Genomic DNA, 144,179 nt, shown 5'->3' with positions numbered 1-144,179 from the left:
CTCATTCTGGATTAAACTGAGTTTTACTGTTAGGATTTATTATAATCTCAGAGCCTCCAGCAGATTCTATCTTAATCTCAATTTCACTATCACTCTCTGGTTTAAATTTTGTCTTGCTATCTAATTCAAACGCGCTCACTGTCAGGATTTGGTTTATTCTCAGTCCCATAGATTCCAGTTTTATCTCAGACTCAGTATCTGGCTCCAGTTTAATGTTGGTCAGACTCCTGTTTCTTCTCACTTTCAGGCTTCAGCTTAATTTAGCTTCACCATTAGGCTCCGATTTAGTCTCAGACCTTGTCTAGGGTACAGGTTCTGACATGTATATCTGAATGAAACTAAATAACTGGAAATTCTATTCAATCTCATCATTCTTTGCACTGTTCTTCTTTGTATATTCTTTTTATGTTCTTTGTTGTGAATTTTTTTTTCAATTGCTTTTATATTTTGCCTTGCCAAGTACTTCATAGATTAGAAAATATTCTGTGGCTCACCATCAGCACTGTGTTTGCCTTCATTGAAGTCAATTGTAGACGTTTTATATAGATTCACTATATCCATGACTCAACAATCCAGATAAATGTTTGAAAGATCGGGGAATTCAGGGTTTGGGGAACTGGCACAGAAGAGGAGTTGAGGCCAGCATAGATCAGCCACAATCATATTAAATGGTGAGGCAGGTTTGAGGGGCTTGGTGGCCCACTCCAGCTCTACTTTCTTGTGTTGTTGTGTTCATTAGAAGCCAATTTAATCTCAGTCTCGCTATGAGAATTGGATTCAATTGAGGTCTCAGTATCAGTCTTCAAATAAATCTTGCCATTGCTACAATTTCTTTTACAAGATAAATAAGACCTGCCACATGAATTGTAATGTTTCTGGTCCATCCTCCCCTCAGTATTTGCTATTAATGGGAATGTTAGTTATCGAGTTAGCAGGTAACTCAATTCATTCTATACAGTGCAGATGAGTTTGTTTCATTTTCACATTTGGAGTGAGAAATTGAACCCATGGGATTATTGGGATGCAGTTCTATTGAAGCTTCAGATCTTCAACCAGTGAAATGACAGGTTATTGGTATATATAGCCAATTGGCAGGGTATTAGGGGAGTATTTATGCTTTCAGCATAGCATGCTCTGGTCTTTGAGTGCAGTGTATATGGAGTGCAGACTTCAGTATGCAACAAGGTGATTTAATTTTAAATACTCATTTGTTTAATTTAGTTTTAGAATTGGATTTTCTTAACTTTGTAGTTTTCATTTGCAATAATTAAAACTGATACACCAGCGGCCTGCCAATCTCAGTTAATTCGGTTATCAGTTAGAACTGATCATCAGCTCAAGCTCTGAATTTTGGAGATGGGACCACAGCTGAAGTTGTTGTGTCCATCTGCCAGGTTGCATTCTGTGAATAGTAAATTGCAGGATGTAGTCACCTCACAGCTCAGGAGAGTGTAGTCAGAAAGGGACCGGGTGCCTGAGTGCCTAATTTGACTGGGCTGGGTACAACCAGTATAACTGTTAGGGTTAGAGGGCACAGAATTCCTAGAGTACAGGTACACCTCAACAAAGCTGGGATCAATATTCTTGGAGTAGGTTTTCGTGTGTCCTTGGGGAGAGTTGAAAGCCGCTTGACAGGGGAATGGAGAGCTGAGCAATGATTCAGAAGGGAGGAATGCAGAATTGGAAACAGAAGACAAAAAAAATCATGAGAGAATTTGAAAGGCAGAAAATACGGCCGGCATGGTAGTGTTAGCGGTTAGCATAATACTTTACAGCACCAGTGACCCAAGTTCAAATCCGGCCACTGTCTGCAAGGAGTTTCTACATTCTCCCCGTGTCTGCGTGGGTTTCCTCCGGGTGCTCCGGTTTCCTCCCACATTCCAAAGATGTACAGGTTAGGAAGTTGTGGGCATGCTATGTTGGCGCCAGAAGCGTGGAGACACTTGCGGGCTGCCCCCAGAACACTATGCAAAAAGATGTATTTCACTGTGTGTTTCGATGTACATGTGACTAATAAAGATCTTATATTGTACAATGGTTTTCTTTCTCTCTCTCTCTCTCTCTCTCTCTCTTTCAGTTTACCCTCTCTCTTTCCTCTCTCTCTTTTTCTCTATCTTCCTCTTTCTCTCTCTTCAACCATGCTCTCACTCTCCTCTTTCACACTCTCCTCTTTCCCTATCTCCATTTCCCCTCCTTGTCTCTCTCTTTTCCCTCTCCGTCATTTTTACCTTTCTGGCTAGCCATGCATAATGATAAGTACACAAATCCAAGGAATATAATGAACAAGGCAAATGTGCTGAGAGCACTGAGAGACAAATGGAGGCACAATATTATAGTTATTTCAAAAATATGTTTTAAAGAGGGCAGGACTGGTTTAACATTCCTAGTTTCAGGGTTTAAAGATGAGATAAGGAGAGATTAAAAATGAGCAATATGAAGCAATTTTTAAAATACATTGCCACAGACGGGTGTGGAGATCAAGTCATATTTAAAGCAGAGGTTGATAGGTTCTTGATTAGTAAGTACATCAAAGGTTATGGAGAGGGCAGGAAAATGGGGTTGAGAGGGAAAAGTAAATCAGCCATGATCGAATGGAGGAGCATACTAGATGGGCTGAGTGGCCTAAATCTGCTCCTATGTCTTATTGTTTTATGGTCTTACAGGAGCAGGTGGCAATATTTGTTAAAGAAGCAGTCACAACCATGAGAAGGGCTGAAATATCAGAAGGATCTTGTGTACTACGGACTTCCAAATAGAGAGAAGAGCAAATTTGTAAGCAAATTTCTAATAAAGGCTGAAGTAATCAACAGTAATAATGAGGCATTTCAATTACCCTGATATTAACTTGGAAACCATCTATGTAAAGGTGAGGAGGGCAAAAATTTCCTGAAGTGCATTTAAAAGAACCTTATAACAAGTTTGTAGCAAGACCAAAGACACAAGGCAATTATGGATTTAGTTTTGGGGATGCAATTGGACAGGTAGGAAGGGTATCAGTGGGAGAGCTTTCTTGAGATAGTGAACATAATGCAATTAGATTTGGCATAGATATGGAAAAGGAGCAAAGATTCTTAATTGGGGTAAAGCTAATTCTGATACATGATATAAACTGAGACAAATTGGACTAGAAACTGCCACTTGAAGCTAAATCACTGGGAGGCATTTAAGAAGGGGATTCAAGGGCTCAGGGTAAATATTTTTCCACAAAGAAAAAGGGTGGGACTGCCAAATCCAGACTTCCCTGGATGAAAAAGTACATACAGGATGGGATCAGGCAAAGAGGGACGTTTTCTCAGACATTGAGACCTTATCACAATAAAAAGCCTGGAAGAGTATGGGAAGTGTCATAGTGAAAATAAAAGAGAAATTAGGAAATCAATGAGAGTGTATGAAAGTGAAGAAGTTGGAGAGTGAAATAAAAGAAAATCCAAAGGCTTAAATACACAGGAGCAAGAGGAACATTAAGAATAGGGCCTATTAGGGGCCAAAATGCAAACTGTGTACAGAGGTAAATGATGTTGGTAAGGTTCTTATTGGATATATTGTGACTTATTTCATGAAAGACAGAAACTTTTCCCACATTGTTCTTAACACAAATGAGTGCAAATTATTGGATGAGATAAACATAGTAAAAGAGGAAAAATTGAGAGATTTAGATTTCTTGAAAACGGAGAAATCACCAGGCCCAGACTATATCCCAGGCTGAGGCAGGAATTTGCAAAGGCACTGACTACAATTTTTCAATCCTCTCTGGCAACCGGAGTGGTGCCAGAGGACTGGAGGGCCACTAACATTGTAGCATTATTTAGAAAAGGAGAAAGGGATAACCCAAGTAATTATAGGCACATTAGTTTAACATAAGTGGTGGGTGAATTAATAGAATCCATCCTAAAGTTCAATCTAAACTTTCATTGAGAAATGCAGAGATTAATCAGGAATAGTCAGCACAGATTGGTTAAGGAAAGTAGAGTCTGAATAACATGATTGTATTTTTAAGAAGGTAGCTGGGAATGTCAATGAGAGCAGTGCATTTGATGAAGTCCATACTGCATGCAGACATTGCTGGCATTTGCATACCCTCAGAAGCTGAGCTTCAAGCCATCACTGACAGTTCCACTAAAACACACCAGAGAATCGGCTTTTGACTCAACATCTATATGGCAATGGTTCACAGCCAACCTAGATGAATGACACATCCTGCCAACAAAAACAGAAAATGGAAAGACCTTGATTTCCTATATCAATGATGAAATTCACCACTCCCTTTAATGAGCCAGCACAGCTGTTAGTCAATTGAGCAAAAGGGTATTTGAAGGCCAAGGCACAAAATTCATGGTCTTCTGGGCAGCTATGATCACTGCCCTCCTGTATGCTTCTGAGACCTGGACTATCTACCTACCCGGGCATCTCAAGGAACTGGAAAAATAGCACCTCTGCAAAAACTTTATAATTCACTGGAACGACAAGCAAACCAATATAGGTGTCCCCTCCCATGCCACATCCCCCATATTGAGACCCCAGTTAGACTTACTCAGCTATGTCAGGAATATTTGCATCCTCCACACTAGGCTCCTGAAACAATCAGTCTATTCCAAGCTCTGTTGTGAGAAAATAATAATAGGCATATTCAAGGAAAAGAGTCAAGTATGTGCATAAAGCCTCCCTGAAGAAATGCAACATCTCCTCTGACTCCTAGGAATCTCTGGCTCATGATCACTGAAAGTGCAGAAGGACCTTGCAGGATTGTATTGGGAACCTCAAGCACCAGGGCAATTGACTAGGTGGACTACCTCACCAATTCCTCACCCCCCGCTCCATCAGCCACCTCCTGCCCTATCTGTGGAAGATTCTGTGGTTTCACAGTGGCTTCATCAGTCACTTCAGAACCCATAAAATTTAATGGAATAAGTCATCCTTGATCCAAGGCACAGCCTAAGAAGGAGAACATAGCAATTTTAGAAAGACTGTCAACCAAATCTTATGTAGCAGGCCAGTAAAAAAAGTAACAATCCAGAGCAAATTAGACCCCAAACTGGCTCTGTAGCAGGATGACAATGATAATGGTTGAGAGGTGTTTCTGTCACTATAAGGCTATTACCAGCAGGATTCCACAGTGCTCCATCTCATTTTGTAATACGTATTAATAGTACAGATCTAAATGCAAGGGGCATGATAAACAATACAGAAATTGACTGTCGTTGAAAGTGAGGAGGAAAGCCATAGACTGCAGGAAGATATAGATGATCCAGCTGGTTGGACAGTAAAATAGCAAATAGAATTTAATCCAAATAACCCTGAGGAAATGAAACAAGACAAGGGAATATACAACAAATGGCAGGATATTGAGGGATGTGGAGGAACAAAAGGAGATTGGCTGGTATGTGCACAGATAAAGGAGAAGTTTAGGTTAATAAAGTGGTTAACAGGGCTTATGGGATGTTTTCCTTTATTAAGAGGAAAAGAATGTAAGAGCAGGGAGGTTCTGCTGGAAAAATTAGACAACAACTCGAGTACTGCATGCAGTTCTGTTCACGACATTATACAGGAACACTGTGATTGCACTGTGGGTGCAGTGGGAAGAGAGCAGGAGAAATTTACAATGAATTTGCTAGGGCTGGAAAATTATAGGTATTAAGAAAGATTGGATAAGTTAGAGTTGTTCCTTTTGAGACAGAGGAGGCTGAGAGGATAGTTAACCAAGGTGTATAAAATTATAAGGAGGTTCAATCAACTAGGCAAAAATAACCCATTTCAATAAGCAGAGGGGTCAAAAACCAGGGGCATAGATTTAAAATAATTGGTAAAAGGATTGGATGAGAAATCATGTTCTCATTCAGAAGATGGTAAGGGTCGAGAATTCTCATGGTATTTAAACAGCTCTTGGATGTGTACTTGGAGAGATAGATCTGCAGAGCTGTGGATCCAGTAATGGAAGGGGGTGGGGACGGAGTTAGTTTGGGTGGCTCTGCTACATCCCAAACAGATACAGTGGGCTGAATGGCCTCTTTCTGTGTCAATGATTTTCAATGATTTATGTAAGTTGTGCTGCATTTGAGAAGTTCCTGATAGCTCCTGCGCACTCATTGCAGACTTCACTCTACGGTTATCAATTACTAGAAGCCAGCAAATTTTATCCACCTTCAGGATGTTAAGTATATTCCTTAATAGGCTGCAGGCAACACTGTTAATGCCAGCACATATTGCCCATCCCAGTTACCCCTAAACAGAGGGATATGATTGGCCTTTTCCCCTATCAACTGGGCCAGGCAAGGAGGGCAGATTGTCTTCCCATGAGGGACAAAAGGAAACCAGTGGGTCTTTCTGACAATGCAGTCATTTTGTAGCCATTATTAATTATGTAAATTTCTTCCCTTGATTCCAAGTTCATATACTAAAAAAAACTAAATTTAAATTCCTCAGTGACTGTGGAGGGACTTGAACTCAAGTCTCCAGATCACTAATCCAGCTCTTTGGATTACTAGACCAGCCACCTAATCATTACTAAGTCAGGCAAGGAAGTGGGTATGGGGTGAGGGGATTTTTTGAAAAAGAGTGTCTCTTTGATGTTGAGATGGCTCTAAAATAACTTGGCTGATTTCAGAACAGGACTAGATACTCCCTAGCAGACTAATGTTTCAGGCTGAAGACCTTTAGTCAGATTAATTAATGAAACTGGAAGAAGGAGATCTACCTCTGGCATCTGTTATTTTTATCTCCAAAAATACATTGGGACAAAGCCCGAAAGGGGCCTTACATGGACAAATAGGTTCCTGGTGACTTGCTCTTCAGTTGTTAAAACTTGGTTTTCTAAACCTCTAGCTAAACTCTCTGAATTCTGGTGAGTGAGAATGATGTTCACTCTGCATTGCTTAAACAGCATGTCTACACATAAGTGTAGTTTCCAGGTGGCTTACAGTGGATCATCTTAAATGCATTAAAGGACACATGATGTTTGGAAACCATCCAACTTACAAAGGCACTTCAGCAGTTCTATTCACATTCACCTGCACCTTCCAAGTAAATGATAACTTTTTTCTGTTGTGCATTGCATGTTCAAATGATTCCTGCATTTAATGGGTTAATTGTGGTCTGTTACATTGAGTAACAAAAGATGTATATGTGTTAATGTGCAGGTTAGGACATGTTTATTTTCAACATACAGATTTTAGTTGAGATATTACAATAAATCTCCAAAGATGACCATTCCGTCTTACTTGAGAGTGACTGTCCTTAATAGCAAAGCAGCATTTAATTGTATGTGGCAACAAAGAACCCTGACAAAATCCAATTCGACAGGAATCAGGGGGAGTATTTTCCACTGCTATGGATGATTGTGGTTATTAGAGGCCAGTCATGTCAACTCTAGAACCTTGATGCAGGAATTCCTGAGGGCAGTGTCCCAGGCCCAGCTATCCTTAGTTACTTCATCAATGACCTTCTGGCTGAAGATAAGGTCAGAAGTGGGGACGTTCACTGAGGATTATGCAATTCCCAGTTACAATTCTAATTGTGTAGCCATTGAAACAGCCTTTCCCTGTCTCCATCAAACCTGTACACTATTGTGTCCCAAGACGGCACCGGAGCACGGCGACTCTGTGCAAGCTGCTCTCAGCCGACCTATTCATTATATCTACAATAATCATTCTCTGTTATTGCCTTTCCCTTTGTACAAGCTAGCTGTACTTATGTCTTGGAATGATCTGTATGGATGGCACGCAAAACAAAGTTTTTCACTGTATCTCGGGACATGTGAAAGTCATAAACCAATTACCAATTAACAGACTGATATAGACCAAATAACAGACCAAATGACTGGAGCTGAGTAAAATAGAGGGCTATGGGTAAGCTTAGTAATTTCTAGGGTAGGGACATGATCGGCACAGCTTTGTGGGCCGAAAGGTCTGAATTGTGCTGTAGTTTTTCTATGTTCTATGTTCTAGACACAGTAACCACAACAGACAAGTACAAGGTAATGATCATCCCCAAAAAGACAGTGTCTGACTACCTGCACTTGACATTCAGTGGCATAACCATTGCAGAGTCCCCACCAATAAAACCCTGGGGATCAACACTGACCATAAAATTAACTGCGCCAGCTACATACTGTAGTCACAGTAGTTGGACAGGAGTTGGGTATCCTTTGGAGAGCTACACACCATCTGACAACCAAATTCCTTTCCACCATCTACAAAGCACAAGAGTGTGATGGTTTGCTCTCTGCTTGCCTGGACGAGTGTAGCTCCAACAACACTCATGAAGCTCAACACCATTCCGGGCAGCAACCCACTTGAGTGGCACCCCTTTCACCATCCTAAGCATTCATCCCCACCACCACTGATGTACAGTGGCTTCCGTGTGTCCTTGCAGTTGCTCAGCCTTGCTACTCTCACAGTTCCTCTCAACCCGTGACCTCTACCACCACGAAGGACCAGAGCCTCAGACGCAGGGCAACACCACCACTTACAGGTTCACCGCTAATTAATTTGCTATCCCGACTTGGAAACATATCACCATTTCTGTCGCTAAGCTTTCACTTCACCCACTGGCACTGTGGGAACACCTTCATTAGAAGGACTGCAGCTAATCACTACCACCTCCTCAAAGCAATTGGGATGGACATGAAATGTTATGTCCATCAGAGATATCTACATCTCGAAATTGAATAAAACAATGGAGAATTTAAATCGCCTTTTCAGCCACTATAACATCCGTAAAAACATAAAATTAAATTAATTTCTATATGTCTCCCTTTATGCGTATTTGACTTCTTCAATAAGAGAATCTATCGCGTCATAAAAACTGACAGCTAAGATTTCCGGGAGAATCTCCGGGTGATGTTCGCATGTTTCATCAACAAACGTTGAATCTGCAGATGCGAATTCCCCATGTATCCCGAGTTCACGATTCTAGAAGAGGTCCTGAAGGCCCCTATCAATCCTTGATGAAGACGCTATTCTGCGTTCTCTGTTCTTCCCCGGATTGTAAAGAACTGAATGTAACAGATTGCCGTGAATCTATAAACGCACACTAGTAAACCACTGAGTTTCTGAGCAGCTTTCAAGCTTGGAGCTGGACACTTTCTCCTGGCAGTGAACTTCCTCTGAGGGCACTAAAGTTCATTGATCTACCAAAATGGATTTTAAATCGCGACTTTACAAACATAAACAGTTTGACCCGTGACATCCAGGGAGGATCCACTACCTTCTGTTGCACTCATTTGCGTCAATGGAGTCAAATATCTAGGATTTCAAGGGGTCAGCTTGTTAAGTGTGAGAGAACAACAAGTGACGTTGTTCCAACGTCACCCCACTGAATTCAGAATACATTACAGTAAATCTTTTAACCAGATAACCTAGACTCTCGTCTACAGTCCGGACTAAACAGAGTTAAACGTGGGGTGCTAATATGTATGACATCGAACTTGCATTCGGCCCAAATCCAGTTCCAAATCAGACATAGCAGCGCCTCACATTTCAAGCTCAAATTCATTTTTCAGATCTGGGAGGGTGAGGTAGGAGCAAGTACTGGTCTCATGTTCAGACTGGGTCTCACACCCGGTGTCAGATTTGGGATGCTTTTGTATTACTTCCTTTATTCTCAAATCATTATCTAAATGGTGTGGTGCACAGCTGCAGCCCCGAGTTATAGTGACGGCCGCACCACACACTGAGTTGAGGAACAAAGAGGCGCTGCAAATATATGCTCGGACACACGCACAGAGCTCTTCGCTGCAGGCAGCTAATTCTTTATGTTAAAAGAAAGCAAATAGAGGCACCCTCTCACTACTTAGCATTAAACAGGGCTTGCTGAAGTCCCAGGTAGTCAAACAGGCTGCTTGGATGTTTTACAAAAACCCATTGCGAAGGCTTGAGATTACAGATTCTCTCTCACAGACTCCAACATCAGAGCATTCAACAGAGATGTCACCATCTCACCTCCCAAGGTATAGTGCAACACACAAAATGCTGGTGCAACTCAGCGGGCCAGGCAGCATCTATGGAGGGAAATGGACAGTCGACGTTTCGGGTCGAGACTCAGGACTGGAAAGAGGAGAGATAGCCAGTATAAAAGGGTGGGGGAGGGGTGGAGCGAGAGCTAGCGGGTGATAGGTGAATCCAGGTGAGGGGTGGTGTGGGTTGGGGGGGGGCAGGGGAGATAGTTTCGCTCTTATGAGCCTGAAGGTCGCAAACTACTGTGCAGTCATGCTAGCCTGGTAAAGTCAAACTCGGAGTCCTGCTCCAGGTAAACATTACCACAGATCAATCTAGTGTAGAGAGTAAGTTTTTTTTTGTAAGTATATGTTTTTTTAAATGAAAAGACATTAGGTAAAATATATTTTTAAGTCTAGATTAATAGACAAAATATTTATCATTCTGATTATTTACAGTATTTTTTTTATTTATCCCATGTCCGGTGTCAGCTATAGTGCGTGTAGCTGGTAACTGACAATTCCAGACGTGTGGCGGTAGGAAGCAGCCTATTTATATTGCCTGGCTGGAAGTGCAAGTCTCCTGCCCAGGAGGGAGCGCTACACGTGCACGCCATTCCGCTCCCAGCAGTGATTAGAACAGTTTCTCGAGGCCAGAAGCCTGCACTCCCCTGGCATTTCAATCGATTCCTGGTAGGTTAAAGAGGCGTCAGCAGAGTTCCATGTCTGAGCTTCTGGTGGGGAGGTGGGGTTTGAAGGAGGAGGAAGGGTGGAGACACTTGCAGTGTGGAGTCGTTCCCTCAAGGCCGCCAACACTAGGACTGCCCGATCAGGTGCATTTTAGTGTCATTGAAAAGCTTTGCTACTCTGAAGCTCTCGTATCAATTCACCCCCGCCTCTACTCACCTCCCACGCCCCCTTTCCTCGCCTAGTCTGCGTTTGCAGTACATTACAGCTTAGAGTCTGAGACTGCACTGTGAGAGCAAGTAGGTAGCAATACAACCAGAAAATGCATGTGTACGTCCATGGGACGCTTTAAGGTTTTAGATCTAAGGTCACAATACCCAAAACGTGTTATACTTCCCCACCCACAGTAACTGGTCGCTTATTTAGAGGGAATTTGGCCCTTGTTCCAGGTTTACACTGGAGATTTAACATGGGTAAAAAAAATCAGAAGGATAAATCGAATTCCTCAGCCGAGTGGCATCCCGTGTCCCCCATTCAATCTCGGGCTCAGGCTCAGCATCACCGCCTCTGATTACAATACAACAAGTCTGACAGCTCGGGAGTGTCATTGGTAAAGCTAATTACACCGGAAATGGGAAGTGCTCAGCGGTGTAATTGAAAGTGCAAGTGTTAGTGTTTGGTCCGGCATGGGTGTCCTCCTCGGGAGTACTCGAAAGTACCGTGTTATTCTGTCACTGGTGGAAGTGAAGCACTCCCCGACTCCAGCGCAAGCCTTGCAGAATAGCCTGGAGTATGTCCGAGGAGAAGACTGGTTTGATATCAAACCTGGAGCCAGGGAGAGTGCCCTAGATTGAGTCGGCTGAATCGGCTGAGTTCAGCATTGGTCGGGTTGCATTTCGGTTTAAACTAGAGTGGACTCTGCCGTCGGAATCTGCTGCCCGGACAGTCCGCTACACTCGCACTAACATCTGTTAAAGCGGGTTACACCGGAAACGGGAAGAGCGGTGGTTAATATCAATCTGGTAACCATTTCAAGTCCCGTTCTAAGACCCGATCCTTGTCAGTCTGGCAGCGAGAGGGAGAGAGAGAGAGTTGGGGAAGGGAGGTGTGGGCGCACAGTCCCTCGAGCAGTTGACGGAGGCGGAGTGCGAATCGCCAGCCTCTCCGAGATGGGCAAACTTTGGGAGGAGTGGAGGCGGACACTGGTATGGTGGCAGTCCTCTCCGCTCCCCGACGCAGGAAGGGCCAATGCAGGAAACAGAGCGGGTCACACAGCAACGCCAAAGGCCGCCTCCACCCCCTCGTTAATGTGCGCGAACAAGTGTGCACGGAACGGAGAATACTTTGCACTAGGCTGCATTATTTTTAGTTTAACGATCCGGAATAAGCAGGCTTGGAACATCTCACCGAGCCCTGACAGCGGCTGAATTGCTTAAGAGTCGGTTCGTCCGTCCTGATATAACGAGCTGGTCACCAATGACGAGAAAACTCAAAACATACTTTTAAAAACAAGTAACCGGGAGTGAAATCGATATTATAGAATAAGGGGGCTGAATTGCTGCCAAAAGTGCTCAGATAGTTGCAATATGGGGAAATCTGTGGAGGAGTAAGCTGGAGTTGCTTGTCTTACTTCCGAGGGTGAGCGAAATGCGTAGCAAGAAAGTAGGTGCAATGATCACTTGTGAAGATTTTTTTTCTCCTTTAACCCAAAAAGGCAGCCACTCTGAAAAGGCAGCGGCCTCTCGAGGTGTTTGGCAGCTTTTCTCCGAGTATCTGTTACTGTGTTCCTATTGTTTCCAAGTATTTACTGCACTTCTACCCCATTCGTCCTGGGCCTGCTACATTTCCCGTTTGACGGAGGACGGAATTATAACTTGCAGCACTGTAATACTGAACCGGGCGCCGGAGCTCTTGAGTTGTTCACTTTGCTGCTTTTGTTTTGATTCCTGTTTCGGAGAGCAGGAGCATTTTGTTTCTTTGCTCCCCCCCCCCCCCCCCCCCCACCAACCACTCTCTCTCTCTCTCTCTCTCCTCCCCTCCGCTTCCCCTTTTCCTCCTTCCGCGTGGTTGCCCTGCCTGCATGGGTCCAGAGAGCAATCAAAGAAATCCCCCACCAGGCCCGGCCGCCAATCGCGTGCCGGGGATGCTGTTCCCCGACCTGGGTTGCCATGGCTCCTCACATCAATCAAGAGGCAAGCAACCAATGGGAGGACGGGGCCGGCGCGCGCACGGCGTCGGCTTTTCCTGCTCGGCGCTGCTGCCAATGATCCGAGCTCGGTGCAAGTTGTCAAAGGCTCGGCTCGTTTAACAAGTCAGATCACTCCGGCTTAGCAAGTCATGGCGACCACAGCATCTAATCATTACATTACGAGCGGCAATATCCTCACCTCCAACTCCATCGTGCACGCCGAGCCGGGGAGCATGCAACAAGGGACAGCCTACAGGGATGCACAGAAACTGGTCCAGAATGATTACATGCAAAGCAATGGGCACCCTCTCAGCCACGCTCATCAATGGTTAACCGCTCTCTCACACGCCGAGGGATCTCCGTGGTCGGCCGGCGTGGCGGCCAGTCCCCTCGGCCAACAAGACATCAAACCCACGGTGCAATCGGGGAGGGACGAACTCCACAGCGGGGGCACCTTGCACCACCGGCCGCCTCACATGGTGCACCAGCACGGCAACCACCACGGCGCATGGGGCAACACCACCTCAGCCCACATCCCCAGCATGGCATCCAACGGCCAAAGTCTCATCTACTCGCAGCCGGGTTTCACGGTCAATGGCATGATCAACCCAGCATCGACCCAAGGCATGCACCATGGACTGAGGGAAGCCCACGAGGAGCATCACCACGGGGACCATAGTCAACACCACCAGCAGCAACATCAGCAGCAACACCACCATCACCAGCACCAGCATCAGGGTCACGAACACTCGGACGAGGACACCCCTACCTCGGACGACTTGGAACAGTTCGCCAAGCAGTTCAAACAGAGGAGGATCAAGCTAGGATTTACCCAAGCCGACGTGGGACTAGCTCTTGGGACGCTCTACGGCAATGTCTTCTCGCAGACTACCATCTGCAGGTTCGAAGCGCTTCAGCTGAGCTTTAAAAACATGTGCAAACTCAAACCCTTGTTGAACAAGTGGCTGGAGGAGGCCGACTCGTCGTCTGGAAGCCCCACCAGCATAGACAAAATTGCTGCCCAAGGCAGGAAGAGGAAAAAGAGGACCTCTATAGAGGTGAGCGTCAAGGGGGCTTTGGAGAGCCATTTTTTGAAGTGCCCAAAGCCCTCGGCCCAGGAGATCACCACTCTGGCGGACAGTCTGCAGCTGGAGAAGGAGGTGGTCAGGGTTTGGTTTTGTAATAGAAGACAAAAAGAGAAACGAATGACTCCTCCCGGAGGAGCTCACCCCGGAGCCGAGGATGTATATGGGGCCAGGGACACCCCGCCGTCACATCATGGGGTTCAGACTTCTGTACAGTGAATGCTCTCCCCCTCACATCTTTTGTTCCTTTTATTTGTTCTTTTCTTAACGAACAGCTTAAAACACCGGACTATCGTTGCGATAGCACATGTTAATGATGTGTTTTGACCTATACAGATGGAGCTCGCAGGCAAATGGAGTGAGTATATAAATAATAACAGAGGCACTGATATACATACCTTTAGAAAACTGTGGCGAAGAGACACAAAACTGCCTAGGATAGAATGGGACCTGAAAGGCTGCTATAATTGTTAATGTATAGATCCACTGTGACAGGCAGAAGCAAAGGGTTTTGTGTGTGTGTGTGTGTGTGTGTGTGTGTGTGTGTGTGTGTGTGTGTGTGTGTGTGTGTGTCTGAAAGCAGAGGAGGATTTGGCCACGAGCTGCAGTTTTGATTGTTGCAGGAAAAGGTAAAAGGAGTGGAAAAGAGAATTCCAGTACACTGCTCTCCGGACTAGCCACTATTCTAGTCATTTTGCGGGTTTGTTTAAAAGAAAATCCCAACAGAGTGGGAGACATTTCTCCTGGGCGCTGAATTGTACAAGACGAGAGGCAGTGTATGGGAGCAGAAAATAGGCTGTGTCAATCAGGCAGAGAGGGGCTCAGCTCAAACGATACAGTTCTCTCCAGGAACTGAAGTTGAGAGCTGCGAAATAGCAAACAGAATCAATTCACATAAACACAAAGAAGTAAATAAATGAACGACAAATCGATACATTTCAGGCGCTATAAAGTATTACAGATCACCGACTAAAAGTTTTACCCCCATGTTTAATAAAAACTAATTCCGGTGGCAAGAAATGCAATACCTTTTATACGAGAGGACTATTACAAATATGCTAGCCAGCGTCTTAACGCCTCCGAATTAGCACTGTACAATAATGAATAAATAAAATTTCAGAGTCAAAATGTTGTAGTTCCTGCCACATTTTTTCGAAAAAATATATTGCAGTATAAAACATTGTACTTATTAAACGTGCGTCTACAATCTAACATAAAAACAATCTACAGTCGGATAAAATGAGACAAAAAACCTTTAAAACATATCAGTATATTGCGCTTTCTTACAAAGAACATATCCAAACATTCAAAATTCTAGAAAAGGTGTGTACATATTTGAGATATTTTGATGTGGTGATATGATTGTAATTTAACCGCAGTTATAGCGATTCCTAAAGACAATAAAATTTAGTAAAGTGTTAGAAAAACATTTAAAAATGTAAAAAAAAACACCGGGTCAGATAGGTTGGTACAGACAGAAATAATCCTGAGACACGAACTAAATTTGTGTCTGTTCGTTTAGTAAAATGAAGTTGAACGTGGAGTACTTTGTTAGAACCTTTTCTCATAGGTTTATGGAGAGCGGTTACCATGCACATCTTATACCACTATGTATATATGTTGCATAAATTTGTCTTTTGAACTGAAGAAGATAAACATTATCTGAATGATTTTTTTCCTTGTATACATTTTTCCATAATGCTGCCCAGGGAATTTTAATATCATTTTCACGTGGCCTGCCTCAATGTATTTATTTCTTTAAAAGAAGTTCTGGAAACTGTTTCTTCTGTAGCTTTAATTGATTAGATGTTATATGTGGGATGTAAATTTTTCCGTTATGCGTCCCCCCCCCCCCCCCCCTCCCCACCCTTCTCTTGAAAAGATTGTTTTTGGTACATTTCAATGTGTCTTGTGAAGATAAAAGAAGCAACGCAGAGTCCCTTATATATTTATGTTAAAGTAATATTTTATTACTTACATAAAACAAGCGATCGCACAACCTTGAAGTCTTATGTGGTGGTTTTGTGGGGAAATTACATTTTCTGAGCGGATGGCGGGAGCGCATAGTTTATCCACTAAACCGGTATCAAGGCCACAGTATTATTCTAATGAGAGCATGAATATAATATTCACTTCTATAACACGGCAATAATTGTACAAAGAGAATCCCAATAGATATGAAGGAACGCACTTAGAACCAGAAATACATTGTTTTCAAAATATCTTGATTTCGTAATGTAATTCTTATTTTTTGTGTGCGTGTAGAGACACGATATCTTTTAAAATCATGCTTTAACACCTGCCCGTGTGACTGCGCAAACATGTATTTTCTTATTTACTGAATCGGTATATTGAATTATAAATCTTAAACCTTATTTTAGTGTAAATTGCATATAATTTTAATTATAAATAACGATAATGATGCAGATGAGTAAACGCACAATGGTTAAAAGTGATCTGGATACATTTTGCATATGTGGCAATCTACATATTCTTTAAGATATTTTAACTAATATACCACTGTGGCTAGTTTCAAATAGAATCGTTTATTCTGCACGTGTCATCCCTCCTACAGTGTAATACCGACGGGCTTCCCTGATTTTTGTTTTAAATTCCACGTACCTATATTTTAAATTATCGTTTGCAACGTTTTGTTTTTGAATTGGCTACAATGTTTGATAAATCAGCTTTCTTTTTCGAGTTAAAAGCTGGCTGGAGACCAGTTCACTTCTATGCTAAGTCAATATTACACGCGTACAGAACATATTCAGCTAAATTATCTTATCAATACAAAGAGAAATTTGACAGAAAGAAGAAGTGTTTTCTGACCACAAACGTGCTGATCGGGTGAAATGTTTTAGTTGGGTATGGATCCGGGAGCATTGTTCAATAGTTGCCGCTGTGTGATCAGTAAGGGTTGTGAGTGCCCTCTATTGGCCAGCGCCGCAGATAGGCTGATGATCAACGAGCGGCTTTCTTCCAGAACGGTTCAATTTTACCTGCCGGCGTTTACCCCGTTTGCTGGTTTCGTAGCGAGAGCATTTATTTACATCCATAGCACATTTAGTGCTTCTCATACATTATCATTAACACGACAAGTTAACTATCCAAAATGCTGATTATTTGGGAAAAGTAAATAGACAATCGAGAGGGAAACTATAAACATTCCAGGTTATTTCCCCCTGAATATGATTTCGCTGTATACCGAATCCTATGCTAAACTTTATGAAAGTGGTAACTATATCCGCGAAGTGAACACGTCCAAGTGAGTAGTGCAGAAATGCGTTAATTCAGATGGAACAGGTTACATTCTGTAGTTGTATTGTTTATATACTCAAAATCTATTGAGTTATAGCAATCTACACAATATGTAAATGAGTAAACAATAACAACCAATAATTAGATAATAACAGCATTTACTAAATGCCGTTTATCTAATCATACAAAATTTAAACTTCCACACTTTTTTAAAAAAAACATGCATTGTTTCGAGATTATCCTCAGTTCTTAGCGTTAAACGCAATTGTTACTTTAAAGTTGTGCAATCTACAGAAAACAATGAACGCTACCTCTTTCGCCGAATTTCGTTCAATTGTTTCGTCTGATCTTTTAAATTAGTTTTATACCAACAAGTGAAATGAAGCCGTACAAACAGAAAGCCGGAGTAATCGGTTAGCTCCTAATCTAACGCAAAAGGGAAGTTTCGGATGTATTTCACTATTAAAAATGAATTATTAAATTAGGTTCCGGTAATCGATCCATTAATTTGCTTTTACAGACTATTTGAAAACACTGTGCTCCGCATCACCAAACCCTCCCAAATCCCATACCCTCCACATTTTTACCAATTTTATTTACCATTCCTTCCACATTGACAGTCCCAGGAAACTGAAGGCCACTCAAAAAATTAGATAAATTTAATTCCGTTTACCTTTTGGCATGCTTTAGATTTTTCTGGATAGAAAGGGAGAAATTACTTTGGAATTCAAGGGCAGATTGTGAAAGGGACATAGATTTGTAAGCCGATAGTATAGTCATCTTACATTCAATATAATTATTACACCACAATATTTGCGCTGTCTTGTTTTGCATTCATTCAGCTGTGTGAGTGTGATAAACATGATTTTTTTCCCTGTAGCAAATGTATGGTAGAGTGTCAAAATGCGATTCCCTAAAAATACAACATATTTTACTCTTGAAGTAAAAAAATAATGCAAATGACGGCCTCGGGGGTGGGGGTGGGGGATGAATTTTGAGGCCAAGCCCTATTCTCTCCAAAAGTTTACGATGTTTCCGGGCCGTTTCTTTGCGGGTGGATGGGTGGGGATGGAGGAGGCGTGGGGGAGGGCGGGGGTGGAATTTCAGCTGCCAGCGCATCAGATATTTGAGATTTGTTATTGGAAACATGTCGATACGATGAACATGGCCAGGCACTGTCATAACTTAAGCAAATTGTAGCTTGAGGATGTTTGTAATGATAATTTACTCATATACAATGATATTCCAAAATTCAATTTTATAAAACTGCAATATTAATATGTTTTTTTAAAGCAGGACAACATATTTGAACGCTACGAACTTTTCTAGTCTTTACAAACCTGTAACAAAAATATATTTTAGATATATAACATGCTGGTGCTGATGTGCTGTGGTTTGGAACTCACGTCATATTCAGAACTGTGAGTTACTTATTTACTTGTTGGACGTTTATCTATCTATAAATAAATATCTCGGTCTATTGAAACTGGCCTCCCAACCACTTCCACCCCGTCCATTAAATATTCAAACGGCTGGTTTTTAACACCACGCGCAGAATAACCCAGGGATTCAGAGGAGATAATTCGAATGGATCATTGGATGAAACCAGTTAAATTAAAATGTGTGGGTCCTTTTATTCGAACCCTAAGTTGTGACAATATCGGTTATATGACTAACGACCTCATTTCAGTTGAGGAGTAAAAGGATGAACAATTTATTTACTTCCAGTTGGTCATAGGGACAAATCAGGGACGCGTTCACACGCTATGCTCCAAAACTATGCAAACTCATTCAGAACTATTAGAAGCTGATTTGTGCAAATGCACGAACAAAGGCAGCGACGCTAACATCCCCACTAGTGCAAGGGTTTGCACCTACATACTCCAGAAAAATTATGTAGGAGTTAAGGGACAGAATTATAAAGAGACGTTGATGTGAATCCTAGACACAGCTATGGGGTTACACCGACACATTCTGTGCAATTGAATTAAGCTGTTACGTAGTTACTCGTAGGGATCCTAAAAACGACCCTGAGAATTATCATTAAATAAAAGCGCTGACGACCCAAACATTCAAATTTACGCAACCAAACGAACTTCGATTTGGAAGAATAAATTAGAAAGCACAACTTATTCATATTACTAAGGTGCATACAACTGTCAGAGACCTAGTTATTTAAATACACACCGATACTTTAAAAGTTGAAATCCACTCCTCGTATAAAATGGTAATGGTTTAAGTGCACGTGCATACACATATATGCAAAAAAAAAACAACAGGAATATGATTATGTCTATGCACAAAAACAACTGGGGTATGCAGACATGGATATAGATGATATACACAAAAAACTAGAGAAGTGAAAGTTATAGAAAACGAATCCCGTCGTAATACAAAGAACCCGAATGCATATTTAACCACCTCAACACATACAGATGTACACACACATAGACACATAGATAGACAACAAGAAGGTGAAGGGTGTTCTCACAGTTACAATAGAGATGTCTCATGTCAATCATTGGCCACAAGTAATTTGAGCTCAGTGGAAAGGAGGTTTTATAGGAAATCCCGTATCACGTTGCATTGTCATTGGCTTTGGAAAACAGAACCGTATATTAACAGTTACCTGATTTTGTATGTTTTATTATAATAAGAATAATTATTCATACATATATTTATATTTTATTTTCTTAATCTATACTCCTTGTACCATTGTCAATGGGGACGCTAAGGTTATATTTTCAGGAATTACGTCAAAATGTGTTTTGACTGAACTACCTTTAGGAAAAGATTAAGATAATAATATGTACCTTTAAAAAAGTATGTCCTTGTGAGGCCCGTATGTTACACAGATCCAATATGTCACAATAACCACAATGCAAAGTGTATCTTATGGGATACGCAACGAAAAAAAGTCACCCGTATAAATTATTTCGCAGATCAATCAGATCTTATCTGTACCATAACAGTGTGCGTGATATTATATCTAAACTGGTAATACTTTGAACGATAATCGTTACTCTTCCGAAATTTTCACAAAAAAATAGCTCGCACACAACATCGTAAAACAACCAACAAGGAGATGTTCTTGTTGGCTGGTCTACAAGGAAGTCTACTCTGAATTGAGTTGGTGGCTGTTATCTTCCGGAAAGCAATGCGTTTTTAACGCAGGGAATAAGTACTCAATGGGTTAACTAAATATTATTTCAAGTTGGCGGCCTTCTTGCTTATAAAACAGTCCTTTAGCATCTTCGTGTAAATGAAAGCTATCCGTGCTACACTGGAAAAGAATTCCTGTCCCGCACACGACTCCATTGAAAGTCAAGACCGTTTGTTCAAGTTTAAAACGGGCGAAGCTTACAACAGCAGCAAATAATTTAGACCAATGCATTTTTGCTTCTGCGAATTAAAAGTTATCCAAAGTCCTTCAAGTTAAAATGCAATATCGTTGGATTCAAATAAATAACGTATAATGCCGGGTTAACTGATTCTTAGAAATTATGTTCTGGAGGCAAAGTTGTAACAGTTGCTGATCTTAATATAGACAATGGAGGGAATCATTCGACCTTCATCTTTAACGATGATCAGCAATGGCAATCTCCGTGATATCATTGCGATTAATACTTCTAAGCAACGAAAAGAAACCTCTGTTTACCCTAGATCTGCGTCTCCTTTGATATTAAAAATGCATTTTTGTTTACTTAGTCTTATATCATGGAAGTTCTTTGCAATTATTCCAGTTCAGGGACATTCTCTGCTGCAATCTTTAACCTGCTGCGGATTCACGGCCCAACCCTTCAGGGACCTTGATTTTCAATAATGATTTTATTGTGGATGTGTACATATAATTTATAGTTTCTGTTTCCGAACTTCAGTATTGTCAATTTACATACGAGCTACTGCGCGTTGTTGGTTTAGGCATTGCTACTCAGGGGGCTGGACAGACTCGTTTAATCGGAGTTCAGTAGTTGCAGTTGGAAATCAAGTTTAATGTTGACGGGAATGAATAGCAGGAGAGGAACATCTGTGCGCGTGCACGTGCGGCGAAAAAGGTTAGGAGTTTAAAAAGACATTGCAGTATGGGCATAGGAAAGACCAGGTCGTCGAAAGATGCTGCTGATGTTTTTTTAACGTATATCCTGCATTTTAAAAATAAATAGAAATGTAGAAATGGACTTTGTTTTGTAATTTTGTCAAAATAATTAGGAGAATGTCGTATTGTGTTTCCAATTACCCTTATGGCCACAGTAATGGAGAGAGACACTCAGGCACATAAAATGTGAATAAAAACAATTTTATACGTGATGTGAAAAAAAAATGTCCACATACAGTGAGGAACTTTATAGGTGTATTTACTTCTTTCGTTCCCAGCAATGAAATAAGAACAGAGCGGAAAGTCAATCAATTATTAATCTATTTGCAGTTGTTGACTTTCGAGGAATTGGGATAAGAATCTGCTCTTGTGCATCTTTAATAAAGGGGCGAGTTAATACAAGGTCAGTTTCTGATTGCTCGATCTACCGACCAATCGTTAATTCACTGAGAGAATTTTGCATGAAATACTGGCATGAATGCCCACCGACGCAGCAAATTATGGGTTCAAAATTATGAGAAACCTCGTCAGAAAACTAAGGATTTTTGTTCAAAAAATAGTTCACGTCAATTCCAATTCAATTGTGAAAGAAACCAGTTGGGGAAAAGTCTAAATTACAGGAAAATATGGATTGCTATCATTTGTTCCATTATATGCTGCAGAAAAATTTGGAGCATAGGTACATTTCTGACACGTCTGAAAGGTTTCCTCTTTGATCCCCGGACGCAGTCTTGTAATTCAACAGAACCAGAGTAATTCCGAATATTTCAGTCAGGTCGGAAAATCTAACACAGTTTTTCGAGAAAAGAAAATAAATGCTATTTCCACATTCCAGCACAGTTTTGCGCGCCTGCGAAAAAAAACTACGAAGAAAGCCTACGTGAGTAGCACTGCTGTCAGCTATATTGCTGAATGTTTACTAACAATACTGGCAACTTTCTAAAAGCATTCAGGCAAGTGAATGCTAAGCTGGTGCAGATAGGATATTTTGTCAGTTGTTAAATACGGTTTATCTGTTGCCTCGATGGAGACATATTTCTTTAATGGAAACCTGATTTGAATATTTTTCAGCACCGACACTTTCAATAGCATACCCAAACTTCCCAACATACACACCAAATATGAAGTGTTTTGAAAGTTCGTGTGTCTGAGCTTGAAAGGTCTGATGATCGCGGTTCCGACTGTCTGAGCACGGTACAATGGCGTGCCCTATCGGTTAAAATGGGAAACTACAATTTTCATCGGTTTTCGAAACCTGCAGTTCGATCAACACAAACAAAAACTGCCCCGAAATGAATGTTTTTTTAAATTAAATTTTGCGCTGTAGCACCCTTGCCCATATTCCAGAAAAAAACACACTAAAAGAAACAGAATTGTGTGAGAATTCGATCGAAAATGAGATTTATTTGCAGAGTCGGTAACACATCCAGTGTCGCCAAATCATTGGCTGATTGTTCTCATCAGAGTGGCTGTTCTCTCTGATCAATCACACATTGATCGGTCCGTCTAAAAGTGGGGTCCGCAATGTTATTGCGATGTACTCCACAGACAAATAACAGAACAGGGATTCTATTACAATCTTAAATTGTCATGTTAGTTAATTTAAGATGTCACGGGTATATCCGCCACCGTGCAATGTTTATTATTAATCAAACAAAATGTTGTTATATTATGGTCAATACCAGTTAGTTCCGATGAGTGGCATTGTACATGTTAATGAACATTATTTTGCTTCAATCGAAGGTGAATGATATTAGTCGTACTCGGTAGCACACAAACATGACGCCCTCTATAAAATGCAAAACATAACGTTGCCCCGCCCTGCGACAATCACTCGGGCTGAATACAGAACACCATTGCAGTAATTATTATCCTTCAACAAAAGTCTTATTAGGGATTCCTTTAAAAAGTTAGCCCCGCGCACTTATGTTCATGTGGTCATACACAGCGGGAAAATATAAGCCGATTTTTGTTTTTGTAGAAATATTAGCGATTATATCGCTTGACCAGTCACGAGTTCAACTTCATTTCCAATTCTCCCAAACCCGAGCATTTGAGGTTGTCTCAAGTTTCATAACTATTGTCGTGGCAATACCAGCAGACACGCCAATGAGAAATTAAGGTTTACCAGTTATAACAATCGAAAAACAATAACAAAGTTTTATTATGTATGATTATATGTGTATCGTTGACTGAATGGAGGAAATTAAATATGTTTATGATTTGAAGGTGAAATTACTATATTGGTTACTACTCCAATCAGGTTCTTTCACTCCACATAATTCATCTTTATTTTAAAATGCGAACTGTAACAGTTGAGAAAACCTAGAATATGTTTTGAACCAAATGAGCGATATTCAACATCAAGGATGCATGAACAATATTTGATATTTTGACTTCTTAATGGATAAAGTTTCACCTGCGTTTCATTACATAAAAACAGAATTCGCTCCCCATAACTCGCTAAATGTGAAACATATCCAGACTGCTGATTAAATCTACAGTATCAACGTGAACTTTGACCTTCTCGGAGTTAAGTTAACCGAGTTGGTGTCCATCAACACCAGAGAATTGCCTTTCCACTCGTAGTCCAAAACTTTGAAAAAATTCCCACCACTAGGAGACTGTAATTTATTCTGCGTGTACTTGATTTCTTTGAACTGTAACATTTATCATGGCTTATGTTTGTCTTACTTTATTTCGATAAGGAGGAAGTTTCTTCATGCCATTCTTGGAGTCACAAATGTTTCCCGCAGCGCCCTTCGGCAATAATAACTACCAAATGCAGTTACGGAATACCAGTGTGGCGAATTGTTGGACGCTTAATTGGTGGAACATCTGTCTGGGGGACGAGTTTTTGTTTTATATAAAGGGGGAGACTAAAGTAGTGAATGATTTAACTTGCATACAATTAAACAAGGAGAAATCTGAAGAGACTTTGTTTGTTTATTTTGGAAATAGCTAGATTCAGGCTTCCAAGGGATTTGTAACCTTTTTTCCAGAATTGCAAGCACATTTTAAAAAAGGATTGTGTAAATGAAGCAAACGTTTACAACAAAATCAGTATTCCGAATATTACAATGCAGGCAACGCCTGATCAGGCGAATATTGCTATTGAAGAAGGTCAATGAAACAAGCTTTAATTTCACTTTAAACTGCCACTGAGTCAATCCGTCATTACCATAAATAGCTTTCACTGACTGCTTTGATGTCAGGTGTAAAGGGTTCAAGAAAATTCACCCTTCTCTCACATCACATATGATATATACTGTTTAAAGATCACCTTTGTGAATACGCTACGTTGCAATGTCCACTTTTTCCAAAAAAAATCACTGGCTGCAAAGTGCTTTTGTGGTCACGGAAGTTCAAACAGTCATACAGCACGGTAACAAACCCTTCGGCTCACCGCGTTCACACCCTCGCATCCTCATTAACTCCACTGGTCCCATTAGGACCACCTTATTGTCCTGTCACCCACATACACTGTCTTTCATTCTTTGTGCGAACTTAAAGCGTGAACGCAGCAGTCTCCCTGCACCGATGGTCCGAAGCCTGTCTTACTCCTCTGTCGATTTTACCCAATTGGGATCTGTATTGGTCGCCAAAAAAAAACACGGTCTGAAATGTCAGTACGTTCACACAACCTGTAGCTTGGGAGAGAGGGGCGAAAATTAAGAGTTGTTACGTTCTGTAACATCTTACTACATGTTTTGTGTTGTTGATGCATTTTATGCTTGTTTAGCAAGAACTTCAGAACAGGAGCTAGTCACCCAACATATGTCTCCGTTCAGCCATGAAGGCTGAACTTACTCATCAACTCAACTTTCCCAACCTCATTAAGCCCTCCTTAGGTTGCCTGAAATGCAAAATAAAAGTACGGAGACAGCACAAAATCAATGTTTCGAAACCGGAACATACTCGAAATCAAATCTTGACAAAATAGATTTAATTTGAAAATGAGTGCCAAGAAGCCAACTTTATACAGGTACTTCTGACAGCGGGAAGCACTACACCGACCGACTTCATGAATTAACAACCCCTCTTAAGGTTCAACAAGTTCTCGGAGTCTGTAAGTTTCCCATTCTCAATATTGCTGTGAAGGGATAAGTATGGGGTGAGGTAAAATTTGATTTGTGCGGTAAGAAATTTTGCAGGCAGTGATTTGACAGGAAATGTACCACTCTGAAGACAAGAAATTGAACTTAAAAGGAACACCCTCGGCAAATTGTCCTTGTTTTATTTCAGGACCCTAATGTGGAATCATGTAAACAAACGTATCTCAGAACCGCTCTTCACCATTGTGCATATAATAATTAATGACAATAGACTCACTTTACTTTAAATATAATATATATAAGATATATGCATGCCGATTTTAACACATAGCCCAAACGTAAGTCTGCTCAAATATCAAGTGTACAATATCAAGGATGTTTTACCAGTTTGACAATCATTATTGTGCTAAAAGATGTAGACGAACTAGACCGCACTGAACATTACCTCGACTTAAGACTTTTGACTTTCCCGCAAAAAAATAAGTTATTGCAATTTGATTTCGCACACTAGCTTCATTACTACCAACCTCAACTCCGAACAGGTTAATTAATATCTTAGAATAGATTTAATGTAAAAATTACTCTACATTCCACGGTAGACCTAAATTCGTTATTTTCATTACATGCCAAATAATAATAAAACTACAATATTTATTAGAAAGCTGCAAGACCAATACTTGTTTATAGAGGAGTAAAGCTAAAATATACTAAATCATAAAAAGTAGCATTTAACAAGAACATCTCAATTCAATCTTTGCATACTTCGTAGTAAATATTGCAAATAAAAGAAATAACGTGCCTTCTGTTTGGGCAACTGGGCAGAAAATGTACCTGGAAAGATCATTACATTGCTGCAGTCCGGTTTCAACATTTGAAACGGAGTCCAATCACTTAATCTTCAGTTTAATAATAACTTGCATACTCTTAAGTTAAAAATTTAAATGAGTATTCCAATGCAAGCTTTCAGGTGACATTCGATTCGACAAGCGAAGTGGAGCATTGGCTTTATAAAAGTTATAAAAACGCGGCAACACGTTAATTTCCAGAATTTCTTTAGATGTTCTGCCCAAAATGATAAAACACCTGGTTCTTTGTAATGATATTCTAATATAGAGTTAGCACATAGCACTCCACGAAACAGTGCGGGTATATTGCTTGAAGATCAATATTGTCACGTGGAAGATAGTTATATATCTAATTGTTATTACAGTAATTCAGATTCAACTAGCTATTTGTTATTTTTATTATGCACGAACTTGTTGTATATCTAAATATCTTCAAAACCAAAAATATTGAGAGCAATTGATTAAGTATTTTCCAGTTATTATTTGTGTAATTGGTACATATACCTGTTGAAATAGGAGCACTTTCCACAATGTAGAAAATAAAATGTGCTCCTCCGTCTCATAATTTCTCAATGTTTTGTGACAATTGTTATTTCTCCTTGAACCCCAAATCTGTTTCATTTCATGGTTAAATCTTGGTTCTCACTTTCAAATTGAGATTTATCAGATGCTAACCAATCAAACAGTAGTACGTCCAGTTACTATAGTGGGACATTAATCTACAAATTGAGTAGAGACTTCCATCTCCTTCTAAAATAACTATACTGTCCACCTTTTCCCTAAAATGCAAACAGCAGGCATCACTTTGCAGAACCAATTCAATGAAACATGTTCCTTCATTCTTTGCTTGTGCCACATTGATGATGTACCTGAATAAGAAGGGAATTGATTCTTTAGAGCATAATGTGGGCTTCTGGTGGGGATTTAATTTTGTAAACAATTTCTTCCAAGTCCTCATCTACCTGTGGCTGATGCCACAATATTTGGGTCATCCCATTTAACTATAACAGGAAAATCAAAGCACAAATAAACCAAGACAATATTCTTTATTTTTAAGATGAGCTTCATTTTGTATGCAACATAATACAACCCTTGTAATCATTCTTAACTCCACAAAGCTTCTCCACCACCTACGAGGCACAAGAAAGGAGTGTGATGGAATATTCTCAATTAACCTAAACAGATGCAGCTGCAAACTACTCAAGGAGCCTCAATCATTCAGGAAAATATTCATTTAATCAGCATGCATTAACCTAATCATTCACCACCAGAATGCCAATCCTGCAGGATGCACTGTAGCAACTTGCTATGACTTCTTTGGTAGCACCTCCCAAACACAATCTTTGCAATACAAGAACAACTGATGCATTATCTCCATCATCTCCAAGTTCCTTCCTCAGACACACCATAATGTTTTGAAAATAGATCTACATACATCCATAATCAATGATTAAAGTTTCCGCTACAGCATTGCACCAGGCCTTTATCATATTAAGGCTCAAGAATGGTCCTTTAGTTGTCAAATTGTAACAAGAGAATAAATGTCACCCTGATCCTCAATCTGCACAATTTGAGAATAAGTTTTATTTTAATTTAAGTGCTTAATTGTATCTGGTACCAATCAAATATCAGAGTTAATATTAAAGATTTCAGCAGTGATGTTGATGGTTTATGCAATACCATGTTGATGAAAATGTAACAGGAGAGCTGAAAATACCCTTGTTATTCAGACTTGATCCTGACAGGTTGCCGCAGAAACCCTCCGATAAAGCAGGGAAAGTATGTTTGGAAAGATCTTAGACCTAATCTTCCAGATCATAGAGGTCTAACAAGAGGGACCAAGTACTTGGAAAAGTAAATAAATACTATAATCTGTGGAAGAATGAAAATCAGAAATTTATGAGTAAAGTATAATACGTAGAGGCGAGGGAAGGGGTAAAAGAGAGAAGCAACAAAAACAAGCAAAGCAGCACCTGAAGTAATTTTCCATCCACCCTATAAAATGGAAAAGGAGAGAAAATGCAAAGTCTTCCAAAATAGAAAATGCAGGAAATGCTCAGCAGGTCAGCAAGCAGCTGTGGTGAAAGGCAATGCCTTCATTCCAAGGCCTGGTATACACCCAAAGACAAACTGTGACAAATGGGACTTAATGCAGCCCATTCTTTCTTGATGCATAATAAATCCAATAGAAAACTACACAAAAAAACACTTACAGAAGGAACACGATACAGATTAAATCTGAAATTAAAAACAAACGGCGGTGGAAATATTCAGCAGGCAAATATTCAACAGCTGCTGCCTGACCTATAGAGGATTTCCAATGTTTCCTATTTTTACAAATAAGTTTAGCCTGCAGTATATGAAAATATATTATTCTCCCTAATTGAGCCATCTCCTATAATTATTCATTTCACACCAAACAAGGTAGAATAATCAGCAGCCCTCAGAGAACTAGAATGCAACAGTAAACAGGTCAATTAAAAATATTCCATTATGTAAACCATTGGGATCATGCAGAAAAAGAGACAAAATGCAGTTGGTTGAGTGTGATATAGGTAACTCATGGACTTGATCTCTCTGTAGTACCTTGCCCAATATGACTGGATTCAGACCAAGTCAGGAAGTCTTTCAGGTGTGAGTCAATTCTGTGGAACGTTCTGAAACACTGAACTACCAGGAATATGCGCAATCTGGTGTGAAGCACGTAGAACATCTTCAATTGTTTCTTTTACAAAACATAATTTGATGGTATGTCAATTGCAGCTCATATAACTCCTTGTTCATTAAATGTCTCATGTCCATCTCCCCCACAGCTCCACCTTCATCTGCAGAATAATAGGAGTCATGAATGCCTTTCTCATTAAAACTGAGATCATATGGTATACTGCTTCTGGTGCTTCCCTCCTGGATTACTGCACCCAACCTTTAAGGCTCCCCTAGCCCTACACTTGAACACACATCTTTCTGTCATTCTCTACAATCTCCCCTTATGACAGTCTAAGGTTCAGTTTGTCTAGGGACCCTCACTTCCTGTGCCCTTGACACTATCTACACGAAGTTCCCGATCACCCAGCTATCCTTTTGGGCCCTCATGTTAACTGATACTGTTTGCATCTAAGTCTTCAGGAACTGTGCCTTTCTTTATATCATGCTGCTCAAAACCATTGGCTCTTATGTCATTGCAAACTACTGCCACCTCAACTTTCATTTCCTCTGCAAGTTGTCTGACTCTATGTTAGATTTACAATATGACTCCTATCTTTCCCAAAACTCCTTATTGAATCTATTCAATTAGCTTTCTGCTCTTGTCACTGTACCAAAGTAGCTCTGAAAAGCCCATATGATTGTAAAAAAGGTAATATCTTCCTCCTTGTCCTCAATCTCTCAGCAACCGTTGACATTGTTTACCACATCATCACAAACTCCATTGTCTAGCTATCAGCTTTCACCCTCTTCTTAACATTTTAGACCATAAGAATATAAGACATAGGAGCAGAATTAGGCCATTCAGCCCATTGATCTTCTCTGCCATTTGATCATGACTGATTTATTTTTCCCTCTCAACCTCATTCTCCTGCCTTCTCCCCATAAACTTTGACATCCCTACTAATCAAGAAACTATCAATTTCCACTTTAAATATTTTACAAAACTGAGCCAGATTGCATGAAACATTGGTGAGCTTAGAACCAAATATTCATATTGATGATTAGTATATTAGAACATTGCCTGGTTTAGCTGGCTCCTGCTTCAATCACCTGTTGATGTTGTTCTCAATCAAACCATCCTCTCTTGCCTTGAAAATAAACTTGTACAAAAAAACAAACTGCTGGAGGAACTCAAAGGGCCGAGCAGCATCTGTGGGGGGTAAGGAATTGTCAACATTTTACGTCAAGGCCTTGCATCAGGACTGAGAGCGGACAGAGAAAACAGCCGGTACTTAGAGGAGGGGGGAGGGGTGAGACAGGGGCCAGTAGCTGATAGGTGGACCAAGGAAGGGTGAGGGATGACAGGCAAAAGGAGACAGGTGGAGTAGAGTAAGGGGTGAAGTCAGAGGCTGGTACTGCCCTTTAAACTAATTCAGTCCCTTTTATTCATCATCCTGTGCTTGCAGACTTAAATTGGTTAGTTAACACATCACTTTTAAACTGTGAAGAAAATAGTAATAGATTGCAGGTTGGAGGAATATGCAGACACCAACCAGGTGCAAAGAAATGTAAGGTGAAGAATGAGAATGAATATAGGATAAAGGATGCTATTTTAAAAGGGGTGTAGGGGCAGGGGGTGCTGGGAGTATGGGTTCACAATGATTGAAAGTGGCAGGTCATGTTGTGGAAATGGATACACACTTATGCACACACGTATGGGCTTTGTCAATGGAACTATGCAGTGTAAAAGCAGGGAAATTATTCTAAACCTTTACATAACAGTAGTCCAGCCTCAAATAGGGTATTGTATTCAGTTCTGGTTGCCACAATAAGGGAGGATGCGAAGGTATTAGAGAGGGTCCAGACAAGATTTACGAGAATGGTTCCTGAGATGAGGCACTGCAGTTACAAGAACAGATTAAAGAAGCTGGGACTGTTTCTCTGAAGAAGAGAAAACCAAGGGAAGATTCAGTAGCCATATATAAAATGATGAGGGGTCTGGACAGAATTGGTATTGGGAGGTGGATAAATCCACTGGCGGATAAATTGCGGACTAGAGATCATAGGTATAAACTAAATGGGAAAGGAACTGAGAGTGACATGAGGGAAAACTTATTTTTAGCAGAGTTTGGATGAATCTGGAATGCATGGTCTGCAGTTGTGGTGGGGACAGGTTCTGTTGTGTCCTTCAGGAGAGAATTGGATTAATATTTGTGAAGAAAAAAATGCAGGGCTGTTGGAGAAGGTACTGGGGAGTGTGGGGGGCAGAACTAGCGAGTTGTTCTGTTAGAGAGTTGGCATGGACATGATGGGCTGAATGGCTTTCTGCCGTGCTGTTACCATTCTATGATGAGCTTTTCACCCTTAGCTTCAAATCTTTTCATGGTCGTATATTGCAGTAGAAACCTCCAACCACCTCCCTCACCCCCCAAAGTATCAAGATATCTGTGATTGTCCAATTATGACTTCTTGATCACCTCCATATTTAACTGTTCCACCTCTTGTGAGAGTGCTTTCAGCTGCCTAGGCCCTAAGCTCTGGAAATTCTATCCTAAACCTCTCTGGTTCTTTATCTTTCTTTCCTTATTTAAGATGGAGTTTAAAACCTGAAAAATAGAAAAACAACACTACAGATGCTGGAAATCTGAAATGAAACAGAAAGTGCTAGAAACACTCAACAGGTCAGGCAGAATATGATGAAGGGTCCCGGACCTCAAACTTCAACTGTTTCTCTTTTCATGGATGCTGACTGATGTGTTGAGTGTTTCCAACATTTTCTATTTTTATGACAGCTTAAAGCCTAAACTCCTTGGCCAAGTTTTTTATTACATGCTGCAATACCCCCTTTTGTAACTGCTTGACAGATTCTGTCTGATAAAGCTTCTGTGAGGTACCGTGATATATTTTTATACATCAAAGTTACTGTGTAAATCCAAATTTTTGATTCTGAAAAAATATGCAGTATACCACGATAAAAATCAAGGCATCTTCCGCAATCAATATGCTGCAGCTTTGAATCCTATAATTCAATAGCAATGTTTAAGAGGCCTTTTGACAGGCACATGAACAGGCAGAGAATGGAGGGACACAGACCATGTGTAGGCAGATGGCATCATAGTCGGTGCAAACATTGTGGGCCAAAGGGCCTCTGCTATTCTGTTCTATGTTCTATGTTTCACACAGAAACAGGTTAGAGATTTGGCAATTTTGTTAAAAAAACAGAATTGGAGTTTAATTAAGTCAGCCTCCAACAAGTAAAAGAGCCATGAAAACATTACACTACTTTCAGAGGATCCACAGAGTTAATAGACAAAATTTACACAGTGTGTTTTATTTGGATTTCATGATCTCAACCACAGTGCACACCCAATATCATTCAAAAGAACAAATTTAAATTTGATGGGGGATAACAAGTGTAGCTTGCATCTCTTTCCATAGAATACATATCCATTTGGTAGGCAATTAACCCAAAAGTAATACATGGGAAGCGTAACATAGCCTGACAAAAGTCAGCAATGTAAAAATGTTAGTTCAATCTTCACATACCAACAATTGCATAGGAAATATAATCTTTTCTGATCCAATTCCAAAAAGGATGGGCAGAGAGGAAGGGCATTTAAAATTACATGGGAGTATCCATCTTAAAACACTCAGGTAGCCACGAGAGAGCATGCAAACACAAAGAAAGTGTAGGAAAGTCTATTAGACCCAACAATTCATTCTTCTAGAGATAGTAAAACCACTTACAGCATTAACTAAACCATTGGGCAACCAGGAAATTACCTGAGAGAGGCATAAAAGAAGCATTCCTGTAGCCAGCACAGGAAGTATCCTGTGGAAATCTTTTGTCTTGCTACAGCAGCAAAATAGGACTCTAGTAGTCCATAATTCTTTAGGATTCAACTGATAGCTAACTTGTTCTCTGCAACTAAAAATATTCAAGGGTCTGTAGTGGATTCAGAACAATAGAGAAATGAGTGTCCATTCACATTCCCCACTAAGTGGTGATGCCTGCACAGCTGAATATTTCCAGCATCTGCAGCATTTTGTTCTTTTTTCAAGTGTGAGGTTAAATAAGTGTTCCAATCCGAAACTCCAAGTAGGGTCCAATAAAATAAAATATTTAAACTGGGGGTGTTTTTCTGAACCACTTCTTCTGATAGCCTTATAAACATTCAAAATGTTAATTGACAGGAACACTAATTACAAAATTGTCAGAAGAGTGATGTCATCCTGTGTAATCTGCTTGACTGTGGTGTGGGAATGTGTACCAGCTGAAATTTCCAGCAAGCACCCAAACTGCAATTAAAACCATGATCTATTGCTACCTGTGAATATTTTTTATGATATAAATATGGGAATGCAAGGACCCTGCTGTGTAAACAACAGATTCTTAAACATTGAAATGGCAAAGATGGCTGTGGACTGTGTACCTTCAGATTAAAAAAGAGATGCAATTTCCAATAGTTTGATAGGCAAATCTTTATGCAATTTTAAGTAAACACTAAATATTTTGCAGAAAACACTAGGTCATTTTTACTTAACTGCTAGAGTATGCAACTTACATTGAGTTGCATTTGGGATTTCAGCATCAACAAATATCATCCATACTCTGGGTTTTCTTAAATAGTTCACTATTATTCAGTTAAAATCGACATTAAACAAACAAATAATATAGATTTGATTAGTAAGCATTCCAGTACATTTTTGGGTTACAAAACCTTCCTTTCACCTGGAAATCCATGTTTGAATGTGGTTGGTCACAAAGTTTTAGATTTAGTTTTTTTTGCTTATCAATATGAGCTCACTTTGAGGAGAAGGGGAGTGCTACTAAAACTTTACAACTAATGCGGTAAAACTGCACCCACCATGAAGCCATCTTTTCAATGTTTAAAGTTAAATACATCGCTGAGTTCAAGAATATTTTTAAGTAAGTTAATGGTAGCATTTTGTCAATACTTTGCGGATTGAAATGTGATGGAGTATCAGCAAACTGCATGGTTCTTTTCAAGTTATGTCTGAAAGTTAGCTACGCACTCATCCGTAGTACCTGAGCGCAAAGCGGCGAAGAATTGGCAGTGTAACCTGTTCCTACTTACTTGTACCACTCTTATATAACTGCCAAGGTTAAACAAGTAAGGCAATTCAAAACCTGGGATTGTTTGACTTGTCTCCAAAAATGAACCATATGTTTCTTTCCATTAAAATAATACAATCAATAAATTTAGCTAAAGGAAAATGTTCTTCCATATACGAATCATTCAGTTGAGACGCATTTTATTTATTAAACAATCCGTTTTTTCTTGAGTTACTTCGAGGCTGGATTCGGTATTATTTCAAATACTATAACTGGACAGCAAAGTATTTAAAAGCGATAAAACTCCACTTATTTAGGCAATCCTCGTTAATTTAAGGAGTAAATTTATTAACTGTAACCCATTTTAAAACGCAGGATCAAGGACCGATTGCAAATTACAAATTGTCTTGCCGTTCCATATTCGATAACTGGTGCCTCTTTCCCGGGTGCTAAATTTCCGCTTATACAAATTTTTAAGACTATGTACACTCTGGATTGAAAGAAAAATGGAACCCGTTTACAATTGAAACTCAATGTCAATCTGTCGACACGAGCAGTTTTAACTAGAATAGCTAATGTCTGCTTAGCCATTCGTTCACGCTGGAAGGCCAAATTGTGTCAATGTTGAAACTATCATTTGACATAAAGGTACACATTAACAAAGAAAACAATGTTGTGATGTTTATGTAAGGGACAGGTACTGTTCAGGGACCGCATACCGCAGAATATTTGCAATATATGTCTGTTACTGCGTGGAGCCAGGAGGATTATACTTGCCTAAAAAAACACGACTCCAAACTTGCTAATATTTCAATTCGCTGCGAATAAACAGAAACTGCGCTAGAACCACTATAGATTTCTCCAAGTGGACTAGAATTAATGTTTTATGGACGATAACATCATGATGAGTCTTATTGTTTCCCTAAGCAGAGTAAGAAGATTGTTTCTATTGCAGCTGGAGGCAGAAAGCTGACTATAGTGAAGTATCTCTGTTCAATGTGACATTCTCACGTTGATCGGATTTCTGCTATAAAAGCGGGCCCGTTTTTTTCCCCCCAAAAGCACGAATAACCAAAAGGGCTTTTTCTCTTTAACCTGGATAGCAACTCCCAGGCCACTCAGTTAAATGGCCCGTATTTTTTTGTGCTGGATCCTACCAGCAGAATCCAGATGAATCAGGCATTAGGGCAAAGGGACAGTTTTCTCTCTTTTTCCCGTGAAGCTCTAGGCAGTTCTGCAGGAATTCCACTGGTGCTGTTCAACATATATTTGCTGCAGGTATAAAAGATGTTAGGCGATGCGGTAATGATCTGACCAGTGAATCGAGCCACATTTCTCATCTGATGGGCTGCCGACTTCCACCTATCGTACTTTTGAAATGATTGATGTTACTCATCAGGTACCACATGCATATTGTTAGTGTTGAGTGATCTTGCTTTGCCGGGATACAATGAAAATAGATTAATAATCCGCTCGCAGGGCCTGTCTGATTCCCCAACTATGAGATTCCATAAAGTCTAACATTTAAATTAATCTTAGCTGGGATTACATTTCCAGGGATCTAAGCGATTCCTGAAGTAAAACCCTAAAGTGGAAACATACAGCGAGTCAGGCAGCATCGGTAAAAGAGAAACAGAACTTCAACTTGAAACTTTAAGTCTGTTTCTCCTTCCATAGATGCTGAGTGACCTGCCGAGTGTTTAGAGCATTCCCTGGCTTTATTTCAGATTTCCAGCAGCTGATTTTTTTTCGCCTAGTAAACCAGGTTTAATTTTGCCCTGAAGTGACACTCTGTTGTGTTATATCTCTGTTATACTACCCTTCTCCTGAGTTAGTTTGGGCCCTAACTCTCGATGTACGCTTTACATTTAGTACCATTGCGAAGCAAAACTTATTTTGTATTACCGTTGATATTCTAGAATTGCTCCAGATGGGGGCAATTCTAGAATTTCAACGGTAATACAAAATAACGAGAACAAAATCTCGTTCATCAGCGAGAACAAAATCGCTGGAGATGTTGTCCTATGGATAAAATATTCACACAAGCCCCTTTCAAAGAGTACTGGATGCTTTTGCGCTGGCGGAGCCTTCTTTCTGGGGTTCTCCTGGACATTAAACAACTGAGGCTTTTCTCCTATGCAAAGCTTTTAATTAGTTTAAGGTGCTTGCAAAACGTCGGAAGTCGTGGTAAGGCACCAACACGTTTTGCTGCTGGGATTGTACACATTGGTTTACCTGGCAGTTCCGAAACACAATCAAACAGGACAGCAAAGGAAAACGAAAACTCGGAGCAGATGAGACGAGTCTGCGCGGGCACATTAGATGTTCTATTTGTGTAAATTCTGTATTGAAGCAACCTGGAGCTGAAATTCCAGTCTTTGTTCATTGCAGTAGAAAATTAGAAATGAACAGCATTTGGCTTCTATAACTTCATTGATCTCTAATTTTTTGTTTTCACCACAGCCACCTGCTCTGGTAAATGGTGCATCCAATCATATCTCCAAGCATTCTGAGGCTGAAGGCACTTTGCAGGAGTGACCTTTTTAAGTGCAATATGCAGCCAGCCTATCGGTGTTGTGTTTTCAACTGCAAATATCAGCGTTCCCGTTCAGGCAAACACACAGTACATGCATACATTCACAAAGTTGTCGTAAAAGTTAATGTGTCAGTTTTCCAACAATCTCTGATGAACAGCATTTGCTGATGTGAAGATCAGAAACACAAAGACTCGAAAACCCAATGCGTCATTTCTTTGCAGTTTCTGAGGCTGGATATTTTCTCAGAAATCTGGTGGGAAGTAGAAAATAGCCAAAAATTACAAATAACAAGAAGCATTTATGGCTTTTTTTTCCTGGGCCTATCAAGTTGGTTTTGAGACTTGCATCAGGAGTGCCTGAGACTGGAGAGTTTGAGAAGGGGGGGGGGGGGGGAGAATAACAAGCTGAAGAAGAGTCCCAAGGTTAAATTTAAACCTTTAAAATAAACCTTAAAACATCCATCATTACTCTTTAATAGTTGACAGAAAACGCAACAATGTGCGTGTTGGCTTTGGTTCCTGGCATTCAGCATTCAAGGGGGAAGGGCAGCAGAGAACGTCAAGGTGTTGCCACAGAGGGACATGGAGGCCAAGTCATTGGGTGTATGTAAGGCAGAGATTGATAGCTTCTTGATTGGTAAGGGTGCTAAGGGTTACAGGGAGAAGGCAGGAGAATATTGTTGAAAAAAAATCAGCCATGATTGAATGGGTGGAGCAGACTCGATGGGCTGAATGGACTATATCTCCTGGTCTTATGGGAGCTTGATATACACAAATTAGCTGTTGCACTCCCTACATTATGCAGTGACTATATTTTACTATATATTGCCCATGAAGTGGTTTGTTATATCCTGAGGGCATAAAAGGTGCTACAGAAATCCAAGTCTTTCTTTCTTTGAATGGCATTGAACAATTTTATTAACTCAAGAAATATATATAAAAATAATTACTTCTTAAGCAATCACAAACTTCCTTTTACATCACTTGTTATAGGGATGTTACTGCATTGTAACAAATTTCAAAAAATACAAGCTCATCAAAAAGTGCAATATTTATTAACATGCTGCATAATTCACTGTGTCAAAAATCAATTGACTATTCTACAAATGCATCACCCATATAGTGCAATCTAATGTAGAGCTTCGACAGAAAGTTGTATTTTAAGTTCAAAAATGTTAAAAATGCAACTCTTGTGGTAATTTATCAAACTTTTAACAGGAACACTTTTTATTTTCTTCACTTCTGTATTGTTTCTTCAACTAGCAGAGCAATAAAGCAGGTTGCCGACTTCTTGTGTCATTTCCAACAACCATGTAAAGCAGATGGGCAGCAAGATGGGATAGGGAGAGCCATATTTTCTGCACATGTGTACATTGTAACACATGCCTTTTTGACTATCTTGGAAAGACTATCACTCACCTTGGAAGGGTTCAGGTCACAATGCTGTAAAGGATATGTCTTAATTTCATTACTATGCCACCATATTTCAGTTCTCTTACTTCCCCAGTACAAGTTTTGAATATTGATAACAAATTAAATCTATAGAGTCTACAGTGCAATTGAGCTGTTAGTTATTTTCTCAAAAAAAATCACACTTTTCTTTTGTTACTGATTTCCCTGGAATATGAAGTTATGGCAGTCCAGTAGATATCTGCATAAAATGCAATATCGGTACTAGATTAAACATTGTACTTCAATAGCCTGGAAGAGATACGTGACATCTCTCCCATCACCTGCCTTCCAATCAGATTCCTCTTCTTCCATTAAATCAGGAAAGGCAAATATGTAAATTTGGAGTCAAAAGGATCTGAACTTTCCAAGTTCATGAGTATGTTTGTCAGTGCTGCTGTAGATAAGCAGGATCTACACAAAGGGAACACTGCAGATGTTCTGGTGAAAACTATCCTCTCCTCAACCTTTCAAATGAGTTGTTTCACTAGTTATGTAAAAAAGTAACAACAGGAAATATATGCTTGAACAAACATCTTCAGACTGGTTAACCTCTGTGTCCTTTGAGAGGATGGGAAGCAATGTAAACGGGAGTTTGGACATTTCAGAGTTTTTTTAAAAATGGGACTCAACTGAGTGGCAGAATTAAAAGGATTTTATCTCATAGACATTACTTTGGGGATTTCTTTCTAGAAAGGAGCTCACTCCAAAAGGCTTTGCAAATAACAAAGATTTTACAAGATTGAACAAATAAAACATTTTCATGACACTGCTCTTTATCCTAATACAAATATTGTTTGTTCTTCTCAAAGCCACAGGTTGCTAAACATTTGCAGCATTAAAAGCAAAATCCTTATATTCTAAATTGTTTATTCTTTCAGGCTGCACACTTTAAGATGTCCATACATCCTCCAAAAAAGAGAGAAAACAGTTGGTTGATAAAGCAAGTAAAATAAATGCTAATTATTTGCACAGATTATTTATTAATGCAGATAATAGTCTGAGAAATTATGACTGTCAGTGATAAATTTCTGTCGTACCTTGGCCAAGAGAATACTTTGAAAATCAATAGATTTCTAAAACACTACCCAGCACTAATGTATGAACAACACGATATTGATGAAGTATTTTAACATATGGAAACATATGACGTTAATGGATTAAGGCGGCAATTGTTTCAATACCTACATTGATTATTTGAAAGTTTAGAATTTGTGCTTTCACATAAGAAGTCAATGACTTGGCAGCAAAATAATTTTCCTCTTCTTCCTTTCCATTATTTTAAAACAATATCCTTTTGGCATGATCTACAAATATGTAATGATAGTAGGAAATGGAAGGATTCTTCTAAATTTATCTACATATTTAAACCAGTTTTGAGAACGTTTAGGACTTCTGGAAAATAACTGTCAATATTTACTCTCTATCACTCCATTTAAGCCATTATAATGTGACTTTTGTGGGTCATCTAAATTCAAATATACATGATTCTGATATTCCCAGAAATCAATTCCAGCACAACCTGCTTTTGCACTATGGCAGCATTTTACATTTTACTTCAGGCTGCACCAGACATTAAATACACAGAGAAAAGAATCACCATTACAATGGAGGAAGTGATCTGAAATCAGATTACTGCCCTGTATTCATGATACTTTGATCCTGTATGAAATAAATGCCTTGTGAAAAAATACACCTGAGCATTATTTGATTTGAGGTTAGCCAAAACGTATATTAAAAATATTTTGCATTTTTCTTTTATTGTGCAAATAAGCCAATATTCAATCAAATACCTGATTACATTTAAATCTGATGTAAATCCCTGATAAGAGCTATTCTTTTAGTGAACAAACACTTTCACTAAAATTGAAAATGGGGACTCCTAATAGACACTATGAATTTTCTACAAGAACATTTCAACTTGCTTTAAGAACACATTTTCATCATGTCTTTAACCTCAAATTCAATGTAGTCTGATTCTGTGCTGGGATTAAAATGAAGAAAATTAAACTTACTTATTATGAAACACCAACAAGGAAAACATATCATGCACAATATTAATCAAAATATTCAGATTCATAATATACAAGAATATTTAAAATGTAAACTGATCAAAAGAGGGTATACCAGATCAACCAACTGGTCAAAGGAGTTGGTTTTATGGACTGATTGTTTTCACCAACAGCAATGAACACAGGCAGAAATTATAATTGTATGCAAAAATTTCATGTAGATGACATTACTAATTAACACTACCTAGACAGAATCTTTCCTCATGTGGAGCATCCTCAAAACATCCAATTATAATTAAAATGGTAAAATATGTCAAACATGAGAAGAGATAAAAATCTCAATCTATGTTCTCAATAATGAGGTAAGATTTAAAACTTACTGTCCAACTAGATGGTTAATTCTGCAGTGGCTAGAGTGATCATGCAACATAGCTAAAAAAAATTGTATGAGGAAGCTTGACAAATTGCTGAGTAAACAAATCTATGCAAGTCTTAATTGAATAATGAACAGGCTCCAACACGTTGTGTCTTGTTAGGAAAGTATGAGTGTAAGCAATACTCATCTTTTATTCCTGATCAAATGCAAGCTAAAACTCAGAACCTTCAGAAGTCAAATTTAATCATTGTTGTGAATAAAAATATTTCAATGTGCATCTTTACCCTTTAAACATAGAAGAGTAATGGCATAACTTAAAATTCTCTACAGAAGTGGTAATATATAAAATACTAAACACACAATATTGTAAGTTTCTTAAAATAACCAATCTTTTCTCATAACAACATTCAATCGAATAGCATGGCTAGCAGATTTTTGTATAATGATATTGTGTGATGTGAAATACTGTATCAGTACTCCCAGTGTAGAGACATATCAGAATTCCAGTATTTCCCTCAAGAGCAGTGTAAAGATTTGTCAATTGAAATCAAAGCATTCTGCTCTTTATACTATGATGTGGACTGGAAGTTTCAGTCTGCAATAGGAACTCTTGTTTTGAGATACACAGTTACTCAGTCAACAATACAAATATATAAGTACAAACCAGGTTGCCAATGCAAACTTTCAAACAATGCAATCCTTACCATCTAAAACCCCTGTACATCAAGTTTCTTGGCATCCATTCCACTAACCTGAGAGGTATAACCCTTCTGGCCTTTAAAAGTATGCTTCGGGGAAAAAAAACTTAATTTGAAATATTACTTATTGTTGCTAGTTTACAGTAGGGGAATACAATTAAAGACACATATATATCTTGGCTACTGAATTATTACAAAAACACGTGTTTGGTTCCTTCCAAAACTTCACTCTCACTCCATATCGTCAGTGTTGATTTAGTTGCCCAGAACCACTCTTCATGATTGCAACAATTACACTTTTGGTAATTTCCCAGAAGGAGGGCTAGATTGGAAATGTGCCAAAGAGTTAGGAATTAAGCTTCAAGTTAAGATGCATTTTGTTAAATCCCAGAAAGCAAATCAGGACTAGAGAATTGATGACTCATTTTTCATAATGAGGAAGAGCAAGGCTGGTCACTGGGTGTAACTCTTCTTAATTGATACGTTTGGGAAGTTGGCGCTGAGTTCTTGTACCACTCGACTGTCAATCTGGGAACAGAAGGAAACGTCTAGCAGACGGAGCTCTTTACAATACTGAAGCAACTTTTGTAAGGCCCCAGGGCTCACCATTCGTGTTCCTGTAAGAAAATTCAAGGAGGAAAGTGAATCATAGGTTAAATAATCCCAAGGGCCTGCTCAGTATTTCCAGCATTTTCTACTTTTACTTCAGTTTTGAAGGCACCTATAGTTTTTTTTTAGTTTTCAGGGAGTAATTAGTTGTGCAAAAAATGCCTGTATAATTTCTGGAACTTCTGATTGTAATCACATATTTTTACTTCAGTTCTAACCTTTTATTATTGGCGATCAAATTAGTTATCATAAGTGTTCTGGTAACAACAGTGATGACCCAATTAATTCCCAAGAAGAAGTTTCAGGAACAGAACCAGACCTCAAGTTAGTTCAACAATTTATTTAATTAAGTCTGATCTATATCTTAACCCCAGCTACCCTCCTTTGTTTTTTAATCCTTCACACCCGTGCCTTACAGAAATTTATTAATCTTTTTCAATATTTTCAACTGATCTAGTCTCAACAATTTTTTTATGAAGTTTGAGATTTCATGTGAACTACTTACTGAAATTACTCCTGAATGAACTGGCTTTAATTTTAAGGTTCAGTCTCTGCTCTGCACTCCTCCCACCAGAATATATTCCCTCAAATCAGCCTATCAAACCCTTCAATTATTTCAGAACACTTCAATTAAATCACCCTGAATCTATATTCAAATCAATAACAAGCATAGTCTTGGCAACCAGTGCCCATAATTTAACCCTTTCATCTTAAATTTTAATTTTGCTTAAATTCCAGCAGCGTATGAGATTTAGGGATAATACTCAAATGTTTCACTGATCATTGTACCAGCATCTGAATAATGCCTCGTGTCCATAATGTAATTAACATCTTACAGGGCAATATTGTTCTCTGTCCAATTCTGCTTTCCAAACCAAAGATCAAGTAACAACATACATGTAGATAACTCTTCAGAACTTCCCAGTATACTTAAAAAAAATTCTCACCATAAAGATGTGCTCTTTAAATCAAATTAAGCAATGAAACATGGCAGAAGATACCATGGCATCATTCTCACCAGAGCAATCTTAAAAATGCTAATAAACATTTCATTCAATTTTCTCACAACTTGATAATTCACGATCTCCCATCAAGTCCTGCTGGTGGTATTTACATTCTAAAATGTACAAAGTTTCAATACCATAACCTTATGAAGCACTGACAATTTCTCCATAACAGGAAAATTGTGCTGAACTGGCCGAATATAATGACCCAAGCAAACACAATAGAATTACAAAGGAAGGAATGGACAATCTACATGATCACATCACAAATAACCTTTCAATTTCCCCGCAATGAAATATGCACTCGTCTTGCCTAGACCATTGATATCAGTTGAGTAGCATCTTGCATTTAGATTACTGACAAGATAGTGCACAAGATGAAGATGTTGGTCAGCACATATAAAATGCAATGTTTCCCAAATGATTTCCTTTGTAACAAAATTTATTAAGTTTGTAATATTTTAATTTAATCATCCATTGCAATCATTGGAAGTCTGCAATATTAAAATAAATTCCCTTATACTTTTGGTTAAATATTTTACAATCTACAACAAAAGAATATAATCTATTTGGCACTGTATTAGTATTCAATCATCTGCATGGTATAATATTCCAGTTATTTTTATTTTCTGTGGTGCCACTGAAGGTACAAGTGAACATTGTAATGAATACAAAATGTAAAAAATAATAAAAAAAATCTGTATGCAGCAACATTGAGGAGTTGATGTCTTTATTTCCCTTAACTTGTCATCTCTGATCGATTTAAAAAATCTCCTCCAGAACTAGCTCTTCTGCCACATAGAATTTGAGAAAAATTCCCCTTTCCTGGTAATAGTCTTTCTGTTTGTCATCAAGTACAAAAAAAATCAGACTTTGATAATCATGAAAAATATCTGCAATATTCCTTTATGTTAAATATGATAAGCACCACCTAATTATTTCGATCACCCCTAATTTCTTGAAAACTTCTAACAACCTATTTAAATTCCAGGAACTACAACCCTAATCTCTTTCATAACTTAACTCTTGGAGTCTAGGTATTATTCTGGTGAAATGGAAAGAACAAAAAAAGGCTGAAAATACACAGCTAGTCAGAAGGCATCTGTGGAAAGAGAAAAGGAGTTAATGTTGAAGATTATTGACCTGAAACTGGTCTACCTTACTATCAGGCAATGGATTCTCCATTCAAATCACTAGTTGACTGAAATATATTTTTCCTCATGTCACTTGGTTCTTTCCCAATTGTTATGTTCCTGATAGACAGGGTTTCAACTTCATTGAATATCTTCGTAATAGTGAAAACCTCACTCTTTGCTTTTCTTTTTGAATAAGTATGGAAATAAGGAAAACATATAACAAATACAATATTGTTTATAACATTAAAATTTTCAAAGACTGGAAAGATCAGATCAACTCAAGTAGCAAAGGCAATGACCTTCCATTTTTGAGAACAATGGACCTGACCTTATTGCCAGTGTCAACTTGCTGGTTTATGTAACCCTGATACTAAATGGCAAGGCTCTGCTTGTGGGCAATGCCTTCATGATGTAACGAGTGGGCTAGAGAATTGCCCACAACATTGTTGAAACACTTTGCTATTCAGCTAAGCTACACCTCTGTCTTAACCAGCTGTCAAATCTGTGAAGTACTTTGAATGCCCTTGGAAGTCCATGACCTCAAGGAATATTCAAAAACTTAAAAATCACTGAACTTGAAAAATCAAAATACTTAAAAATCTTTAAACAATTGAAACTATTGTCAGTATTAAATCCAAGAATATGTGCATGTTACTACCATCGGGGAGGAAGTACAATGAATGACTTAGGAACAGCTTCTTCCCCTCTGCCATTAGATTTCTGAATGGTCCATGAACAATGAACACTATTTTGTTATTCCTTTTTTTGCACAATGTATTTATATTGTAATTTATAGTAATTTTTATGTCTTGCGCTATACTGTTGCCACAAAACAACAAATTTCACAACTTATGCCAGTGATAATAAACCTGATTCTGATGACCTTATTCTTGCTCTTGTCTCTAGCAGCTATTCCCCTCTTTTGAAACATATGGGCTCACTGTTCCTGCGGAGCCTAATCTGGCACAGGCTCAGCGGGCAAATACTCTGGCAAGTTAATGCTCCATTCCTGGACTCCAGAAAAACTCCAACGTCAGAGTGTAATAAGAAAAAAAAGTGCAGAGCAGACAGAAGGTTCCAGACTTCCACATTTTCATGGGAATCCTGAACCTGAAGCTATTCGGGGAAAAATGTCAACAATTCAGTCGCAGAAAGACTGGCATTTCCCTGGAAGCTCCAGCCCAATACATGTTAGAAACAACAAGGAGCAAGATAATCATGGATTAGAGGTGAGTAATAAAGCAAAATTAGTTAACAACCTGAAAGTATGGGAGGATGTTACAAAGAGGACGGTAATAACAGCAACTAATATTTACAGAGCACCTTTTATGTAGCAAAAATATCCAAATGTGTTTTGCAGGAAACTGAGCAATAAGAAGATCAGGATGGAGGTTCTCACAGTGGACCATCTGTGATGCTGAGGAAATCATAGATAACTAATTTAGCAAGCTGGTCACACCACAAATACTGGGGCGATGGCAGAAAAGTGATGGGTGACCACCAGGCAGAGTAGTAGGAACAGGGAGACAGTGCAGGAGACTCCTGTGACCATCTTCCTCTCAAACAGACATGTCTTGTGGGAATAACGCGAGGGAAAAGGTGGTACAGCCATGTTAATAGCAAGCCAGTGGCTCTGCTCATAGGAGAGGATAAAGACTGGGAGAGCGACAGTGATAGTGGATCCAAATGTGAGGGGAGTGGACTGATGTTACAAGTTGTTACAAGTGAGATTCCTGGATGCTATGTTGCCTCCCTGGTGGTTGGGTCAGGGATGTATCAACATAGCTGCAGGGCATTCTGGAGGGGAGGGTGAACAGTCAGTGATCTTGGTGCATATCCATACTTTCAACATAGGCAGAAAAAGGGCCAAGGCCCTGTAATTTACATTTAAGGAGTTAGCAGCTAAATTAGAAACTAGGATTGTAAAAGGCAGTAATCTCAGGATTACTTTCTGCGCCACACACTGGTGAATAAAGGAAAAGGAGAATAAGGATACAAGCAAAGAGCAGGAGTAGGCCACTCAGCCCCTCAAACCTGCCCCATCATTCAATATGATCATGGCTGATCTACCCCAGGCCTTGCCTTCTCTTCTGTGCCAATTCCCCAAAGCTTTCAATTCCTTGATCTTTCAAAAATGTATTTACTTCCTCCTTAAATACTCCCAATGTTCTAGCCTCCACAACTCACCTGGGTAGAGAATTCTGGAGATTCACCAACCTCTGTGAAAACAAGTTACTATGCCCTTCGCTTTTAAATGACTACCCCTAATCTTGTAACTGTCTCCCCTCATTAAAGTTTCTTCCACCAGTGGAAACACCTTGACAACTATCCCCATTTTTATTGTTTCAATAAGATCACCACCCCCCCCCCTCCATTCTACTGATATTCTTTTTTCAATAGACTAGGTTACTGCATGGCTGAAGAGATGGTGCAGGAGGTAGAGTTTAGACTACAAGAACAAGGTGACCAACTCTGGGGAAGCTGGGACTTGTACACCTGGACAGAATTGTAACTACTGTCATCGCAGGATATTTGCAGGTGGTTTTGGGGAGAATTTAAGCTATAATGTTGGAGGGGATAGGAACCTGAGCAGGGAGGCTGACGAGCAGGAAATACAAATAGAAACATAGGATGGGAAACAAAAGTGCATAGGTGGAAAGCACAGAAATAAAGGGTGAGAAACAGACAGGTCCATAGATTGAAATAATATTAGAATAAAGAATGCTAAAAAGACAAGCATAAAGGCTTTGTGTTTCAATGCACGTAGTATTTACAACATAGTGGTGGTTGCAAAGACATAGCTGCAGGGTGACCAGGGATGGAAACTGAACATGCCAGGTTACACAATATTCAGTAGGGTCAAGTAAGATGGGCAAGGAGGTAGAGTAATAATGTTAGTTAATGAAGAAATTAATATAATATTGAGAAAGGATGCTAGCTCAGAAACCCGATGGGGAATCTGAATGGGTTGAGTTGATAAACATTGAGTAGGAAATAGCTGTGTGGGTTGTATGTAGACGTTCAAACTGTAGTGATGATGCATTAAGCTGGAAATTGGAGACATTTTTGATAAAGAGGCAACTGCAATTATGGGTGACACCATTCTACATATATATTCGACAAACCAAATTGGGAATAATACTGTAGAGGAGGAATTCAAATATTGGTGTCCTGAATCAAGGTACAGGTGACCCTTGCGTTATGGCCGTTTCGGTAACAGAGATTCGCCCTTACAGAATTCACAAATCATTACCCAAAAATTTGAGATACAGAATAAAATTCACTCTCACAGAATTTATGTGAAAAAAATAAATAAACAAACAAGACTTTTTTTCCCAACTCCTATTTCTTGACGCTTGAGCGGATGATGTGGCTTTGTGTTACAGAAAGTCATGATGCCAGTCATTTTATAGGATCGCAACCAACCCATAACGCGAGGGTCACCTCCAAAGGAAACTACGAAGGAATCAGGCACAAGTTGCCTATAACAGATTGGGGAACATTATTTAAAAGGTTGACAGTGGATAGGGAACACCAAACAATTAAAATGTATACACATGAATTACAACAATTGATCATTCCTGTCTGGTGCAAAGATAAAATAGGAAAGATGGCTCAACCACAGCTTACAAAAGAAATCAGGGATGGCATAAGATCCAAGGAGGAAGATATAAAATTGCCAGTAAAAGCAGGATTGGGAGCAGGTTAAAATTCAGCACAGGAGGATAAAGGGATTGATTAAGAAGGGGAAAATAGAGAATGTGAGTAAGCTTGCAGAGAACATAAAAAAAAGACTGCAAAAGCTTCTATAGATATGTGATGAGAAAAAGATCAGTGAAAACAAATGCAGGTCTCTCACGTACAGAAAACAGAGTATTTATAACAGGGAACAAAGAAGTGGCAGATGAATTAAATACATACTTTGGTTTTGTCTTCACAAAAGAAGCTACAAATAACTTTCCAAAAATGTTGGGGAACACAGAACATAGAAAGTACCTCACAGGAATAGGCCCTTCATCTGCCCCAACCATGTTGCCAATCTAACTAATCACTTCTGTCTGCACATGATCTCTATCCCTCCACGCCCTGCCTGGACATGTGCCTGTCTAAATGTCTCTTAGACATTGCTGTCCTGTCTGCTTCTACCACCTCCCCGGCAGCATGTTCCAGGCACCTACAACTCTCTGTGTAAATCTCCTGTAAACTTTCTCCCTCTCACTTAAACCTATGCCCTCTAGTATTTGACATTTCCACCCTGGGAAGAAGACTGACTATCTACCCTATCTACGTCTCTTGTAATTTTATACATCTCTATCATGTTGCCCCTTAGCCTCCAGTGCTCCACATCCTTCCTATAGTGTGGTGACCAGAACTGCACACAATACTCCAAATGTGGCCGAAACAAAGTTTTATACAGCTGCAACATGACTTGCCAACTTCCACTGCTATTTCCAGGGAGCTATGGACTTCCACTCCAAGATCCCCCAATACATCAATGCTCCGAAGAATCCTGCCATTTACGATATACTTTCCCCTTCCATCTGACCTCCTAAAATGAATCAGCTCACACTTGGTCAGATTAAACTCCATCTGCACTTTCCCCGCCCAAATTTTCAACTGATCTATGACTTACAGACCAGGTTTGGAGGGCTGAATGGCATTTTCTGGTTCCCATTTTCCTATGATTCCAACTGAAGTGAAAGCAATTCATCCTCAACCCCAAGGAACTGCTGAAAACACCTCAAAGTTGCCCAGGCTCTAGATTTTATGGAACTTGAAATAATTCATTTTTTTGTTAACACGAGCTGCTTAGACTGTAGAACTAAATTGATGCGGTTTTCATCTTTGAATTAAATTAAAATGAAATCATCCTTGAAGAGACTGAGGTACATTTTGATAAACTGTTGCCTTAAACTTCTAACCTAGAATGAAGTCATGCTGGATTACTGACTTCACTGAACAAAGCCTCATAGTACAGACCAACAAATCAGCTTGATATTTGCTGGTATCCTTTCGGCAGAGACAGCCTTCTTGAACACTGGTGAAAGTTTTGCTGAGTACACTTCACATAGCAATAGTTCAATAAAAAAAGATGCCAGTAAAACCACCATTAGTACCCAACCACTGATACTGGCTCACAGCTGCTGCCTAGGGTGCTTGGAGGCAGGGGATTATCAGTTTTATTGATAATATTAATTTAATTAATAAAAGTACTTCCCTCAGTATATTAGAGATGGAGGAGGAAAGGATTATAAGCATGCACTGCAATGTTTTAAAATAACACTGTAGTCTCTAAGCACTATTCAAAATGTCACAAACTTCAAAGAAAACAAACCAGCTTAATTTTATTGTATAGAGATTAGGTCTGAGATCAGATATAATGAAATCTTGAGTTTTCAATGTAGAATACACAAAAAAGGAACTGGAAGTGAGAAACAGATTTTAAATACAACTTTAAAAAAAAAGTCTTAGCCTTTCCTGGAAGCTTTAACATAGCATAAAAGTTTACCTGATTTCTGATTGTTACTGAACTTAGTGATTGAAAGAACATTTTCTGAAAAACTCAACAGATGTAACTAAAAAATATGAATTGATGGGGAAAATATACATTTTGAGCCTCTTTTTCCCTCCCGAAATACGAAACGGCTCAACACATTCACAGATATCAGTTTGCTAACCTATTTTCTTACCCAATATATCCACATGAAACAGACGAGGGCAATTTGCTGCCAGTTCCTCAATATCTGCATCACACACCGACCTATTGGCTGTCAGGAAGATCTTGCGCAAATTGGGAAGTTTGCGAGCAAGTTTTATAAAGCATCCTGTGCTGCTTTGTAAAGTTGGGCACCATCCAAGATCCAGTTCTTCCAGGAGTTGACAACCTGCTACAATAGCAGCAATGCCATTTTCCGTAATATTTTTACACCTCCATAGATCCAGGGATCGCAGCTTTTTACATTTGGCTCCAATTACACCAGCCACAAGGTCATAGTCTTCAACCTATATGAGAAAGATTAATAATGAAAACTAATAAAACCTTCTTGATACTAATCATTGTTCTTACTCTTTAGGAACACTCACTTGAAAAATTATGGTATTTTAATAAAAAAAAAGAATTGTTTTGAAAACAATAAGCAAATAACATACTCTACATTTCCTAAGTAATTAAGTGTTGTTTATCTTACTGAGAATATTTGTTCTCAGTAAGAAATTACAGTCTCAATATTTGTGCTATTTAAGGCCCTGTCCTTATTCCAGCAATCTGTAGTTCTGATAACAACAACAGAAATCAGTCAGAGAGGTAAAAGAAAGGTGATCTCGACAATTAGAACAGAACTAAGTTTTTATTCTTTGCAGGGAAGGAGAAGATTTGCTTTCATTTGTGAGTTTGCTCAACTGAAAGCAAGCAAATCACAACTCTCCAAGAAAGATATCAAGTTACTTCATTTGCAGTACATTTAACTCAAAGTGTACTTTAATTTTGGCTTCACAATGCAACTTTATGCTGGCTTTCAGATATTGATAAGAGGAACAACCAGAGAGACTCCAAGACCAGATTATGCATTCAATTGTTTAAGCAAGGGTCTATAAAAATCACTGATACTTCTCATTATCCAGTCATCAAACACCATGATAGCTTTATTTGCAGCTATCAAAAACCTTATTTTAGTCATGCTCAGTGAGACACACTAATTCAGGTCTGCTGCATACTTAGCAAGTTGAGTGCTTTCTTAAGATTAGGGTTCTCTATGTTAATTTCCCTGCAGTTCCAATGTCGCTGCCCCTTTTAAAATGAATGGAACTGTTCCTAGCAGAATCATTATTAAAGTCAATTGAGCAGTTGTGCCAGGAAGGAGAACTGAAATGTCACTACATGCATAGAAAAAAGCAACATCTTAACAGCAGTATACACTTTTCAGCCATATCTTTTCCAAAAGAGAAGCACATAGACAATTTTCTGCAGGAATTATTCCCCTCCTCTTTAAAAAGACTGAACTTTCCGTAACATACTTTCCCAATAAAGTAAAATAGACCATTGCTAGATGTGTTGTTAGGTAATTCAGATATAATCCAAATAGCAAGTGAATGAAATACAGATTTTTAAAAAAGATATTGGTCCTCCATAAATTAAATGGAAATGCTTTCCTTGCACTCAAGTTTTTCTGCCCAAAACTACATAAAGAGCATAATTAAAAAGCTTTGAGATGACATTTTGAAAAAAATGATCTTTTTTTGCTCTTCTCAAATATCTGTGCATAACTTGATAAATTAGCCGCATCATAAAAATGACACAGTCTAAATATTCTTAAAAAAGATCAATATTATTCATAGGTTCTGCAGTTTTCACAATTATGGGGCCAATAGTTTATTACCAATGTAAAAATGCCTGACGCAATTATCTGAAATTCTTCTCTATCTGCTATTTTATAGATGTAATAATCCATTTATTTTAAACAGGTTAACATTGCCACTGAACAGCTGAAAGAAGAACTAAAGTCAAATCAAGATCTCCCTACAGAACAATTTCAAGGTTAATGTCCTTTATTTTTATTAAAAGTGATTTAATTGATTTATTCATTGACAGTGGGAGAAATATGCAATTCCTTTTTACAGTACTGTGATAAAAACATATTCTTTGTAAAATAAAAATCTCCAAACATACTATCCTATTAAGATAAGCAGATTGTAAAACAAAGATCAAATATTTTAGCCTGAGAAATTTCTGTTATTTTCAAACTCCCTTAAAATATATTTTATCCTAATGAAAAGTAATATAATTAAGTGTAAACTCATCAACCAAATAGCATACATTTCTGATTACATTCTTGGAGTATTTTAATCTCAAGGGCAACAATATTCACATAATATTACTTTCAAGTACAAAGTGTTTTGAGTATTCTCTGTTCATGAATAGTTTATCCGTGACTATGCCCCATTCTGAGTCCTTCATATTCCTAAAGTGCACACAGCAATGGTAAATTTAAACTGTAAAATGCAAATGAACTTTATTATACATCGTACGCCTATTAAAACAAACCTCTCCTTGCTTTAGCAGAATTCCTTCATAGCCATTAAAAAGGGACAAATTTTGAAGAGACAAGCATTTCTTAATTTTTGCTCATTTGCAACACCATGATGTAGCTATAATTGTAAGTACAATTGTTCTGACTTTAGGTTGTGCAGCTAAAGCTCACGAAACTTATTACTGTGTTCAGAAGCTAATTTTGAAATAGTTGTGACCACCAAGCAGCCAATGAGATATTGTCCACCTTAAAAAACACCTCAAAAGGATTTCGCTGATACAACAACTCAATAAGTTGATGCATAAATACTAAAGTTTTGTTTAAGGGAGCCTATTAGATAGCACAGAAACTATAAATTTTATTATAGCTATTTTTAATGTCAAACATATAAAAACCAAACAATTTACAATCTAGTGATGAGGTAATCTTGTCATTTCTTTTTCATGTAGCATTTGAGCACACCTTTTACATTCAAATGATCAATAAACACATGAAGAAATTGTATATGCAAATTGAGAAAAATCTAATTTCTAAAGGCTATGAATATTTTCCAAGCTCCTGTTTGGTTTTACTGTAAACTTACAATAGGAGCAGCTGTAAATGTGTTAAAATAAAATCTCCCTTATCTATTGCTCATCAGATTCCTTTGTAACCAGAGGTTTTAGAATTATGTATTCTGACAAAATGTGGTAGGTTATAAATGGGAACAAGTAACTAAAGGCTAAAGGTTCAGTTAACAGACTTAGTGATTACCTTCTCTTTCACAATTCTGAACCAATAATTGTAGACCTACCTTTTAAGTAATAACATATTTCATGAAAGTAAACTAATGTTCAGCTTTATTCATTGAATATTTTACATGATGTTACATTTTATTTTTCTGTGAATTTTAAATGTGCTTCCTTTTAAAAAAAATGAGATGATGTTTTAAAGATATTGAGATGTCAATACTTCTGAAATACGACCACAATTGACCTTTAAAGAAAGCCATTAGCACATGCAACTCCAAGTTCTTACCATGACACAGCTGCCCAGGCTGAGGTGCTGAAGTTCCAAGCAGAAGTTCAGAATGCTGAGCAGTGCTGTTTGCTGCCATCATGGGACACATCAGAGGCAATGTGAAAAGAGAAACAAAGGGAAAAGAGGTCAATTAGGCATTAAAGCCTGTCACTGCTTTTCCTGAAATACCGTTCTAAACTTAGGTTACATCTACCACAAATGCAGTTTAATGAGTCCCAAGGTATTCAGACCATCGATTAGCTCATGGCCAAACAAATCATTACTGGCTCAAAATGCAGTTCCCTCTAGATGGGATTCTGCACAGACCACAGTTACCAGGGGCTCTGTGCCTCTGAACACCACTCCCTAAGGGAGAAATCTTGAAAATGCTGAGACCTTCCACTAACATACAAGGCTGCTGTGGCACCAGACTAGATCAGAGATGTCCCAGAAATAAAGTGGCAACTATGACATTTGCAGATCAGACAACTCTAAAGAAACTGTCAACTGCAAACCACACAGAGTAGCAGGACTGAACAGGGCTGACCACCACCAACCAAATGATTCTAGTCACAGTTAAATGGAGCATTCTCGTGCATAAAATACAGAATAACATATACAAGGAATTACAAGACTACAATTCAACCAAATGGTCACAATGAGGACTACAGAATTCGTGGTTAATCACAAAATTTCACCCTCTGCTCAGCACTGAGCTTATTTAAAATAGGATAAAAATAAATCAAAATTGACTCCAATGGAAGCAAATGTCTGGAGGCAAGGACACCAGAAGCCAATTCTCTTGCACATATTTAGCACTAACAAAGAAGAATTTCTCCCTTGAAGACTTTTAACCTTCAAAGCATTTAAATTCACTTGGCAATATTATTTGCTTTACAAATACTTCAGTACCGAAACAGGCCATTCCGTTCAGTGTTTATGCTTCACATGAGCCTTCTGTTGCCTGCTTTTAACCTTCATCAACATATCCTTCTGTTTCTTTTTCCTTTGTGCTTACTTAGCTTCCCTTTGAATGCATTTACTCTACTTCCTTGAACCACTCCTTACTTCCATACTTCCAGAGCTACGGAGATTCTGAGTTGCAGTAGAACAGAAAACTGCAGAATCAGTGAGGCACCAGATTTCATTTATGGCTACATGAAAAAAACTGTATCATTTATATGCTCACAGCTGAAGAAATGCTGGCCATTAAATTAAACAAATAAACTGCTTTAATATTCAGCAAAGTGATCTCACACCTCACCATTTTACTGCATGCAATCGACTCCTTAGTCATCTTACTCTTTTTGCATAGACGTGGATTCAAAGCTGCTTTTTAGTACAACTCCACCGGAAAGATTTTGACTGAAATTTATATCCAATGGATGATGTTAAACATCCAGCGTACATAGCTGTATATTTCACTGCATTCATTTAAAATTTCATTCACTATTCACACTCTCTTGGGTTAACACTGAACTCATTTATCTTCTTGCATCTACTTAATACTAGGCAGGGAGGGAGAAAAGAGGATCGTTTTGATAATTTTCTTTTTTCTGGCAGCAGAATAAACCAAAATCATTAGGATTTAATTTGGTTGTTCATCTCTTTCATTTGGTGTCAGAGGCTGAGTTGGATAAGCACATCACTGAATAGATAAACAACAACATTCCAAATACTAAATACAATTCAGTTTCCTCTCCAGGCCATATTCAGTTAATCTGATGTAAAAATCCTGCCACTTTATAAGGTATTCTCATATGAAAAATCAAGCTACCGGAATTTGGGAAGATATGCCACAGTGTAAAATTACTGGGCAAAATAAAACAAATGAGTACATAAATCAAATCTAGCTGCCATGAAAAAAAGGGACAAATGTTTTATGTTGGAGTAAGCAATTCCAAGAGATAATGCAGGATGAGAAGCTGCACTCTCAAGTTTAGAATCTTATCTCACCAGGCTGTTTTTGAAATAATAAAGTGTATATCACTATGACAAAGCTGAAAAAAGTAACTGTTTTATTTCACATATAATGTCACACCACATCAACATTTTGTATCGAATTCACAATTCTTCACTTCTCCCACAACAAAATCCGACACATAACCCTTGAGAGTTTTGTTTAAAGAAATCAGCAGCAGCTAGGGTGTGCATGGATATGATCACCACTCAATGGACCTCAAAACTAAAAATGGTAATAAAATGCTTAATTCACTAATTTTCAAATATTTGAAAATATATTTCATGCATTGGCACTTCTCAATTAAGATTCTCAACTAAATTCATGCTGTTCATTCACTTAGCTAAAAGGCAATATGTAGAAAAGTTATTCATCACTTTCGTTCGCTGAACATGTGTGCTATAGGTGCCATAAGCCGATGACAGTACTGAAAGTCACTCCCACCCTTTTAAATATAATGATCACCTGATTACAATGCAATGTTTTAAAGAGAAGCATAAGTTTGTATAATTTATATTCTGTGCGTTATTTGTACCTATGTGCCAGTGATGTTGCTACAAGCAAGCTTTTCATTGTACCTGTACCTCACCATACAATGCACATAACAATAAACTCAACTTGACTTGAACTCTTTCAGTCGTGACATCTACATCATCTACTTCTGACAACCAAATAAGGCCCTGAAATCTATGTAACATGGAACTTAAAACCTTTCAAATAGTTTATTCCCAATGCAGAAAATCTCATAATAAAATTCAGAATAGAGTTAAAAAAAGTCTCTCAGTATGCATTTGCAGATCAATTAAAATGCTTTGAACTTTAGTTAGTTCTGCATTATAAGCACAGATGTCTCCTTTTCTCCTGTCTTTCTAATTTTATACCCTTCTCATTCTTTATACCATGGACTTGCTACTTCCTATCTCTGCAATTTTCTCCAGCCCTTAAATCTTTGACATCTCTATATTTCTCAAATTCTGACCACTTCAACTGGCAGCCAGACCTTCAACTAGCAAGGCCAAAAACTTTAGAATTCCCTCCCTAAATCATGCTGTTTCACTGCCATAAGCCCCACCATTTTGGTCACCTGACCTAACACAGCCTGTGAGTATCAAAATGATTATGCACCATATGAAAGTTGCTAAATAAATGTGAGTTGTTAGCTTCACTTCAAGATGAAGACTGTTTCACAAATGACTTGTCTAATTCCTCAGTCAGGTGCCAATTCTTCACGTAGAGCTCGGCTCTGATTGTGGGGCCCATCAAAGCTGAGCATTCGGGCTCCAAATCCAGTTAAGAGGGTTATTAGACCAATGTATGCCCAGGCTTTCTTTGCTTCCCAGCCCATTTAAAAGCAGCAAACATTACACAGTCAAGGATCAAACTTAGAACCATCCTTGTTTGCACGGCTCAACTCCACATTCAATATAAAATGTGCTATGTGAACTTCTCAAACCACTTCTAATTAAAGTTTATGGTTAGAAATGATCTCTTGTAGTTTCCATCAATAAACCAGACATAAAATATTGTAGTTTATTTTGGGATTTTGTATCGGCTTCACATTCATTAACAGGCAGAGATATAGCAAGCAATTAGGAAGGCAAATGGTATGCTGGCCTTTACTGCAAGATTTAAATAGAAAAGTAAATACACCTTCCCTCAATTATACAGCAAACTTATTCTCTTATAAATCTGTCAAATCCCCTTTGATTGATTTTTGCCACTTACTTACACAAAAGGGGTAATTATTATTGTTGTCAATTACTGGCAAAAAGGGACAAGGGGAGCAGGCAAAGGAGAATACCACCATCTGCAAGTTCCCCTCCAAGTCACACACAATCTTGACTTGGAAAATCATTGACACGGGTCTAAATCCTGGAACTCTCTACCCAATGCTACCTTGACTGGAAGAACTATGGCTGTTCAAGAAGGCGGCTCACCACCACCTACTTAAAGGCAGTTCAGGATACACAGCAAATGTTGGCCTTGTCAACAATATCCTGACCCCGTAAATAGACAAATAAAAATAACTTACCACAGTGATTACAAAAAGTATGAATGTCGGCAGTCAATTCGTACATGACAAGCTCCCACAAATAGCAAGACATTAACGATTATCTTAATTGATGGATTAATTGGGGATCACTATTGGCAGGAAGCCTGCTCTTCTTCAAATGTGCACCAGAGAGAACAGATGGAGCTCTGTTTACTATCTCATCCAAAATATAGCACCTCTGAAACTGTAGCACTCACTCAATACTGTATTGGACTGTCAGCCTAGAGTTTTGGGCTCAAGTCTCTGGACTGCAAGCCACACATATCAGTCTTGGAAACAAGATGCCGTCCACTGGGCCACAGTTGACAATTTGCAATAATAGCTGATGTAATTTAAGTAGGATAATGACCAGGAATGATACTGGCAATGATATTTCAAGTACAGTCTATTCCCAATTATTGTTTTCTTTGTGCCAAAAATTTGATGATTAAATAGCACAGCAAAGAGGGAATTTAATACAAAATATATTGTACTATTAGATCTCTAAAATTAAGTAGACCAACTGTAAAATGAGTTGAGCGTATTTATCTTTACTAGTAGGATGTCTTGTAGTATTGAGCCAAGTAAACTGCAAAGTTTACTATTTCACTATTTTTATGTATAACTGCCCAAACACATAGCCAGTTGTGAAGAACTACCATGTAATGAACACAATGAGACTATCTGTTACATGCTTTTGGTAATTAATTATAGGCTATTTCTTAAATAAATAGAATTATGCATTTGTGATTCCTTGGTGAGACACTACCATGCATGCTGATAGCTGCTGTTCAAAAATTATATTCACAGAAGCCCTTAAAACATATGTTCTAGGGAAAAATCAACAAACAACACAAGTTCACTTTTAATAAAAATGTAATTGCCAAAAAGTTGCTTTTAGTCTTTAATTCCATCTTAGTTATGCATTTCTAAATTCCATTATTCCTTTTCTACCTTGTAATGACTCCCAAATAGTCATTAATTTCTTTATAATAAGCACCGAATGCCAATTTTTCAGTAAGCTATTGTAGAACACCATGTAATCAGTTTCCTTTGACAATCTCACAATTGTCATAATACATTTGAACTCCCTTTTGATGGCACTTTGCTTAACTGTCACAAACAAAATTAGTACAATTTGAATTGCTGATGAACAATGAAGATGTCAAAACAAAACTATTCAGTTCACAATCACTTATGCAATAATAGAGCACAGCATACTCAATTTGTTCAGAGTACATAAAATACAAAATTAAAGCTGTGGATACATTTAAAACTGATAGCATTCATCTGGAGTCATAAACGATAACTTTTGCTCGTGGCTTCTCATGTCAGTGAAAAATCTCAGTCAAATTCATCATTTAACTCCAGCATTTTTTCTACTGTACACATAAGATTACTGCATCCAACATTCACTGATTGTGAAAGAGACCAGAGAAAGGAAGTTATTTAATTTGATTGCATCTGTAACTTCCATCAAACCAACGATCTCTATTCTTCTATGTACATGCCCGCCCCTTTGCTTTGCCCTAGCAAATGCAGGCATGCTTTCAGCTATCCATACCTAACACTCTGGAAATACACTGCTAAATCAACACCCTCCCCATCCACCTTTTCCAAACCCTTCCTTTAATCTCACTTCTTTGATTAATTGCTAATCACTCAAATTTTTTCTTGTTTGGCTAAATCTATGTTTCCTTGTGCCTCTGTGAAGCACTATGGTAGAATTTTGTAAATTAAAGATCTACCTAAACTAATGATAGCTATTGTATCTTTTATTCTTTGAATAGAGATATTTTGCATACATTTTCTGATGTTTTTCCAGTTGGAAAACTAATGCGTGGCACACAAAACAAGTCAGCTGTTAAATCAGTTGGAACACAATCCTCACTCCACTAAGTAGTAACACAGGACCTAGATCCTATGAAGTCAGCCAGGACTCACTGCCCCATTGCCAACACCCTCACCTCCTGTACTCTGGACTCTGTGAGAAGTACTTCAAACCTCTTCAGTGAGCAGGAATTCTCCTTCTATTGAAAGGCAATTAAAACAATCTGCATTTCCATCTGATAGGCAACTTTTCACTATTTCCACAAGAACAAATTTCAGTAATAACATCTCCTCCTAGACAACAGCAAAACATACATCAGGCTGCTGTTTATCGATTACAGCTCAGGTCTCAATACTATCAACCCCCCAGTATTAATCACCAGGCTTCAAAACCTGGGCCTCTGAACCTCCCTCTGCAACTGGATCCTTGACTTCCTTATTGGGAGACCACAGTCAGCGTGGATCGGTAGCAAAATCTCCTCCTCGCTGACAATCAACACAGGCGCACCTCAAGGGTGCGTGCTTAGCCCACTGCTCTAATCTCTCTACATTCATGACTGTGTGGCTAAGCACAGCTCAGACACCATCTATAAATTTGCAGATGACACCACTATTGTTGGTAAAATCTCAGATAGTGACGAGGAGGCGTACAGGAGTGAGACAGTTCAGCTGATTGAGTGGTGTCGCAACAACAACTTTGCACTCAACATCAGCAAGAACAAAGAACTGATTGTGGACTACAGGAAGAGGAAGTCAGGAGAATTCACGACAGTCCTCACTGGGGGGCCAGTGATGGAAAGGGTGAACAGCTTCAAGTTCTTGGGCATCAATACCTCGGAGGATCTATCCTGGGTCCAACACATTGATGCAATCACAAAGAAGGCATGCCAGCAGCTCTCCTTCATTAGGAGTTTGAGGAGATTTGGTACGTCACCAAAGACTCTTGCAAGTTTCTATAGATGTACAGTGGAGAGCATTCTGACTGGTTACATCACAGCCTGGTATGGAGGCTCCAATGTACAGGATTGCAAGATGCTACAGAGGGTTGTAGACTCAGCCAGCTCCATCATGGGCACAACTCTCCGAATCATCGACGACATCTTCAAGAAGCGGTGCCTCAAGGCGGCGGCACCCATCACTAAGGATCCTCACCATCCAGGATATGCCCTCTTCCCGTTACTACCATCGAGGAGGAGGTACAGAAGCCTGAAGACCCACACTCAACAATTTAGAAACAGCTTCTTCCCCTCCACCATCAGATTTCTGAACGGTCCATAAACCCATAAACACCACCTTGTTATTCCTATATTTTTGCATTATTTATTTCTATTGTAATTTATAGTTATTTTTATGTCTTTGCACTGTATTGCTGTTGCGAAACAATAAAATTTCACGTCAAATAAATCAGTGATAATAAACCTGATGCTGATTCATTTTCCCACCTCAATGAACAGCAACCTTAGATCCCTCGTCCCCAATTCTCAGAAACAATATAGCCACCTTGAATCCCCCAGAAAACCAACTCTGACTTTTACTTCTCCCTATATCCCAACAGAGAGGAAACTTTTCCTGAGGTAATACCTCACCTCAACCAAGCCAAACATGGCATTTGTAATGCCAGTTATGAAGTGCTGAGAGGATCTACTGGAATTTCAGTATACTCTATTGACTCTACGGGTTGTTCTTCTGTAAAATGTTTTTATTTTGAACTCCAACACTCTTCAAGCGTTTGTAATCTATTTGAGTGTACAAAGCTTCCTCTTTTTTTACTGAGAAAACAGATTCACAGTCACACACAACAACTTAATTCACCACACTGCAGACCACTACTGCAGGTCAGAACCATGGCAGACAATGAACACAACCTCAATCATTTTTCCTGACCTTTGTGATAAGAACAGCATAACTAAAGAGCATGCAAAGTGGTTAGTTATACTTGACTACAATCAATGACACATCCCAAGAATTGGCATGATCATTCCAGATTCCAGAGTACTTGCAACAATCAGGGAATGTATGGTTACTTATAGCCTTAAATAAAACAGAAAAGGAAATTAAAAAACAATAGAACCACTCAAATAAGAAATAGATTGTGTTTCATTTGGTGCACATTCCTCAAACATGCTTGCATTTCATTTAAAGAATACACAAGTAGCGTTAAGCAATTCTCTGTCAGTGCCAATCACTGCAGGAGTTCTTACCTCAATTTTTGTGCGGTAAACGACCAGACGTCGGAGACCTGAGATCTTAGCAATATGGCAGAAAGCCTGAGTGTTTAGTTTATCACAGGATGAAAGGTTCAGCTCTTGGAGGTTTGGGCACATCTGAGCAATAACCTCGAGGCAAGTTTCATTCAGGAAGTGGCAACAGGCCAACTCTAGACGCACCAGCTCAAATCCACACACTTGCATGAATCTGCACAGGAAGCACAGCAATCATAGGGTTAATTCCTGTCAAAGTAGTAGGCGTCAAGCTGTGAGCGTATGCACCAGGCATCACATAAAGAGGCAACGTCAGGACTAAGCTATAGAAAAACAGCAGATGTTACAGTGGAAGTGAAAAGGTGCAAAGCTCTGAATTAATATATGGAACAGATCTGAAAATGGGTCACTGCTTGTGGAATTATTCATCCAATAGGTAAACTGGTACCTTACTTAAAGCACTCAAATGATTTGTAAAAATTATCTAAACATGTCAATTAGAAAATGTAATTCAGATATAAAATAAAGCCAAGGTGCATAAACTATTAACATATTTTGACAAACTGGTCCTAGCAGCAATGTCATCCTATTGTTCACTTTCAGGAGATAATGGACCTATTGCAGGATTTTCATATTTCCTGCTTTTATTTCAAGACAATATGAAAAAAAAGAAGCATGTCATCACTTCAATGAAACAAAAATAAATGAATGAAAATGAAAAAACATTGGTGCATTTCATTTTGCCATCATTTAGTCACAGCACAGTCTGAAATAATTAAAATCATCTGTGGGCAATATGGCAAGATGATAAAAAGTTATTAAATTAAAAATGCCTCCCAAAGATGTAGTATCCAATAAAAACACTTGCATAATAACAAAATATTGTGTAAAGACCTATTACGTATTTGGTTGGTTTTGTTAAATTTTGAAATAAGAGAGAGGGTTTGGATCTCTTCAAGAAAATCGATAAAATGTATATTAATAAATTGTTATTGCAGAAAAAAGCTGTTATTTCATAAGAAGTTTGTTTCTCCTCAATTCTGCCTATATTACAACATGCTCATCCTTGTTAGAATAATTCTTGCCTCTCTCTTATGCTAGAGGGTTTTAAAACATTTTATATATCACTTCCTTATTTTGTAAATAAGTTTTGTGAACTGTTTGAAAGAAAAAATGAAGAGGTGATAACTTAAAATAATTAAAGCAATTTTGATTGGTTAGCATGGTAATAAAGCATCAATCTACATGGTACACTAAAGAAATAAAAGGAACACTAATATTTCTTCCTATGGTTGCAAATTAGAAGTCATACAGATTGCTCATTTCTACTTTTCTAACAGCCAGCATGACAGCGACTTTAGTCCATATCTCTGAGCAGTCTTTCCATTCAACCACTTTGTCAAGAAGGAATACAGCTTATTTATAGGACTTAAAAGGGACAGAGCAGTTCACATGCTAAGGTAAAAACAGAGAATTCAAACATCAATCAAAATTTAATTAATTTAAATAAATTTAACTCTCATAGGCAGATCATTCATTATCTGTTTCAATGGCTATTGCACTGTCAACACTTAATGCACTGTCAGGAAAATAGTTGCTTTATTGCAAAAGAGTTCCTAAAACAACAAAGGCAATTCAGCTTTTAATAGAAATGACATTCTACACAAGTTTGATGACCTCCATGGACTGTCTCAACTCCCGAGGACAATGATCCTCATATTGGAAGGAACACAAGGCTGAGGACTATTGCTGCCTGGAGGAAATTCCATGTGGTTCATACTTGGTAGTACAGAGCAAAGTGCATTGGGAACCAGCTTACAAACTGCAGCAGTCTTATCAAGATCAATTAAAATCAGGAGTGCTTCCTCCAATGCAGCTGAACAGTGTCCATTTGGAATATGCTTTTGGGAGGCCAGATTTTAAGAAAGCACTTTCTTTTCCTGGGTGGCCTTCTCATTCCAGTAGGGCCATACCTCCTACCTCTACTTATTTCACCACCAGCAGTCAAGGAGCCTTGTCCTCTCATTTGATTTTCTATTGAAGAAACGTGTGCCAAAAACAGCCAACAGATCTTCAAAAGGGTGATTAGGGAGGGGCAATTAAAAGCTGGCTCAGCCAGCAAAGTCGATATCTCTTGAATGAATTAAAAAAAAAGCTCATGGTCCTTGCTTGTGTCATTAATAGGCAGCAAGAACAGTAATCAAGGTTAAATATGCCCCCTGGCATGATTAGGTGAAGATAACTCAGTGACCAATGACTGCTGCATCAGGGCCATATTATTAATTTTGTGGTGGCTGATCACTAGTAACTCGCTGAAATGTTATACTTGGTACCTTCCATTAGTAGATTTCATTCAGATATTATATTAACACTGACCTGCTGAATCCTTGCATGGTGATTGATCCTCTATTCCCTGTCCAAGACATATTTAACCACTGCACAAGAGCACAGCGTGACTGTAGGTGTTCCAGAGAGGCGTCATTCAGTCCTGCCCAATAAGGTTGTAAACTGAGCTGGACATACTGAAGAGGATCATAACAATGCTGGTGTAGCAACTTGCAGGTCTGTGCCAACTGACAAAGATCTGGCACTGTCAGGTGACTGAGAATCAGCTGGATTAACTGTGAGAGAAACAAACAGCATAAGAAACCCAGGAAGAATTCTGCTGCATTCTACTTGCTAGTGTATCTACACGTGAAGAAAACAGACAGACTCCTTACACCAAATATGACATTCCTTCAAAATTAGTGTTTTTGTGGGAATTTGAATATTTGTACTGCTCACTATCCTTATGTGATGGGTTTTATTCTTTGTTTTGCTTCAATGCAAAATCATCCAATTGACTACTATTGTTGTGAACCTTAGGTAGCATCTACAAGCTGTTCAACAGCAGAACCATCATGGTCTAATCCAATCCTGCCCTCACTTATCATCCACACTTCCAGGAGGGATTAACATAGCAATGAGGAATATATAGGTGCTTGCTGATTTTTCACTCCTCAATGTAATCAGAGCGAGGATAATTACATTGTCTCTCCCATCTTCTTCCAGATTGAGATTGGTGAACTCAGAACAGAGCAGGGATAAGCAACACATCTCCTTCGTTTGTCCAGTTTAACTTTGTTTAACATAGAATAAATGTACTAAGTAATCAAGTTAAATGGAGGAGAAATATTCTAAGGTATTATTAATGATTGAGGAAACTTTTTGTGCCATTTACAGAATATGGCTCCAGGCAGGTGTGTAAGTAAACTATAGGCAGGAATAGATGGATATGAAATACAATCTAAGAATGTCCCAGATACTTGAACTTTGGTGGGGTTGGAGGGCAAGTAGCAAGAAATGGTATATTGAGGCCAGGATAAGAAAAATGGGCTCTCACTCCACTTTGGAACATTTTGCTGCGATAATTTTACTGTTCTTCAGAAGATTGAAAGTGAAAAACCATTTTGAATGTAAATCTACTCCTGACAGGAACTGGCCTGACAAGACCATACGTAACGTGTGTTGTGGTTGTATGTGCTCTGGTGCTGGAAATGTGGAACAGCTGCTTAGCTACTGAAGACGTGCACACCCTGCCTGTATAAGCCTGCTATCACACATGCACTGTGGCACCGAACAAGCATCTGCTCCTTAATTTGATTCATCCAAGGCCTTCCTTTCATTACCTTAAAAACACATTTTTTTTCACCTGTAACAGTCAACAGTACTTCTCAGATTCTTTTAAAATGTGATCTCTCCAGCATACCAGTATTCACTACACTGGATCTTGAAGACTATCCAAACTCATTACCTCTAAAGCAAAACAGAAATTAGTGGCGTGAAAAACAATCCATGAGGTTTTCTCTAAAAAGAAACTGGCTGATGGATCTGCACTTCTTGATCACAGCTGTCCCCTTTCCTTCTAGAATTCTCTTTCTCTCTAATCAATCCCTTGATCATATTCTTAAGTATTTACTGTCCCATTTGGTATCCTGAGCTTGTCACCCCAAATCCGTATACTGTACAACTGAATATACACTTACAGAATAGCATTACAATAATGACTCAATTTTACTTATGAATTAACACTTCAGGGACGAGAGCACCTTAATTCCTTCTGCCCTCAAACCCACATTCCCAATATGAAAATAAATGAGATAATAAACAGTTAACCTAAAAAGAAAACTCATATAATTTATATTGGGACAAAACATGAACATATAGTGCTGCAAACAAGCAGCAAGTCAGGCAAAGCATCAGTGGAGTTTATGCTTTATCACTATCCTGCATCAGAACGCATTCATATGGCTAAGTTACTTACTAATTCAATCTCTCCTCATTACCAAGGAGGAGTGACATTGGTTTTGTTGTAGTGACTCCTTCCTGTATCCTATGCACATAAATAAATGGGCTGGACAAAACAAAAACTGCAAGTGTTTAGCTGTTTAAATGGCAATGAGTCTGGGACTTCGGCAAATGAGTTGTCAATCTCGGATCCCAGATGGAATCCAGCAACAGAAGCCTAGTGTTGCTGGGATTCTCTGGCAATAGGCATGTACACCAGGCCAATATAAGTTGCTATCATCTGGTGTATCTGATCCAAAGCCCGACGGATTTCAACAGGGATTGTAGAACTGTGGATTAAGAAGCAAAGGGATTCTCTGTAGATTCTTTATTTTCTTTTTAGAAATGCTTTATTATATTTCAATTTATTCAAATCTGAATGTCAGGGATGTCTAAAAGGTATTACAAATCACACACAGCTTCAACAGCCAGCAAAACTGGACATAGGACTTGACCAGCTCTCAAGGCTTTCAGGAGTATTTTTGGGTCAAGTCTACATCAATGCACTGCTGTTGGCCCAGATACAGGAATCCAGGATGCTCTGGGCCAGTGAGATTATCCCTGTGCATCAGGACCTGGTAAGTATAGGCATGGGGGGATCTTGAGTAGCAATTCCTGGTAGGGGGACCTGGTCAGTAAGTCCTGGCCCAATATTTTTAGTGAGGCCTACTCAAAGATTTGTATTGGCTTGGGAACACCAACTGCATAGTGAAAATATTATGCAGAACATAAGCAGATTACTGGTCTGTGCCCGTTATGCTCCCCGCCATCTGGAAAACAAAACTGCAATGAAATGAAACCTCTTACAGGAATCTAAAAAAATGTTGAGTAAAACGTTTAGTTTCTATACACTTGAAAAGTGTTTCTTTTCCCAGCCACTCCAACAGTAGATGTGTAAAACCAGAGATCTGCAGGCTTTATTGAAGAACTAGGAGGTCTAGAAGGTGCATTCAGGCTTGCAGTGAGGATCTCAGGACCATTCATCAGACACACACAGAAACACTGCTGCCTCAGAGTCAGGGTCCCACATTGGTCTCAACAGTTTTCTCAGAATCCAAGAACTGAAATGGAAGTAATCATCCACAATTCTGAAGGACTGCCTAAGAAGATGAAGACCAGTTGGATTAACTCAAGCCCAGTATGCTGCTATACCGCTTCCCTCAATGGCATCAATGATTGATGCACAGACACTTATCAAATTAACAAACTATTAGAACTCCAGGAAGGATTAGATTTTTTGGTTACAAATCAGGTTTTGTTTTAAATTAGTTGCAACCTCTACCAACTTAACATGCAAGGGCAACAAGCACAAAGGAACACCACAACCTTTAGCATCTGCTCCAACTCCTGACTTAATATTGCCATCATATCATCGTCACTGGTCCAAATCCTGGAACTGCCTCGCCAACAACATTGTGACAACAGAAGGACTGAAGTTCTGGAATCCTTACCAACACTTCCAAAGAACAGGTGGGGATGGACATAAATACTAGCGCCACCAGTGGCACCCACATCCTGTGAGTGATTTGTTTCTTAAAAAAGACATAGTGGCAGATATATCTGATCACATTGCATTGTTTTGTTATCTAGCATTACAGGTCCCCATTCACACATTGCTATTTCATTCCATGTTTTTTTTCCCAGCGTGATTAGTGCTGGCCATCAAGAAATAAATATTCTCTCCTTCAGTGCTAAACTTTGCTCACAGTCCTCATATTGTTTTTACTCATAAGTTCAATAACAATGACCTGCCAACATGAATTAAGTGCACCCCTTTCTTCAGCATTTCCATTGCACAGTACCAATCAATTATGAGCACACGCTGGATTTTTAACTAATGAATAACTTTTCTAGGAAAAGCACTTGATTATTGGAGTACACTCATTCCTGACCTGTGTAATTCAATCCACTTGGCAGTGAAAACAGATCTGTACAAGGAATACTCTGCCTTTTAAGCAAAGCAATGAGAACAAGAAGCTCATCACAATGAACATAAGAAAATCCATAGTTCATGGAAAATTCATATGTAGTTAACACAGTAACTGCCGTGACTGGTTCTAACCTCAGGCATTAACTGCAGATCTGGGTAAACAAGTGAACAATACGATGAAATCTATGGAAATTTCAGCAAACATAATATAGATTACAACACAATTGTTCCTGACAACTACTACATTATTCCAAATTTCAGATGAAGAAATGCTGACTTGCCATTAGAAGAAAAAAATGTCAAACAGTTGTAATGACCTGCACCCCAAAACTATACAATATTCCATGAGATTTGATCAGTTCTATGTAAACATAAATACAAACAAAAATTACATGTAAGCAACTATTCTTCAATCACGAGCTATGGTAAACATTGAGATGTATCTTCTGCTCTGAACAATGTAGCTACTGTGAAGCACTTTCCAATCAAAGATGCTGAATAACAAACCATAGTGGGAACCTGGTCTGATTTTCTCCTTGCCACATGTGCCAACCCTACTCTTGAATCAAGTGGCAAATCAATCAACTTACATTAAACCACCATACACATTTCCACACCAAATCATTGGAGAACCAGGAATTGATTCAACCTCAGCATATGAGATCAAAAAGTATTTCCTGAGACTTACACACAAGAGCTTTACCTCAAGACACTCATTTTAAGTTTAAATTCCTCCACTTCCTCAAATTACTCATTTTTTGGATTATATAGCTTAAAAATATCAAATACAGTAATCCAAACAAAGGAATGGAAATAGAAATCTATATGTTTGGTCAGAAAGTAGAGTCATACAGCAAGAGAAGAGGCCCTTCGGCCCAACTCATCCATGCCAACCAAGGTGCCCAATTTGCTCGCTTTTGGCCCATATGCCTCTAAAACTAGAAGGAATTGTTTGTAAGTGAAGCAGGATAATGATTGTTTTGCACAATCTCACAGGGGCAGGATCTCACCAGTCCTTGTCCTGCAACAACCAACTTGGCCTCAGTTTATCTGACAAATCATGTTTCAATGAGTCAAAGGTGGGCCACAAACACAGGAATATTAGATCACGGACCATCCCTAATCAATAGTAACTTCTGGTCATGTTTTGTGCAAAAAGTCCCATAACCTCACTAGAAAACTAACTGAAATGAAACAATCAAAGAATTGTTATTTTTAAAAATTATACCATGAATCTGTTTTTCAGGGACATCTCAAGAATAAGGAGCTTTAAGAAGAACCAATCATTTCTCTCACAATGTGGAAAATATAAATCAATATAGATTAAATCTGAAAAAAAAGGAAATCCTTATTGCAAGCTTAGTTACTGACTATTCATAGTGGTTACAGCATAAACTTTGAAGAAATTCAGCTGGTTTGTGTTAAGGCAATTCCTGCCATCTTTTCTTTGAGCATCAAATAATGGTTTCTCCAAATATAAAATGATGAATCAGAGCATTTTTAAATTAAATCTTCATGCTCTTTACTTTCATGTCATTACTTTAACTTCCATGTCAAGTTGTGTCTTTCTTCATTCTCTTATTTATTATTTTTCTTTTTTCCTCTGCCTTTTTTCCATTAACTCAACAGAGTCTAAATGAGAATTCAAAGCACTTCAGAGAGTTTTCATTGTGCAAGGATGTTGGTATTGGAGGTAAACCTGAAGGTGTTTTATATTGAACTATTGTTCAGCAATTGTTCCTGGAGTTTGAATGTGCTAATAAAAAAAACAAAACTGTTAGTTAGAATGGCATCAATTGCTACCTCTCAACCCATGGGTCACAGAAGTGGAAGGTTATTCCTTGAATGCAACTCTTCCTATGAATTATGGTATTTCAATTACATCTGAGAATATATGGTTTCAAAATAAATCTTTTTATAAGTAACCAAACAAAGCAAACTCGCTTTTATATAACACTATAACACATCCTTCAGAAATGTCTCAAAGAACTAATGTTACCATGAATTACTTTGAGTTGCAGCCAATGTTATATGGATCAATACAACAGCCACTTTGTTCATATCAAGATTGCACAAACAGCAAGTGAATTTACTGAGTTTTTTAGTGGTGTTGCAAAAGGAAGGAATGCTAAACTAGACATTGAAGAGAAACTTTTGCATTTCTTAATGTGCTCACATGACTTCATTAACGTTCATAAGTCAGCAGACCACTCAGTCTCAGTGCATCACAGAGGAGCTTCTGCATCATTTTCGGTTGGGGAAGGAGCGTTCTTAGTATGGTTAAGTCATGAAACCAAGACAACTTTTCTTTGTGTAATATTGTAAATTCTGATGAATTTTCAGCAGTTAAGGAGTTGAGCTGCATAAACACTTTGCAGGTCAGGCATCATTCAAGGAGAGAGAAACGGAGTCTGCAATTCAGGTTCATGACCCTTTATCAGAACTGGAAAACTGAGAAAAAAAAATTGTGCTTTAGTTGCAGGGAAGGTTAGGAGTGGAGAGAACAGTGGGAATATCTACAATATGGTGTAGACCAAGAGGGACTGATATCTTCAGCTTCATCTCCCCTCGAGGTTATGACTCATGCTCAAAGGCACTTCTATAGATTCTGGCAATACTAGTATCTAAATCATGAAACTTATCTTATTGAATGACAGAGCAGGCATGAGGGGCCAAATGGCTTAGTCTTGTACTTATTTCTTATGTTGATGTGTTGGTGTTCTTCATATCCAACCTAGCTGCAAACTTTCAAAAGAAGGCAAGTTATTTTGGTGTGCTCCTTGAACTGCAATATATAATTAACTACTGATGTATGAATCAATTGGCAAACTACATTTTTTGGAAAGGAAAAGTGTGCAAATAATTGGTAATATAGTCCAAATTATGCAACTGCAAATATAATTAAAACTAGTGTAAATGTTCCTTCTACCTATCAGAATCGTAACACTTCCATACAACTCCTCTTGACATTGTAACGGATTAGGTTATTATTGGTGAATGTCCCTTCAAGACATAGCACAGTCGTGTGTGTGTGTGTGGTGTGATGACGACAACAGGGAGAGAAGGACGTGACGACGTTGTTTGGAGCAGTCAGTCAGAGGAGAGGAGAGAGAGAGACAGAGAGAGACAGAGAGAGACCGCCTGCTGGTCTCTGTATCGATGGATGAAAAACAATAACTGTATCTGTCACTACAATCCACGTATGGATTTTTGGAATAATCCAGTGGAGTCCACTTTGTCGTTAACCTGTAGAAGGAAACAGGTATTTGTGTGGACGGCCATGTTTCAGATGCCTTTCGGGGTGGCAGATACTTCGGAACAAAGGAATGGAGATCATCAGTGATTGAGGTGTCGTATGAGTTCTGTCGTGGAACATTTGGATTTCGTAATTACTCTCTATTTTTTCTCTACATTTCCTCTTCAGTCAATGGTGGTTTTGCAGAAGCCTTCGCTCACGTTTCACCTTATGGCTTGCTGAACTGAACTTTGAGAACTATTCCTGGACTTGGAGTTTGGGAATTTGCCACACACACACTTCGAGTTTAGTTTTTAGGGTTAATGATGTTTAAGATCTAACATTTTTACTTTTAAACATCCTAACATTTTTACTTTTATTTTTCTTATTATTCTAAGTAGTTATTAATAAAATAGTTTTTTAAAACTTATACATGATTCGGTGTGTTTCTTTTGTTGCTGGTACGTGACAAAATTATCGATTTGATCACATAATTCCATGAGGTGTTATGGGTGATTTTTTTTCTAAAAGTAATCAAAAGTATGATTAAAAGGTTAGAAAAAAAATAACTGCAGTGATGGTCACATCTATAAATCTCAATGCAAAATAGCCAGTAGTGCTTAACTGGAAAGATACCTACAGATCTTTCTGCACTCAATCCAAGACTTTGTTTTCTGAAGACCAGTTGTATTACATGTGAATGACGCTACATATTCTACAGATGTATGAAAGAGGTAATTAGGCAATCTACTAGCTCATTTGTTCATTTATAAACAAGTTGCAGAGTTATTTTAAGAAAAAAACAATGCTTTAAGAATATATTCCTGCCTGTGCCCTTTTTGCATTAGGATTTGAATTACTGATTAAAAAGTGTCAAGGGAATGAAAGACCCAAAGTAAAGACAGAAGTTATCTATTAGCATTCCACTGCTCAAAGGCAGTATACCACCCTCTTCAGCCTCATTGTTGAAATCGAGTCATTACAGTACATCCTATTCTATCCCAAAAGGTGAATTTTCTAACCTCTTTCCATTACCAAATCTTCTTTGCTTCCTAAATTCTCTTACATCTTTCACAAAACATCACTTTGTATTGCTGGTGTGCTACACTGTTATATTTGTCCCATTATCCAGGTTCAATAAAAGCATGTAACTAAACAAAAATGCAGCAACAAACCAGTCTATTTCCATTCACAAGTGTGGTAATCAAATAATCTGAATATTTGCCCTCTAATCCACTGGCAGTCATTTTAAAAATTTAAAAGCCTGAGTCTAGAAGTCATCTATTTTCACAGTTAAGGTGGAGGTGAGTAAAGCAGCTGAAATCTACTTAAAATATGAACTTTCCCCTCGATGTATTCCAGGAGGCATATTTTCACAGCTTCGTATCTGTAATTGTCAGGTGGAAAAAAATAATACATTACAAAATATATGCAGATTTGTCTTATTAGACATTTAGCTCCCCATCCAATAGTATCTTAAGGACTTGAATGTTGCAATTCATAACAGATATGAATACAGATTTATTATGAGACCACTTCTGTTTCACATAATCCATTCTTTATTGCAAACTGGAGGGTAGAACATGTGACAACACTAAATGTGACAGAAAGAGGGTGAGAGAAAACAGGGAACTCAACATCGATAGGAAGGAACATCCTGAAATCCATAATAAAGGATATGACATAAAGACACTTAGAAAATAATAATACAATTGAGCAAAGTCAACATGGATTAGTGAAAGGGAAATCACGTATGACTCACCTACTGGAGTTCTTTTGAGGTTCTAATGCATTCTTTTAGAGGAGATGAGGGAAAGCTAGTGGATGTGTTGTATTTGGATTTTCAGTTGGTATTCCATAATGTCCCACACAGAAGATAGGTGAACAAGATTATACCTCATGGATTAGGGGTATAATCCACTTGTGTGGATTGAGAGTTGGTCAGCAGACATAAAACAAAATGTAGGAATAAATAGGTCCTTCTCAGGTTGGCAGGCTGTGAATTGTGGGGTACTGCAGGATTTAGTACTTGTGCCCCAACTGTTCAAAAGCTGTATCAATGATATGGCTGAGGGAACCAACCCTAGAATTTCCACATTTACTGATGACATGAAACTGGGTAGGAATGCAAGTTAAGATGAGGATGCCAAAAGGCTTCAAGAAGATATATATATATAAGCTGTGTGAGTGGGCAAGAATATGGTAGGTGGAGTACAGTGTGATAAATGTAAGGTTGCCCTCTTTAGAGGAATAAAACAGAATTTTTTTTAATGGCAAGTGATTGAGAAACTGTTGATGTTCAAAGTTAACATGCAGGTGCAGCAGGCAATTAAGAAAGGAAATGTATGTTGGCCCTTATTGCGAGTGGATTTGAGCACAAAGGTAAAGATGTTTTACTGTAAGTATATAGGGCATTGGTGAGACCAACCTGCAGTATTATGGTGTAGTCTCACAAAGATTTTGATCTCCTTACCCAAGGGGGGATATACCTGCTATAAGGAGAGTACAGCAAAGATACATCAGATCAGTTTCTGGGATGGCAAGTCTATCATATGAGGAAAGATTGAGTAGGCTAGTCCCCTATCCTCCAGAGTTTAGAAGAGTGAAAAGTAACTTCACTGAAGTTTTCAAAATTCTTAGAGAGGTTGATAAGGTAGATAGAGGGGGAATGATTTCCTTCACTAAGCAGTCATTAATTAAGAGCCGCAGTCTCAATATAAGGAGTAGGCTATTTTGGACTGGGACACAGAGATATCTTCTACACGCAAAGGTTTGAATTTTCCACCCAGGAGTGCTGCGCAGGCTTAGTCATCAATTACATCCAAAACAGAAATCGATAGATTTTTGAATATTAAAGCAATCAAGGGATACAGGAATAGCTCAGGAAACTGATCTATGAGTTAGAAGATCATGCACAATTTGCTGAGTGGTAGAGCAGGTTCGAGGGGTCAAATGTCCTGCTGCTATTTCTATGTTCTTATGTTATGTTCTTAAGATATGAAGACACCATAAATAATGACTCTTCTCATTTAAAGCAATGGACTAAAACCCAATACTTGAGCATGGAGTCCACTTTCATGGAGATAAAACCATTCTGGTCTTTCTGACAGATTCTCTTTCCATTTCAGTAACTCCCTTTCCTATAATGCATTCTGAATTTAGCTACTTTTCATCACTTTAACAGCGTTGCAGTTTCACACATCAGTGAGACCAAGAAGTGACGTTCTGCAAGTTACCAAAGTGTCAAACAGAGCTCCCAGAGGCTAAGCCTTTTCACACTGGGATGATCTGTTAGCACTAACAGCTTGTATTAGACCCAGGCAAAGGGCAAACCTCAAGGGGGCACTAAAAATATGCAGAGGCCTATAACACAACCTGACAGTTTGACTCGTCAAGCTCTTTGCCTCAGCTCACTGGAAACAAATATTGCTTTGGATGCTGAAGTTCCACAGATAATGCACAAGAATAATCACTCTAAAATCTACTTTTCAAATCTTCATGAACACTGACTAATTAGGAAATATTTTAATTGTGGTATGATTACTAAACTAAACAAACAATGCAGCCTTTACTTGTGAAATCCAAACCATACTCAAAGTGCACTCATCTGAGCAACTGTTGTGCTGACATTGAGACTGAAGTGCAGTACAATATTCTGTTCTGCCATGAAAATAAAATAATTCTGCACTTTAACATACATTAAGAATTATAATGAAAAGCAGGCTTAAAGACAATAAATTAAATGGCACTTTTGTTTCAGTCCAAAAAACATCACAGCAGTGAACAAATCATAGGTAACAGCAACAAATGCAAGATGGGCCTGAAAATCCATGGCACAGCAGTAGGACTATATAGTGAGATCTGCACCCAAGAACAAACTGGAGTACTATTACATGCCGTGCAGCAGACCGTATGATGGATTTTTAAAACTCTATTCCTCAATTACAATTCCTTAATCATTGAAACTAGTCACAATATGCAGTTGTTCAAAAGGCAATAGCCCAGGTTTCACATATTTGTTCCTCTATCGCCATCTCACCATGGAAACCAATGCACTTTGTCCAAAATTTCACATGCGAATTGACCAATTCACAAATCAAAATGTAAATGGCATTTGACTTTTATCAGTTATCCTGATTAATCATCACTACGGTTTAGGCAGAAGTGCGAATGTGGTATAAGCATCTACACCACACATGCAAAAGAGAGATGGAAGCATTTTTCACATCATCAGGCTTGCCATAAAATAGATTTTAAAAATTATACTTTAAAACGTCCAATATCGACAGAATACAGCTGCAATTAGTAGTGCAATCTGATAAATAACTCCACTCAGGAGAATGATCATAATTCACTTGCAACTTTGTCGCTCATGAGTTATCTGGTCAGCTTCATCTGTGAAGATATTTATCAGGTTTCACTGCTGGCCTATGACATATACTTATATTTATGCAATACTGTATGTTCCAGACGTTTCCACCTGGGTCATTGGTTATGCATTTGCTTCACATATTTTATAACCTGGTTGGTGATTTATATAGTGGATTATATTAAATTAACTACAGAAATTTTTATTGAAGAGGACAGATTAATTTGACTTCCAAACTTCCTCCTAGTGTGGCAAGTTGTAAGATATCTTAATAACACGTTACGTAAAGTACTCAGCAACTGTGGAATATAATGACCAGAAATAATAAAGCACAAATACCAGCCAAGCAACATTTACAAGTTGATCCACAATTGCTGTTTTTTTTAAACTTGATGATTTATTTCAACCATGAAATGAAAGTACAATTTAAATAAATATAAAGAGAAAACATTCATGGTTTTCCCTGACCAATTTATTTTCTTATTGGTGTTCATATAATATTTCCAATCGGCTCAAATTGTCAAGGATTATTAAAACAAGACACAAGTCACAATGAACCAAAATACTGTAAAGGTTATAACCATAGGCGTTCCTGATAAATAGCATAATATTTTAGGCCTTTATTTCCTAGCAAGGGATTAGTAATATACCAATATAGTAGGTGGACTTCACAAACCAGCTAAGCAATTTGAGAATCAGTGTGTGTTTCATAACAGGTTTGTTTGTTGAGACATTATGGATCTTTGTGTACATAAGAGAATGAAATACATCAATATCTTCCATTTCTAAAGCATTTAAGAAGAAAGTAACCAGGGAGTAATCAAGGAAAAAAAGACTACATTGGATGCCAGACAAGAGCCTGGACAACCACAGGAAGGACGTTTAAGCTTTCTAGATCTTGTGATTCAATCGCATTACATGGCACAGAAATAAAGGAAGTTTCAAAAAAGTTGCAGGGTAATGGAAGCAGATTCAATTGTAGCTTTCAAAAGGGATTGGATCAATACTTAGAAGAAAATAATTGCAGGGCTACAGGGAAAGGGTAGGGTAGGGTAGCGAGACTCGCTGCACTGTTTTGCAAAGAGCTGGCATGGACTCAAAATGGTTGTGCTGTTACAATTCTGTTTCTGGGTTTAGACAATTGTCCAAGATTTTTCCCATTTCTACTTCTTGAATCCTTCAGAATTTGCACATGAACATTATTGAATCAGGAGAACAAAAATAAAATCAGTAAGATTTTGGAGAGAATTATTGAGTTTTTCTTTTAAATTTTAGTTATGAGATATGGTGTGGATGATTTAATAATAAAGTTTAGTTGCCTATCTATGCTCCGTAGATCAAAATATGATGGTTGTATAGTGACAGTGGCTTTTAATCATAAAGTGGCACATTTATTTCTTATGCATAAAGACAAGAGTGAATAATTATCTTTGCTGCAGCAGTGAAATTCTACAGGTTCATAGGCACGATCTCAGAAGGAACACACTGCCCTCTGCCTTTGATCTGCTACGCAACATATTTTTAATGTACTTTGGAAGAAGTTTTTAAGTTCAAAACACTTCCACCCATTGTGTAATCAAAAGATAGACAGCCTGGTGACCTTTATATTTTCGAAAGTAACTCATTGACCATTTTCTCTCCAGCTTGAGAAATACCATATCTTTGAAAAGCATGCAAATCCATCAAGTAAATTCTGGGTGCCAAAATGAAAGGTAAATACTTCCCCAACTCATTTGCAGACTACAGCACTTCCTCTTCGTAAACAAGTAGCCTTTTCACTGCAAAACTCAGCTCTCTTATACACTCCAGTCTCGAATTTGATGTATATTTTGTCTACCAAACTTTTCTTAATGTTTTGTCATCTCTACTTATAGCAGTACTTTGCATCCTAGGCTGATGGATGAAAGTTTAGTTACACAATAACTGGAGGAAGTCACAAAAGCAGTGTAGAGCAAATCACAAAGAACTCAAAGAGCCACATCAAATACCACCAAAGTTTCTGAAGATCAGTGTATTCACATTCTGTGGTTGAGACACCTATGTAGATTAAATCAAAGGTCTTGCAGGGTTGGCGAGTGAATATTTATACACATGTAGGTTGCCGGTAGGGAGAAGTCAAAAATCTCCTTCTACCATGGGAATAAATACTGTGCATCTCACACAAACTAGTTGTAGTGATGTGTATCTTACTTTTGTTTTTTTCGTTTTTCCACCTTGGATCAAAAATATGACAGATAGCTGCACTCTTTCCACATTATAGACATGAAGTTTCAGGGAGGGAGAGAAGTCAGAAAAAAAATTTCACAACATGTTTCCAAGTTCCATAGAAAAGTTAAGTTCCTTACAAAACACACTAGTCAGTACTTCGCACAACATTGCAGTGCTTGGGAGATGAGAGTGTGCATGAGTGAATGACCGAGTTTGTGTTGGACAGCAAGGGCGAAGGAGTAGAGTTGGATTTAATCAATATAGGCGTCTCAAGAGTGCGGTGGTGAAACCTAAAACATTTCCTTTTGTATGAAGTATCCCCATCCAACAAAAAGTAGTTGACTGTACAACAGCATTACACAAGACATGATATATATTCCGATTAAGGGTCAAAGACCTGAAACTCTTTCTTTCTTCATGCATGCTGCCTGACCTGCGTATTTTCTGTTTTGTTTATAATTTATTTTACTGTCAACACTTTCACTTTAAAAGGTCCATGTGAAGCAGAAAACTTGTGTGCAATCTTCCACACAATATTGTCCACATTTGGAACCATGCTCCCAATTAACATATTCAAGGTGAATTTCTAGCGGGAGTACCTGACACTCTGATTACGAGCTTCCTAGTCTCTAGGCTGTGGATCTATGGTAGAACCATTCAATCAGGTTCAGGATGCCACTGTTCACACTCAATTACATACCTTATGCTCAGAAATTGGAAATGCTGTCAACCAATTTCTCCTGAAATCTTCATTTATCACAGTTGTGAGTAAATAACTTTCTCTGAGACTAATGCAAGTTATAATTGTGTTGCATAAAAGTGATATCCCACCTTGCTCCATGGCAAGCTGAGAGATTTGACTACTTTGTACATGAATTGACAGCAGCCCTTCCAGCTTACCAGATAAATATAAATAAATCAAATTTCTATGCCTGTAAAAATGTATCAACAGCCCAGTATTTTGCCCTTCTCTACAATATGTAACTGACAAATGTCTATGCTGTAACTCCAGTAAAGGAAAGCACAACAAATTTCAAAATCATAGTGCTACAAGTCATAATAAATTTAAAATACTAACAAGCTTGCAAAATCTTGTCAGACTCTAATAAAAGTAAAATATTGGGAATGTTGCAAAAATGTTTGGACTATAGATTTCCTTGAAATTTAATACTTTGTGTTTAAAGATGAGTCACTATAAAAGGAACCAACAAACACACAATTATCTCTTTCAGCCATTGTTCTTTGTACTTACAAACTGCAATAATGCAATCTTTTTTAAAAAATTCTCAATGCCATTCCTTAATCGAACCTCTTGACAGCTATGGTAACCATCTGAAGGAGGCTATTTTTATTATATGATGCACTTCACAGAAATAGTACTCATATTACTGGAATAATTAAATGAGATCATAAACAGGAAAAGGTCACACACATTTGACTATACAAATTTAGTTTAAACCAATCATTTTGTGTTATTTAACAAATCAAAAATTGTCTTATGCATTTGTATTTTGGAAGAAAAAGTGATATCACATTATAAATTTTCTCCATCTCCAACAATAGGGAAAAAGGGCACAAAACTGTCTTAAGTCTTTCACAATACAAATAGCATCGGATTTCACATTAGTGACACCAGACTTTCAGATATCGTCATCACAAAAGGGATCTAAAATTTGCTACGTTGATCTTGCATCCTCAGGGAAGGAAATTTCCCATCCTTAACTCAACCTACCCTAAATGTGACCCCAGACCCACTAATGTGATTGACTCTTAACTATCTATTTAGTTCATGGGCAATTGAGCACAGACAATAAATGTCAGCCCCACCAGTGGTACGTTTTGTTAATAAATACAAAAAGTAAACAATGCGATGCTGAACTTTGTTTTTATTTATATGTTAATTTTGATTGTGTAACTGTTTGCCATGTTCATTGTTGACCTATGAACTCAACTTTCAACCTTGAGAGAGCAATCCTGGACTCGGACTCCTTATCAATAATAGTTCTATAGTTCAATTGTTATACCCACTACCTTTTTGACATCACCTCAACAGACCCTCTGAAACAACATCAAATAGTATTAAAAATGACCCTGTATCAGTATTGAGAGTGTAGAGGGAAGATAGCCAGTGTAAAGAGGAGAGAGGGTGGGGTGAAACAGAGGCTGGTGGGTGATAAACGGACCAGATGAGAGGGATTGAAGGACAGATGGAGCCAGGTGGAGGACGGGGAGGGGAGAAGTGTTGAGACAGAATTTGCTAGGAGGAAACACAAGAGGGGGAAATGAGGTTAGGAAGATGGAACCGGGTGGGGAGGGGTTGGGGGAGGGGAAGGATGAAGACAGAGACTTGTAGGTGATAGGTGGAACTAGGTAAGGGAGGGATATCCTTTATCTAGTTCCACCTGTTTGAACAGGGTTGTGCCAACTTGAGAAGGTGGCCAACAAACACCATTGTAAGCATAGGTGATAAATGGAGGCTAGACAGCATTGGCCACATCCGAAGAGCATACAGGATTGTAATAACAAAGCCAAATTCAAATTCCTTTCTTCACTTTTTGATTATGAGTTGGAACACGCTTTATCCATTTATTTCCATTCACAACTGGTTCACACAGCATTGGATTTGAGTGCTCACCTCGTAGTTTTATTTTAGAAAGGAAAATGAAATAAAATGATGAATTATAGCATTTATTAAACTTACAATTAACAAAAAAGTCTTCAGCAAATTCAACATAACAGCTAGGAAAATGAACCAGATGTAATGGAATAGCAGCAGCCTCAAAGAAGAAAGGAACTTCAGCAGTGAGAAAGCTTATGTTTCCCCATTCTAATGAGGAACCTGGACCTGAAACATTAACTGTTTTACTTTCCACAGATGCTATCTGACCTGTTGAGTTTTTCCAGCATTTTCTGTGTTTTATTATAGCTTATTTTTTCTGTTCTTATGAAGGGGTCAGGACAAATACCCTTAAAATGGTTTTCTCCAGAATTATGAAGCAAATGTAAATCTTCATGGAAGTTCAAGTATTTCATGGGGAAAAAAGACACGCTAAATTTACTAATACTAAAGAAAGTACAAAATAGGTTTCAAATCTGACAAAACCAATGATGTTAATTATCCTGAATAAAACATCAAAATGATTGTCTGATGTTGTAAATAGTGTTCTCTGCCATGTCTTTGTGGTTCTCAAAGGTACACTTGGAACTTGGAAATGAAGGAAAATCTATTTCCAGCAGTCTTAAGAATGAGGCATATAGAGGCACAATGAACAAAAATAATATCAATAAAAACTGCATTAAAAAATTCAAATATTTATCTATGATTTCCAGAATCTACATTTGTTACAAGTCCAATTAAAATATCATGAAGACTTTGTTGAGCATGACCAAGGTGGTAATTACCATTTAAAGTCAATTACTAATTCACATATAGTTTCCAGAATGCTTATTTTCAAAACTTTCCCAGTATTTCAAACAAAGCCCCTTATAAAATCTGATGAAATTATAACCACTCAGCAGATGCTAACAAGTTTATGATCATAGCGTTCACTCAGCAACTTCTACTTTTATCAATAATATCTTTCTATTTTTCAAGGTCAGAATCAAATAGTTCATAGGATTCTGAGCAGTGTGCAGGAACAGAGGGATCTTGGGGTCCAAGTCCAAAGATCCTTCAAAGTTGCCACGCATGTTGATAGGCTGGTTAAGAAGGCGTATGGTGCACTGGCCTTCGTTAGTCCAGGGATTGAGTTCAAGAGCCATAAGGTAATGTTGCAGCTCTATAAAACACTGATTAGACCACAGTTAGAGTATTGTGTTCCATCTGGTAACCTCACTGCAGGAAGTATTTGGAAGCTTTAGAGGGGGTACAGAGGAGATTTACCAGGATGCTGCCTGGAGTAGACAGCATGTCTTCTGAGGAAAGGTTGAGCGAGCTAGGGCTTTTCTCTTTGGAGTGATGCAGGATGAGAGGCGACTTGATAGAGGGGTATAAGATTATGAGGGGCAGAGATAGAGTGGACAGCCAGCACCTTTTCCCCTGGGCGGCAATAGCCAATACCAGAGGATATCCATTTAAGGTCAGAGGCAGAAGGTTTAGGGGAGACGTCAGAGGTAGGTGTGTTTTTTTTTACAGAGAGAGTGGTGGGTGTGGCTTTGTTGCAATTTAGGTTTTATTAAATTGATAACCTGAGTTCAAACACTTTCCCTGCACTAGTTCAAAATACTTCATTACTAAGATGGTGTGTCTACAATTTTCTGAAGAAAAAGTAAACATCCTCAAGGTAGAAGGACAATCTGTGACCCAAATCCATGCCCAATGTTGAAGTATAAATCTCACGTGCATGAGCTGATTCATCCATAAAGCTGCCAATATCCAAATGAAAAGACACATGGTTAAAAACAAAACATATCTACACCAAAACAAAATATCGTATCTCATGGATTGGACAACAGAATTGATGAAGGCCTGTGATCAGGTTACTTACTAGTTCAAGACCAGAGTTTCCAAAAAAGACTAATAAAAAGTGCATTACTTATTAAGAATATTTTTAAAACACACAATAATTCATTAAATCTGATCCAAATAAAACTCTGTATGCAAACTATTATCATTATTCTTACCTCATAAGGCAATTTTTCAAAGTAACCATTCTTGGTACTTTCAGGCAAGATTTTTCCACTGAACTGTTCATTGAAGTACTCTATACTATGATCTTCCTTGTCATCATCTTCCAGATCTAACATGGATGGTTTATGTAGGGGAAGAAGTCTATCCCTGACACCATGTAGCAGGACAGCATCCAATTCAGTATAGTATTCTAGCAGAGAACTGTTCAATTCCAGGCGAATCAAGTTTGTGGTGAAGTTAATTTGTTTAATGCACGGCGTAAATTGGCGAGCCTGAGAGATATTCACTTTCCCAGGGTCCCCTGCCCATAGAGTTTCCCATCTGTAGGTACACAAAACATTAAGGATGTCATGATAAGTCAGCCTGTCTCACAGGGGAATATCTATTCATACAATATATTCAAATTCCTGTCTTTTTCACATTCCCAACCCAAATTTTCCAAAAAGGTACGTTAACTGGAATCTCACTTAAACTGTGTAGCAAATTAATTAATAATTTCTAGAGAGCACAATCTCTGCTTCAATGTGGACCATTGGATGGGAGAACTGTGGTTCAACAATTTTTTTGCAAATAAAACAGCATTTATTTTGTCAGCACTGCATCTTACCCTAAACATTCTCTATTTAATATTCCCAAGAAAACATTTATCACATTTGTTCCCAAAAGCACTTCTTTCACCTTTACTAATATTTGACATACCTATACAGCTCCGCAACTTGTACAAGAAGGAAACTTTACACCAGAAAGTGAACTGAATTTCCTAGAGATTCAATCTCATCCACGGGCTTTGCTTACCTTCCCCAATGGTACTGTTTTGCCCTCACACTGACCAACAAGAAAGACACTGACTTCTAGTCAACAGTGGCTAAAATTTAAACTTCCTGTTATCTTTGATAGCTTATGAATTAAAATATTAAATAACAGATTCACAAGGCATGATTATAAATTATCAAAGGGCTTAAAGAACAATTAGACTTTAACCGATACTCTTTGGAAGTTCTTAATATATTCCATGATACTTCACCTCTATTTTTATGGCTAGTGTGACCTTTAGTCCATTGTTTGTGTTCACTTCCTACATTGTATCATGATAATCAATTAAAGATGAGTATCATGAAGCAGTGAGAAGGAAAGAAAAGCATTTATATTTTCCAATTCACTCTGTAAAAAAATGGTTTTAAATTAAAACAAAAACTGTAGCAACATTACCTCCATGCTTGAGTTGATACTGTGTCAATCAGCTGCCAAAGGGAGGAAGTGAGTGAATGCACTGAGTTGAAGGATCATATCAAGAGTCTGAGTTGCTGAATCAAAAAGATGATTACAAGTTTTTTCTTGTGATTCAATTTTCAGCTGCAGTTAGAAAGAACTTTTCAGTACACCCTAACTACTGCAGTTATAGGATCTGTAATCTTCAAACAAGTAAAAGTTGGCTCACTGAAAACTGGTTCCTATGACATTTACATTCCTGAATACAGAACATTGCCAGGTTTGCCAAGAAAATGTCGACCTGCATGATCTCAAGTGCTGTACTCTGAGTTTCTCTCCTGAGCTTTCTTGCTCATTAGTTGCTAAACATAGGTATCAACCCATCAACAATCAGCTACGCCTGGAGACCATCATGCAGCAAGAAGATTGCAGAGGAGGATTCCATCTCTATTGGACAACTTCACTTAGCTATTTCTAATTAAGTGGACATTTAGTCCTAAAATTATGTGGGAAAGTAATTACAGAGAAGGATGTATAGAATTCTTCAATCTATTATCTTAACGGAAATACTAATTCATTTGATTATTCCGTTTATAAAAGACAAATGAACTTCTTACAAAAGTAAATAGTTTTGCACAGGATTCAACAGCACAACTTCAGATAATTTGTATCTGTGGCCCACAGTGGTTATCCTCTATTTTGTCACTAGGATCACTAAAAATATTACTCATTGAAGAACTAGCTTACATTGCCTTCAACAATGAATGTAGCAATCTTCAATCATACTTAATTACCTTCTTGTGTATTCCAGCCTTTTTTTTATTCTCTGTTAAAACAGTAAACACTAGAATGTCAGAAGAACACGTCATGATTCTATTCTAATTTCTCAAGTAGTTGTAGTGGACTTGGGCAAATTAATTTGGTCACTTTCTATTCAAGCCCTCAACACAATATTGTCCTATACAGTAAAACTCCAATAATCTGGCACATTGAGATCTTTGGTAGTGCAGGGAGCAGATCTTTCCAGAGTCATAGAGTAGTACAGCATGGAAAAAGGCCTTTCAGTCCACTGCGTCTCTCTAACCATCATGCCTATCTATACTTATCCCACTTGCCTACATTAATTTCATATCTCTCTATGGCTTGGTCATTCTAGTCCTTGTCCAGATGCGTCTTAAATGTTATTACTGTTCCTGCCTCCACCACCTCCCCTAGCAGCTCATCTCAGATACTAACTTCCTTGTGTGGAAAAATTTACCCCTCAGATCCCCTTTAAACCTCTTCCCTCTCACCTTAACCTATGCCCTGTAGTTTTAGACACCCCTAACATGAGAAACACACACTGGTAGAACACAGAACAGTACAGCACAGGAACAGGCCCTTCAGCCCATGATGTCTGTGTCAACCATGATGCCAATCTAAACTAATCCCATCTGCTTACACAAGGCTCGTATTCCTCTTTCCCCCTGCCTGTTCATGTGTCTGTCTATATGCTTCTTAAACATTGCTCTGCTATCTGCGTTTACCACTTCCCTTAGCAGCATGTTCCAGGCACCGACCACTCTCTATGTTAAAAACTCCCCTTGCAAGTCTTCTTTAAACATTCCACCTCTCGTATTAAACATATGCTCTCTAGTGTTTGACATTTCCATCCTGACCTGCTATGCCTCTCATAATTTTATATACTTCAATCAGGTTGCCGCAAAGCCTCCTACGGTCCAGCAAGAACAATCCAAGTTTGTCCATCCTCTCCAATCCAGGGAACATCCTGGTGAACAACTTCTGCATCCTCTCCAAAGCCGGCACATTACTCCTGTAACGTAGGGATCACAATTGCACAGCATATTCCAAATGTGTCCTAACTTAAGTTGCCAACACGACTTGCCAACTTTAATACTCAATGCCCTGACTGATGAAGGCAAGCATGCCATACACCTTCCTTACCACCCTATCCACTTGTATTGCCGCTTTCAGGGAGCGACTGGCTTGCATCCCTCTGTGCATCAATGCTCTGAAGGGTCATGTGGTCGTACCTCTCTCAAACTCCCTTCGCCCCCGAGCAGGGTATCCTAGACGTCTCCCCATTGGTTCCCGCGAGCCTTTGGGCACGGCAGTGGTTTAAAGAGTCTTAGCAGGTCAAAAAAAAGTCATCGCTATTGTGATGCAATGTGATATTATAAGATAAATATGTTTTTTGGAGGCAAGCGAGATTGGTTCAGTTGACAATGTAAAGACTTGCCTGTGCACCTATCATTAAGAAAAATAATATGTTTTAGAGTTATAGCTGACTGATACGTGTAGATTAAGAAAGAAGTGCGGGCTCTTTGATTATGCAAGTGTGAGTAGTGAGCAAGCTCATCGGATTTCTCCTTGGACTGGAATCACGATCGGTGTCAAGGACCTCTGAGTCAAGGACCAAGGACCTTCGTGAAGCTGGAGTCCCCAACGAGCAGTAGGGTGTGAGACTTGTTATTTTATTGACTTTTATACTGTTATCGATTTTTATACAGTTATTAGACTTGTTTTGTTAATCTTTCATATCACTTATTACACTTTAATAAAATACTCTATTGCAACCTTGAAGTGTTCTTTCTCCCTCATTAATCTGAATCCTCAAAAACCTGCTTACTTTCCATTACAGCATAGGAACCGAGACCCTGGTGATTGGAACTGGGGCTCTGGTAAGTTTCAGGGGAATGGGAAACATCACCTGTGAGCTGAATGGATATTGGATTATCAGAGTTTTATCGTATTTGTCATTCTCACCTCCCATAGTGAAAACTAATCTGTTCCTGCAATGTATGCAATATTACCATTCAAACTGGTAGACCAATGAGGAAATTTTAACAACTGCATTTACTGCTAGACATACCATTCGTGATGCTGATTCTGGGTACGTGTTAAGAGGAAAATTCCTATTATACTCTAACTTGCATGGACATATGGCTTAAACATGATGGAGGAAGAAAATTTTAAAATAACCACTACTTCCCCAACATTTTGAAATAATGAAGTGATGTGATTACCTACTTGAGATCATGTAAATAACAAAGATCAAATAAAAAAGGACTGCCTTACCAGGACATGTTAAACAAAAATCACAACACATGGGACAAGAAACTTCCTGATACCACCTAACTTATTAAAATTCAAGCTAAAAGTACATTATAAATGATGCCATGCTACTTAGTCACTTCATAAGGTCCAATTTTGCAATATGTCCAAGCAACCAATTTATTACTTACAGGGCCTCAAATGGCCATCCACTAGACAAATATCCAATCTTATTTATCTAATTGCTTTAATAATCAACATCAACAACTGCAAAATTAATTTTATTGTCAAAATGATGGTTTAGAAGACCATGCAGATAAATCAAGGGGCACAATTTACTGAGCACTAACTGAAACAATGAAGTTGTTCATTTCTCATGGTCAATCCTGAATATAAAACTGCAACAATTAATTCAAATATAAAACATTGTCAGAAATACTCAATGGTCAAGCAGTGTCTGTGGGGACAGAAACGAAGTTAATGTTTCAGATTAATAACTGTTGATCAAAATTCAAACTCATCTATCAGGAACTCCATTTTCTCATCTGATCAATCCCTTATTGGTGAACATGTCCTGAATGCCTAATAACTTAGAATGCAGGTGATTAGAGATGGGGCAATAAGAGTAATTGTACTGCCACATAACATAGCTCATATACAATGGCAAAGCAACTATTAAAAAATGAGTAACTTAGGTTTTTGGTAGATGCGTTCCATAAAATAGAAAACTTGCAATTATTACCTGTTCTATAAATACCTGAGATGCATTTGTTCAAAGTAGGAAGTAACATTAGAAGTTCAATGACTATGCTAGAATGATATTCTGTCCTTCTAATATTTTTTAGTCTGCATTAACTATAAGCTCCTTCTTTCATTGGCTTAAAGCTTTTTCATTCTTTCTCTGGTTAAAACCATATTTACTGGGTCACAGGAAACCTCATCATTCACTCCCATAAATGCAAGCAAGTTTTGGAGTTCTGTAATACAGACACCAGCATGCAAACTTGTCCAGACACTCCAACTCTGGACACCATAATGGAGAAGCTTCACCTTGCTTCAATGGGACTAGGGCCATTCAGAAGCATTCTAGCACCCTGAGAGCTTTCACAGATGACAAAACTGAGGGATGGGGCTTTGACACATTTCTAATATTTCCTCATCATTTTCATGGGAGGACTTATTCTGCCTCACCCATGTGTTGCAATAATGTCAAGCAAAGCCCTTATAGCACACAGGGTCTCCCAATCGGGTCCAGGATGCCATCAACTAGCAAATTTGACAGTGGATTTGAACAGGGAAAATACAAGGAAATGTGCAATCCGAACAGCCAGTGCAGGCAGGGAGGGCTCCTATTCGGCAGATTCTGGGACCTGCAATTCTCTATGTAGAACGATTATAATAGAAAAATACTTACTCTCATGCAGTATCTATATTTAGCTGGGCCACCCAAATCTCACCTGCAATTCTATGTCCGTCTATTAAATGCTGCTTTCCAAATTTCACACCTTAATGTCTTCATTAGGTGGCTAATGGAGGACAAATTTGTGACTTTAATTTCCTTTCTCCAATATTCAAGATACAAGTTTCAGCAGCACCAAATGTAAATAATCAAAGCATCTGAATTTATGCATAAGGATGCTAATTCAAAACTCAAGTGTTGTTTTACAATATCATCAAAGGACAGTGTGATAGCTAATCTGGATTGCAGAATTCTGACTGGACACTCGATTGTAGCAATCTGACTAAAAAAGAATAATAAGGATGCTTACAATGCACCACATACATTTAGATATCTCCTTTTATTAAGAGCGGGGTATAACACAAGAAATATAACCTGGACAATTAGCAGCATATGTATGATTTAGACAGATATACAGGAAGCAAGAAACATAGAAACATCGAAAAAGGGGAGCAGAAGTAGGCCATTTGGTTCTTTGAGCTTGCTTTGCCATTCTATACGATCACAGCTGATCATTTTCTCCGTAGAAAGATTTACAGAGTAGAATATAATGCATTACTTAAAACCTTTCACATAAACTACTACAATACTTTTAAGAAAGGTTGTAGATTTGATTTTCAATAAGATGGTTTTAAAATATTTTATTAAACTACTTCTCTGAGGAAAACAAAAAGCCCTGGAATCATTCAGCAAGTGAAGCAGCAACCTTGCAGAGAGAAACAGAGTCAATGCCTCATCCGTTTCTCTTCCCATGGATGCTGCCTGACCTGCTGAGTGCTTCCAGCATTCTTTGGTTTTGTTTCAGATTTCCAGCATCTGCAGTGATTTGCTCCAATTCCTTGTCTGAGAGACTCGGTTACTAAAACTAGTTCTTAATTCATTCCAAAATTTCTAATTTCTACATTAATCTGCCTTTTATTTCTTGATGGTTAGGTTTGACCAATTTTCAGCAGAGTTAATGGATTTTAAATTGTGACATTGATGGATATTGTAATTACAGATAATCCAATGTATTTTGTTTTAATATCTTAATGCAATTAACAGCTGATGTTCCCTGTATCACTCAAAAAGGGATGCACTTAGAATTGGTAATGATAGTCAACTCTGCTCATCCAGGAATATTTGATCTTCACACACAAATGAATTTCATTGCAAATGTGGTGCTTTTCCTCCCAACCTCTGTTTTTTTTTGAAGATGTTGACTCCTTGCTGGGATACACGACATGACCATGGCTAACTAGCACCCATTCCAAGTGGCAATAATCTTCAGTGATGCTTCACACAAGGTTGGGTGGGAGCATCACAGTCAAGCCCTATTTTATCAATTTCCACAACTGTACTACAGCATGGGTGCCTGGTTCACTGGCAATGGCAGCATCTATTATCCATTAGGAGTGAAATCTCCTGATAAATGACAGCACTTATTAGTGCAAACTTTGTCTAATCTTTTCCCTTCCAAAAACAAAAGGTAACAAACACTTACTGAATTCTCCCAACTCTTGCCATTGGTGAGATCAGGAATTATAGGAGAGCTTAGTGCCTGCTCTTGAATCTGTTTTCATTGACCAAAGGAAGCAAATTTCATGCTTTGTTTGGATGAATTGCTTCACCATGCCCCAGGTGAGCAAGATGTGACAAGCTACAAAAACAACTTCCATTATAAATGACATGCAAACACTTAAAGTGGAAATATATCAACAGTATGTATCGTTTTAAAACAGAGATTGAATTACAACTGCACTCTGGCCTTTAACACTGGTGACCAACAACAATTCAGCTGGCAACTGGAAAATTCCATCTGTACATTTGACTGTGATATACAATTATGGAAGATGGGTTATGTTTTTTCAATCAGCTAATGTTGAATTTTCATTACAAACAAGACTGCAGTTCCTTAGAATGTTTCAAAATTACTATAAAATAATTTCAGAACATAAAATATCTGATGACATTATAAAACTAAAATAATCTATAACTTAAAAAAACATACAAAATCTACATATGAATGCATTATTTGACAAAATGCTTCCCAAGGTTTCTTTCTACTTATTGTCAGGATTTAGACTGCTGGCAATGAGAGTACTTACTGTCCATCCCCTCAGTTCAAAGACAATTAAGAATCAACCATGTTGGTGGCTGTAGAATCACATAAAGGCCAGATCTAGTATGGATGGCAGATTTCCTTCCCTAAAGGATATCAGTGAACTGTATGTGTTTTTGAATCTGATTGTTTCATGGTAACCAGTTCTTCTAAAGATCAGCTTATTATTGTGGTAAATACAATTTATATTTCAAAAGCTCATTTATGTACAGAACCACAGGACAAGAATTGAGAAGTAGGGTTGTAATCTAAAAAGTACTGACGCCCAAGTACACATGATAAAGAATTGATACATTTTTGTAGCAGTACTCAAAACTCTTGATTCAAGACCACATGCTGCTAATCTCATCATACGTCTTTCAGATTTGGCCTAACAGCTGTTATTGAATTTGGTCAGGGTAGAAGATAAAATCTACAGCAAAATATATTAAAACTACTATGAATGCCATGCTTCATAAACTTTACCAGAATTAATAATACTGATAAAGTTTATAAAGCATGATATTCGTAGTCACTCATTGCACTCAACAGGAAAGTTTGAAATTAAGGGTGCAGAAAACAAAACTTCCTTCATAAGCCTTATGCTGAAATGAAAGGCAAGGCAAAAACATAACTCTCAAACAAAAAAAGTTTACTTGTTATCATAACAAAGTTAAATGAAATGCATGTTCTATTTACTGTAACAAGTGAACCTGAATTTTAAAAGTACTATTCAGTGCAATGCTCAGTCTGATATAAAAGTAACAAGCTCTTTACTGTGGTTCGGAATTTACATTTGATGTTATTAAAAAATCCACAATATTAATATCTCAGGCAATCAAACTAACTCTACACAGTTTCCCTGACAGTCTGCAACATTCTACGGAAGGCTAACTATCCTCCCTCATGAACACTTTTCTGTATAATTGTGAACTTGTAATTTTCACAGTGATTATGCTCTAGGTCAATTCAATGTAATTGCACAATCCAATCATGGGCACAATTAGTTATAGTTAATTAACTAAAAAATGAATTGGATGGGGAAACAGAATGAGTGTTTTAAAAATTTGGGCAAAAAATGCCTACATTTGTATAGAATCAATGGAGAAGATAATAAACGAAAAATGCAGGATTATAATCTAAAAATATTGATGCCCAATTTCACATAAGATCTGATAATTTACAACTCTTGGCGTGAACTAGAGTTCAGCTTGTCACTTGACACAGTGAATGCTAGTTATGAATAGAAACATTCAAAAGGAATATGTGGATCGATTCTATTTCTGGTCCTCTAAAGACCATTCTCTGTACATTATGTAATGTTACACATGACTAAGACACACAACAGTTTAAACAGCTGTCAAAATTTTTGAAGCTTTCTTTACCTAATTTCTGATGGAGGAGTCTGAGAATAAGGATTTGCTGAGCAAGCCAAGATCCTGACAATTGCTCCAGGGTGATATGTTTCCAAAACATCAATAGCCGTTGGATACACAGCCTCTTCAAATACTAGCTCAACGTATTCCTGGCTCTGAAAAGTACGAGGCATCCTCCTGAATGGCTGAGGGGAGCTTGGACACTTCTCCCACCATCTTCCATATGTCCGAAACACCGCTGTCTGAGTGAAGTCACCAGAACTTGGATAAACATTGGGCAGTCCAGACAAATTCCACATAGTGTAGGACAAGCTGTTCTCACTGCCATACTGAGAACTGAAGTCCACCACTTCTTTGACATGCTGCACCAGTTCAACACTGAGAGGTAGGATGCGATTGTTCGACTCAATAGCTCGTCGACTATTCATTATTTCTCCTCTTGTACCAGATCTGGCTCTACGCCGCAGGCAAATGTAATAAAACATACTCAAAATTGTTAACATGGGATACATTGAGGTTAACTTGGGTGTTCCCAGCACACCAGATGTCTTGATTACTCTCAGTGCTGTGTCTTACTTCATTCAGATTTATACAGCATACCCCTGTAGGAGTTAAGCACACAAAAATGGCTATTACAGTGACAATAATAAAATATGTCCTTTGCTTTCATAATACACAGAAAACAACTACAAGCTTAATTGTTTAAAAAACCAGAACACTCAGAATGTTACAGTAAGATACCTGAATTTTCACCTGAGCCATTAACCAGTCTATTCTTATGAGAAACACTTTGAAAACATGACTCGTCACAGCTCTCCAAGCTGTTTAGTAGAGATTAAGAGGTAGAGTTTCTGGTTTAGCTGCAATTAGCAAACTGTGCTAGCTTTCTGAAGTGAGGTTATTGTAGCAGTTGCTGCTCAAGCTCATTTGTATAATTTAAGGCATTCTATTTTCCATGAACCAATTGGATAATGTGTTTTTTTTTGTTATTTTGCACCATATATTAAGGAATGATAACCTGGTTCAGTTTTACTAATGTAATTGATTAAGAGTGTATCACAAAAAGTAAAGAATTTCATATTAACTCCAATCCATCATTTAGACAATCATGTGACAAGACACAGCAAATTATTAATAACAGTGAAAAGCAGCAATTAACTTACATAAAATATCAAAGTAGGTTATATCACATGCAAACAATGAAACAAAAGGTGAAAATGAGAAGTATGCACACAGCTTTCTGTTCTACATGGAAAATTTCACCCACAATAGTATGGTATAAACAAGATATTGTCTGTATGGAACTGATCACAGCCTGAGACCGGTGGTGCAAAGTTGGTCTAGGGTGTGTTAATTCCACAAGTAGTTCTTAATCATTAACCACAAAATAAATAAGTTAAGGAAGGATGCAGTACATATGCAATGTTTGCTTTTCCTTCTCCCCAAATCCAGAATATTCTGAACATCTGTTCTAGTAATTACTTAATCCTTGTGATGCTATACAAAGGTCACATGGATCACCACCAATAATAACTGTAACTATGTCCAATTTAAAAGCTCTAAACATGTTGGTACATAAATATGCATGTTATATTTAGAGCACATAGAAGACAGAATTACACTGAAGGTTTCAATGAACTGTGTCGAATACAACAATCCTAATTCAAAAGTTTTAAAAGGTTAAATTCAGAATCATTCTTTTAAGTAATGAACATGTTAAAAACACATTAAAACACAATTACGAATGATGTAAGTTTCAAAGAGCACACATAGAAAAGCAAACCAGAAACATTGCTTACCCAATCAAAATAACCATTTAACCTCTACTGTTTTCTATTCCATATACATCATCAAAAGCATATTGCAAACAGACAAAGAGAAAAAAATAAATATGCCAGGTCACGATAAATTAAGTTTAATTTTTATTTGCCAACATGCACAAAATATATGAAATGGATACAAAGAATCTACAAAAAACCTAACTAATTGGTGCTGGAATTTATTATAGGATATAAAACATAATGGTCAACATGATCACATTTAACATGGATCATATTTTATCAGGGAACATTGCTGAACATGGGAGCATTTCAACATGAAGATATTGCTTCAGTTACCAGAATTACAATTGTTTCATTAGAAAATGATAACCTCAGAATTCCAATACTCTTTTCAAGGATTATCTCTTGAATTCAAATGCATCCTTAAAATGTTCTCTTGTACAAACATGCCTGAAAGTGCTTGTTTTTTTTAAATCCTTTTAAGTGAAACTCAATATTGAACAAGCACAACAAGTTCTCCTCAAAGTAATATTTTGTCATTTGTAAAGTGTTAAAGCAGAATCAAATAGCAGTAGGATTGTTGGGCCTAGTAATCTCATCTTCCAAAATTAAAAGAAAATAAAGTATAACCTTCTATTTAATCTTTTCAAAATATTTTTTTAAAAAATGCAAGCAGATTCCAATCAAACGGAAACAAACACGAAAAGGTTATTGCATTGCTCACATAACTCTGAGATCGTGAGCTCAAATCCACCTAATAACATACATTGAAAAGATATTCGAAAATTCTGGCTAGTATAATTATCTGGGCTGGTGTCAAGAAAATAATTTCAAAAGCTTGTGGATTATTGTAAAGAACCAAATGGTTTATACTGTCCTTCAGAGGAGGAAGCCTTCTACCTCTACACAGTCCACCTTACATGTGAGTTATGCCACACCGTAGGCTGTATCATCTGACCCAGTTATTGACAGGACAGCCAGAACATACCTCCATTTCTGGTGAGAAGGTGGGCAGATTGGCAAAGTCCCATGGCAATCTTCAAATCACCGATGTTCCCACCACCCGCTGGTCAGCACAATGCCGCTGGCATCTCTCAACCTTGTGTCAGCAGTGGCCTCCTCTTCCAGCCACCCAAGCCCCACCGAGAATTCTTGGTGCACTTGGACTGTTAAGTGGGTGAAGCCCGCAGACTGAGTGACACAACATGAAGGGGGGGTGGGGCTCCAACTCAAGTTAGTTCAGTGAGAGGGAGAGGGGGAGATGCTGGTCACCTTAAAATGAGAAAGATGTTGTCACATTTTGCAGTTTTTTTGGCAAAGAGAATTAGTTGAGAAAATAGTACCTTTAATGATTGCTGTAAAAAAAACAGAGTGAAACCACACCAACTTTAAAAAGAAATCCCATGAGTTTTAACATTTGAGAAGATAGTGTGGATTTCTTTTGGGTGCTCTGGTTTCCTCCCAAATCCCAAAGACATGCTGGTAGGTTAATTAACTACTATACATTACCCCTTAGTGTAGGTAGATGACAAAAGATTCAATGGAGCTCATGGGCATGTGAGAGAGAAAAGTTTGCAGGGCTACAGGAAACAAGAAGATGAGAAATGGGGATCATGGAATTGTTCTGCTGGGTATCAGCACTGATCAATAGTATGAAAAACCGAAGGTCCTTCTTCCATGTCATAATAAACCAGTAATGTTCTTTCTCCAAATATTGCAAAAAAAATGAATAACCATTAACCTACGTCATCATTAGAAAAACTGTCTCACCTACTTTGGGTTGGGAAGTCTATATCCACGGCCAGGATAAAGGGCTGGAGGCAAGTGGAGAACCATACTACAAACCCAGTTATAATTATCATGTGTATCTTGTGAATTAATGATTGCTTGCGAGTGGGATAACATTAAACAGCTCACCCATTGTTTATTAACCTATATAAAACTGGTAATAAAAATCTGCACAATATAGACTGCAGTTCAACGTTTTCAAGGATAAATCCCATTCGATCTTATAGACAATAAAGTAAAAGAAAGTGAAATTCCCTTGAAAATGATTTGATAGTAATTTACCCATATTTAACATTCTTTGACATAAAGCATGCATCTCACTGCCCACTTAATGGCCTTTGTATTGTTCAACTCCGAAGAACCAGTGGGGATTGGGAAGGAATAATAGTTAACAGATATATGTCGGTAACTAGAATACCATATTAAAGCCAACACATCAGCTCTGTTGTTAAGCAGCAAACACTGGTTAAGGTAATATGTTTCCACAAAATTATCCTCTGTTCTAAAAATCCAACCATTATATCTTGGGTGAGATTTCCAATTAGATTCATACTAATTTGATTTTTACCTCATCTATTCACAGGGATATGCCCTTCTCTCCTATGTGTCTTCGACAGTGCTTGGAACCTCACTGCTCTAATCTGAATTTCATCACATATCATGGGAATGGCATTAGAGTATAAGCATGGTCATTTTTTTTTAATATTGAAAATCAAAAAATTGCAGATGCTGGAAATCTGAAATAAAAACAAAATATGCTGGAAATATTCAGCGGGCAGGCAGCATCTAGGGAAAGAAAAACAATTATCATTTCAGGTCCACGACCCTTCATCCAAACTGAGAAAGAAAGAAAGAAAACAAGTCAGTAGAGAAGCTGGAGGAGGGATGTTTAGAACAAAGATCCAGTAGGGTGAGACCAAAGGAATAATGTATAAGTTAGGATCAGATTACATCCCTTGATCTGTGTAATGAGTTGCTATTAATAAAACAGTGGGTCATGCCCAGCAGGCCTGACTATACAAATAGAAAAAGAAAAACTGAGGCAAAATGATGACAGGTCCATCACATCACTTCTGCACACTGATCATCACCAAGTGGCACACTATGGAACCACAAGTAGTAGACAAGACCTCGGCTTGGACAATCCAGCTCTATGTGATGATTAATGACCAACGGGAAACGGGATAGCTAATAAATCTTTATCAGTGTTGCAGACTTCTGAACCAATCACCTCTTTCATACCCACTTCCTGGTAATGCTGCCACATTCTCTTAATTCCACCACACTTTTAATTCTACGTCTCCCGGTCATTCCGTTATTGTCACTTTAGCATTTCTTTTTGCACTACTTCAGTTTGCACCACAATCTTTGCACCATTCTGCTGCTTCACACTCATCATTCTATTTATTGTTATATTTAATATTACCATGTATACTGTTTACTCTGAGAGCTTCATGAGAGAAAGGAATTTCATTGCACTCTGGTGTATATGACAATAAGGTAATCTGATATATAGATGAACAGACTTACTGTCATTTACACATGTAAAAAGATCTGGCAAAGCACGATTAGTAAAGCCCTGCATGTTATCTTACTTCACAAGTTTAAAAATACAAACAATGCTCCACCCACAATTAAATTTTAAAATATTTTGATCTTTAATGACCATCTCTGTTCAAATCTGAACCTCTGATGCTTCCCGTGGATTTAACAGGATAAAGTATTTCTATCATATATAAAATTAAAGCCAAGAGAAGAAAACACTGCAATTTAATCATAAGCAGCTGATGAAAAATGGTAAGTCACAAGAGCAAAGCTCATGTTTTACATCAACCATTTGAACCAGATATTAAATTATGAATTTATATAATCTATTATTATTTTAAGTAACTGGAGTTTACGAATGAACAAAGAAATCTAAGTTCAAATACTTAATTGCATGATAGTATGGATGAACATAGCAAAAGTCATAAAAATGCTAAGAGTATTTGTGTTTAATGAATTGGTCTTTGAACATAGGAGTGAAAGTGTAATAAAACTTCTACAAAATATTTGTTAGGCTGCGCTAAAGCTGTGAGCAGTTCTGAGTGAACCTTTACAGAGAGCGGATTCAAGCACATTCAGCATAGATTCAACAAGATGATGCCAAGAATGGGAAACCACAGTCATGAGGAGATACATGAGATACAGCTACTATTTATAATGGACCAGTGAAGGTTAAGGGAAAATTTAATAGTTTGTTTTGATGGGAGTGAAAAGACTGTCAGTTAAAGAAAGTCTTCACCTTTTTAATTATGTTAAGGTGAGAAGTTTGAGAGAGATTACTTTAAGCAAAGTTGTTGAAATATAAAATGCTTATCAAGAGGGAGGGTTTGAAACTTTCACATCTGTTGAAGAAAAATTAAATATTTAAATTAAAGGATAATGCAAGGTTAACGGCAAAGAACAGGGCTGTGAAAATAGTTGTGAACAAAACCAGAACTGGGTGAAATTACCTTTTTTATATTGCAAAGCTTATAGTTAAATGTGGAAAATACACTGAAATGATAAGTGCTGAAATGACAACAAAATTGGAGAATCTTACATCAAAGGTGACGAAGAGGATTGACAAGGGCAGGGCAGTGTACAATGTCTACATGCACTTCAGCAAGGCCTTTGACAAGGTCCCACATATTAGAGTAGGCCAGAAGATTACATCACGTTGGATCCAGGGTGAGCAAGCCAACTGGATACAAGATTGGCTTGGTGGAAGGAGTCAGAGGAGGGTAGTGTTTTTCAGATTGGGGGCCTGTAACCAGTGGTGTGCCGTAGGGATCGGTGCTGGATCCCTATTGTTTGTCATCTATATTTATGGTTTGAATAAGAATATAGTTGGCATAGTTAGTAAGTTTGCGGATGACATTGGTGGTAAAGTGGACAATGAAAAGGGTTATCTAAAATTACAGAGGGATCTAGATCAACTGGGAAAGTGGGCCAAAGAATGGCAGATGGAATTTATTGGTATTGGTATTGGTTTATTATTGTCACTTGTACCGAGGTACAGTGAAAAGCTTGTCTTACAAACCGATCGTACAGGTCAATTCATTACACAGTACAGTTACATTGAGTTAGTACAAAGTGCATTGATGTAGTACAGGTAAAAACAGTAACAGTATAAAGTGTCACAGCTACAGAGTAAGTGCAGTACAATAAGGTGCAAGGTCACAACAAGGTAGATCGTGAGGTCATAGTCTATCTCATTGTATAAGGGAACTGTTCAATAGTCTCATCACAGTGGGGCAGAAGCTGTCCTTGAGTCTGGTGCTACGTGCCCTCAGGCTCCTGTATCTTCTACCCGATGGAAGAGGAGAGAAGAATATCAGACAAGTGCGAGGTGTTGCACTTTGGTAAGTTAAACCGGGACAGGACTTGCACAGTAAATGGTAGGGCTCTAGAGAGGTGTGTAAAAAAGAGAGACTGAGGGGTATAGGTACATAGATCCTTGAAGGTGGAGACACAGGTAGACAGGATGGTGAAGAAGGTGTTTGGCAAGCTTGCCTTCCTCAGTCAAGGCTTTAAATACAGGAGTTGGGATGTCATGTTGGAAATGTACAAGTCATTGGTGAGACCACACTTGGAATATTGTGCAGTTCTGATTGCCCAGCTATAGCAAGGATGTCATTAAGCTAGAAGGAGTGCACATAAAAAAAAATTCACAAGGATGTTACCAGGACTGGAGGGCTTGAGTTATACGAAGAAGCTGGATAGGCAGGGACTTTTTTCCCTGGAGCATAGAGGCTGAGGGGACACCTGAAAGAGGTGTATAAAATCATGAGAGGCATAGATAAGATGAAAGGTCACAGTTTCTTTCCCAGAGTAGGAGAGTCTACAGCTAGAGGGCATAGGTATAAGGTGAGAGGGGAAAGCCTTAAAAGGGATCTGTAGGGCAACTTTTTCCATATAGCGAGTGGTGAATATATGGAACAAGCTGCCAGAGGAAGTGGTAGAGGTAGATAGAATTACAATGTTTACAAGACATTGAGACAGGTACATAGATAGGAAAGGTTCAGAGGGATATGGGCCAAATGCAAACAAATGGGATGAGCTCAGATAGACAACTTAGTCAGTATGGACAAGTTGGGCCAAAGGGCCTGTTTCCATGCAGTATAATTCTGTGTTGAAGTACGACAAATTACAGTATCATTGTCATCAAGCAACTCTATGCTTGAATGTCAGCCTTGCCTGACTTATAAATTAATCAATCTTTACTATAGTTCTAGCATGTTGTAAGCTACAAGGGGATGAGAAAGAAAGTTGCCTGAAGATATTAAAGGACTGGTTCAGTGGTTAGGTGAAGTAAAGCATTTGCAGGGTGAGGAACTGAACCACAGAACCATAGAACCATAGAACCATACAGCACAAAACAGGCCCTTCAGGCCACCATGTTGTGCCGTCCATCAGACCACCCTCACACTACCTAACCCCTTCCTCCCACATATCCCTCTCTCTCACGTTCCTCCATATGCCTATCCAACAAGCTCTTGAACCTGTTCAATGTATCTGCCTCCACCACCACCCCAGGCAGTGCATTCCATGCACCAACCACTCTTTGGGTGAAAAACCTCCCTCTGACATCTCCCCTGAACCTCCCACCCATAACCTTAAAGCCATGACCTCTCGTCTTGAGCATTGGTGCCCTGGGAAGGAGGCGCTGACTGTCTACTCTATCTATTCCTCTCAATATTTTATATACCTCTATCATGTCTCCTCTCAATCTCCTCCCTTCCAGTGAATAAAGCCCTAGCACCTTAAGCCTCTCCTCATATTCAATACTCTCTAATCCAGGCAGCATCCTGGTAAATCTCCTCTGCACCCTCTCCAATGCCTCCACATCCTTCTATAATGAGGCGACCAGAACTGAACACAGTACTCTAAGTGTGGCCTAACTAGAGTTTTGTAAAGCTGCATCATCACCTCAGGGCTCTTAAACTCAATCCCACAATTTATGAAAGCCAACATCCCATTGGCCTTCTTAACTGCTCTTTCCACCTGTGAGGCAACTTTCGATGAACTGTGAATATGAACCCCCAGATCCCTCTGCTCCTCCACACTGCCAAGTACCTTGCCATTTACCCAGTACTCTGCCCTGGAGTTTGTCCTTCCAAAGTGTACCACCTCACACTTCTCCGGATTGAACTCCATCTGCCACTTGTCAGCCCAGCTCTGCATCCTATCAATATCCCTCTGTAAGCGCCGACAGCCCTCCACACTATCCACAACACCGCCTATCTTAGTGTCGTCCGCAAACTTACTAACCCAGCCCTCCACCCCCTCATCTAAGTCATCTATAAATATCACAAAAAGTAGAGGTCCCAGAACCGATCCCTGCGGGACACCACTAGTCACTGCCTTCCAATCCGAGGGCACTCCTTCCACCACAACCCTCTGCTTTCTACATGCAAGCCAATTCGTAATTCACACAGCCAAGCTTCCTTGGATCCCTTGGCCTCTGACCTTCTGAAGAAGCCTACCAAATGCCTTACTAAAATCCATGTAAACCACATCCACCGTACTGCCCTCATCAATCTTCCTGGTCACCTCCTCAAAGAACTCTATCAGGCTTGTGAGGCAAGATCTTCCCTTCACAAAGCCATGCTGGCTGTCCCTAATCAGTCCATGATTCTCAAGGTGTTCATAAATCCTATCCCTTAGAATCCTTTCTAACAGCTTACCCACCACAGACGTGAGACTCACCGGTCTATAATTCCCTGGCCTATCCCTATTACCTTTTTTGAACAAGGGGACAACATTCACAACCCTCCAATCCTCCGGCACCACCCCCGTAGACAACAAGGACTCAAAGATCCTTACCAGCGGTTTAGCAATCTCCTCCCTAGCCTCTCGAAGCAGCCTGGGGAAAATCCCGTCAGGCCCCGGAGATTTATCTGTCTTAATATTATTTAACAACTTCAACACATCCTCTCTCTTGATATCAACAACCTCGAGAACATTACCCCTACCAGCACTCCCTTCTGCATCATCAAGACCCCTCTCCCTGGTGAATACCGAAGAGAACTACTGAACAATAAAAGTTTTGATATAAAGATGTGTCAAGAAGCAGAAAGTTGTTGATTTGCAAGTCCATAGATCCCAGAAGACAGCAGGATAGGCAGGAAGGGTAGTTAGGATGGCATATGGGATATTTGCCTTTATAGACCGATGCATGGAAATACAAGGGTAGAGAGACTATGTTGGAACTGTACAAAACTGCACCACGTACAACATTCTACAGAAAAGACATGATACCAGAGGGGATACAGATACTTCCAGAATGTGGCTGAGGCTGGAAATTTTCATGATCAGGGAAGACTGGTTTAGCTAGGATTGTTTATTTTGCAACAAAGGAGATTGAGATTTAATTGGTATGTATGAGAGGCCTAGGCAGAATGAAAAGCAAGACCTGCTGAAGCAGAGCATTCAATAAAAGGGTTTGAGAAAATATTCTTTCACCCACAGAGCAACAGGGATCAGTATCTCTCTTCAAAAGAGTGGTGGACAAAAAAAACCTCTCAACACATTTAAAAAATAATTGGACGACCACTAGAACAGTCATGACTTTACCTGGTTACAGATTAGGAACTGGGAAGTAGGATTGACTACAATAGCATTTTTTTGACTAGTGTCAACACGATGGGTCAGATGGTTTCTTTCTGTGCCATACATTTCTACAATTCTATGAAATGTTAGTCAACAACCATGCATTCTTTAGAGCAGTTTCAAGGAATGTTTCTCCCAATAGAAACAGTTCAAATTTGTCTACTTATTTATGCTATTGATGCAATAAGAGCACAAGAACATAATAAATAGGAGCAGGAGTAGGCCATCTGGCCTGTCAAGCCTGTTCTGCCATTCAATAAGATCATGGCTGATCTGGCAGTGGACTCAGATCCACCTACCTGCCTTTTCCCCAAAACCCTTAATTCCCCTAGTATGCAAAAAATCTATCTAACTGTGTTTTAAATATACTTAATGAGGTAGCCTCCACTGCTTCCCTGGGCAGAGTTCCACACATTCACTACTCTCTGGGAAAAGCAGTTTCTCCTCATCTCCATCCTAAATCTTTTCCCCCGAATCTTGAGGCTATGTCCCCTAGTTCTAGTCTCACCTACCAGTGGAAACAACCTTCCTGCCTCTTATCTATCCCTTTCATAATTTTATATGTTTCTATAAGATCCCCTCTCATTCTTCTGAATTCTAGCGAGTATAGCCCCAGGCAACTCAATCTCTCATCATAGGCTAACCCCCTCATCTCTGAAATCAACCTAGTGAACCTCCTCTGCACGGCCTCCAAAGCCAGTACATCTTTCCTCATGTAAGGAGACCAGAACTGCACGCAGTACTCCAGGTGCGGCCTCACCAGTACCCTGTACAGTTGCAGCATAACCTCCCTGCTCTTAAATTCAATCCCTCTAGCAATGAAGGCCAACATTCCATTTGCCTTCTTGATAACCTGTTGCACCTGCAAACCAACCTTTTGTGATTCATGCACAAGCACTCCAAAGTCCCTCTGCACAACAGCATGCTGCAATCTTTCACCACTTAAATAATAGTCCGATCTTCTATTTTTCCTTCCAAATTGTACTCCATCTGCCAGACCCTTGCCCACTCACTTAACCTATCTATATCTCTCGGCAGGCTCTCCACATCCTCTGCACAATTTGCTTTTCCACTCAATTTAGCGTCATCAGCAAACTTAGATACGCTACACTTAGTCTCCTCTTCCAAATCATTAATGTACATCGTGAACAGTTGCAGGCCCAGCACCGACTCCTGCGGCACCCTGCTCACCACTGATTGCCAACCAGAGAAACACCCCTTTATTCCCAACTCTCTGCCTCCTATTGGTTAACCAATCCTCTATCCATGCTAATACATTATCCCAACTCCATGCATCCTTATCTTATGGATAAGTCTTTTATGCAGCACCTTATCAAACTACTTCTTTAAATCCAAGTATACAACATCCACCTGTTCCCCTCTATCCACTGTGCTCATTATCTCAAAGAACTCCAGTAAGTTTGTCAAACAGGACCTGTCCTTCCTGAATCCACACTGTCTGCCTGATTGAACCATTTCTATCCAGATGTCCGCTATTTCTTCCTTAATGATAGCTGCAAGCATTTTCCCAACTACAGACATTAAGCTAACGACCTATGGTTACCTGCGTCTTCCCTATGTCCTTTTTTAAAACAGTGGTGTGACATTCGCTGTCTTCCAGTCTGCCAGGACCTGCCCAGAGTCCAGAGAATTTTGGTAAATTATCATAAATGCCTCTACTATAACTTCCGCCATTTCTTTCAGTACCCTGGGATGCATTCCATCAGGACAAGGGGACTTGTCTACCTTTAGGCCCAGTAGTTTTCTCATCACTACCTCTTCAGTGACAGTGACCATATCGAGGTCCTCACCTCCCATCGCATCCATAACATCTCTCTTTGGCATGTTAGATGTGTCCTCCATTGTGAAGACCGACACAAAATAGTCAATCAAGGCCTCAGCCATTTCCACATTACCCAATATTAATTCCCCCTTCTCATCTTCCAAGGGACCTACATTCACTTTAGCTACTCTTCTCCACTTTATATAATCATAATGTTTGCCTGCTTGCAGTTCTGAGGAACCTCCCCAATTCCCAGCAATTCCTCCATAATGAAGATTCAGGCTCCAGCTGTCCTTCAGTACCTCTCATTTGGACAGATACTATCAGCCTTGCAGGAGACCGATAGACTTAAATTCCTCCCTTTAGAAGATCAACATAACTGGCCTTAGTCTATCACGAAGAATGCACGCCTGTGGCTCTACTTCATTAGGAGTTTGAGGAGATATGGTATGTCACCAAAGACTCTTGCAAATTTCTACAGATGTACGATGGAGAGCATTCTGACTGGTTGCATCACAGCCTCATATGGAGGCTCCAATGTGCAGGATTGAAAGAGACTCAGCCAGCTCCATCACAGGCACAACCCTCCCCACCATCGAGGACATCTTCAAGAGGCAGTGCCTCAAGAAGGCAGCATCCATCATTAAGGACCCTCACCACCCAGGACATTGCCCTCTTCACGTTACTACCATCAGGGAGGTGGTAGAGGACCCACATGCAACATTTCAGGAACATCTTCTTCCCCTCTGCCATCAGATTTCTGAACAGTTCATGCATCCATGTACACTAACTCATTATTCCTCTTTTGCACTATTTATTCATTTTTGTAACTTATGGTAATTTTTATGTCTTTATGTCTTGCACTGTACCACTGCTGCCAAACAACAAATTTCACAATATATGTCAGTAATGATAATAAACCTGATTCTTATTCCTGATTTTCATGAATTATTCTACAGAATATTCTTAACATTTTAGCTATGTTATTGTTTCAGTCCCATTTGGTACCATTGAGAATTATAGGATAAGATGTAAGATTCTCACTTCTTCCCAAACTAAACTTAAATGCATATCATACTGGAAGAACTTTCTTAAATAGTAAGACAAATAGTTTTACTTGTATCCTTCTCTAGGGTTCTCTGGTGCTGTTTATCATAATTTAACAATTTCTAGATTCTTTCCATAATTCTTCCCTCATTTTTCTGTGTGTCATTCGTACTTTGACATATTCACTCAGTTTGTGCCCAAAATTAGATTGTATTCAAAGGAAGCTGGTGGTTAAACAGATGGGAAAACAATTATAAACAATTTAAATTACATTAATAAGATAAATTTCAACATGCATAAATACAAAGTAATATTCACCAAAAAAAAGCAATAGATATGACTACAGTTAATTAATACAAGGTCACATTCCTCCAAAGAGAGGGGTAACGTTAATTTACTGGAACACTATTCCCATAGAGGAAAAAATCTTTGACTATTACATTTTATAAATGAAGTAAAACAAAATACGACGGCCTTAATAATAAGACGGGAAACAGTGAACAAGTGAATCATGCAACTGCCAGCAATCCTTCCAATTCTGAACTTGTGAATAGTTTAACTCCACAAATTTACATTGCATTAAAATACTAAATGTCTCTATACTTATGCCAATTTAATCAATTAATTTACAAGAATGATTAAAACAGCAAGTTTGTTAATAACCAATGGGAAAATAACAATAAAGACAATTTTGAAGTCACCCAAACAACCGCTTGTGATCACCATTTGTTGAAATTATGCACGAACTTTTTCTCCAGTGTCAAGTCAAACCTAGGGATCAGGGACATCCTGAGATAACACTCTCAACTGTGTACAAATGACAACGCAACCCTACTTCTCACGTTATAAAGCGGCAGTTAAAACAAGATCCTTTAAGATGTTTATAAATAGTATTTACATGTGACTTTGAGTGAAGTGTAAGTGGCGGACTGGTCCTTGAAAATGATAGGTCTGTTCAAAAGTTACCCGTGGAGTTTTATTCCATGAGACTTCTGGTTAAGATGATGCCACATACTGGACGGTTGTGACCGCGCACTGGAGGTACAGGGCCTGACGTTTCGGGACGCGGAGACTGCGGGATCACACGGCACCGGAACCCCGGCCTGCCTCTTGACAGGCGGCGACTGTTGCCGACCATGGATCGCGGCGACTGTGGTTTCCACGCCGGGGAACCGGAGCCGCAGCAATTGTTTCCAACAATCCAGTACCGGAGCGCGGCGATTGTTGCGCACAATCCGGCACTGGAACGCGGCTTTGCAAACAATCTAGAATTGGAACCCGGCCACTGTTGAAGAGAAGCCAGAAATGGAAGGCGGTGTTGCAGACTCGGGCCACAAGCATCTCCCATTCTGCCTGCCGCCAGCACCCAAGGGGGCCACCCCTCTGCTCACCCGCGGGAGGAAGGGTGAGCCGAGTGCTGGAGGCGCGTCCCAAATACAAACAACCCCACCTCCTCATTCCAAAGAAATGTTAGTACCTGCTGGTCATTGTGGGAGACGCTATTGCCTCTGCCCGCAGTGCAGATGATAACGTTTATTAAGCAAACTGTATCCATGTTTGGTTCAATCACAGGACTTGCCGTTCTCCGCTGCTCCCTTCCTGATGTAAACATGTCACCTGCATCCGGGACCTCGGGGCAACGACCGCAGAGGGTGCCGGGAGTTGAAGTCCTGGTCCGCACTGATGGGTGTGTGACCTGCAGTCAGCACCAATTGTTTTATCAGACAGCCTACCCATTCCTCAGACACATATCTTAAGAAAGTTACTTTGCCACTGGCTTTCAGACAGTCTCTCTTTTTTTAAAAAAAGAGATAATTCAGCTGCTGTGATCATACTACTGGATGTGATGACAAAACAGACTATTTTACAGAAAAGAATGGAAACACAGCAAGTCAGGCAACGTCTATGGAAAGAAGACAAGACTGCGTTAACATTTCAGGTGGAAGACCCTGCGTCAGAATTGGGAGAGTGAGAAAGCTTTAGCTTTAAGTTGCAGAGAATTGTTTTGAGAACGTAGCAAAAGTCGTAGACGGAGAGAACTATTTCCGGATATATTGTGGAAATTTACAGCAGAAGGCTGTTTGGTCCATTTTGTCCATGCTGTGAAATAAAATGCTAGGAATATTAGTCCCACTTCTCAATGTTTGATTTGTGGCCTTGCGTTTATAGCACATAAAGTGCCCAGCAGCGTGGTTTATAAGTGTGATGGTGCCTGTACCACCTTCACAATGAGTTCCAAATCCCCAGCAACAATTAAGGGATTTCTTTTCCAAAAATCCTTCCTAATTCTCCACCAATTACTTTAAATTGGTGTTGCCTAGTATTGACCACACTACTCAATGAAATGGGTCCTTCCTATTCACATGATATAGGCCTCATAAGTTTATACAGTATGGATAAATTTCCACTTTCTTACAAAGCAAACCAACCCAGCCCAGAATATCTTTCCTTTAGGTTAAAATTCTCTGGCTTTCTATCATGTAACCATGATATGAGCAGCTTCTGCTGCTGAGAAATTGGAATGGAATTGAACATTGTGCAACCATCATTGTAAAGGAAATGGCAACCTGAGTGAGTGTAAAAGGAAAAGATGAAAAGTAAAATGTAAAAGAGACAATAAAGGATGTTGCTTAGTGGTATATATGTCAATAAAAGGAGGAAATGGAATAAAGAAAGCAGCTGAGATACAGACAGTCACTTGGAAGGACTTTCAAATCTTTCAAATCTCTGTACTCTTACATCCTTTGACATTCTCCCTGTAATGTGATGACAAGAATTATATACAGTACGCTAGCTCTGGCTTAAGAACATAGAACACTACAGCACAGTACAAGCCCTTCAGCCCACAATGTTGTGCCGACATTTTATCCTGCTCTAAGATCTACCTAACCCTTCCCTCCCACATAGCCCCCTATTTTTCTATCATTCATGTGTCTATCTAAGAATTTCTTATATGTCCCGAATGTATCTGCCCCCACAACCTCTGACGGCAGTGCGTTCCACGCACCCACCACTGTCTGTGTGAAAAACTTACCCCTGACATCCCCCTTATACCTTCCTCCAGTCACCTTAAAATTATATCCCCTCACGTTAGCCATTGTCGCACTGGGAAAAAGTCTCTGACTGTCCACTCGATCTATGCCTCTTATCATCTTGTACACCTCTATCAAGTCATCTCTCATCCTCCTTCTCTCCAAAGAGAAAAGCCCTGCTCGCTCAGCCTATCCTCATAAGACATGCTCTCCAATCCAGGCAACATCCTGGTAAATCTCCTCTGCACCCTCTCTAAAGCTTCCACATCCTTCCTGTAATGAGGCAACCAGAACTGAACACAATACTCCAAGTATTCTAATACTTAAGAGGTACTTTACACAATTCTAGAAAGAACTACCTGCACTCATGTTCTATGCCTCAGCTAATAAAGAAACATAACCCACATGCTCTTGTCTACCTTATATACCTGTTTTGTTACTTCTAGCAATGTACTTTTTTTGTTCCCTGGTTCAGCCTATATGGTCCCATCTATTGATTGTTGTAGTAAAGCATTCCAGCTCTATAGCTGTAATTATTTTACAATGTTTCCTAATTTATCTTTTCTGAAAATTGATATTCCTATAAGCAGGAATATCAACAACCAGTCACATACCATCCTAAATTGGAAGTATATCACTATACCCTCAATGCTACTGAGACTAAATTTAGAACTACTACCAGTTGGCATTGTGAGATTACCTTCAGCAAAAGGACTGTAGTAGGTTAGGAAAATGGCTTACCACCACCTTCTCAAGGGCAATTAGAGATGGTATTAAGTGCTGGCCTTGCCAGTGATGTCCATATTCTGAAAAGTGGAGTTTATATGGACTTCCAGAAGGCAATCATTAATGCTACTCAGAAGAGACTGGAATACCTGGAAGCTATCCAGATTTAACCCAGTTTCCGGTAACATGAAAACTATTGGGGCTCTAAGCAGTTTGGATCAAACTCTGGATCATTGCTCACTCTTAAACCCCACTCTTCAAATAAATTCATTGGTTTGCACATGGCATTGCAACTGAACTTGTACTTAGCTAGACCCTGCATTCTCATCAGCCTCAGAGTTAACTTCCCAGCAATGGAGATTATTAACTAAAATTAAAGTTTATAGGATGAAAGACAACTACTTTTCAAAGTAGTTGAACTGGCTGTAAATAATTTTTAAAGTATTAAATATTACTAAGGAAAATAGTTAAAATAATTTAAAAACATTGTTAAATAATGTAAATTAAGCTAAACTGTTAATATCAATTAAAATAATTTAAAATATTAATACTAATTAATATAAAAAAATCAAACCACATACATAGAGCCATAGAGTTGTACAGCACAGAAGCAGGCCCTTTGGCCCACCATGCTGACCCTTTTGCCCATCTGAACTAAATCCATTTGACTACATTAGGTCTGTATTCTATACCTTGCCTGTTTAATGCTGTTGAAATGTCTCTTAAGCATAATGATTGTGTCTGATTCTAGCATCTGATACCATCACTTGCCTTTTCCATTAAGGTAAGCAGCTCCATACAAATGAATTGAGCATTGCTGGCAAGGCCTGCATTTCATGCCCATCCCGAATAAATGGGACTGTACTAAAGTTGAAAGGCCAGATACAAAGAGTATTTTGCCTCTCAGCTCAGGTCATTTATGTTCCCCTGGACTCAGTAGTGAGTCCAGCAGTGGAAAGAAAGAGAGATCAGGCTCCCTACTTTCATGCCGCAAACCAGGAATGCACTGACCCGTAAGGAACACTTTAGCAGTGCTCTCTCCCAAACAATCAAACAATCACTAAAAGTAAATATGTTTCAGCCCATTAGTTTTGTACTTGAATTGGAAATGAATAATTACTTCTCTCACACAAGAAATTGTGCTTGGGTCTCCACTCTTCACTGCTTTGTTAATGATAATGTAATGGAGAGCCATGATGCAAAGTTTGTGGATGACACGATCATACACGAGGTAATTAGAGGTGTGCGTGGGAGCAAAAAAATGCAAAGAAACATCATTGGATTAAATGAGAGGACAACACTGTTGCAGCTAGATTTCAAAGCTAAAGTGGAGTTCATTGTCATAAGCACAAGTACATGTATGCTCAGGTACAATGAAAAACTTACTTACAGCAGCATCATAGGCACATAGCATCAGATAAGCAGCATTCACAAGAAAAACATAAATTAAGCATAAATTACACACAATTTTTACAAGAAAGGACACAATTAGAACAAAAAAAATTCAATTTTGCTGCAAAGTGCTCATAGTATTGCTATACTTTAGTGATTAGGGTTGTGTCAGTTGGTTCAAGAACCAAATGATTGCAACAGTATGAGGTCAATCACTGGGCTCACAGAAAGAGAGATTAAGCAATGTTTAATGATAAAGCGGGAGGAAGAGTGCAGATACAAAAAAAGTGAGGGGTCCATGTGAACTCACACTAAAATATAGATAGGTAGAAAATACAATCTTGAGGCCTAATGGAATATTACCCTTCATTGCTAGACAGCTATACTATAGGGGAAGGGAGGGATGGATGGGCTGGAGGTGATTTGAGGTTTTTCGTATTTTAAGAGGGATTGATAGGTAGATAGAAAGAAACATTATCTGCAGGTGGGAGAGTGAGATAAGAGAACATAATCTTAAAATTAGACTCAGAGTGTTCAAGAGATAAGGAAACATAATAGACTGCAGATGCTAGAATCTGGAGTAACAAACAATTTGCTGGAGGAACTCAGTGGGTCAAGCAGCATCCATGGAAGGAAAAGGTATAGATATTTCGGGTTGAGACCCTACATAAGGATGGAGAGTGGAGAGGGAAGATAGTATAAAGAGGAGAGGGAGCAGGGTGAGGCAGAGGCCAGTCGGAGATCGATGGATCGAGGAGAGGTGAAGGATGATAGGCAGATGGAGTCAGTTGGGGGAGGGGAAGGGGTGGAGTTAGGAGAGAGGTGGATGATAGGTGGGAGCAAACAAAGAAAAAAAAGGGAATATAGAGCCAATTTGGGGGGCTGGGAGGGGTGGGTGGGGGATGGTGAAAGTGGAGACAGCTAGAAGAGTGATAAGTGGGAACACAAAGGTTACCAGTGCTGGAGTCTGATAAGTAAGGAAGGTGATCGTGTGAACCATTAGGAGAGAGATGAAGAGAAGATGGAAATGAATGGGGAAGGGATCTGGTGAATGAGAGAGAGGAGGATGAAAATAGGAGATGGGGGGGGGGGGGCTGGAGGGGGAATGAGAAAGGGAACAAAAATGGGAGGACCAGAGGTGGATGGGAAGGGAGGGGTGGAGGAGGTAAGGGTTACCTGAAGTTGGAAAATTCAATATTCATACCATTGGGTTGTAGACTGCCCAAGCGGAATATGAGGGACAGTTCTTCTAGCTTGCGTTAGGCCTCACCCTCGCAGTGGAGAAGGCCAAGGTTGGACAGGTCAGTGTGGGAATGGAAAGAGGAGATGAAATGGAATGCAACCCAGAACTTTGGGTGGACATTGCAGACAGAGTGCAAGCGCTCTGCAACTCGATTGCCTAGTCTGTGTTTGGTCTCACCGATGTAGACCAGAGCACCAAATGCAGTACACAAGGTTGGAGGAGGAACAAGGTTGTCAAGGGATTCTTCGTAGAAAGGGAGTGGAACTCTCATTCACAATATGCCAGCAGAAGTTAAATCAATTAATAAGTTAAAATCTGAGATTTATTGTTGGTTGGGAGTTAAGGGATATGGAGCCACAGTGAGAAGATGAGAACATGATCTCACTGAATGGCAAAACAAGCTTGAGGAAATGAAACAATCCTCCTGTTCCTGTAGTTCAAAGCATTTTAAGTTTTTCAAAGATGCACAGGATAATCAGAAATAAACACCGCATATTTGAATTATCAACATTCCTGAGATAACATCAGAACATAAGCAACGGCAACAGGAGTAGGCCATTCAGTCCCTCATACCTGCTCCATCATTCGAAAAGAACACAGCTGATCTTTTACCTCAGCACAACTTCCATGCACTAACCACATATCCCTTGATTTCCTTAATGTTCATTGTGAACAGGAAGCTTTTCTTGAGTCCAGATACTCTCCAGGATACAGGAGTAGAGTTTCATATGGGCACATAATGATATTACTTAATCCTGACTTCATTTTAGATCCTGTGTGATATACTCAGCTTCATTAGTATATATCTCTTTTAGTCTAAATCAGTTGTCTGAGGAAAAGTCACTGTTATGCCATTGGTATAACTAGGTGTCTTCTTTTAAGTGATATACTTTGTTACAATAAGTTGGTTGATCTGTCTACACCTGATTGGAGAATATGGCCCAGACATTCGCTTTGATGCATTCACATTCTAATTTTTATTGTTAGCCTTGTCCCAGTGGTAATCCTCTGGTTACTGGCCTCTCAATAAGCAACCATTCTAGCCCCATTCCAGATCGATGTTCCTCTGATCAAGGATGACTTCCTTCTTCTCCAGTCCTGTGGATCCTGAAGTGGCTGATGCAGCCGACTCTGCAACATTAGCCACAAGAGAGGCAGGAAATGCTAGAAGGAGTGAGTGCATGGATAATTCGAGAGATTGTGCACTTCTTCTGCCTTTTTATTTTTGCTTCTGCTGCTCCCAACATAGAGTCTCAAGATTCTCACTGCCATCCCAGATCCTCATTCTCCATTTTGAATGGTCATGGCCCAGGGGTTCCCATGAATCTGTGAGGTTTTTATACTTCTTCAAAGAGACTTTGAGAACTTTAAATCATTCCTCTGTTCTGGTAGTTTCTTGCAATGACAGGGCTTAGAATAGAGTTCCTATTTGGGAGTCTGGTGTTGGGTATGTGAATGATGTACCTCATCTATCAGAGCCAGCTGCATCTATTTGAGCCTTGTTGTGGGGGGTGTTGGCATGGGAGATGATGCAGATGTTGGTTCACTTATCCTGCCAGTGGTTTTGGAGAAACTTACACAGACAGCATTGATAGAAGGTGCCTGCTCTAGGTAATCTATGTCTCAGAAGTATGCAGGCTGACAAGTATCACATTGCTGCTCATAGACAATGCACTTTATACTGGGCTGAGGTTGTGGTCTTCAGCACGATTTTCCTCAAATTTTTACAGATGCAACTTTTACAGATGCACCATAGAAAGCATCCTATCTGGATGTATCATGGCTTGGCATGGCAACTGCTCTGCCCAGGACCGCAAGAAACCGCAGAGAGTTGTGGACACAGCTCAGTGCATTACGGGTACCGGCCTCCCCTCCTTGGACTCTGTCTTTACCGCTCACTGTCTTGGTGAAGCAGCCAGCATAATCAAAGACCCCACCCACCTGGGACATTCTCTCTTCTCTCCTCTTCCATCGGGTAGAAGATACAGGAGCCTGAAGGCACGTACCACCAGACTTAAGGACAGCTTCTACCCCACTGTGATAAGACTATTGAACAGTTCCCTTATACAATGAGATGGACTATGACCTCATGATCTACCTTGTTGTGACCTTGCACCTTATTGCACTGCACTTTCTCTGTAGCTGTGACACTTTGCTCTGTACTGTTATCGTTTTTACCCGTACTACATCAATGCACTCTGTGCTGACTCAATGTAACTGCACTTTGTAATGAATTGACTTGTACGATCGGTTTGTAAGACAAGCTTTTCACCGTACCTTGGTACAAGTGACAATAATAAACCAATACCGATACCAAATAACCAAAGGCTATTCTAGCGGACTGGAGTTAGTGGTGATCTTCATTATTGAAGACTTTGCCAACAGTTAGCTCCCAAGACATGGAAAGTGGTCCATGTTTTCCAGGGTCTCATCATTGTGTTGTGCAGCAGGGGTAAGTTGGTAGAGGACCTTTCTTTTACATGTGTTTAGTTAGGCTCATCTTTTCATCTATGATGATGCCTTGAGCTTAAGCCTGCAAACGTGCACAAGCAAAAATGTTGCCTATGTTACTCTGATGCTGGAGTGACAGTGGACCTGGAGTGGGGGTGATGTAGACTGAACAGTTTCCTGTTCTTTCTGTAGATTTAAATCCAGTCCAGTAGGGAGTTTGTTGGAGGTGAAGTACAATATTGTGGTGAGAAAGTTTGAGAACAGAGTTGGAGTGATGACACAATCTGTAGTGGGATTTGGTCTGTAGTGAACCTGTTGGTTAGAACCTTGAATGACTTCCACCATGTAGCAAGCATAGAACAAAGATGAATTTCTGAGCGTAGCCACATTTATGAAGAGTTCTCCACAGCCTCTTATGATTTACAGTGTCAAAGGGTATTGTAAGGTCAAAGAAGGCCATGTATGGTGGTTGCTGCTGCTCCCTGCTGGTTTCATTGAAATTGCAGTCTGGTGCAGATCATCTGTACTCACTGAGTATTGTGCCATTGGAAGAGTTACCTTTTAGATGAGATTTAAGCAGGGTTTTTAACCTGTCTTCTCAAGTAAATATAAAAGATCCCATGGCGTAAATTGAGAAAGAATAGGTCATTTCAAATCAATGCCTATTGCTGTTTGGAGGGTCCAAGCAGGCTGCATTAGTGTAGTGTGAATCTTCAAAACTACTTAACTGGCTGTAGTGAATTGATGTGTCTGAAGTTATAAAACACACTATATGACTGTAAGTTCTTGTTTCCTTTCTTTAAGTCTGTAGGAAATAGCCTTGAACACCTAAACGTGCATCAGGATGATAAGGCATCTGGGAGATGAAACCAGCAAGTAGGAAATGTATAATATGGACTGTGTTCCAGATTGTTCACAGAATCTTTAATTGTTGCTCAGATTGTGGTATCAAGGCTTATTCTCTTTTTAGTCTGTTGGCTTAGAAATGTAATTCACATAAATAATAATTAAATAAATAACAACATGGGGAGCCGTCAAATGGGAACTTTATTAAGGAAGGACAAGTAATAAGATATATCAAGGAGATTTCTCTCCCTCAGGTTAGGGACCTGTTGAACTATGATGAACTAACCATTTTTATAGAATTAAAATATAGCAGATTAACTGCTTCAAATTACCGTAAACTGCCTTTATCTTTATTAACTGTCAACAGATTATTCACCAATAAATCCTGACTACCCTCTGATGACAATGCTTTGTCTTTGCTCTTGTCTATTTTGCTCAAAACACTAAAGCTGTGCCCTTGGTCCTTGAATCATGTGCCAATGCAAACAGTTTGCCTCTAATTTATCCTATCAATACTAGTCATGATCTTGTATATCTCTATTAAACCTTCACTCAACCTTCTTTGCTCCATGGAGAACGTAATATCCGGAAGGTGTTTCTAAGGGATCAAGAACTGTGGTAATTCTATTGTTCAATTCTCCCTGTTGTGCAGATGGTGACAACAAAATAAAATGGCTTCACAATGACAAGCACATATTTTAACTTCTCAACTGTAATTTTTGTTTTTGCTTTATGTTTGCATAGACTGAACAGTGCCAATAGTTTAATTGGATGAGGATAAGAATAATGATTCCTTTTATTTTCTAATATTCTTTTGATATGGGAATAGGAATAGGATTCAAACCCACACATCCAAAGCACAATAGACTGGAAACTTCACTTGTGCTAAATTAACCAAATTCCTCAGAAAGAATGAAGTCAAGCATGTGCCTGCTGCTCTGTACCACCCAGCCTCAAATAGTTTGACGAAAATACAAGATTGGATTATGAAAGATAGATTAAAAGGATGAAAGGAGGCAAAATTGAGACAAATTGGGAAGTTTCTTGTTTCAATATTAAAATACTCCACATACAACTTCAGGGTAGATGCCACATGAGCCAGAATGTATATGGATTTGGTGAAGTCAGAGCTCAGTGTGGCTGCAAGTTCCAAACAAGTGAAGGACAAGGAACAACACATTGCTGGAGCTCATGATCTCCATTTCAGAGTGCTTGACGATTTGCCAGAACCTGATGTTTCCTCACCTGCTGCTAAAACTGATGTAAGGAAGAAGAACACATCTCGAAAGAAGATGTTATTATCCATTGGGTAAAATTCCACCACAACTGAACTGTGTTGTTCACAATATGTGAGGAAGCCACCAATTAGATTGACTTTGTAAATATTGAAATGTTTATTGCAGAGTTTTGTGGTATTATTCTACTTTTTTGACCGTATTTTATGTACTTAATTTTTCATTCATTAAGAATGTACAGTCCTAAAGTTGACTTTAAGTGACTTTAAAAATTATGGTGATTCTAATTTTCAGGTGCTTCTAAATTTTGCACATGCTTGACTTCATTCTTTGGTGAATTCAGTAAATTTAGTGCAAGTGAAATTTCTAAATTCTTTTGACGGCTCAAAAATAAATTGGCTTTGCTGAAAGGAAGCACATAGTTAACTGCTGAACTGTAAGTGTTTTTATTCCATGCTTTCATACACTGAATGGTGCCATTATACTAGAGAATAACTCCAGCTTCTTCATTCTAACCTCATAACTGAAATTCCTTACTCTGGAATCATGCTATAATTTTTTTCCACACTCTCTTTGAGTCCTTCATGTCCTACATAAAGTGTGACTACCAGAATTAGACTCGGTGCTTCACTTGTGGTCTAACTAGGGTTTTGTACAGGTTCAGCTGTTGCCCATAATCCTTTATGCTTTACTAGCTGTTTACACAACATGTCCTTCCACTTTCAAAGAATTATGTACAACTGGGTTTCTCTGTTTCCTCATATTCTTTGGGACTGTGCTATTTAGTCTACATTGTCTCTTCCTATTTTTATGTCATGTGTATCACTCCACATTTCTCAGTATTAAATTTCATTTTCTTGCAGTCTGCCACTAATCTCCTTGCTGTTTACCATATTTCCAAGCTTTGTGTCATCTGCAAATTTGGAAATTTTACCCTACACATCACGGCAGTAGTTAATAAAGAAAAACAGTAGTCCCAACATTGATCTGTGGGGAGTATAACTGACTACCTTCCTGCACTCCAAATAGCAACTATTTAACATTACTTTCTGATTTTTGCCTTTAAGCCAATTTCCTATCCATGCTGTTGTGACACCTTAATTCCATGGCCTTAATTTTGCTCACCACCCTTTTGTGTGGGACTTACTCAAATGCCTTGCATTAGACAAATCATGGTAGATGCCTTTGTTAGCTCAAACTTCTCAACTTCCTTTGAATCCCTTTCTTTTCTTTTTCAATCTTTTTATTAGTTTTCAAATTAATACAAATTAATATATCAATGTTTATACATGTAATACAAAGAGATCAGGAGAACAATCATGACATGGATAAACATAAAGAACAATAAAGGATAAAAAAATCTGTAGATCCAACGATCTGTTAGTGAATGAATATAATATAAAAGAAAAAGATTTATTATAAAATATAAAAGAAAGAAAAAAGATCCCCAAAACAATAAGAAAAATTATAAACAATATATCAAACCAAACTAAGCTAAAGAAAAAAAAATTCAAAAAAAAACAGAAATAAAAACTGGACTAAAATTTCTCAACAAAAACAGAGCAATATTATGTCGTCAACTCCGTTCCTCTAAATTGAAAGGTTATTATAAGGGGATCTATATCATGTGAAAATATTGAATAAATGGACTCCAAACTTCCTCAAATTTAAGTAGTAGGGGGTATTGGATCCTTCCATTTAAGCAAAATGGATCGTTTGGCCATTAATGTAACAAAGGCAATCATATGGTTAGCAGAGGCAGATAGATGGCCAGATTCTATCCTTGGTAAACCAAAAATTGCAGTGATAGGATGAGGTTGTAAATCAATCTTCAATACATTTGAAATAATGTTAAAAATATTGTTCCAATATTTTTCCAAAAGAGGACAGGACCAAAACATATGTGTCAAAGAAGCCACATTCGATTTACATCTGTCACATATAGGATTTATACGTTGATAAAAACGAGCTAGCTTATCTTTTGACATATGGGTCCTGTGAACTACCTTAAACTGTATCAAAGAAGGTCTGGCACACATTGAAGATGTATTAACTAAATGAAGAATTTTCTTCCAAGTCTCTGTAGGTATGAATCCCTAATTATTGTTTCCAAAAGCTTACCCATAACTGAGGTTTGGTCTGTAATTGCCTGCCCTTACATCTCTTTATGAACAAAAATGTTACATTTGCTACTTTTCAGCATCTCTCATCCTGACTGTGCTTAGAGATGATTGGAAGATTATGACAAACCCCTCTGTGATCTTCACCCCTACTTCCCTAAGTAAACTAAGATGCATCCCATTCAGACCTATTGATTACAATAAACATAGCCTGCCTTTCTGGTGCCTCCTCCTTATCATTGTCCATTATCTCTACTACCTGCTTTACTGGGATTTTGGGAGCATCCTTTTCCTTAATGTTTTAGAAAAGATAAGGAGTGGTACATGTACTGTTCTCATCTTCAATTCTTCAAACTATGATCTTCTATAGAACAGTGCATCTTTGTCACTAATTCCAGTAGTCTTCTTCCAATTAAACCATGGCACCACTGGCAAATCTTAGGTTAGATGACAATTCTACAATTATTCTGCCACATTACTGCCTCGAAGAGAATACAGTAGACGTTACTCAAAGGATTCTTCAGAAGACAGTTGACAATGCTTTATGCGAAAAGGTTGATTAGTAAAACTGAAGCCCATAGACTAAATGGACTGTGGAAACATGGATAAAAATAGAGTCATAGAGAGGCACAGCACCAAAACAAGCACTTTGGCCCACTAAGTCCACGCTGAGCATCAACCACCCATGTACGCTAATCCAACATCAATCCCATTTTATTCTCCACACATTCTCATCAACTCCACCCAGATTCTTTCACTCACCTACATACTAGGGAACATTTTCAGTAGCCAATTAACCCACCAACCTGCATGTCTTTGGGATTTGGGAGGAGACTAGAGCAAATTTTAATTGCGGAACTGTCCTTCTCCAGTACTGTAATGATTCTATGCTGTAATCATATAGTTATCCTGCTAGATTACTACCAAACAGGTGATGATGAAAACTTATCTTCATGTTTTCATGTTTTTCACTACTGAGTCACTGAACAGTGACGAATATATGGAACATTTTTAAAAATGTTACTGCATTTGTCATTCCATTTCGTGTAATTTTAAACATAACCTTCAAATATTTATAAATTTAAGTGCTAATTGGAAATCTATATTTAAATCACCACCTCCAAAAACAACAGTTTTGAATTAGAAATTTATGTTTCTTAATGAGAAGTATGAACATTTCAAAAATTCCAGACATTTCTTTTCCGATTTGTCCCATTTCTGTGCTCAATGATAAAGCAATAATTGATGTTATTGACATTCGATTTCTTTTCAGTAGTAGGGTGATTGTGCACCATAAGGTCTTGGTGTCAGAATAAGGTACCAATCTTATCATTGGTTTTAATCCTGTCAACTAACATAATTGTTGTGGTTACAGCATGGCCTTTTTTTAAAATTGTAACTGAATCATGTAATCTGAATTTCTCAGTGCGAGCTTGGTTTGGATGGTTGCACTCTTGTCATTGAGTATAATTAAGCCTCAGTCAAGGATTTCCAGTTTGAATGTAGAGCAACATTGCGCATAACAATCACAAGACAAGGGAGCAGAAGTAGGCCATTCGGCCCATCGAGTCTGCTCCAAGGAAAAGGGAAAAAAGGAAAAGAAATGAGAAATGGGGGCGAGAGAGAAAGAAAATGCCAGTACTGAGGAAGAGTATGTACTTTAAAAATTACCAACTGGTCATCAAATGGTTTAGAATCCCTTGATGACACAAAAAGGCACTTTATTGATGAAATTTCTTTTCAATCTTCTTTTTCTGATGTTCTTTCCAGATTATATTTAGATATTTCACTCACTTCACAAGATCAAAATATCAGAAGCCATCTGAACAATTTATAGTGCAATCATATGAAAAAGATCTACAAAAAAATTATAGTTGAAGCAAGATGGAACTTCTGACAGTACAGCATTAAATATATTAATTTTCATGATAATTTGTATCATCAAATGTGTTGGGTAACTTGTTGTGCCACAATATGTTTGTTTTAAAATCCAATAAATTTAATAAAATCAAGTTCATTTCAGCCTATGTGTCAATTTCAATATGATTACAGAAACAGGAGATCATTCTATTTGTTGAATTATGTAGGTTGTATTCTACAATTGACATTTTCTTTTAATAGACGCGATTACTCAGAAGTGAACGCAAAATTAGCCCATTTCCACTTATTTCTACAATTATGTCAAACAATTTCCTTATGAAATCTGCTACACCTGCCCACCAGGGATAGCATTTGAGATCTGCTGGTATAACTTAGAAAGAATGGAAATATAACAACTTTTATCAGCTTAGCAGAGAGCTGGTGCATCTGTAGACACCTGCTTATATTTCCTCAGCTTAATGGCCAACCTGTAATAATATTTATTGCACAATGTATCACACTGTTTTCAGAATTTACAAAATTAAACCAAAACTACTTTCAAAAAGTAAGGGATATATTACATTTTTTGAAGATTCTAGATGAACATTTACAGAACCAAGAACAGACTGGTCAGAATATAACTGTTCGCTCATGAATGAATGGGTTTTACAATTGTATAACAAATGTAAAAAGAATAGAACATATTTGAAACTGTAAAAGGGTTCAAAAAATTACACACTGACACAGCTTCATACAGTATTTAGCCTATAATTTCTTAAGATGCCCCTAGCATTGTGATCATTGCAGATGATGGCTGACCAAATACTGTCTAAGCTCATATAATGCCAACTCTGTTACAGAACAGCAATTGTTTCCTAACAATAATGCTTTCTTATTTTTGAATGTCAGCATTTCAGAATCCTGGTGTATTGGACCTTCAAATAAAATGTTTTCTGAGGCAGTTTAGTAATTCAGGAGTAATAATTTAAATCATTCCTGGCAAAGGATGCTTTTTAACGAGCTCTTGCCTGCTGTGGATTCCAGAGAGACTGAATTCCCTTTGTGTTGACTAAAAGACCCAACTCACTAGAGAGAAAAAAAATGGCTGGGCAAATCATTCATCTATGCAAATACCGGTAGAGAACGGTCAAATTCATTTCTTGCTATCCTCATTACAGTAAACAAGAGTCATGACTGGCAGTCATTGACATGTTGGCAAATATGATTTGTGCCCCTTGCTAGCATTCTAAGCACAGGAAAAGGCATGCCACCAGGGAATAGCTTATGAAAGACTGAAGGTCACATAGTCAGATACTTGAAACAAATTTGATTGACAAACATTAGTCTCGTTTGGAAATAGAACTGTGTAATTAAAGAAAGCATTGAAATTGCAAGCATTGCTTATGCCTAAATATTTTGTAGTGTCTCTTCATTACAAAACTAAAAATTAAAATTCACAATTAGCAATAAGAAATTCTCAGCACAGATTGGCATTAAATAACAGCTACAGTAATTGTAATGTACATCCAATGTATTTGTTTAATAGAAAAACTTAATTCACAAACATTCGATAAAGTTCTTCTGAATTTTGAAAAGGTAATAACCTTAAGGGTTCTGCAAATGTTATTTACCTCTAAGAATCTCAGTTACAACAATCACATATACAAGTAGTAATATGTGCATTTATATGCATTTATTACTTCATTGATGATGTGCCATCTCTTTTCAATTGGAAATGAATGACCTCAGAGTGTTTGCACAAACTGAGCAGGGTATTACATTTTGGGATTTTGTGATTAATTTGCCTGGAAAGCATTCAAATAAACCTCTTTTTAGAGTGTTTTTAAAACGAAGAATATAATAGCAAATTAAAAAAGCATCTTTCCAAGAGATTGGGCAGTTAAGATGAATATTTGCTAGCCTTCACATCCTTTGCTCTTATATTAAAATAATAAAAATTGGTGACTTCTAAGTTACCAAATAATTCACAAATGTTGCCATAATATTTACAGAGCATATGGGGCAGCACGATAATATGTCTGAAACCCAGAAAGGGCAGAGCCATGATTATCCTGCTAGTACAATTGGCAGTTATCTTAACAGCTTCTCCTTCAGCTTCCCACCTGGAGATCAGGTAGATTTAAGGGGTAGCCAGGTGCTGGGCAGGAGTCCATTCAAGATCCATTGAGGTTGGGGTGTGTTTAATGGAGAAGCAGAATGGTAAAGAGGGCACAGTAACAAGCTCCAGATAACACGGTGAAGGGGAAAGTAGCAAGGAGATGCCACACTGGCAAAAGAGGCTGATGGTTTTATAGAGTCATAGAAACCTACAGGACAGAAACAGACCCTTCAGCTGACTGAATCTGCACCAACCATCAAGCACCCATTTACACTATTTCTACATTATTGTCATATTTTTATTCTGCCAACATTCTTGTCAATTCTCCCCAGATTTTACCTCTCACCTTTGCAGTAGGAGCAGTTTACAGTGACCAATTAACCTACCAACTTGCATGTCTTTGAGATGTGGGAGTAAGCTCATGTCATCACAGGGAGGAAACTCATGTGGTCACAAGGAGAATGTGCAAACTCCACACAGACAGCATCTGAGGTCAGGACTGAAACGGGTAACTGGAGCTGCCCTTTACTCTGCCCAGTCCTAAGAAGATTGTACACTGCTTGGGAGCAACTGGTTTATGCAAAACCTTTGAAGTCAACTTGAAGTCAGTTCATTAACATTTAACGTTTTGTCACAACACATCCTTTAACATTAACAACTTAAAAGAACTTGAGTACAATTCAATTATAGTAATGGCCAGTAAAAATCCATGAACAACTAGCCTGAAAGTAGTTGTTCCCATTACATAGTACATGTGATGTTGACCCTGCTGCTGCTAAATGCATGTTTGGCCATGTCAGTTTAAAAGAAAGTCAAAGTTGAGTTTATTGTCACATGCACAAGTACATGTATGCACAGGCGCAATGAAAAACTTACTTGCAGCAGCATCACAAGCACACAGCATCGTATAAGTATCATTCACAAGAAAAACATTAATTTAACATAAATTACACACAATTTTTACAAGAAAGAACATAATTAGAACAAAAGAAAACAGTCCATTTTAGTGCAAAGTGATCAAAGTTGAAATAGTGTTGCTACCAGTTGGTTCAAAAACTGAATGGTTAGAGGGAAGTAGCAGTTCTTGAACCTGGTGATATGGGACTTCAGACTTCTGTACCTTCTGCCTGATGGTAGCTGCGTGAAGATGGCATGGCCTGGATGGTGGGGATCTTTGATGATGGATGTTGCTTTCTTGAGGCAGTGCCTTCTGTAGATACTATGGATGGTAGGGAGGGATGTATCTGTGATGTACTGGGCTGTTCACTACTCTCTGCAGCTTCTTACATTCTGCGGCATTTGAATTGCCGTACCAGACCATGATGCATCCAGTCAAGATACTTTCAACAGTGCATCTGTAGAAGTTTGTTAGAGTGTTCAGTGACAAGTCAAACCTCCTTAACCTGGCATGCTTTCTTTCTGATTGCATCTATGTGCTGGGCCCAGGACAGGTTATCTGATATGTTAACACCCAGGAATTTAAAGCTGCTGACTCTCTCCAATGCTGATTCCCCAATGTAGACTGGTGCATGTTCGCCCTCCTTCCCCTTCCTGAAGTCAACAATCAGCTCTTTAGTTTTGCTGACGTTGAGTGAGAGGTTGTTTTTGCAGCACCACTCAACCAGGTGTCTTATCTCACTCCAGTAAGCTGACTCATCACCACCTGTGATTTGTCCAACAACAGTAGTGTCATTGGTGAATTTGAAGATGGCATTGGAGTTGTGTATAAGAGGGTATTAACTGGAACACTGAGCACCCATATGGCCTGGCATCAATTGGTTTTGCATGTCGACTAATGTCACAATATGCCTAAACTGATATAAGCAGTATACGCATCATTTAGCATGGGCACAAATAGCACATTAAGCTGGTTCTTGCTGAAAAATACTGGCACTTTTGCACCTACCTGCCAGTATTTACCCAACTCCACATCGACTCTCCTTCCTTTGCAAGTGTCAGAAAGTTTAAGACTTCCATGCAGACATGGGAATCCTTGGCTGAACTCTGCTGCTGATTTCTTGACTGTATTCTGGAGTCCACTTGGATTCCAATAGTGGACCAAGAACTTGCTTAATTCCTCAGGGTTCACACTGAGGGATCTACTCAATGAACCTGTGTCAGGTTGAGTGTGATACAATTTTCAAAAATTTAAACATGGTTTAATTTTTTAGGGACATACAGAGTAAGTCAAATTGACAGATTTTTCAGCCAACAAATTCTGGGGGGATTGGGATAAGCTGTCTAAATTTTAGCTATTTTATGGGCATAACTTTTCTGACCCAGCCATGCAACAATGTTACATCAAACATTTAGAATCAAGCCAACAAATCAACTTAGGAAATCAGCAAAAGGTGAGTCTACTTTTTTCATATGTCAGTGACAAGCAAAGGGTCAACAAATTCTCATCCATTAACAACTGTAATTCAAGCTTTTATCTTACATTAGCAGCTTTCTTCTCCAAAGACATCTCTTAATTTGAGTGAAAAAATCAATAATAACATTGTAGTAAGATTCCTTTATACCCTAGCCAACTCATTTAACTATGAGCTATATTTTTATATTAGTTTCATGGTAAAAGCATAATCTATGTCAATGCTAATAAATGCTGATGCTTAACGTTAATGATCACTTTATACGTTTGGTCCAGATCCAGAAAGGACTGATAACTGAAAAAAATCTCAGTGATTTTTTTTCTGATTAAAGAAACCCTAGTAACTAATGGTTAATTATATTTAAAATTTCCCAAAGAAAAAAAAGCTAGAAAAATTCCTGATAACCAGCAAAAAAAAGAGAAAATAATCACCCTTTATAGATTACAAATGGAAGGAAATTTGTGGCCACTGGCCTAGAAATTCAATTGCAATTTTATGCCCACTACCTTCTGCTACCTAATACTCTGGGTTCAGGCAATTACATATGATTACTATGTGTAACTGTGCTAAAGTTCCAGGAATAGCATATTTTATGTGTAAGACACTTTGCAAGTCTCATGTGTTAGAAAATTGCTCTTCCAAAGAGCTCTGGAAGGAATTGGCACATATCTCCTGCACACCACTTTTTTAGCATGCATTTTCATCTGCTATACAAATTCTAGATCACTTTTTCCAAAGGTTTGGGATGTAAAGTAATTCATGTCACTCCAGGGCTATTTTGAAGTCCAAGATAGGTGCCACTTTTGAAATGTACAATCCCAAACAAAGCCCTGAGGTTGGCTTGAAATTGTGCTTTGGAACCAATTAATAGCACCTTTCTGGTCAGACCTGGGTCAGCACAGGATACTCCTAAGAAAGCAGTTGGGAATCTCATTATTTTGCCTAGGAAAAGCATTAATAGAATTTTAGATATTAAGGGAAACAAGGGATGAGTGCAGGGTAGTAGTGCTGAGGTAAAAGTGTGATGATATTGAGTGTACTGTCCGAGAGCTCTAAACTTAAGTCAAGACTTTAATTTCTATCTGGCATAAGTATCTATGAGTACTCTCACTGCAGGGAGGTTATACTGTATGAACCTACACTTCAAGGACTAGTTTACTTCACTACTTTAGTGGAAAGGTCTAGCTGTCAATAATCACTATTTCAAGCAGTGGGTCCCTCCTCCCAACCAAGAAGATACTTCCAGCTAATGAAGCAGTTTAAACGCAGTTTATTTTATTTAAAATGAGACACGCTTAATTCTAATAAGTAATTCTTAACAATGACTTGTAACTTACAAAGGATTTCCAAACACAGGTTAATGAATCTGAAATAAATATTAGAATAAATGGATATTGAAAGATTAGAAATATGCATCATTCACTCTCCTTATTCTATGATGTGGCAATTCAAATGCACAGGACCATACAAAACTGCAGAGAGTCATGGACTCAGCCCAATACATCAAGGGCACATCCCTCCCCACCATCAGTAGTATCTACATGAGGCACTGCCTCAAGAAGGCAACTTCTATCACCAAAGACCCTTACCATCCAGGCCATGCCATCTTCTCACAGCCACCATCAGGCAGGAGGTACAGAAACCTGAATTCCCAATGTCATGGACTTTGTGTGTTTTTTTTGTTCTAATTGTGTTCTTTCTTGCAAAAATGGTACAACTATATGTTTAGTGTATGCTTTTCTTGTGAATGTTGTGTATCTGATGCAATGTGCCTGTGATGCTGCTGTAAGTTTTTCATTGCACCTGTGCATACATGTACTTGTGCATATGACAATAAACTTGACTTTGACTTTGATAATTACCATATAAATCCATGGTATAGAAGTATAAAGATTTTTATTATCAACCATTTATAGGATTATGATCCTATTGATCACATGTATTCATGTGCTACCATAGAAAAAAACAAATCTTACCTATTGGAAATCCCTGCCCAGAAATATGTTTCAAACATTGTCCATAATGACAAAAGCATGTTTTATGAAAAGGTATTACTGATGAACATTAAATGTTAGAAAAACCAGGTGGTCTTTGTCCAGTGCTAGTTAAATACAAACTGTATCTGACCTTCACAGTAAATGACCCCTTGGCTCTCCCATAATTACAATGAAGGTTGAATTCTCCTTTAACCTTTCAATGCATGGTGTGTCATGACTATTGAAAGAAGCAGTGTCTCTGAAATACATAAAGGTCTGTGGGAAAACCTAACTGAGTAAAAAGCAAGTGAATGAAACCAGCCTCCTCTGGAGGAATTCACAATGGACATTTAGGATTTCCACTTTTCTGCCCATAGCTACTCCTACACTGCCTTAGTTCCTGCATTCCTTACACTTGCTTTTGCCAGCAGCTCTTTTCATAATCTTTGTGGGAAAATGTTATTCTGAGAAAGGTATGACATTTTAGAGAGATTTATGGAACATCTGTTAATAAATAACAGAATATTTTGTTTGATGTAAAAAGTTCAAATTACTACTAATTTGAATCTCTGTTTCTTATAAAACCCTGATTTAGTTTTGCTAATTGTGGTAAGAATCTTAAGCCCTTTAGTGAAACAATATTGAGGCTATTAAAAATGGCATAATACTTCTTTATACATTTCAAAGAATAAACTTCTGTTACTTAAATACCACCAAATCAAGTGTTAAACTTAAAAAAATGGTTTGAAGAGGCGCATCTTCAAGTTTGGGATTGTATAATTCTATTAACAATTTAATGAATCAAACATACTGTGCTATCATCTTAGTGTTTGCATTCCCAATCCATTTATTAATTCAACATCTCAGACGCTTCAGTGAAATTACTTAACTTGCAAATTGGTCCCAGTGGGTTATGATTTGGCCAATATTGAGCCCTACACTATTTAGAAGGTCAGTGGTCAGAAGATTATCATGAAAGAATCAGATTAAATCCCTCTTCTCATGAATTTCCTTAATTAACTAGTTTGTAAATTAACAATATTTTATGCTTACTGGGTAATTTTTAACAATTGTGCCTTTTGTTTTCATTTTGATTATTATCTTCTCACTGAAAAGTCAATATAATTTACCTTGTTAATTTATTTGTTCACAGGATGTGGGCATTATTGACAAAGCCAACATTTATTGTTTATCCTTTATTGCACATGAACTGAGTGGCTTCCCAGGGCAACTCAGAGGGTAGACAGGTGTCAACTACATTGCTCCAGCCCAAATGGATAAGAACAGCAGGAATCCTTGCCTGGGTATCAATAAGCCAGATGGATTTTTATTGGACAATCCAATAGTTTCATTGTCACATTTACTGATACTAAACTGTTCTTTCAAATTTCAGATAATTTTAAATATCTGAATTTAAATTCCCCAGCAGTCATGAGGGGTTTTGAACTCACTTCTCTAGATCAACAGCAGAGGCCTTTGGATACTCATCCAGTAACTTAACCAATAAGTTACTAACCTGCTTTTTAAATTGAGACTGCAGCCATTTCCTCTTCTTATGCATCTTTTGTAATTTTCAACCAAAGCTAGCAGATAATTGAGTGCTTGTTAGGCAGGAAAAAAATCATTGCAGTCTTTGAAAAGATGCACTAAAACACATGTGCCTACAAATTCAATTCCTTTATGATTTTTTTTCAGCAAATACAGTTAAAAATTTGTTTTGGTTCTGGAGTGAACAATGGTAATGGCCATATCTGGGCTATTTCATGTGTGTCAGGAAATTCAGCCAGCCACTTCTGGGTATAAGACATTGTTGTACCTCTGGCATGGTTTTCATGTTCAGTCTACTGGGATGACATCATTGGTATTGGTTTATTATTGTCACTTGTACCGAGGTACAGTGAAAAGCTTGTCTTGCATACCGATCGTACAGGTCAATTCATTACACAGTGCAGTTACATTGAGTTAGTACAGGGTGCATTGATGTAGTACAGGTAAAAACAATAACAGTACAGAGTAAAGTGTCACAGCTACAGAGAAAGTGTAGTGCAATAAGGTGCAAGGTCACAACAAGGTAGATCATGAAGTCATAGTCCATCTCATTGTATAAGGGAACCGTTCAATAGTCTTATCACAGTGGGGTAGAAGCTGTCCTTAAGTCTGGTGGTACATGCCCTCAGGCTCCTGTATCTTCTACCCGATGGAAGAGGAGAGAAGAGAGAATGTCCTGGGTGGGAGGGGTCTTTGATTTGAGGGGAACATGAACTACGTTGTTCCAGGAATGACTGACAGTCCTTGAGTGATCCCAGGAATGGTCTGTCTTCACAGACCAGGATGCCTGCCAGGGAAATCACTGTTTCCTTCATCCTTGTAACCCAATCCTCATGTATACACACACACCATCCCACATTGCAATGAATTCCTATCATGAGCATTTTGGACTATTCCCTTACATAAAAAGGGAAGATCCAAAATTCATGCCAGTAATCTGAAGGCAAAGCTGATCTTAATTTTAGAGTCTCAGACCTGATTTTTCAATAGTTGGTGGTCCTATGAGATTTTAGAAAGCAAAAGCTAAATTGTATAGATCCCTTGTTAGTGTGATAACTGCAGTTTTCTTCAGTTACATCATAAATAAGGAATGCTGTCCTTGACTTCTTGTTCCCATTGCATATTACCACCACAGTGACACACATAGGGGAATACTACACAAAATGTTTGCACTGATGCTTCCTCAAAAGCATGGACTTAATGAAAGACCATTGTTGCTCCTACTCTTTCTTAAGCACTTCGACTAATATCCCTTTAATTGTGCTTTACCCAGGTGTTATATACATTTGAGGCAAACAAAAGAACACAAGTTGAGCCCTAGTTCAAATGCAGCTTTATTCACACACTCAGACATTCAGTTAATCAAACAATACCTAACTTAGGTGCTAACTATCTGTCCCAAGCGGTTAGCGTAACGCTTTACAGCACCAGCGACCAGGGTTCAATTCCAGCCACTGTCTGTAAGGAGTTTGTACGTTCTCCCTGTATCTACGTGGGTTTCCTCTGGGTGCTCCGGTTTCCTCCCACATTCCAAAAGACGTACAGGTTAGGAAGTTGTTGGGTATGCTATGTTGGCACCGGAAGCATGGCTACACCTACGGGCTGCACCTAGAACACTATGCAAAAGATGCATTTCACTGTGTGTTTTGTGTACATGTGATAAATAAAGATATCTTATCTTATCTTACTATTCAATATACATGGGGCGGTCACAGGTGTTTCCTCTGGGCTGCCGGAGTCCAGGGTTCTCTGGTCTTCATGAAGTTGGTCTCCTACCTCAAGTAGAGCCGTCTTTGTTCCCTTGGTTGGAGCCCTCAGAGTTGTTCCTCACTGGATGTGTCCTCGCTGGCTTTGCTGGCCGCTGTTGAGGCTTTTCACTGTTGACCTTCAGGCAGGATTATCGCTCCCCACCAGGTGGAGTTATGGCTGCCCTGGCTTGCTGTGGGTGTTAGTTATACCCCTGCTGTGGCCTTCCAGAAACTTCTATTGGCTTGACCAATTGGATGGCAAGGTGGAAGGGTCACTGCCAGTCACTTCAAAGGATAATGAGTTTGGGGGAGGCTTTGAATGCAACCATCCAAATAAGGTAGAGGCAGAAAATTGAAGCTCCATTCCATCTGCTTCTCTATCATTTCTCTTTCCCTGTACTGATACTTAGGTCAAATATTCAATGAGCTGATGAATGGGTCAGTATATGGTTAGTAGCACCTACTTTTGCCAGAGTATCACTAACCTGTGAAAACTGACAGAATGTCTGGCCCAGCTGGTTTTGTGGATTTGGATCTTCCCCTAATTTAAGATCAGCTTGGCCAACCTCCCCATGAGTTCCATCTCTATGTTATGGGGAACTACTTGGCCAGACCATTAAAATATCACATATGTAACAGAACTATCTCAGAATATTTCACATTTTGTAGTTGCAGTCTTTTAACCATATGTATAAAGCCACTGGCCATTTGTGATGACCTGCTCTTTTTTCAGTCATACTGATGAAAGAGAAACAACAGACTGGAAGCATGGTGACTTAAGTAATGGAAGCACTTTTAATATTCTCCTGAACCACACAAAATAGGCCTCTCTTTAAGTCATTCAGAAGATGGTCCTTCCAACGTTATGGTATTTCATGAGTTTAGCCTGAGATACCAAAATATGATCGCAACTGCCAATTGTATGGTGCAAACCAATAACCTTGGAGACATGCATGCTATTAACCATGCCACATTGCCAAAAAACAACAATGTGACTGTGAAATAATGGTGAATGTAAGGTATAATTTAAGATTGTGTGACAATATGATTGAATATGTTTATTCATTAAAAGAAATCATGTATGTTTTAAAACTTAATACTGAAATCCTCACATTTTACAACTGTCCTTCCCAAATTCATCAAACTGATAATAAAATCATATCTGTTCTATTTATGGGTTCCTATGTAGCTCCCTACCTTTTGTGTCTGAGGGAAACTGATTTCCCAAGGACTTTGAAAGCAAAAAAATAGGGTGAGGACTATAATGTCGGGTTCCTAATACTTTCATGTCATCTAGATATCTCTTGAATCCTAACTCTGTTAGTCCTGAACAAATATCTAAAATTGTCATTGGCAGGGTAATGAGGGGAAAGCAGATGTTCCTACCTAACGACACTCAAAGTAGCTACTTACAAGTTTTTATAGCTGTTTTTAAAGTTGTTTTATAGTTGTTTTCAGTTTCAGGATGACCCAGTGATCTTGGGAAAACAGCCAGATTTTCCCAAGATCACTGGGTCATCCTGAAACTGAAGGTGGCCCCCAACCCCTTCCCCATTTCAAAGCTTTAGTGAAGTCCATGGCTGGAGTGTAATTGGGATACCCTAATGACCCAGTCTTCAACACATGAGCACTTTGAAACTGCAAAAGGTGGAGTGCAAGAGGTATATCTCAACTTTCCAGCATGACAGGGATCAATGAATTATATCATTTCAGTTATTCACTTGGTTTTCATTTATCTGATTTAGCAAGCTTTGTAGCAATCATTTTCAACAGAATCATGAGATATTGTCCAAGTTTAGGTAACTAAACAAAGCAGAAGGATTCGCGGTTATTTTTTGTTTCATTGTGAGTTCTTCAGAAGGAAGCATTTATTCAAATTCTTCAGAATTGAGGGCTGCAGAGAAAATGCTTGGACTTGGTACTTCAAGCAACATATTGGAATTAATTTTGCGAATGCCCATGGTAAAACTATTTCCTAAGAATAGAAATGCAACCTTTGCATCTACTGTTCATACTGTTCTATTTAGATGCACTTAAACATGACTTTCTTCTGCCTTCACTGAGTGGAAGTGTTTGTACAGATCAGTTTCCTTTCAAGATACCCATCATCCTGAACTCAGTTTTATCTATTTTACACATACTTCTTTTGGTCTCCAGTGAAACCAATGATGTGTAAAATATGGGGCTTAAGACAGAGAGAGATTGAACATGCCTGTTTCCTGTTCATTGTGTTTGGTGAAAATTACCCCAGTGTTTCTGCTATGTCTAATTCACAGCAGAATTGCATATTATGTACAAGTGGAATAGAGATTGAGTGCAAAGCATCTGGTCCCTTCTTCATCTGTACATGGTGTTAACCTTGGCCTATTGGTAGCCTGTTAACCTTTGAATCAGAAAATTGTATGTTCAAGGCTGACTCTTGAGACTAAGCACATAATTTAAACTCTTCTAATTGTCTTGCTCGTCCCTGAATAGAACTGGCTCTGCTATTGGTGACTGTGCCTTCAGCTACCAAGGCCATAAACTCTGAAATTCCCTCCATAAACTTCCCTTCCTCCTTACAGCTCTTTCTCTTTAAGATACTCTTAAATTCTACCAAGGTTTTCCTCATCTGCCCTGACATCTCCTTCTGTGCCTCAGTTTACTGTTTTTGTTTGATAAGGTTCAGGAAGTGCATTGAGACATTGAGGCACTAAATAAATGGAAATTGTTGGTGAGAGTCCAGTGCATTACTGGGAGGAATCTGACCCCAGGGACTGCAGATGCCGTAATCTGGAGCAAAAAAAAAACAAACTGCTAGGGGGGCTCAGCAGTCAGGCAGCATCTGTGGAGGCAAAAGGTTCATTAATGTTTCGGGTCGAGACTCTGCATCAAGACTGAGAGTACTGAGAGTGTAAAGGGGAGATAGCCAGTATATAGGTGAGGGGGGGGGGGCGGGGTTGAGGCAATAGGTGGATCCAGGTGAGGAGAGGTTGTTGGGCAGATAGAGCCAAGTGGGGGAAGGAGGGCTGGAGACAGCAACAGACACTGGGGGATTAGGTAATTGGTTGAAACAACAAAGGCTGCAGATTATGGGATCTGATAAGAAAGGAAGGGAGTGAAATCAGATAAGGGAGGGATGCCTGAACCCCTCACCCCTAAGCCCTCACTTCTTTTACCCACTTCGGACCTCACATCTGACCCCAACTCTAAGCCCGACCGTGTCTTCACCATCGCCTCTGACCTCCCCGTCTCTAATACTGAGCAGTCTGTCCTCATCTGGGGCCTCACCTCTGTACTCCTGCGCCCACACCTCAATGAGTTCCAACTCCATTGTGATGTTGATTTCTTTTTCCATAGCCTTCACCTCTATGCATATTTCTTTGGCAAGGAGTCCTTACCCTCGACTGATGACCTGACTCCAATACTTGTCTTCCTCTTGGACACCCCCTTCCAGTCTTTTACCTTCCCTCAACCTCTTAATTTCTAATTGCCGACACAATATCAACTGCATGACTTCTCCACTCCCCTCACCCTCTGTGAACGCATAGCTCTCCACTCACTCTGCTCCAGTCCCAACCTCATTATCAAACCCACAGACAAAGATGGAGCTATTATGGTCTGGAGGAATGGTCTCTATCTTGCATAGGCTGGACAGCAGCTCTTGAACACCTCCTCATACCGACCCTTGGATAATGACCCCACCAATGAACACCAAGCCACCACCACAGATCTCCTCACATCAGGAGATCTCCCCACCACAGCCTTCAACCTGATAGTGCCCCCACCCCATACTGCCCATTTCTATCTCCTCCCAAGATCCACAAAGAGGACTGCCCTGGTAGGCCCATTGTTTCTGCCTGCACTTGTCCCATCAAATTTATCTTCTCATACCTCGACTCTATCTTGTCGCCTCTTGTCTATCCCTTCCTACCTACATCCGGGACAGCTTGCAAGCTCTCCACAATTTTAACAACTTCCATTTCCCTGGCCTCCACCACCTCATCTTCATCATGGACATCCAGTCACTGTACACCTCCATTCCGCATCAGGAAGTCCATAGGGCCTTCCGTTTCTTTCTAGAACATAATTCCATCCAGCTTCTCTCTATTACCACTTTCCTCCGCTTGGCCTAACTTGTTCTCACCCTGGACAATTTCTCTTTTGATTCCTCTCACTTTCTACAAATCAAAGGTGTAGCCAAGGGCACTCGCATAGACCCTAGCTACGCCTGCCTTTTCATTGGCTACATGGAGCAGTCCTTGTTCCACACGTACCCTGACACCACTCCACAACTCTTTCTCGATGACTATGTTGGTGCTGCTTCCTGCACCCATGTGGAACTCGACAACTTTATCAACTTTGCCACTAACTTCCATCCTGTCCACAAATTCACTTGGACTATTTCTAACACCTTTCTCCCCTTTCTGGATATCTCTGTCTTCACCTCAAGAGACAAACCATCCACTGACGTTTACTATGAACCAACTGAATCCCACAGCGACCTAGACTACACCTCCTCCCACTCTGTCTCATGTAAGGACACTATCCTTTCTCTCAACTTCTCCGTCTCTGCCACATCTGCTCTCAAGATGAGGTTTTCCATTCCGGGACATCTGAAATGTCCTCCTTTTTCAAGAAACATGGCTTTCCCTCCTCTGTGGCTGATGGAGGTCTCACTATCATCTCCTCCATTTTCCGCACTTCTGCTGTCACCCTGCCCCTCCCCGCCCCCAGATAGAACAGAGGTAGAGTTCCCTTGGTCTTCATCTTTCACCCTACTATCCTCTGCATCCAGCTCCGCCAGCTGCAATGCAATCCCACCACCAGTCACATCTTTCCTTCCCCACCCACTTCTCTCCATGACTCCCTGGTTCATACATCCCTCCCCACCCACCCCTCCCCGTCCCTAGGCATTTTCCCCTGCAACCATTGGAGGTATTTTGCATGCCATCCGGGCAGATCATACCATACCTAAGTACATTGGGGTAGTAAAAAAAGAATGCAGAATATGGTGTTGCAGCTACAGAGAAAGTGCAGAGCAGGTAAACAAGTAAAGTACAAAGGTCGCAATAAGGTAGTCTGGGAGATCAAGAATTCATCTTTAGAATATGAGAGGTGAATTCAAGAGTCTGATAACAGTAGGATAGAAGCTGTCCTTGAGTCTGGTGGCATGTGCTGCACCTGTCCCAACACCACCTCCCTCACCACCATCCGGGAACCTAAACAGTGCTTGCAGGTGAGGCAGAGATTCACATGCATCTCCTCCCCTTGTCTATTGCACTCAGCACTCTCAATATGGCCTGCGCTACATGGGCAAGACCAAGTGCAGACTGGGTGACAGCTTTACCAAGAACCTGTGCTCTGTCTGCAATGGCCATCTTGACTTCAACTTGAACTCCACTGCTCATTCCAACACCGATCTATCTGTCCTCGACCTCCTCCACTGCCAGGGGGAGGCCAAACACAGACTAGAGGAACAGCACCTCATATTCTGCCTGGGCAGTCGACAACCCAACAGTACGAACATTGAACTCTCCAGTTTCAAGTAACGCACACCCCCTCCGTCCTTCGCTCTCTCCTCTGATACACCCATCCTCTCACTCATCCCCTTCTTTCCAACACCATCCCCTCCCCACCCAGCAGTTGCTAACCAGTTTCTTTCTCCTCCCCCACCTATTTCCATCTGTCTATCACCCACAAACTTTACTCACTTGATCCCTTCCCCTCCTCTTACTGTTCTCATTTGCCCAGCATCTCTCACTTATCTGGTTTGACTCATCGCCTTCCTTTCTTATCGGATTCCATAATCTGCAACCCTTTGTTGTTTTCATCAATCACCTCCCAGCCTCTGTCCCTGTCTCCACCCCTCCCTTCCCCACCTGGCTCCATCTGCCCATCAACTCCTCATCAACTGATTCTAGCAGTTGCTTGCCAGCTCCTGCCTTATCCCTCCCTATCACCTTTTTACACTGGCTATCTTCCCTTTACACTCTCAGTCCAGATACAGGATCGTGATTCCAAATGTTGACTCTGTCCTTGCCTCCACAGATGCTGCCTGACCTACTGAGTTCCTCCAGCAGTTTGTTTTTTGCCCCAGAGGATGTTGTTGTGTTGAATATTTTTTTTAACTCAGGCCCCATCTATTGCATTTATATACAATGTTATCATGTATTGGTCCCTTGCATGGAATTATTATAGAGCTTCATATATCTTTTACCTTGAATCAAGATCAAGCTTAAGATCAAGGTGACATAAAAAAATTCTGGTTGACCTTCTTTATTAAATCAAGTCAATGAGATGGTAAACAACAACCTTTTTCATGGAATTTATATGAAGAAAATTTAACATTATAAATCACATATTTGGATTTGTTTCAATGATCAAGAACATACACTAACCTCAGCAAGACTAAATCAAGTCACCCAAACAGTACCATTATCTGCAAGTCTTATGGCCTTGAATTTCTAACGTGTAGTCTGCACTTATCCATTTTGCCAGAACTTTTGCTGAATGTAGCTTAGCTTCCACAGTTTTTAACTGTGATTTGGACGGAAGTAAGGAGCGTGGCAACTTGTTGCCAACTGCACCCATTTGCGAACATTTGAAATAGCTCTTAAATTTATATACTTCAATGCAAAAAGGTACATTTTAAATTTATTCAATGTTACTTAAAGTCAGATTGCTCAGACTGTGGGCTAGTTATTATTAATAAAATACTTATTTTTTTTGTGTTAAACCCAATTTTGTCTGTATTCATAAAACACATCAGGTTAAAACTCTTAAATATATAAATAAATATTTTAATCCAAAGGAAAATTTTCACATTATAAAATACTGCTAAATTGTGATTATGTGCAGAAAATTAAACCATAACTTCACTTCAGAAAACCAGCACAATTTCAAGCACTATTTGCAACTAGAATGCCAATGGCACTCAAAGTAGAAACTTTATCCCTATGTGCTTAATTACATCCTCCTAATGTAAACTATTATGTCAAAGTGTTCTAATTAGATCTGGTTAATCTCCTTTAAATGACTCTGTCCAATGACATCTGTTTGCTCATGGATGAAAAATTGTGAGTTTTAGTTATGAGATTTCTTTTTATGTCTGCCCAGTCCATTCATAAAACAAGTCTATTCATACCATAGGCTTCCTAGAAATTCCCTTATTGCTTTACTGCATCTTTAGTTATGAATTATTAAGGAAATGATGCCTCAACTGCTTCAAATCTGACCCAGTATGCATATATATTTCAGAATAAGCACAAATGTTGATATTTTACTTAGTATACCTAGAAGAACATAAGAAATGGAAGCAAAAATAGGCCACCTGACCCATTGATCCTATTCTGCCAATCAATAAAGTCATGAATGATCTTTTGCCCAAGTGCTGCTTTCGGTCCACTTATTTAAGAAAGGCTATTCTGGCATTCGAGGCAATCCAAAACAGATTCACCAGCCTAAGTCCTGGAGTGAGAGGATTGTCTATCTTGGCTAAAGTAATTCTATCTATTTTCAGTAGAGTTTGGAAGAATGAGGGATGATCTTATTGAAGGGCATGACAGGGTTGATGTTGGGATATCTCCATTATTGGGAGAACTTTGAACAAGGGAACTTGTTACAAGATTAGGGGTGGTCATTTTAAATTGAGTGCACAGGAACTTGTTCTCACAGAGGGTGGTGACTCTCTGGAAGTTTCTGTCCAAGAGGTTTGTGGAATCATTCCACATATATAAAGAGGAAGTAGGTACATTTTTGAAAGATCAAGGAATTGAGGGGAATGGGGAAATGGTGCAGAAGAGAAGACGAGGCTAGGGACAGTTCAGCCATGATCATATGGAATGGCGGGATTGGCTTGAGGAGCCTAGTGGCCTCCTCTTGCTCCTTTTTTTACGTCTTGTGCTTTCCTGCACTAATTCCAAATTCCTTGTTTCCCTTGCTTTCCAAAGATATTTCAATCCATTTCTTGAATATACTCACCTCCTTATAATGCTCATTTCACAAATATTAAAGAAAATATCTCTCACAATCTCAGGACATATCCTGATGGTTCTTAAGCCAATGAGATACTTTTGAAGTGCAATTACAATTGCGATATAGGGAAGCGTGGTATTCAATTTACAGAGACCAAGATCCTTCAGATAACAATGAATGAAATTCCCAGATAATCTATTTTATTTGTCTTGATTATCATTATTACCTGACAGATCTTGGTCTCTGCAAACTGACTACCACAATAATGCTGCGCATGGCACTGATATGTTGATTTTTTTTAAAACATGACTTTTTTCTTAGGGTAAGGTATGCACTAAGGCTGAAAGAATTTAAATATTTTACACATGGTTTGACAAGCTTAATTATAACTTTTATTTATATATGTGAGCTTAACTTAGTCCAAGGTACTTCACAATGGAAAAAAGAAATAAATGTAAGATATGAAGCAAGCAATTAGGAGGAGCAAAGGTAATTAGGCGAAAAGGTTAATTTTTTACTGCAAATTAAAAATTAGAAAAATAAATCAGGGTAAAGTGCTTAAGAGAGGACTTCAAAAGAATAGATTTGAATGGTAGTTTAACCCCTAAAAATAGAAGGGTTTGACTTGGATGAGTTGGAGTCATGGAGGCAGGATAGGAAACAGAAGACCCAACCACTACCATGAGCCAGAACTGCAGACTTAATATTACAATGCCTCATAGTTAACTTCAAATGTTTAACCTGGTGTTGAGAAATCCATAGCTAAAGAGTGTCAAAAGCTATTTTCTACAGATGGGAAGTGCTTTTCCAGTATAGCATGTGGGTTTGAACACATAGGAATGCTTCCTGTCTTAGCCCACTGCCCCAGAATTCTGATTTTCTAGTCACAGTTATTTAATATAGGTGGCTCTTTGGTCAAATCCATCTAATAAAATGTAATTTGCTGATATTGTTAGTTTAAGTGAAAATTACACTAAAATATGTGAAAACTCCTGTACTTACTTTTGGAGAAGATTGCATTGTATTTATATCTACTAAGAGGAAATTAATTTTTGAGAGTGCATTCTTTATCATTTAAACTATTTGCTGTGTGCCACAATAGAAATGTGGCCTGGCACTAATCTGTTGCTGTTCTTAAATAACATGACTTTCTCCAATTTTCCACAGTAAACTATGCACTATTGCTGAAAGAGTGAGAGTATTTTACATATAGTACATAGAACAGTACAGCACAAGAAGAGACCCTTCCACCCATGATGTCTGTGATTGTATGGTCATGCAGTTTGACTCTCCTATTATTTGCATTTTTTTTAAGTCGGCTCCCCAATTCAAAGCTAGTTTGATTGACAGTTGTGACCCCCTGGTCAAAGCCACAGCCACTGTAGCTGGCTAGGAATCTGTTGCACCATTTGTAGGAGTTTGAGAGAAGGTAGATAGATCTCTGGGATAATCCAGTTTTGAATGATTCAGTTGCCTATTCTGGTTGTGAGTTGCAAGGATAGATGATTAGGTACAAAATCCAAACAAGGGAAATATTCCCAAGAGAGGTAGGAGGAATGGGAGTTTAGTCATTTACTTTTAACTTTTAGGTCCTCATTATGTTAAACCTCTAAGCTTGGATGAAGTAGAATGGTAGGCAAAATTATGGGAAATAATATAGCAAATTTTTGGCTGATTTCCAATGTGCAGGATCGAAAGAGACTGCAGAGTGTTGTAGACTCAGCCAGCTCCATCATGGACACAACCTTCCCCACCATCAAGGACATCTTCAAGAGGCGGTGCCTCAAGAAGGCGGCATCCATCAGTAAGGACCCTCACTACCCGGGACATCCCCCTTTCACGTTACTACTGTTGGGGAGGAGATACAGGAGCCTGAAGACCCACAGCCAATGATTTAGGAACAGCTTCTTCCCCTCTGCCATCAGATTTCTGAACGTTCCATGAACCTCATTATTCCTCTTCTGCACTATTTATTTTTGTAACTTATAGTAAGTATTATGTCTTTATGTCTTGCACAGTACTGCTGCCACAAAACAATAAATTTCATGACATATGTCTGATAATAAACCTGATTCTGATTCTGATTTTATTGGAAGCTTTTGTTAACTAATCTTCATCATTCATTAGTTATTTTCATGTTTTTATTGTAGAAAATCTGTACCTATCTTCTTTGCCTGCTTTCTCATCTGAGAGATAATGCAAGATGAAGAACTTTCCAAGCAAAGGTGTGCTTCCAAAGTGCGGTCACTGCTGTAATATAGAAAACGTGGCAACCAATCTCCACAAAGTGAGCTTCTACAAATAAGAATATGATAATGATCAGATAAAGGTATTCAGCTCAGATAAACCTCAGTGAGGAATAATTATTGAACAAGAAACCAAAGGGAACTTCCCCATTCTTTGAACTAATGGCATGGAATCTTCTATATTCCCATGAGAGGACAGTCATGTTCTCAATTTACACCTAACCCAAGAGGTGGCACCTCTAACGACACAGCACACCAGTAGTCCTGCAGTGAGCATTAAAGCAGTTTCTGAAATGGCATTTGAACCCTCCTCATTCTGAGTCAGATGTAAGCATGCATACTGAGCCACAGCCAATGCATACTTAGATTCTAAATTCTAAAGTGATGGATCTTGATGATTATTTTTGCTCTTGATATAAATAATTGACAAGGAGATGGGGTATAGGGAATTTAATTTTAAAATCTGCTGGTGACATTAATGTACAAGTTTTGACATACAGTAAGGAGACAAGTAAAATACTTCAGGATGACAGAGGGAAATGGGCAAACAGGTGCAGATGGAATTTTTGATGGAGAAGTGTTAAGCAATATATTTTGGGAATAAAACAAAGAGAATAGCACTGTACACTTAATGGAAAGATACCAGGGGATATAGATGAATTAAGAGACTTAAGTCGTAATTTTAATCTCACCTGCCCCGGGGCAGGTCTGGGTAGGGTGCCCATTTTACACCAGCGCAATTTAACGCTCCATTGAGTTCAATTAAAATCAGGGCTACAATTTTCTGAAAATACAGATGCAAATTGATAAAGCTGTAAAAAGGTGAATAGAATATTAGGTTTTATAAAAATATATACAGGAACAAAGAAAAAATATTGAATTCATATAGAATTACATTTATACAAAATATTTGTCAAAGTTATGGTACTTTGCACATAACCTTTTAAAACAAGGACAGTAAAAGCCAAGTATAGTACATATTAACAGGATAATGTCAAGGATGAGAAGCTGTAGTTATGAGGAAGGTTTTGGATCCTGAAACAACTTTTATTTGAGAAAGGAACATGAGAGAGAGTTTTTAAAATTATGAAGAGCTTTGATTCAGTGGATGGGCTATGGTTAGGGAGTCAGTGACAAGGGGTCATCAATTAAAAATTTGCATAGTCATTCTGATGCCTAGCCACTCATCTCTGTCAGAAACTCCTACACCTGCTGAACTGTTGGAGTTAACCTTCTATCCACTGATGTGGAACATTGTCAAGTACTGCCTGAAGGATATGATTTCAACTATATTTTCCCTGTCCACCCCATCAGTAATGTTTTTAGAAAGTTCTATCAGCTTGGTTAAAAGTAGCTTCAATTTAAGCTGTTTTATGAAATTATGCATTGCTAAATGATCATCCACTATATCTCACAAAATGATTTCAAAGGCTCTTACAGCAAGTGGTATTAAACCTACTGATCTATAGTATCTACCTATGTTTATTTGTTAACCTACTTCAAATTCTGAGTTATGTTGGTCACTTTACAATCATCAGAATCTGAAACTAAATTCAGTAAACTTTCAAAAGTTTGTATTAATTTCAATCACCATCTGTTTATAGCATGTAATTTGTTCATTTTATGTTAATCTAACCCATCTATAAATCAAATTTCTTTATTCATGTACTGTTCAAATCTTCTTCTCCCATATTTGGAAGTGTCTTATTTATTACCCTTAATCAATGCAGATGTGATTTCACTATTTATTATTTCTTTGTCTCAAATTCCAGTTACCATTTTCAATTTTAAGCTGATTAGCTGGGGCTGACTGACTACATGGGAAATTAGGAAATTTCCCATGTGTACATAGGAATAACTTCAAAGCACTACACTATTGGTCCTTGCTCCCCAAGAGAATCCAACTCATATCAGATCTTGATATGAGCTGATAATGTACCTTTTGGTAATAGAGGAACCAAGGCTTAAAGCCTGCAATCTGCCTGATTTAATAAAATAGTCAGCAAGTGACTTTGGCACCAATGGCATCAATGATATCTGCACTTTCTTGTATGGGTGTTCTGTGGCACTGAATTTTGTACAAAGTTAGGGAATTGTGTCAACATAATTGGAGAACATCAAAATGGTTGCCTTTCTTCAGCTTTCTATGACAGTTTATTTACTTCCAGCCAACATTTTGTTTTAAATAGGTCTCTTTTATTCCACTGAAATTATAATTCATTTTGCTTTCCTGTCTCTTCATTAGATGTGAAAATAAAAATAAAAACTGTAGATGCTGGACATCTGAAATTCAAGCATAAAATGCTGTAAATACTCAACAGGCCATGCAGTATCCCTGGAAAGAGAAGCAAATAATATTTCATGTCTGAGACCCTTCTTCAATGCTACCTGATCTGCAGAGTACCTCCAGCATTTTATTTTAATCTCCATTTGATGTATTCTGCCAGACATCCTAACCAAAGAAACATAAGGTTGTAATGCCAGATCTTGTATGCATTCCTTTAAATAGATAGAATATCAGCCACAATTTTCCAACTAGTTTTCTCTCTGAGTGCCATATTTCATCATGACTAATAGAGGAATCAGATTTTGTTTTTAATTAAGGGATTAAAGCATAAAATGCTGGAAACACTCAACAGGTCAAGCACTATCTATGGGAAGAAAAACAAATAATATTTCACGTCTGAGACCCTTAATCAATGCTACCTGACCTAAAGTTTGAATTATTGTAACATTCAACTTTTTCTTTTCATTTGTGATGAAGACAGACAGGGCAAAGTGTTCCTTGCAATGTCTCACATCCTGCAGGTCATTTTCTGTAACAAAACCTTTAAGAGGACAGATTGTTAACCAGAGTCACAACTCCATTTCAAAAGAATTAATAGGATATGATTAGGGAAGGAGAATGCGGGCGCGTAGGGAGAGGTGGTGTGAGGTGCAATGAGGTGGAGTGTGATGAGGTTGAGTTGCTAAGAGGAATTGACACTGCACATTCAATCAGTTGCCACTGAAAATCAAGCCAATGTTCAGATCCTGTTTGACAAACCACTTCTTAGTATAGTTTTTTACCTCTGGTTTTTATTTAGAAACAAGAGATTCTGCAGATGCTGGAATTGGAGCAACACACACAAAATGCTGGAGGAAGTCAGCAGGTCAGGCAGCATCTACGGAAGGAAATAAGCAGTTATTGCTTTGGGTCTGACCTGCTGAGTTCCTCCAGCATTTTGTGTGTGTGTTGCTTCTGGTTTTTACCTCTTGTTTTTATTTTCTTTCTTTTATCCTTCTTCCACATTGAAATCATCTGTAGACACATTTCTTTATAATCCAGATATCTCTCCTTGTTGTATTAAAGACTAATACCTTCAGTTCATTGAGCTAGATAGATGCCCAATAGGAATCTCCAGTGGTACTTCCGATGAGTTACAGCTAAATTGTTCTTGCCACTTCCCCTACATTGCCATTGCTATTTATTCTGCCTTCCCACCACGTTGCTGTCAATCTTCATGCCACAACACCAGTAACTTAGTGCTTTTGTCCAAAATAAATAGCACTTGTACAACACACAGTCACATGTGCTGATTCATCGAGGTATCAAAGCCTATATTTGAGTATACCACTGTTCTGCTCAACTAATATTTACACAGAAGACTTTTCTAAGCACTAAGTCCTCAATATCCACTGACTTACTTTTCACAGATCTGCATACTTGTGAGGTCCAGAGCACAGGCCTAATTTGTGGCTAGAGTAAGGGTTGGCGTATGACAAGCTGAAAATATAAGATTCAACTTACATAGAAGTTGTTATATCCATTTAAATTTTTTTTTAAATTTTATTTACAGCATGGTTACAGGCCCTTCCGGCCCAACGAGACCGCGCCGCCCATTTTAAACCCCAAATTAACCTACCCGTACATCTTTAGAATGTGGGAGGAAACCGGAGCACCCGGCGGAAACCCATGCAGGCAGGGGAGAACGTACAAACTCCTTACAGACAGCGACGGGAATCGAACCCCGATCGCTGGCGCTGTAATAGCGCCGCGCTAACCGCTACACTACCATGCTGCCCCAAACAAGGCAATTTAACAAAAATTGACATTTTGTTATAATTCACCATTGCATGTCATTGAAAATTTTAGTGTCATTACCAGTGTGGCCTTAATGGTATTTGTGTTTCTTTTGTTATCCACGGGAAGTCCCTGCCCCTATCCCCTGAGACCAATAAGGACTCTGTACATTTTCATTCACAAAATGTAGGCATCATTTGTGAGCACAGCATAAATCAAGATGCAATATGCTTGGTAATACATTTTAGTTGGAGAAATAAGGAGGTCATTTATTACTTGAAAAAGTGAGGTAGAGAACAAAGGCAGAGGGATCTCAGACTTTCAACTAATCAGTAAAAGTTTGCACCTGATTACCGCAAGATCTAGAAAGATAGAATTGAAAAGAAAAGTCATACTAAATCCATATTGAACATTGGTTGAACCACACTTAGAATATAGTATACAGTTCCAGTAGCATATTAAGAAAAGGATATTGCAGAACTAGCTTGGGTTCTGCAAGGCTGATACCACAAATGAGAGAATATACATATCAGGAAAGGAAGAAGGAACTGGGTCTCCTTTCACCTGGGGAATGAGAAATGATCTAATAGAGATCCTTAAAATTTATGATAGAATGGATGTAGAGAGAATGTTTCCACTTGTGGAAAGAGCATAACTAGAGGCTTCTTATGTAAGACAGCCATCAAGAAATTCTAAAGGAAGTTCAGAAGACTCTTTTACCAAGAAGTGGTGAAAACGTGGAAATCATTATCACAAGAAGCCATTGAAGTGATTGACATCATTGCATTTAAGGAAATGCTGGACAATCATATGATGGAGAAGGGGATGGAGGGCTATGGTGATAAAATGTAGATGAGGAAATACTGGAGGAGGCTTGAGTGGAGTTTAAACACTGGCATGGATTGGTTGGCTGAATGGACTGTTTCTATGCTATACTTCTTACTTAATCCTATGTAAGCTAACTTGTGAGTCTTCTCAACTGCAGACCATGAGCCTTCAAAACAAAGTGAACTACTTGAGAATGAAAGCATTTGAATTTGGCAGCTTTCACAGAGATTTAGTTGCAAATCAACCACACTTAAAAGGTGTGAAGTTTCTTTATCTGGATATGGAATACAGCATTACAAAAGGGATTCTAGTGTCATTTCCCACTCATTGTACTTTGGAGATAGCTATCATTCTTTGGAAGTGTTTATTGCACTGCATATGAGACAACCCCAATGAGGAAGGAGGTAACTTGTGTGGCTCCTGCTATGGATTTATTTCTGATGTCCATCAAAATAAATCTGAGAAAAATGTGGAGTATCCCTTGTGGTCACCTGGAAAAACTAGATGCATGCAAGCTCAGTTCCACTGTTGATTTAATGGCCACTAAAAGCAGAGCAGGGGTTGAAGAGTTGGTTCACAGATGTAACTGTTCATAAAAGCATCCACATGGTTTAACCTCAGAAACAGATTCTACAGTAGATAAAGAATACACTTTTGGTTAATGTTTCATGAGAACCTCTGTGTGGATTGATGACATCATTGGGTCAATTTAACAAACCTAGTCATCACTACCAACTTCCATCTCGCACTCAAGTTCACCTGGTACATCTCCA

At 38.7% G+C, this 144,179-nt stretch overlaps 2 protein-coding genes across 3 annotated transcripts; one reads left to right on the top strand and one right to left on the bottom strand.

Annotated features, from left to right (window-relative positions):
• Positions 1-12,668: 12,668 nt before the first annotated feature.
• On the top strand, positions 12,669-15,325 carry pou3f2b (POU class 3 homeobox 2b). The gene has a single exon (XM_052024642.1). The coding sequence runs from the start codon at positions 12,953-12,955 to the stop codon at positions 14,105-14,107; it is 1,155 nt and encodes a 384-aa protein (XP_051880602.1). The 5' UTR covers positions 12,669-12,952; the 3' UTR covers positions 14,108-15,325.
• Positions 15,326-37,916: 22,591 nt separating this feature from the next.
• Positions 37,917-105,752, bottom strand: fbxl4 (F-box and leucine-rich repeat protein 4). 2 transcript variants are annotated; one of them, XM_052024637.1, is made up of 9 exons: positions 105,123-105,752; positions 93,380-93,663; positions 90,620-91,212; positions 81,426-81,753; positions 63,111-63,355; positions 60,735-60,948; positions 52,730-52,801; positions 49,376-49,688; positions 37,917-41,553 (listed from the first exon to the last, which is right to left on the bottom strand). In XM_052024637.1, exons 3-9 carry the CDS (start codon positions 91,120-91,122, stop codon positions 41,390-41,392), a joined length of 1,839 nt encoding a protein of 612 aa, XP_051880597.1. In that variant the 5' UTR covers positions 91,123-91,212; positions 93,380-93,663; positions 105,123-105,752; the 3' UTR covers positions 37,917-41,389. The 2 variants fall into 2 exon arrangements, with proteins under 2 accessions (XP_051880597.1, XP_051880596.1); XM_052024636.1 differs by lacking the exon at positions 93,380-93,663.
• Positions 105,753-144,179: the final 38,427 nt, after the last annotated feature.

Source organism: Pristis pectinata, chromosome 10 (genome assembly GCF_009764475.1).
Source record: "Pristis pectinata isolate sPriPec2 chromosome 10, sPriPec2.1.pri, whole genome shotgun sequence".
Taxonomy (NCBI): domain Eukaryota; kingdom Metazoa; phylum Chordata; class Chondrichthyes; order Rhinopristiformes; family Pristidae; genus Pristis; species Pristis pectinata.
Note: the sequence above shows the minus strand (reverse complement) of the source record. Positions and strands in the feature narration are given on the sequence as shown.

Coding starts and splice junctions, on each gene's coding strand:
- pou3f2b (XM_052024642.1), top strand. CDS start 12,953: ATGGCGACCACAGCATCTAATCATTACATTACGAGCGGCAATATCCTC.
- fbxl4 (XM_052024637.1), bottom strand. CDS start 91,122: ATGTATCCCATGTTAACAATTTTGAGTATGTTTTATTACATTTGCCTG. Junction 63,356..81,425: donor TTGAAAAATTGCCTTATGAG/GTAAGAATAATG, acceptor TTTCTCTCACAG/TTAATCCAGCTGATTCTCAG. Junction 60,949..63,110: donor ACCATGCAAGGATTCAGCAG/GTCAGTGTTAAT, acceptor CTTCCTGTGCAG/ATTCATGCAAGTGTGTGGAT.